The 144,179-nt window shown below is 36.9% G+C and overlaps 1 pseudogene; it reads left to right on the top strand.

Annotated features, from left to right (window-relative positions):
- The first annotated feature begins 67,733 nt into the window (after window positions 1-67,733).
- Window positions 67,734-104,277, top strand: LOC123836469 (14-3-3 protein theta-like; annotated as a pseudogene).
- The last annotated feature ends 39,902 nt before the right edge of the window (window positions 104,278-144,179 follow it).

The raw sequence follows: 144,179 nt of genomic DNA, 5'->3' as shown, positions 1-144,179 counted from the left end.
GTTAACAATGTTGCTATTTTAAAATACTAAGTTTTAGAGTTGTATCTTTTTCAGCAATCTATAACTAAAACAATAGCATTCAGTTATAAGGAATAGTCAGAACAGTGACATGCTAATTAGATATAACTTTTATCCATATATCCTATTTCTACTGAACCACTTTCAAGTGGGACTGGAGTTGGTTTACTAAGAAAATATATATAAACATAAAGCAATGAATCTTTAGAAGGGCAAAAAAAAAAAGACAAATTCATTTAGAGGTATGCATTTTTTCTTTTTCTCTTTTTATTTGTGCTTTTTAAGCTTTGAACCATATTTTCTTATGATCATTTATACCAAGGCCAAAAGAAAGACACATGAAAAGTTGACCTGCTTTGATGAAATGATAGTGTAGCCTGCCCACATGTCCACTCTTCCCTCTCCACAGAACCACTAAGACTCTATAGAACACAAATTGAAACCACAGATTTGGAGGGTAGAAATAAATATTTACACTGGGAACTTGGGGTTAACTCATCTAGACCTAAATTAGACAACAAATATTCGTTACCAGAATCTCCCTCTCCACTGAAAGAGAGAAAGCACAATATGTTACAAATCATTGACTGATGAAAAGAAGATTCTAAATTTGTCTGGAAGAACAAGGTTGAGCTGGATCGAATTATTTAATTATGGGAGGATTTTGTAACAAACCTCCTTTTGCAAGGACTGTGTGTTAGTTGTGTCTAACTTGACAATGAAAAGGGATTTCTGTTGCAAGTAGGTAAGTTATGTCATTAGTCAAAACCCAAATCTCTTACAAATAAACTACAAAGAAGAACAAAGAAAATGACAGAAATGCCTTCAGCATCATCAGAAGGCATAAAAACAAAAGACTTCAAATTATTTAAGTAAAAAAAAAAAAAAAAAGCAATATCCAGCAAAGCTAACTCTTGAGCTCCTGTTGCCAACCTTTTTGGATTGCTAAGGTGGTGTGGGAAAGCTGTGTGGGAGAGAGAAGACTACCGTGAGTAAAATGCTCTCTAGAAGAAAGGCAAACCTAAGTGTGAAAATACTAAAAAGCCAGAGTAAACCAGAGGTCTGACCATATGGAAGGGACTTAAATTTTCTTTGGGATTCAGTAAGTTAGTCTTGATAAGACAATGCTTCTGATGAAGAAGATAAAGTGAAAGGAACAGGAAAATTTGCAGACCAGTTAATGAGGAAAAAAGTTAGTATTCTCCTAAAGGATATAAAATTAACTTGAAAGATAGCCCTTGTTTCAAACAAAATGACCCAACAGCATAAAGATGTCACATGCTCGTAAGTTAATTTATGAATTTAAGACATTTCTAATTTAAAACAAAACAAAACAAAATGAAACAACTAGCTTCTTAAGTAGCCATAGTTGAGACTACAGTTCATATGGAAAATAAACAGTCAAGGGTAGCTGGGGAAAGAGTGAAGGGAAAAGCCATGAGGGCACATCGCTTCTAGTAGATGTTAAAACATATTGTGAAGACTCCACAATTGAAACAGTGTTGTGATGATGCAAATGGAGACGCAGTTTAGTGAATTATTTTAAAAAAAATGTGCAGAAATAAATCCAAGTACATAGAGACATTTTGAAGTGATCGAAATATTGCCATGATTAAAGTGACATCTAAAATCACCGAGGGAGGGCTGCCTGGGTGGTTCAGTTGGTTAAGTTAAGCATCTATCTCTTGATCTCAGCTCAGGTCTTGATCTCAGGGTCGTTGAGTTCAAGCACCACGATGGGCTCTGCACAGGGCATGGAGCCTGCCAAAAAAAAAAAAAAAAAAGAAGGAAGAAAGAAAGAAAGAAAAGAAAGAAAGAAAGAAAGGAAGGAAGGAAGAAAGAAAGAAAGAAAGAAAGAAAGAAAGAAAGAAAGAAAAAGAAAAGATCACTGAGGGAAAGGATGACCTGTTTAATAAATGGTACTGGGACAGTTGAGTAATTTTCAGAAAAAAATATTAAATTAGACCCAAACCACAGAATATGCCAAAAAATAAACTGCAAATAATCCAGATATTTAAGCATAAAAATTAAATCATCATGCAAGTATTAAAAAAAGGGTGAATTCCTATATGACCTGAGTACAAGGAAAGCTTTTTTAACAAGGACTGAAAATTCAAATACAATAAAAATACATTCAACTACCAAAAACCCTATCTTTGCACTGTATAAACAAAAGAAAAGAAAAGAAAAACTATCTAAACAAAGGAAAACTGAAAGACAAATAACAGAGATAAAATATCTGCATTGTATACACAAATATTGAGTTAATGTCCATAGTACACAAAGAATTCTTAAAGCTTGAGGGAAACAAAATAAAATAAAAATTTGATACAAAAATAGGCAAAAAAACATGAGCACGTTACAAAAAATATAAAAATAGTCTTTAAGTTTATGAAAATACAACTACCCTGTGATATAATTTCTCCCTTACCACATTGGTAAAAATGTTGAGAATTTGACAACACTGTCTGTTGGCTGGGCTATGGGGAAATAGGCATGCGCACTGCTGGTGGAAAGAAAATTGGTACAAGCTTTATGGAGAGGAATCTGGCAATATGTAACACATGGTATGTACATTTTCCTTCTTAATTCAGCAATTTAATTTTTCGGAATTTGTCTTGATGTTCCATACTCAACAATTCAAAAGTCTAGGCAGGCAGTTATTTATGGTAGTATTATTTAGAATTGCAAAATTTGGGCAAAAATCTAAATACTGATATACAGAAGAGTGACTGAATAAGCTATAATAGAAAGGAACACTATGTAACCATAAAACAAAATAAGGGGAATATGTAGGAACATATATGGCATAGTTCTCAGGATATAGTAAATAGAAAAGAGCAAAATGAAAAAAAGTACCCATAGTAACAAATTTTGTGTAAGAATGGAGGGAACATATAAAATTCTATCAGTGGCTTGAAATGTGGTATAAGCAATGCGGAGTGAAAACCAAGCAGAAGGGAATTAAGAATAAGAAAGGGGGGATGTGAGGGATGGAAGAAACTTTCCTGAGCACACCTTATAGTAAGTGTAGTGGATTTTGGACCCATTTTAATGTTTTACATACTAACTACCACCACCACCAACAATAATATATCAACCAAGGTGGAGAAAATTCTAATATTAAATACTAACAGAAAGGAGCAAATCTCACTCAGTTTGAAATGAAAATACAACCACAGTGAAGAGGTAAAGCAAGAGCCAAACTAAGCTAAGTAATATTGAAAAAGCATTTTGATTTATATCCTTAGGGTAAAGACAGAAAGAATTACAAGCAAATATTGAACTCTAGTCAGTAGGTTTGATTTTGCAGCGAGAAAGGCTGGCAGTTTTGACACGACTTTCAGTGTATTCTAGAATTGAGCCAACAAGTAAATATATTGAGGATAACAGGAGCCTGATTTCACTGTGAAGAGATGGGAGAAATGTATATGGAAAGAGAGAAGGCTAGAATAAACTCTCTGATGTTGGGTTGGTATTGGCCGTATCAGCATGTACTCAAGGCACAGACACATACAAAGATGAAGTAGAAATAGTAGATATACATGTGTTGGAGAGAGAGAGAGACAAGTATAGAACTGTTAGCTCTCTGCTGAAAGATCCTGTAGTCAATGTCTCTCCAGTAACCTCAGGCATACCTAGCACTCACATGGTGGTTTCTGCACCATTCTCCACTACAAGAAACCAAGACCACTTGGAGAGATGGCTGACTCCAGGCTGGCACAAGTAAGGGAAAAAACGGGCCTGGAATATCCTGGAATATAAAGATCTACTCAAAAAATGATGAAGGCATATCAAAAAGGTCCAAGGGTCCGCTTGAAGGGGATTCTCCTGGCCAAAGCTGGAACCATTTGAATTCCCAGATAGCGATAATAATGGATATAACTCATTCAAGAAAATAAAAATCTGTAACTCCATACTGATATAAATGAAAATACGGTGAGAAAGAAAAGCTCTTCCTTATAAATAATAACAATAATACCAAATAATAAGTAACAAACAATAAAAAATAGTTATTATTTGCAAAGGGAAGAATAACAACTTTATAGTGGAAAAATGTAGCAGGTACCACCCTAACAAGTAATCAAAATTAACAGCTTCCTCTTCATCAATAGGTCAAATCTGTAGGAGTGATGTCTTTCTTGGGTGCACAAAGAAAGACACATCTCTTCCGTATTACTGTCCAAATAAGCATAGCTCTATGTAATTATGAGGAAGACCAGACTTGCTCAAACTGAGGAACATTTACAAAATAATTGCTCTGCATTATTCACATTTGTCCAAGTTATGAAATCAAAGAAAATCTGTGAACTGCTCTGTTTTAAAGGAGCCTAAAGATTGAACAATTAAATCTAATGTGTGATATTGGACTGGATCCTGGACCAGAATTGTTTTTCTTTCATAAAAATACATTATTGGGGTGCCTGGGTGGCTCAGTAAGTTAAGCGTCTGCCTTCGGCTCAGGTCATGATCCCAGGGTCCTGAGATCCAGCCCCACGTCCGGCTCCCTGCTCAGCCTGGAGTCTGCTTCTCCCTCTCCCTCTGCTCCTTCCCCCCAACTCATGCACTCAAGCACATGCTCTCTCTCTCAAATCAATAAAATCTTTAAAATAAATAAAAATGAAAAACATTATTGTGATAATTGGAAAAATTTGAATAAATTCTTAAGTTAGATAGTAGTACTACACTGATGCTAACTTTCTGATTTTGAAAGTTTAAGTTTGTGCAGTTTTGTAGTTAAGAGAATATCCTTGTCTTTATGAAATATACATGGAAGCATTTAGAGTTCAAGGGACATTTTGTGACCTTTCAACCACTAAAGAGTGTGAAGAATATTAATGTCACTAAACCTATCTCAAAAGAATAAGATGCTAAAAACTGGGATGCAATTAAACACTTAAATCAGAATAATTTCTTCATATATATTAAAGAAAAAAAGCCAGCAGAAGATACTTGCAAGAGGCTCAGCAAAAAATCAGTCCTTCTTTACAATATCACTAAATTGAATAGTATGAAAAATATATGAATTTTAAAACGTTATACCAACATTCAATTCTGGAAAGTATGAGATTAATACAGGTGATATATTCACCTTTTTTCACTGGGGCCAAAAACATCTATTTTGACACCTATGTTAATAACTTCCCTCTGCTTCCTCATGCAGTGCCTTTCTGTTATGTTAACTGAGATTTTCTTGTTAAGATTTAATTTAAACTTCACAAAGCTACGCTCACAGAAGAAAATCTTAGGACATAAGGAATATTTTGCTGTTAGGCGGCAAATGGAAAGTTGGAAGATGCCTGTCATCTCATGTCATGGTGGAAAACTCCTCCTACTTTTTCCTAACCACTTAGCAAAACTTTATCCTTTAAAGCTAACCATGCAAGCTTATTTATTTATTTATTCATGCATTCAACAAATATTACTGATCTGTTGTAAACTGGAACAAGTAATCAAACTAAGGAGAAACCGGCAATGAGTCTCAAGATTCTTCTGAAAAAGGAGCTCTTACAGGGTGAAATCCACAAAACTACTCCCTATTAAATGCTACTAAAAGACCAGAATACTAAACCCAATGCATCTAATGCAACCTGCTCTATGGATGGGTGCTGTGAACAGTTACTATGACAACCACAATATATTTTTTTAAACATTTTTGGCACTCATATGAAAACAAACTCAAAATCTCTTAATCAGGGAAGGTTTAAGAGCCCTTATTCTGAAGTTCTAAGTAGGGAGAAATACACTGCCCATGAGATTTCAATTAATTAATTTAGCATATCGTTGAAATGAGAAACAAATAATAATAATAAAGAACTTAAAAGTAGAAGAAATCAAGAATTGCCTTGGATTTCAGTTAGTAAAGCCCATCCTGGAGTAGGTGACTGGGATTTATGTGATGAGAACAGTATCTTGGGCCTGGAACCTAAGCCAGAAGAGTCAGCTAACACAGCAAAGCAAAAGCCATCTATTTATATTACAAATGCTATGGATTCTGATAAATTGTATCAGATAGATCAAAGGCTAAACTACTTTAACAAACAGATTTAAAAATGAAGTGTCCTAAATATGGTTAAAGTTTACCTCTCTTATACATAAATCTAAAGACGATTGGTCCAGCTCAGTAGGGTACCATGTTCCCTCAAGAATGCAGATTTCTTCTGTTTTATTGATCCAACTTTTCCTAAGGCTGTTCTTCCTTTTGCATGGCCAAAGTAAGATAGCAGCCACATAAGACCAGGAAAAAAAAAAAAAAAAAATCAGGTCCAGATATTTCATTGCCTCTCTCGCTTCCACCCACATCCCCTTGTTCTGAACTTAGTCACATGGCCACATCTCATTGCAAAGGAGACCCAGAAAAATACTTTTAATCCTCACAGATGAGTCCAGGAGATCCTATTGCCAAAGGGAGAGGGGAAAGGAGAAAGGGAAAATCAGTAATGGGGACAGTTTGTAATGTCGGTCTCACATATTATTCCATGAGATAGAATCTTGATTAGAAATGTTAGTTCAAAAAACTCAAAGTGGGAGAGAAAGTAAATCCAACAATTTACCTACAGGCTTCAAAAGGAATTTAAATCCGGGAATCAGACAGAGGGGGAAAAAAGAATAAAGATATGAAACAAACATTAGAAAGCTTGAAAATTCCTTCAGCACATAATTATTTGGTAGAATGACTCACTGAAATTTAGGTATCTTAAGATCACTCCTTCAAAGACTTTTTTTTTTTTTCCTGCTTCACTTTAATTAAGCTTCTCACTAGCTCCTAAATTCCAAAATGTTTTTAAAAATTTTGCACGGGGAAAAAAAAATCAAGCACTCCCACCTGGTGAATCAGCTCCATAAAACTCGTAACACTTGGTATCATTCAGATTGAGTTCACATTAACATGTATTTCTATATGTATCATGCTGATCATGTAAATGTAGATAGCATTCTGGAAAAAAGAAACAAGAAACCACACAAATTGTAACTGATTAGATGCTACTGCAATCATACAGAACTAGTCTTTTTTTTGGGGGAAGGGAGGATTGCATATCACTTCTATATGAATATAAATAAACTTCACTTTAATCTGAGATTATTTTGTCCTCTTGAAGGAGAATGATTGAAAATGTAGAGAGGAGGTTTTGTGTTTTGCACTGTGAATCTTCTGTTTGAGTAGGGATGGAAATGCTATAAGTCATCTGTCTGGTCCCGAGTACATTCTGTTCAATTTAATAAATATTTATTTAACTCCTCTTCTGGAGATGGCATCTAAAAATGAGAAACTCTGGGGCGCCTGGGTGGCTCAGTCATTAAACGTCTGCCTTCGGCTCAGGTCATGGTCCCAAGGTCCTGGGATCGAGCCCTGCATCAGGCTCCCTGCTCCGCGGGAAGCCTGCTTCTCCCTCTCCCACTCCCCCTGCTTGTGTTCCCTCTCTCGCTGTCTCTCTCACTCTCAAATAAATAAATAAAATCTTAAAATAAATAAATAAATAAAAATTAAAATTAAAAACTCAGATTTCCACCTGTGCAAGGAAAACCCTGCTTCTTCCCTACTGTGTGCTTCTTCCCTGTGAGTCTCCTTTACTGCTCACATAAAACAATTTCTGACACTTCTGGTCACCAAATGTGTAGAGATTTCCCCCCCACCCACAAGTAATATTCTGGGACACCAGCTGGGTGTCCTACAATTCCAGGCAACTCTGACACTATCTAGAGTTTTAGGAGCTCCGTGTCAGGAACAGAGGTTAAAGGCTAAAATTAGAACAAGAGAGGCTCCAAGCATTCTTATCACTTAGGAAATGACAAGGGCTTAGGAGCTCCGTGCCAGGAGTGGAGGGCAGAGACGAACAGATATTTTCTATTCTCTCACAGCCCACCCTCCAGTCTCTGGCCACGGACTCTTTATAGCAAAATAATATATCACTCAAAAGATATTGGCACATTACTAAAATCCTGTGCAGACATCAATCCTCATTTTGGTCCATCATCACAGCATATGAAAAACGTCTCCCTGGGCCAGGCCACTCAGGTTTGTGGACTTCCATTCCATCTTGTCAGATTCTGAGAGCAGGAGTGATCTAGGCAAACCTATGGCTTTATCCTTCCAGGCATCTAATATAATTGAGCTAAGAGACAGTATCATCTCTTACTCAAAGCCTCTTCTGAGGTGTTAATGTGCTATTGGATTCCCCTTATTACAAAACTTATTTATTCATTCATTACTTTACCCTTGGCTACTTCTCCTCCTCTCCATTTATAGCCAAACTCTTCTACGTTTGGAGAAGATTTCAGGTCTGGCCTCTGTGCTGATCTAGATTTCTGGCAATGATGCTAATAGGGCCAGGGCTTTCCCCTCAGGCCGCTGCTGTTCACGTAGAGTAAGGTTACCCAGGTTCAGAACTAGTGGGCTGTCTTTGCTACCAGGCAAGGTGTTAGCCCCAGTCTTGCCAGCTGCGGTGAAGGCATATCTTGCCCCACCAGGCCCTTATGCATTCTGACAAAAGGTTTAAAGCTCAGTTGTAATTTCTCATTTGGAATCATCCCTGTTCCAGCTCTTGTAGTTGCAGCCCTGGTCCTATGACTGCTGCAATAGGGAGAAAAAATTGAGGTGATGTGGTGAAGAGAGTATACAGGCATCTTTCCCACCTTCTCTTCCTTAGACCCACTGGAAAAACAGGAATCTATCTTGGGAGGTGTGTGTGTGTGTGTGTGTGTGCATTTTTAAAGTCATGCTCATGTTGAGTGTTAGTGCACACTCATAAAGGTGTATGAACCAGCCCTTCATGCCTTTATCTCCTCCTTTTTACACAACTAATGTTCCCATTGGCTGTTCCAATTCTCTATACAACTTCTCTGAGGAGGATATCTCTCTGACCTTTGTTGGATATAATAAACTGTAAAATGTGTTCGTTGGTGTAAAGAAATAATGGTCAGCAATCCAAATTGATGCAGTATCTTCTGCTCAGGTTCTTTTATAGGATTCTGAGTATTAACATCTACCACAAGGTAAGCCAAACCCAATATAGAGTCAATGTCTATTCCCATCAGGGCCTATTTGTATTCCCCAGGGCCACCAGCATTAGTCTCACTTGCCAGCTATGGTCAGGGGCTCCCCGCCAGAGAATCTGCCACATGGTCATCTGCAGTGACAGTCCCTTTTGCTGGGGGACAGTTCTTACTGGCACCTTTTGCACAGAGGGTGCAAAAGGATGCTGCGCTGTTGCAGTACTCACACATCTATTCATTTCGTGGACCCGGGTGGCTGCCTTAGATGAGCACACAGGGATATCTGCTTGTTGACTTCAATCGTCTTCTAAACCTAGGAGAATCTTATGATGGGCATTGTCATGTCTGACTCTAATGTGCCCCTCAAATTCCCACAGATTCCATAGGGCTGGGCCTCGTATGACTATCCCTTTAATTGGCCAGGTTTCCATTGCCCTCCTGCCAGAACATTCGGCCAGGCCATTGGACACTGCCCAGTCATCAGTACAAGCCCAAATATAGAGGCTTTTTTCAGTGCATTCTTCCATCAGTACTAGGAAAACAGCATATAATTCAGCCCACTGAGCTGATTTGTTTCTGCCTTCTTCGTTCAGAATGGTGGCCTTGCCAACAGGATGTTGTCCATTCATGGTGGAATTGCCATCTACAAACCAAGCAGCTCTGTGTTGGTCAGTTGAGAGCTGTTTGTAGAGCACTAAGTGACAGGAGAATCCAGTGGTTCCTCACACAGTTCCAGAGTCAGTTCTGGGGGGAAAGTGACTCCCTGCTCATGAGTATCTCCTCCCTCCAATTCCCAGGCAGCATGATCCTGTATAAGTGATTTCTATTAATGGAAGTCTTCTGGGCATTGCCATCCGCCTCTGATGTCACTCTCAACATTATGGATATTTTAGGCTTTAAGATCATTTTATATCCTTCATTCATCAGGGTAGCATCCACTAATGTCTGATAGCAGGGTAGTAAATACCCTTCAAATGGAAATTCTCCAGTCCAAAGTTCCATTAGCCTTCGCTGGGAGTTGCCCACAGGCTTTTACCATAAGCCCCGCACAGAAGGCTATCACACAGAGAATTTGTCCCTACCTGAACTCCAGCTCCGATTCCACACTGTGTGGGCTCAGGCAATATTACTGGTTCCCATTTAGCATGTCCAATTAATATTGCTTGAAGAGTGAATTTACATGCCTTCTGTTTTACATTAGGTATGGGAAACGTTCTACAGTCAGGCGCAGTGTCTATCCCCAAAATACAATCAAGCAATCAAGCCTGTTCAAACATACCAATTCTTCCACAAACTTTCACGGTAACTCCATCAACTCTTATGTTCCTTACTGTAGCCTCTATTAGGATTTCGTCAACAGGTTTTGCTTTCACCATGCTAGGTAGGGGGAGTGTTCCCCAGCAGGACATGATATCCATTCTCATAAGACATTCAGGTAAAAGAGACACAACCACTTCACATAAAGCCTGTTTGAACATTCCAACTTTCATTGTCTTACTGGCTTTCACATTTTTATGTTCTCTCAGTCTAACTGTAGCCCATGTCAGGGCTTCACCCAGTGGGTTACAGTACCACAGCACATGGGTGGCTGTACCAAGGAGTGCTGGAAAAGTCTCTTTTGCACCCCTGACCATGTTACTCACTCTGTGAAAAAGACTTTGCATCCCCAGGGAGGGGTTAAGTCAGTGGACCCTGGCCTTTTATCAATCTTGAACTTGAGTAATCTGCTTGCCACAAGTATAAGCAGTTGTTGGTCAGGTTTCCCATAACTTTTCTGTCTCAGGCTTTTAAAATTTTTCTGAACTGTGAGACGTAGAATGGACTTATTTGGGGCACTTTAATATTGGGGTGCCAATAGGGAGTCCCTTTGTCCACCTACCTTTTGGTAGTGTTGTACTAAAAACCTTTGTTCCAATCCCATCAATGTCCATTTTATTCACCCCATTTCTTTTTTTTTTTAAGATTTTATTTATTGACTTGAGAGAGAGAGCAGGGAAGAGGCAGAGGGAGAAACAGATTCTCTGTTGAGCAGGGAGCATGATGTGGGGCTTGATCTCAGGACCCTGGGATAATGACCTGAGCTGAAGGCAGATGCTTAACCGACTGAGCCACCCAAGTGCCCCTTATTCATCCCATTTCTTAATAACTACCTAAAAATTTTCCCCTCCTGAGGAGAATCTCATGACTCTCTTCTTCCTTTCTCACCTTTGTTTCATTTCTATCACTATTTGCTTTATTTACCTTATTCTTTAATAACTGTTTAAAAATTTCCAGTCCGCCATGACTAGTGTCTTAATTCTCTACTCTTTCCTCATTCTCTTGCCCATTAACCTAAGGTTTTGTTAGCATCTCTAAGACCCATGAGGGGAAGCAGAAACAGCAAATTCTATAAGGCTTTGCCAACTGTCCTTTGGTTTTGCAACAGTGAGGTTATATCGGGTGTCCACTTGAATGGAACCCCCTTAACTATAGCATTTGCCACAAGATGGATAATGGACTTATTCAGTGGATGAATATCCCACTCATCATAAAGCCAGTCCCACATGACTTATAAACAAAGTATATCAGTTGCTTCCTCTTGGTTATTCTACTTCACATTCATAGGTAGAAATGGACGGTCCTCTTTCTGAGATTAAACAGACCTTACGGTGACTTTTAACCAGCCCACCAAACTGGTTGTTCCCTCAGGAATAACCTCCCGTGTGTCTAGATCACATATAGACATCTGTGATTATTCAGTAGTGAGAGGTGGGTCTTATATCAACCCAAATATGCTCTTCCACCCTGCAGCATTTAAAACCAAACTCACAGCCCCCAAATTTGTCACTATCACAATCCACTTCAGTGAAGGATCCTCAGGAAGCTGATGATACTGATTCATAAAATGAAATACCTCTTTCATATTATACTCTGGTTCCAATAGTTTCTTGGTTTGTCCTCTCCAACCCCAACCTTGAATACCATCTTGGTGACCAGAGATCTCAGAAGTACTTTCTATTGTCCCTGCACAAGTTCTACCTTTGGAGTGACTTTTGAGTCTAGTGACTGAAGCTCAGACTCACTGAAATCTGAGTTTGTCTAGCATCAAGATCCAACTCAGCATGTTCTTTTACTTTTGGCTATTGTAGATAACAGTAACTAAAGGAGAGACTATTTTGTCTTTTTCTTTAGTTTGTATTTCCTTATGCATCAGGTGAACCAACTTCCCAGGTGTTATCTATATCTAAATTCCGTTTGATAACTTCTACCTTTAGTAACTGACTGAAGCACAGCTGCTGCTCCCTATCATGGGTAACAGAGAAAAACTCAGGTTTTTTCCTTCCTACATAAAGAAAAACCCAGTTTTTACCTATTATGGATCTTTATCCTCAGAGTCTCCTTTACTACTCATACAGAACCCTTCACTTCTGACACTCTCATCCAAATATGTGGAGCTTTTTCCTCACGTCAAGCAATTTTTGTGACACTAGCTGGGTGTCCTACAATTCAACTGAATTCTGACACTATCTACCTGGAAATAGTGTCAGATTCCATAGGTTAAGTGTTCAGTCCCCCAAGACTAACTTCACCTCACTTTGGACGGCCATCATAAGCCCAGCCTGTTACCTGCTGGGCTTCTGACCCATCAGTTATAACTCAGAGGTCCCCATACCTCTCTCCTTGGGTTCACTTAATTTGCTGGAGGGGCTCACAGAACACAGCAAAACAATTATATTTACCAGTTTATTGTCAAAGGGTATGACAAAGGATATAGATGAACATCCACATGGAAGAGATATGTAGAGCAAGGTATGAGGAAAGAGGTAGAGGACTTTCATGCCCTGTCCAGGCTTGGCACTGTCCCCACTCCTCGCACTGTTCACCAACGTGGAAGCTCTCCAAAATTCCTATTTTGGGGATTTTATGGAGGCTTCATCAGGGAGGTGTGATTAGTCATCTTTAGCCCTTCTCCCTTCCGAAGAGATTGTGAGGCGGGCTGAAAATTCCCAGCTCCTGATGATAGCTTGGTCTTTCCCATGATTATCTCTCATCCAGGAGCCATCCAGGAATCCAGCCAGAATTGCCTCACTAGCACAAAAGACATTCTTATAACCTGGGAAACTACAAGGGTTTTAGGAGCTCTGTGTCAGGAACAAAGGTCAAAGACCAGCATTAGAACAAGAGATGCTCCTAGCATTCTTATCACTTAAGAAGTTATAAAGGTCTTAGGAGCTCTGTGCCAGGAACTGGGGGCTGAGAACAATGCATATTTTCTATTATCTCACGGTGTTGTTAATGTGCATTGGCTTTTGACTAAATAAAAAGAATGATGTGAACACCTTTCAGTCTCAAGAGAAACTAATTTTCCAGATTCAGACATAAAACTAAATAGCTTCTTTCTCTTTAGATGAAGCAACTTTTCACATAGTGTCACAGCCTCAGGATATGAATTAGAACAAAGCTAACATTCATGTCACCTCCTGTTGCTCCCAAGAGCAGTAGACATGAGAAAGGGGAACTCCTGGCCAAAGAAAGGTTTTGGAAGTTAGTGATCTCCCTCACTCCAAGGAGATTAACATTCACACAGATGGCTAGGAATGACTGGTGTCTTGCCCTCAGAAAGTAGAGTCCTTTGTTCACAGGACAAAGGAAAGAAAGAAATCCCATCAATGGTTTCTAACATGAGCTGGAGTTGCACAGTGAGCATTCGTCCAGTTGTGCATCCTGACCCAGAAAGAATCCACCCACATGCCCCTGCCTGTCCTGGCCCAGTTCCCTGACAGGACCTGTTGGGTTTGGTATGACTCTTTTTTTTTTTTTTAATATTTTTTATTTATTTATTTGAGAGAGAGAGAATGAGAGACAGAGAGCATGAGAGGGAGGAGGGTCAGAGGGAGAAGCAGACTCCCTGCTGAGCAGGAAGCCCGATACGGGACTCGATCCCGGGACTCCAGGATCATGACCTGAGCCGAAGGCAGTCGCTTAACCAACCAAGCCACCCAGGTGCCCCAGGTTTGGTATGACTCTTAATGAAAGAGTCCATACTCGGAGTTGGCTGGACTGCTGATGACCGGGTGTGTAGTGTTTAGGCCACACTTACCTTACACTATTATTACAAACACAACGTTTGTATCTAAATACAATAGTAATATAAGAAGTCTGCATTAATTGATTTTATATCTGATGCTTACAGGTTTTAAGTAGTAGGAGGGAGATCTGGGAATCAGATACAAAAAGTCTCATTACACAATGGCATTTACCTGGAAGTTCTTGAGTTCCAGAGGTGATAGTCTCTGGAACTCTCTTACTAGAATCTAGCTGAAATCAATCAGAGAGACTATTTTATATAATATTTCATCCCTATATTCAGACATCTTGTGTGAAGTGAGCTACAAATATAAAAACCCTTATTGGGAGGGTGAAGGGGGGGGAAAAAAAAACAACAAAAAACCCTTATTCCCTAAACTTGCAAGGAACAGCAAAATATTTGCAAGATGTAATTGAGCTAACAAAAATAGCATTTGAGTTTATATTTTGACTTAATGTAATCTTAAACGAATCTTAATCTTAAATTAAAAATACTTAAAAAATACTCCACAAAATTGAAAAATCATCTCCCATCCTCCCAGACCCCTCCCAGGAAGCACAGAGAGTTATATTGAACCTCAAGTATATTAAGACTAGCCTTGGCTCTGTCCTACATCTGGAAGAAACATCACTTGCCCTTGATCTTTGCTCTTTGATTTTGCACTTCAGGAAAGACAAAGAAAAAATAACAGAGAAACAAAATTTGTTGGAAATAGCACCAGCACCCTAGTACCTATAGAGTAAGCAGAGGACAAGTGGAATCTGGGACTATGAAGGAGTCCTTTTCTGAGCAGAAAGAAAAGAAGTCTCTGGAGAACTATGAGAACATACGTCAAGTGGTCTGAAAGAGCATTAGACAAAGAGGAAAACAAGGTACAAGGAAGTGAGAGAAATCTGAGAGTACTAGAGACAGTCGTTTTGCTGAGGGAGATTAGGCACCATCATGAAGAAAACTAGCAGGAAATAACACACTTTGATGAAGGAGGTGGCAGTCAGGAAAAGAGAAGACAGAATAATTTTTTTTCCTAGGAGTCAGAGACCATTTGTAAACTGATTATTAAAACAGTCTGAAACACTGTTTGAAGCATGTCTACTGAGAGTAGTGTTTGTGTGTGTATGCGTGTGTGTGTGTAGACAGGGAGTACGAGATGGAAGGTGATCTCCAGTGGCCTCAATTGTTCAGTAAGACATCAGTGTCCTGTGCTGATGGGGCACCTGGGTGGCTAGTCGGTTGAGTGTCTGACTCTTGATTTCGACTAAGGTCATGATCTCAGGGTCCTGGGATGGAGCCCTATGTCAGGCTCTGCACTCAGCGGGGAGTCTGCTTGAGATTCTCTCTCTTCCTCTGGCCCCTCCCTACTCTGCTCCTGTGTGCATGTGCTCTCTCTCTCTCTCTCTAAAATAAATACATCCTAAAAAAAAGACATCGATGTCCTGTACTGAAAGCAGGCCTATCAATAGAATTGACCATTCTGGGTGAGATATTTGTTTATATACTTTTAGATCTTCTGTTCTGAGGACTAAACAGGTCAAAAAATATTTTGATTTTAACAGACAGTTATAAGGATATGTGGATGTATATGAATTCCAATATCCTAATGAAAATCATCCCATACAATTATGATCTCTACTAACTTACACAGTGAAAATAATTATCTATGTGACTTGAAATGGACAAGCACAGTTGGATTCATCTACACTGAGTGATATCAGTATTTAGGAGGAAAAAGCACTTACCAAAGTTATTTGAAAGCCCTGAGTCATTTAATGAAGTAATCGAAGTAAATTAGCACCAAGTAATGTGACTTCTTCAAAAGACTGCACAGATTAGAGTTTTTGGGGGCACTTATTTCAAGTTCAATGAAAAACCGCTATTAAGAAAGGAAAGGAGAGAAAAACCAAGGCAGGCCAAATTAACAAGTAAATATAATTGACTGAGGCTTATGTGCTTTTGGAAAAGTGTTTCATACCAAGAATGAAACAGTTAGGTATCTCTAGTAAAAATAGCAATTAAGCACAATCTAGCCCAGGGTTGGTTTACCATACTAATGAAGTCGGTCTATTTTCCTGTTATTTATCGGCTACTTCTAAGGAATAGGTGTCAACTAATTTGTTGCAGGCTTAAGGCTTTTAAGGTGTAAAAAGTATTTGCTTCCATAAAATAAAATCTTTCAAGTGCCAAAATTTCACCATGAACTATGTGCCTCGGAATGAACTAATGGAGATTAGTAAAAATATCCAATTTCGGAAACCCATCCTCTCTCACTTGCATGCAGAATGTGACTCCAGAGATGTGAGACAGAGCCCAAGATTCCATATTTTTATATGTGACACAGGTAATTCTGATGAGAACATCCAAAAGATGATATCCACAGTGTTTGCAAAGGGGTCATTTATAAAAATGTGGCTGATATAGGGCAAGTTCATGCATAGTTGCACAATACCCCCCTTTTTCCTTGTTTAAAAATCTGAAGTGTTCCACAATCATTTTATACTTGTGGTAAATTGTTATTTTAGAATTCTGAACTCAGCTGAACCTTGCTAATGTATTCTGGTGCAAATGTCATATAGGTGAACATGTATTGTAAACTGCAAAGTGATGTATAAGCACTGTGATTGTTATTCCATTACACATAACTGTGATGCACAATCTGAGAAAGTAGGGTTAGTGTCTGGAAATGCTGGGTTTCAGACATCCTGCACCCAGCTCATCTGGAATTATGGTGTTATCTGGAATACGATATAAGGGGAAAGCAATGATTTCATAATGCTTCACATTTTGCTTAACATTAAAGATGCATTTTTAAATATTGCCTATAGGAAATACTCAAAAACACAGAGAGCTTGAAGAAGACTGTGGCCTGTGTCCTAAGAGCAGGTATGTCACCTACAAGCGATAGATACTAGATGTTCAGGAAGTGGAGTGAGTCCTCACCAAAGTCCCTGGCATGAAATTGTAGAAGATGAAGAATAACTCTGTGTATATTACTGATACAAATAATTTTGAAAGAATAAGTGAGCAATACATCAATGAGATTGAGATAACTCAATCTTGGAATGGTGGTGTAACAGTCAAGGGACACAACCATGGTAATTAGGAAGATTTTCCAGATATGGAGAGATCCATTTGGAAGAAGATTATTTCAGCTTATGTTTCACTAATTCTGAAAAATTTAGCCACACTGCTTTGTTGGGAGCAATGCAGCTGCAGTGCATTTACTACCTTTCTTTTTAAAAAAGAAAAAAAGGCAAATGACTCAAAGTCTAGCTAATATGAATGACTTAATGAAATGTCTATGGTTACTGCTGCATTTCCCATCTAGTCCCATGTCTCCTACTGTTTTAATTTGCATCTGCAACCTTATCTCTGGGGCGTACTGATAACTGATCATTGTGACCTGGTGTTCACTTAAAAATACTAAGTTATGGTTGATGTTCTAAAGTGCTTAACTAAGATAATTCTTTTCTTAAAATATTTTATTTATTTGAGAGAGAGAGAGAAAGCATGAGAAAGAGAGAGAGAGAGAGCACAAGCAGGGGGGAGGGGTAGAGGGAGAGCGAGAAGCAGACTCCCCACTGAGCAGGGAGCCCGATGTAGGGCTCAATCCCAGGACCTAGGGATCATGACCTGAGCTGAAGGCAGACGCTTAACGACTGAGCCACCCAGGTGCCCTTAACTAAGACAATTCTGTATCCTGATCCTTGTCTTGTATTGATCCTTGTCAATATTTTTATTTAATTATTACTTCTACATATTTTCACACAATTTCAGTTTTGCCAATATACGACAATTTTTATTAAAATCTTTTTCTTGCTTCTAATGGCTTTTGATATAAAAGGCTGATACCAAGCCTAACAATGATCACATATGTTTTTCAAATCATCTAGATGAAGCTTATTTATGTGGTCAAAACAAGAGACTGGAAAATAAAAGTAGTGATTTCACTTTTCGAATGGTTCTAAGGTGAATGCTGTTGAAGTTGTTAACAGGGGCTTAATTAAGCATGGGCATAAATTTGGGCTTAATTTATTAATATATGACTTCCATAAATATTTATTAAGTACTTATTATGTGCATAGCACTAGGCTATTTTTCTACTCTTAATATTATAGTCAAGGCACTGACCCAACAGGGTCAGTTCTATATTACTAGTCTCTGAATTCCTGTGCTATTCACTGGTCCCACTCCTTGCTTGTTCACTTAGTAGATGTTAACAACCATTATTTCTACTCACCTCATCAATAAATCATTAAGTGTTTTGATAGATATTTGAACTAGGTGGAAGAGAATGAAACGGATGTTCTGATTTCAAGGCGTCATTAATCTTGAAGAAAGAAGGAATAAAAGGAGATGGTATATCATTAAATGTTAAATTCTATAGATGACAAAAATTTAGAAATAGGATTGAACAGTGTACATTGAAAATATCAGTGAAGGCTTCAGAGCACCAATGACATTTGAGCAAGAATTTAAAGGATGGATAGTATTTTGACAGGAAGAGAAAGATTGAGAGCGCATTTCAGATGGAGCCAACACATGCAATTAAGAAGAACTGAACCAAAGCGCTGTGAATTGTGTAAGACTGATGAATCACAGACCTGTACCTCTGAAACAAATAATACATTTTATGTTAAAAAAAAAAAAAAGAAGATAGTAGGAAGGGAAAAATGAAGGGGGGGGAATCAAAGGGGGAGACAAACCATGAGAGACTATGGACTCTGAGAAACAAACTGAGGGTTCTGGAGGGGAGGGGGATGGGGGGATGGGTTAGCCTGGTGATGGGTATTAAAGAGGGCATGTATTGAATGGAGCACTGGCTGTTATATGCAAACAATGAATCGTGGAACACTACATCAAAAACTAATGATGTAATAATGTATGGTGATTAACATAACATAATAAAATTAATTTAAAAAAAAAGAACTGAACAAAAGAGTTACAGTAGCACAGAGTGCTGAGAAAATAACTTGCACAGAGAAGTGATTTCTCATAAAGGCATAGTGACTTTTCTAATTTATTCATCAATAGAGAAATTTGTCTTGAGGAACTATTGTGAACAAGGTGGTGTACAAGCATCTTAAGATAAAGTAACATTCTAACAAAGGAAAAACCAATTAAAGAATTACTGAAAATTAAGTAGGATTGGTGGGAAAAGATTTGCCTAAATATGTAAGATAAGGACAGATCATAAAACCCATTGGTCCCTAAATACATCCTGGATGCTACTCCCTTAGTGTGATTATGTAAGATATAATAATTTTTGAATACAGATTTAAGTCTTTGACCACTTTCTAAGTTTATTTTTTATTTTTCTTTCCATCTTTTTTTTCCCCAAAAAAACCATTTGCTTAAAAGACACAGATGGGGTTTTGTTTTAAGTTTGGGGTTGCTTTAAGTTTCTATTCATCCAGAATTCCTTTAGGTTGAAGGGACATTTTTTTGTTTTGTTTTGTTTTGTTTTGTTTTAAGATTTTATTTATTTATTTGAGAGAGAGATAGAGAACATGGGCGAGGGAGGGGGGAATATCGGAGGGTGAGGGAAAAGCAGATTCCCCACTGAGCAAGGAGCCTACACTGGGCTCAGTTCCAGGATCCTGAGATCATGACCTGAGCCGAAGGCAGATGCTTAACCTACTGAGCCACCCGGGTGACCCAAAGGGACATTGTTTTTTAGAGTTTCCTCCTTTTTTACTCAGAAATAAGGAGACCTCTGGTGGAGAAGGTGAGGCATCTGGGCTTGAATTAGATCACTCGCTGTATTTCTGCAACTTAAGGCCCACCTACCTCGTCACTTAATATTTCTTTACATGAACCTCAATGTTTACATTTGTTAAAAATAAATAATAACTAGATAAATAAAATGTGAATGAGATAACATTTGAGATAATATTTTTAATCTATAATTTAATTTTTAATCTATAAGAATTATGTAAATGTAGGAGCTGACCTTTCTATCCAAGACACTCTCTGTTTTGAATTCTTTTCTACTTATGCTCATATGATTAAGACTTCTCTGCTCCTCTCCTTTCTCTGTGACTTTTCTTCACCTATTACTGAGCTCTGGTCAAATGTAGGAGTTAAAGGACAGGGAACCCATTGGTAAAATGGAAAGAAGTCCATTCACTGCTGACTCCAGGCAGGATCCTGAGATCATGATATAACATGTGATTTGTGCATGGCATCAACCTTAGAGAGTTGGGGGTCAGGAGGAGGAGTGGGGGGAGGGGCGGAGCAGAGCCCAGGTCTGGCCCCCATTTGTTGAAAAGTTTAGATTGAGAGTTAGGGGCAGACTATTAGACAAACATTCTTGAGAGAATTGTGAAATAAGCCTAATTTTACTAGGTGCAAAGTAATATTAATTAACTAGATTATAAAGATAGATAATTTTCTATTTTGATACTGTTATTGGCTGAAAATTATTCTTTAGTGATACAAGGATAATAAGTGAAATTAAAGACAATTACACTATGGCTCTGAACTTTCATAGCCCCTATCACTGCAAAGTAAAATAAATGTTTGAGATGAAAAAATAGGGCTCATTCAGTTTATCATTACTAACAAAAACCTAGAATTTTCTCCCCAAAGAATACTCAAAGTAACATTCATTACTTCAAAGAATTTTTAGTAGTCCAGATTCAGGTTGCCATCTTTAGCTATAAACAAACAAACAAATTAATACACAAGGTTAAATTTGAAAAGATGGTTTGATTTGATTTGATTTGACATAAACACCACACACACACACACACATTCAATATGCATGGGACATATTTATACTAAATATACATATACATTATATATTTTATATAAATATATATACATAAATATATAAAACATATTATAAATACATATATAATATGTAGTATATAAATATATATGTTTAGTATAAATATGTCTCATGCAATATTTGGATATATGTATGTGTATACATCTAATGTATATATTATATTGTGTATATATAGTATGCATACAATATATACATATATATATATATATACACACATATATTTATATGTACTTGTATATTTAGTATAAATATGTCCTATGCAATATTTGGGATATACTTAAATTCTATTCCTTATTTATCTGAAATACAAATATATCTGTGTATCTTGCATTTTATCTGACAACCCTAGTTCAGGGTCTGGTCCTCAGTTCTCTAACGATCAGAATGTTGTTGGCACATTGAGAGCAAATCAAGTCCTTTGGGGGGATGCCTCACATAAAGGAGCCCCCAATATTGATGCATTCAGGTACAATGCAGATTTCTACTTGTATAGTGACAAAAATAGCAGTAACAGGAATCCCAAGATTTTTGTTAGCATTTCCTCTGCAATCTAACAATACCTCCACAGCCACCACCCTGGTTCAAACCACCATAATTTCTTACCGAGACTATTGAGAGAGTCTCCTGCTCTTTGCTTCTACCTTTCATTTATTTATATATTCAGTCAACAAGTATTTATCAAGTTCCTGCCAAATGCTTGGTGCTATCATAGGCTGTGAGGATATGACAATGAATGAAAGGAAAGCCCTTTTTATTCATGGAATATATGTTTTTATTTTTATTTTTTCATTTTCTTTAAAGATTTTATTTATTTATTTGAGAGAGACAGAGAGAGAAAGCAGGAAGGAGGGGCAGAGAGAGAGAATCTTGAGCAGTCTCTGGGCTGAGCATGAAGCTGAGGTGGGTCTCAATCCCAGGAAACTGAGGTCATGATCTGAGCTGAAATCAAGCTTCGGATGCTTAACTGACTGAGCCACCTGAGCGCCCCTCATGGAATCTATTTTTAAGAGGAGAGACACAGGTAAGAAGATATATAGTATGGCAGTTGGTAAAAAATAAAGTAGAAAACGGGGAGAGGGGTGCCTGGGTGGCTCGGTCGTTAAGCATCTGCCTTTAGCTCAGGTCATGATCCCAGGGACCTGGGATCGAGTCCCACATCAGGCTTTGGTGGGAAGCCTGCTTCTCCCTCTCCCACTCCCCTGGCTTGTGTTCCTGCTCCTGCTATCTCTCTCTCTGTCAAATGAATAAATAAAATCTTAAAAAAGAAAAAAAAGAGAAAGAAAGAAGACAGGGAGAGTTGGAGGAGTGAGGAGTGTGCATTTCAGATGGTGATCAGTGAAGGCTTTTCTGAGAAGGTGGCATTTGAACAGAGCCTTAAAGGAAGAAAAGGAATGAGCCATGTGGCAATCTGGGAGAAGAATATTCCAGGCTGGGGAAACAATAAAGCTAAAATTCTGCACTAAGACAGTTTTAGGAACAACATGGAGTCTAGCAAGAAGGAAGATAAGCAAGAGAAAGTGGAAGGTGTTCTTATAAGCCATGGCAAGGAATTTAGACTTTGACTAAGAAGGGAAGACACTCTGGGTTGTGAATAGAGGTGTGATATTTTCTGACTTTCTTATATTATCTAACTTATCTCAATTATTTAATACAGACCAATCCTACTATAGTGTTAGAGGACTATTGTAATAATCCAGGTGGGATGAGTTGATGTTACTTAGATCAGATAGTAATAATAGTGGTGATGAAAAGTAGTATGTTTCTGAATACATTTTTTTTTTTTTTTTTTTTTTAGAGAGGGAGACAGAAAGAGAGAGAAAAAGGGGAGGAGGGAGAGAGAATCTCAAGCTCACTCCCCACTGAAGGTGGAGCCCAACGTGGGGCCTGACCTCATAACCCTGAGATCATGACCTGAGCCAATATCAAGAGTTGGACACTTAACCAACTGAGTCACCCACGTGCCCCAATTTCTGAATACATTTTGAAGATAGAACCAAATGATTTGTTGACCAATTTGGACTTTGTGAGTGAGAGAACTCAATGATGGCATCAAAGGTTTTGGCTGTACCACTGCAAGGACAGAGATATCATTTACTGAAATAATGAAGAATAAGAGAGGAGGAGGAGTTTTCAGGGGGAATATCAGGAGTTGGGCTTCGGATCAATTAATTTTGAACTATGTGCTTTTCTTCTAAGTGGAGTAGTTAAGCCTGGAAATCAAAAGAGGACTGGGTTGGAGGTGTGAAGTTGGGAGTCATCAATGGATATGTGGTATTTACAGCCTGTGGACCGACAGGTGAACCAGGAAGTGAGTATAGACAAAAATGACTAGCGGTTCAGGGAATTATAACTGGTGTGTTCTAATGTTGGAGTTGAAGTTCTGAGAGATAAAAAGGAGCCAGCAATATTGTCAGGTAGGATGGAAAGCAGGAAAATATGGTATCCTAGATATCAAGTGAAAAAATGTTTCATGAAGAAAAGAGGGAAACTGGACTAAATGCTGAGGCTAGACTGAGAGAAGGAGAAATGGCATAAGATTGATCAGTCTGGACCCCATGTGTGGCCTTGACAAGGCAGTTATAGGCGGACTCTGGGGTTAAAGGATGGCTAAAGTGTATCTAAGATAAAAGGAGAGGTATGGAATTGAAGAAAGCCATTATGGACAACTCTAAGGAGAAGTTTTCCTAAAAAGGGGAGCAAAGAGTTGATGCAGTAACTGAGGGAAAAGTAGATCAAGAGATTGTTAGTAAGTCAAGAGATGATTATTCAACAAAAGATGTGAATATTAGCACATTTTTGTTTCCTTTATTTGCAAATTTGAGGAGCTGTTTTACTGAAGCAAACAAGTGTTGACACACAATGTTCATATGATAGTAATATCAGAGACAGAACATTGGGCTGCACAGATTACCAGTTCAGCTAATAGCAACAAACTTTTACCATTCTTACATAATTAATGAGTTTATGTTAGAGCATTTTAAATTTTTAATTATTTTTTTAAAGAATAAACATCTTTTTAAATTCAAAATGATTGGGGTGCCTGGGTGGTTCAGTTGGTTGAACACCAGACTCTTGATTTTGGCTCTGGTCCAGATCTCGGTGTAATGGGATCAAGCCCTGGGTAGGGCTCCACGCTTAGTGTGGAGTCTGCTTGTCCTTCTCCTTCCTCTTCTTCCCCTCCCCTTGTGCATGCACTCTCTCTTTCTCAAAAGAAATAAATAAAATCTTCAAAAAAATGATCTTAGTTGGTTAATAATACCCCTTTAAGGCTGTAGTCTTGATCTTTGTTTAAAATACATGAGCTCAACCCTATTTCCATGAGGTCTGGGGTTATATTATGTTCTCATGATGGGATTTTGATAAGATGGAGATGTGCCTTTGCTATCATTCTCCAGTATAACACCCAGCTCTATTCTGGCCCTACTCCTAAGATCCCTGGTGGCTAGCCACTTCAGAACAAAGTGCAGGAGCTAAATTTAGACTTGTCTCAGTAGATAGGGAGTTTAAGCCAGGCCTGACAGCAGTGGGATCATGACTAAGAGTGGTCACTCACCTCTGCCAAGCCTTCGATTTCCCCAAGAATAATAATAGCCGGACCAAAGACTCAACAAATGGAAAGTGCCTGGTGAAGAGGATAAGAGAGAAAGACATGGAAGGAAATGGTTGGAAGGGTCCAAAAGATAAATGTGGCCTTGTCCTTAACAGCCTTAAAGATCTAATTATATATTTCTATCTAAATTCAGAATCTTACCTTTGCAAGTTTTCCCTAGAACTACAGGAGGAAGACCCTGGTTATCATAATCTTGTACCCATTCTTCCCAAGCAGAATTAATTCCCCTGCCTAGCAGGAATCCTGCTGATAAATGAACATAGCAAGTGGGTCTGGCTGTATTAGTGAACCCCAGGACAGAATTGTACCACAATCATAGCATTGGAATACTAACACATATCTTGGGTGCATTTTATCATGTGTATGCTTTAAAGGCTACTAAAAAATACACACAGCAATTTGTCCAAATACTAATATGTGAATTAGGCGTTTTTTTTGGTTTTGGCTTTGTTTTTAAATAAAATGAAGAGAAATTTGCTTGGGTTGTGTAATGTGGGAAAGGACACCTGAAAACATAAGAAGCAAGCGTAGGATTAGCCTCACAACTGGGCCCCACAGTTCACTGCACAACTAAAATAATCAAAAATAGGGTAACGAGTAAGTGAATTTTCTTATCTGCACATGATGCAACAATTTGAAATGGTACTGTAGGAAGGAAAGGACAACATAGGAAATAACATATTAAGGGAAAATGATAAAGTGTAACATTTCACATTGCTTTATCTTTAAATAATGAGCAAGTCGTTAAATGAAAATACTCTAAAATGACCTATTAGTTATGTGGAAAATTAGGATGAAGCATTTTCTTTTCTTTACTGTTCAAATCACTGTAACATAAAAGTACATGCTCTAACACAAACTTTTTAGAAATGGAAATATATCTAGGAAATAGACTGAGTGGGTTCTGCAAATCTTTTTCTTGAGAACTGACTTTATCACTAAAATTCTCTTGTCTTCTCTAACTTTGAGTAACAGAGCTAACTTATAGTCAACTAATACTTAATGCTCCTCAGCTCCAAACAAACAAAAATGACCCATGCTGTGTGCAGGTTTTATGGAGCTGAGCAGATGTCTGAAGCAGCTGACAAGACAGAAAGTGCCTTCTAGCAGATAACAATACCAGAGCACACTGTTTAGAAATGTCTTGTCTCACTTTGCTCCGCCAGCAAGTTCAGGGAGTTAACAATCAAAACTGCCTCATGTATTTAAACTTTGTGCAGTGGGTCATATAAACATTCTTTGAGTTACATGGTGTAATAGATCTAAAAATCTCATACCCGCTTTCTCTCTTCTCTGATTTATCATGCTGTGATATAAATACCCACAGTATTTTACAAGACAATGAACTTGGCTTTTTCTAAGGCCAGTAATTTTTGCTGAGTAGTGGAAATCTTGAGAGCTGTAAAATGGCTGTCTGACACAATTTGGGGGCTTTTAGAAGTGCATCTTTAGAATATATTTGAAATTACAATAAAATCATATTTCTAAAACCAAAAATATCGGGATATACAAAAACACTCATATAAAGGACAAAGCAGGACAAAATCCTACATCTAAGAAAACTGCTGAATCCTCACAGCTAGCCAACCCAGAAAACTTGTAATAATTATTTGCATCTCTCGATTTACCATTTCCCATCCTTCTGGGGGATGGGCCAATTGGACAAAAGTTGGAGATGATGGCTTAAAAGTTTAGGTAATTTCTCCATTCTTGCCTAATGTCACATGTCACATATCTGTCTGCTGCACTTTTGGCCTTCTGGGGAATTTCATGGTTTCAGGGACTTTATTCCTTTCCCCCTCCTTGCACTGGTTTTCATTACAGAACACGTGATGTCATCATAGCTCTCTTAGCTCTACCAGGACAAGAAAAGCACATTATCATAATGGAAGTGCTCCAGTGCTCATTACCAGGGAAGTGACTTGGTTTAGGAGTTGCCTTTTCTCTATGTAGACTTCCCCTGTATGCCAGGTCTCTCTTAGAGGAGTCTTGGAAAATGAAGACATCAAACACTGTTGAGATCCAATGGCATTCCTCTCTTCAGTCTTCACAGAGTGGGCCTGAAAAGCAAGTCTCCACTTATTTTGGTCCTAACAAAGACTGAACAATGGGTGGCTGTGTGCAAAACCTTTTTTCCTATCCAATCTGTAGGCATTATCCAAAGGATCTCCATTCACATGAAGATAATGCCCAAGGCCTCTCTTCTTGTTTAAACTACAGCTCACTCTATCTTAGGCCTCCTCTCATTTTCTTTTTGGCATTTTAATCCTTAGACTCAGAGTTACTCAAGAATTAAACTAAATTAGAAGAAAATGTTGATGTCTCCAAGTCATGGAATCCTAAGATAAAGGTATCTTTGTTTTTTTCCCTTCCAGACGCTAACTGTGTTTGTGTTAAGCATCTTCAATAGGGATACTGAGAATGATCTTCATTCTGAATCTTGGGAGCAAAGCTGGGAAGTAATCACCCTCCTTTAGAGTCAAATTTGATCTGCTGGATATTATCTACAAGGTTTTATTTTTTAATAAAAATCTCATCTGGCAATAGTCCCCTGTGGGGGCAAAGAAAGTTTACTTTTAGAACTAAAAAAATAAACTTTGCTCCAGCAAAACATGAGATGACATTTTCAAAAAAGCTCTTATTATATATTTGATTTTTAAAAATTGGCTTATTGGACATGGAATTTACTGAGAGAAATAAATGCATGCATTTTGGTGGTTTGTGAAGAACATGAAACAAAAGTTGCCGCTTTTTGGATCAACCTCCAAGCCATTGTTACATTTATAAAATAACTAACCCATATGTAAAAAGAATTTCAAGTATGTGCTGAATAGTTGAACTGAGAAGGTAAGCTATCTACCATATGATACAATAAATAAATAATTCTAAATTGTAGTAAACTGAAGATTGAGAATAATAATAGCAATCCAGAGTTTGGCTAAGAATCTACTACTAATTTAATTTTAACTCAGTTTCTCTTAAAATGTTTTCTGGGCTCTTGATTGTTAATATGTTAAATTCTTAATCATTCCAAACAAATTATAAAATCTATGGACTCAGTGAACCCTGGGTATGTCTTCCTTCTATGGTCATACCAAGGTTTGGTCTTTCAGCAAAGAATGACTTTATACGTATGGTAAATTATAAATACATAACTTACACATGAGGTAGACAGGATAAGGTCCACCACTTAGATATATATTTAACATCTAAACTTTGGAATTTCTATAAAAATATTTAGGACAGAGAATGAAAGTAGTTGATTTTAATGTAGATTAGGAATTTTATGATGGGTATAAATTTATTTTAATAATTTTGTCTTCTACTTACATGGATGGTTGAAAGTTAGCTCTGAGAAGAATCAGAATAAGTCATTAACAAATTTTAATTTCTAAAACAGTGCTGATTTTTGTAATGCAAAATCTTAGTTGTTTCTCAAAGAAGTTCTGGGGAAAAAAAAGCAAAAGAAATGTCATTAGCTTGGTATGCCTCAGTTTTTACATGTAGAAATGAATAAATCTCTAAAAGACTCTTTGTTTTGGTTCTTGAAAAAATTCTATTTGTATTAGTTACACGAAAGAAGTTCAATTCAAAGTCATTTTATCAAAAAAGAAGAAGGAGGAGGAAAAGTAAGGGTAGAGGAGGAAGGGGAAGAAGAGGAGAAAGTCAGGGGAGAAGAAAAGGAATTTATCAACTCAACTAACTGAAGCTCTAGGGTGAAGTTTATTTTAGTGGAGGCTGGTACAGGACCTCAAAGCCTGCCTTCCACCTTTCAGCAGTCCTTCCTCTGGGTATTGTCTTCATGGTCTCCTACTATAAAATGATCTGCAATCAGGGAAGATGGAAATTGGCAGCTGCAGGTTTACAAAACCCCAAATTAGGGTGCCTGGGTGGCTCAGTTGGTTAAGCGACTGCCTTTGGCTCAGGTCATGATCCTGGAGTCCCAGGATTGAGTCCCGCATCGGGCTCCCTGCTCGGCAGGGAGTCTGCTTCTCTCTCTGAACCTCCCTCCTCTCATGCTCTCTATCTCATTCTCTCTCTCAAATAAATAAATAAATAAATAAATAAATAAATAAATAAATAAATAAAAACCCAAATTGTAACCTCAGAGAAAGAGAATTTATTTCTCTTGACTCAAGGTATCAAAATATCAGTAGCAGAAAGGCATTTGATTGGGCCACATCACATGATCAAAGGGCATGTGGTTCTACTACTAAACAAGGTTGGATCATGTGGACCTCCCACTTGTATAGAAAGATAGTTTTAACACAGTGAGAAGATGGTGAAAACAATATGCTGGGCAGCCAAATCCAAGAGAGTATCTTCTAATAACTGATATTATGAATCTAAATCATTAACTGTCAAAAATTACAAAGATTATTTACTTATAAATTACTTCCCCTTCTGAATTATTTGCCATAGGACATGCAGAATAAGATAGATATTTAGCATCCCAAACCTAACATGTCCCAAACTGAGATCTCCCGAATCCACCCCTTGTGCAATCTCCATTTTAGCAGATGCCTACTACATTTTCCTCAGCTATTTACACCAAAAACCTTATGGCCATCCTTAACTCTTTTTCTTTTTCTTTTTCTTTTGTTTTTCCTCATAGCCAACACATCAGCAAAATCTATGGGCTCTATGGGTGAAATATATCTAGAATCCAATCATCTCTCACCATCTGTAGCAGTACCACTCTAAACTAAGGTGTCATTAGTTTATGTCGGGATTATTGTAATAACCTCTTAACTAGACCCCTTGCTCCTTCTCATGGCCCCTTTCAATCTTTGTCCTCCACACAGCAGCCAGAATGAACCTTTAAAATCCAACTTCAGTCTCGTAACTCCTCTGTACAAGACTCTCCAGTGGCATCCCATCTCATTCAGAATAAAAACCAAAGTTCTTCAATCACCTACCAAGGCCTTTTAGGAACTTGCTTTCAGGTACCTTTCTGATGGCATCTCCTATTACATTCCCTAAGCTGCCTCTCCTCCAGTCCACAGGCCCCCTTGTTCTTGAACAATACCAGCTCTGCTCCTGCCCCCTGGCCTTTGCATTTACTGGACTCTCTGACTGGAATGCTTGCCCCCAATTTCTCCACTCCTTCACCTCTGCCAGGTCTTTAACTTTACCTTCTTACCCATGTTTTCCTTGGCTACCCTATCTAAAATTGCATCTCATCAGTTTCTGACCTTTTCTTTACCTAATTTTTCTCCACTGCACTAACTGGTATCTAACGTGCCATGCCTTTTACTTAATGACCTTGTCTTTCTTCTACAGTAGCTCCTACCACACAGGGGGTCTCAATAAATGTTTGCAGAATAAGTGGGTGAAAAAATGAACAGACAGCCAAAGGAGAGGTGTTGAAGACTATGAAAATCAGAAGGGGTCAGGCCACTAGAACAGTGAATTCCCCTCACAATAGACCACATGGTTCAGGCGCCACAGCTCGTGGTGCGGTGATGGAATGGATCCACTTACAGTGGAAGGTAAGAGGCATATACAGATAGGACCATGTGCATCCTGCCTTTTCTTTTTCTTCGCCTATTATTGGTGTTTCTCAGTGATATTTGACGAAGAAAACTTTCTGCTCTGATCTGGTTTTGTTCGTATTCATTTACTGTCGCAAATAGGCACTCATATCATTTATTGTTGGAGGAGGCTATGAACAAATATGAATGGAGAAAGTAAATTTGGTAAAACTTTTTGCCATTTGTAAAGGATTTAGCTTATGATGTTGTTTGTAAGGCTGATCTAACTGGTCTATCACCCTTGTTTAAACAGGAAGTAGAGTCATATCATTACAATAGCTGTTCCACATCTACACCTCTCAAAGGAATTTTCCAGTGTTCACAGGTAACATATGCCTAAAATCAGGGCAATTTTAAAAACTAATGAAATGGTTTTAAAATGGATCATCTTTCTTAATTTTCATTCATTATTGTTCTTTCCTTCCGGTAGATATTTTCCCCATAGTTAACAGAGAACTGAGAATCTTGTGCACCCATGTAATTACTATAATTTGTTACAGCTAACTGACCATTTCCCTGTGTGGATTAGTTTGAGAGTTGCATGTGGCATATGTTAATCTGCAGCAGCCTTTCCAAGTATGTTGAATTATGAGCTTTGCAGAACTCTTTTGATGCCTAATTTCATCCAGCCTCACTATTTGCCAAGTTATATTCTTTTCTTCTTGCAGCAAGTGAATAGTCTACTAGCTCTTGCCCCTCAACCCTGAACCCCCATGCTTTTAAGATTATCCCTTGGTCTTTGTTTTCCAAAGTTTTACTATGATGTACCTAATGTGATTTTCCTTATATTTATCCTAGTCGGGTTGGTAGGATTCTTGCCTTTGAGGTCTGATATCTTTTGACAGTTTTGGAAAATTCTCAGCCAGTGACTGTTCAAATATGATTACTGCCTGTTGTCTTTCTCCTCCTCTTCCAGGACTCCACTGGTACTTCTTATTGGAACATTTTATCGAGACCCATATGTCTCTTACCTTCTTTTGCATATTTTCCATCATATTTGCTCTCTGAGTAAGCCTGATATTTTCCATTGACCTATTTTAGAGCTCATGAAGCCTATCTCCTGCTATTAAATCCATCTATTGAGTTTTTTTTTTAATTTCTGTAATTGCATTTTTGGTTCTAAAGTTTCCATTTGATTCTTAATTTCTATATCTGTCATCTATTTTCTTAAGCCTGTTAATTAGAGACCATATCTGATAACTTTACTAACTGGGTTATCTCAGTCCATTTGGGCTGCTAGAAGAAAATACCACAGACTGGGTAGTTTATAAATAACAAAAATTTATTTCTCACAGTTCTGGAGGCCAAAAAGATCACCTGACATAGTCTCCAAAATCTTCGACCTCAAATCCTAGCTGCTTGAAAGTCCTAAACCCCAATTTTTGTCTTTCCACCCCCTGAGGGCTGTCAGAAACTTTGCTGGTCTCCCAGGAAAGGCCAGTGGATTCTCTAACTCTTATTTCATTTTACGTCTCTGTAATGGCTTTCCTCGTAGGCATCTGCTCTCAAGTATGGATTGCCTCAGTAGTTCTCTGATGTCTTCAAACAGTTTTGGTGGGGGCAAGTAATAAATCTGGTTTCCATGGTTGTTCTTAACAAGAGAAATACTCCATGACACATAGAAATGGAATTTTGGAATTAAATTTTTCTTCTAAATTTTTATTTTAAAATTCCAGTTAATGTGTGTGTGTGTGTGTTTTTAATACCTTCAGTGTTTCCCTTTTATCAGTTTAAAGCAGCACTATTCAATAGAAATAAATGAAAACCACAAATGCAAGACAGATATGTACTTTTCAATTTTCTAGTGGTCATATTTTTAAAAAAAGGAAAACAGGTGAAATTAATTTTATGGTATATTTTATTTAACCCAAACAAAATATTGTCAACATAGCAATTTGAAAATTATTAATGATCTATTTTACATTCTTTCTTTCAAACTAAGTCTGTGAAATATAGTGTATATTTGACTCTTAGATCTCAATTTGTACTAGCCATATTTCAAACTTTTGTAGCCACATATGGTTCAGTGGCTGCTACATATGACCATGCAGATCGAGACAAGAATGAACAGATTTAATCAACAATGGGGGATTAAAAAGTAGGCTAATTGTATTTTGAAAGAAAGTTGTCACTTTGGGTGGATATTTTGGTAAAATACCTTTTTGATTTTTCTTTTCTCTATATCTCTTAGAAAGCTAGAGAAAAGGGGAGGTAGAATTTAATTGAAATCCACTCTATAGAATAAAACAGGATGTGAAAAATTTAAATAAAGGAGCACAAATTAAAAATCTTCTGTTGTCAGACATTGAATTAAAAAAAAAAATACCAGTCCTCATTCTTAATGCTTTGAAGTCTGCTTTACATTCCTGGGAGTGTTTGGACCAGGCAGGCTATCCGTGTAGGTGGAATTAGTAAAGTAGGAGTATCTTCTCTGTGATATGAAATCATACCTTTGGGCCTGAAATACTTTTTCAAGTCATTCTGAGCTGCTGCCATATCTGTGACAGATGGCAAATGTTTAATTGCACAATTAGAGGGGAAACACCCTCAAGACTTAAAAAGCACTGACAAGGTAACACACTGACTTAAATTTTAAGAGAAAAATAGAGTCTTTCTTGACCTTTCTTCCTTACAAGTGTGGAGGGTGATACAGGATAACCGAGCATTTAAGCAATGGAGAATGGAAGGTGTGTTGAAGACTGGGCCTGGTGAAGGCAAATTGTCCCGCAATATTTACTAGTATTTATTGGGCACCTGTTATGCCTCAGATTTTGTTCTAAGATTTGACATTGACTAAGGCTTATTGCTTCATAACAATCTCTAAGGCAGGTGTTATAATTACTCTCAACCATTCTGCAGATGAGGAAATCAGGGCACAGAAAGGGTACCTGTTTAAAGTTCCACAGACAGTTAAGGATGAAAGTGGAATTTTAACTGACATTGACTCATGCTCAAGTCTGATATCTGAATTACTACCCTCTACTGTTTTCTACATATGCCATACACTTTTACCTTGACCTGGAGCTCCCGTTAAAAACTGGCTTTTAATATTCTATGTAATGCATTGCATAGAAATGTCAGAATGAATTTAGATCACCAATAAATACCTATTAGGTATTATTCAAATCGTTATATTTTATCTTTGTAATTTTAGGGAGTATTTCAATTTCACCAGTCTTAAAACAACAACAACAACAACAAAAACAGAGACAAAGGGTGTCAATTTCCTTGGTTTTGATTAGATAACTGCAAAGTTTCTCCTATAATTGAGGGCTTTCTGACAGCTAAATCAATATTAAAAATATTAGGGTTAATATTCCTTTGCCTGTTATGCTCAAATGGGCATTATGTAGTAAATTATTCTGCTTTCATACTTCAAGATATTCTGTTATCAGACAAGTTCAATTTTAGCCATCATTTCCTTAAGATGTATCAGCTTTAAAGATAACCATACACTGGACTGCACAGTGTGAGAAGTGAGGTGCATATTCCGTTTTTTGTTAACTTCGTTCATGTGCCTGGGTCGTATATTTCATTTTAACATACCATAAGTCACTCCAGTATTAGGAATGAGCCTTCTCAACAGCATATCACTTCAATTTTCCACACTGTGCTACATCCTGTATCTTTAGAAGTCTCCTCTCTCTAGATTACTGCTACACACAATCGCTTTCTAGAAGATCCTTCTCGATCTCTGATTTTTGTGTGGATTTTGTGCTTGTGAAAGGTGCCAGACTGACAGATGACACTGATCTCTTTGTCACAAGAGAGGATAGAAGAGGCAGGCAACCCTCTATGTGGTAGCCTGCCAACATGGCTGCTTCCGGCCAGAAAGGAGAGACGCTCTGTTGTAGCCTCTTTGCCAACCGTATTGTGGCAAACGCCAACTGTAATTATGTGTCTGCTAGTCTCAAGCTCCAGGACCAATACAGAAGGAATAAACTAATAAACAAAAGGCTTCCCTGGACTCCCGTTGAACTATCTTTATGTCCTTGCAACCCTTTTCAGAAACATCGCCAATTCCACAGCTGGTTGTCTGCTGTTTCACACCGGTCTTTCTAGAGGAACAGATACCTTGTAAGAGTACAGTGCTGGTTCTGAGTGCTGACTTCTAAGCTGACGAGATAAAAAAAGAAACCACACTACTTATCATCAGTGAGGACTTCTTTATTTTGTCTCTTTGTGAACTGGAAGAAGTGATTAAATGCCAAGAGATTTGAGGTCAGCTTGTTTCTGAATGAAATAACAATAAAGAACTTGAACTACGAGCTGTGGGCTCACTATAGCGAAGTAGTGGTTGCAAAATAATTTAGTACTGAGATATGTTACACAGTGCAATTCCACAATGGGAGAACTTGAAGTACAGTATTATAAGCTCAGATTCTCTTTCTATCTCTTGTTTAACTCTGTAAGTGAATAAGTAAAATGAAGTTCAATAGGGTAATCTCAGGAAGATAGTAGTCCCTTCAGTAAGTAGCCTCAGAACATATATTCTATGGTCAATTAAACCTAATTAAATACACTAGGATATGTTTTATTCAATTCTCTACAAGAAGAAAAGGTTTGGGATTGAAAAAGAAAAAAATATATATATTTTTTCCCAACAAGGGGAAATCTTTATTTAAAAATGAGCGGGTGGGAAACATCCCATACGTTTTACACAGCAATCCCACCTTCAGGAAACTATCCTATAAATGTTATATGACACATAATGATATGTAAACAAAAACTTTCACTATAGTGGCATTTTAAGTAGGGGGAAAAGGGAATGTTCTCAATATTCTTCAATAGGAAAATTGTTGAACAAATTATTGTATACCCAGTATAGAATATGTTGCAGTGTAGATATCCAATGACTAACAGTAGATACAAGTTGTTAATTTAGAAAAGGAAGTTGTAAGGAATAAAATACATGATCCCATTTTGATAAATAAAATGACTTTTAAAAAACCAACCTTACATCCATAATCTTTTTTGATGTGCAATTAATGCCCTTGTATGAGCATGGAGAAAGACATGAAAGGATACAATCCAGAGTAAAGAAAAAGGCAACACAAAAAAGGAAGTGAAGAGAACTTAGGTGAAATTATTAAAGATAAAAAAACAAACAAAAAGATAACTTAGGCTCAACTCTGTCAGAAGGCCATTTGCATGCTGGTATTATAGAATCACTTAAATACCTCATCCACTGCCTGTCATAGTTTCTTAATTTTCCACAGTAAGAATAATTCTGGTGATTCTGTGAATCTATACATGCATCTGTCTATGAATAAAGTCACTAAGAGCAATCTATTTTTATCACAGAGATTTGTCATGTGAGGTAAATGAGACTGAGAATATCTTCAACATGAGGTATTCCTGGGAGGTCAGTCCTAGAAACACAGAGAGCTGAAGCAGATTCAGGCATCTCCAACTCACATAAGGACTTCTAAAATAGGATGAATACTTGGTTGGCATATCCTTTTAGAAGAAAAAAATTCCCAGCACATGCTCCTAACATCTCATTGGTCTGGTTTGTATCACACCCAATACTAAACTAGAATTGTCAAGTGGAATGGAATTTTCCTAATTGGCTTAGGTTGATTAACATCCTACCCCTGGATTTGGGGAGGGGCCCAAGAAACAGATAACTGCCCACTATCTGAACAAAATCAGAGTCCTTCAAAAGAAACAATGTGATATAAGCCTGGAGTGTTTTCCAGTATCACCATGCAATTCTCCAATTCTCAGTGGACACAGACTGGGCCTCTTATAAATTTAACTGAATTGTGACATCAGTTACCTGGAGATGGCAGTGGATTTGACAGGCTAAGGGCTCAGCCCTGTAAGACTGCCCCCACTTCTGAAACCAATCACCAAATCTAGGTTGTTACTTGTACTTCTGATCTATCAGCTATACACTGGGTTCTCATGACTTCCTTCTTAGGTTTGATAATTTGCTAGAATGGCTCACAAAGATCAGGGAAACATTTACTTATGTTTTCCAGTTTATTATAAAGACATTATAAGGGATACAAATAAATAGCCAAGTGAAGGGGTACATAAGGCAAAATCTCAAAGGGTCCATGAGTACAGGAGTTTCTGTCTCTATGAAACTGGATGTGTCATCCTACCCTCCTGTAGATGCATTCACTAGCCTGGGAGCTCATCAGATCTCATGGTTCCAGAGTTTTTATAGTGCTTAATCTCTAGCTTCCTTTCCCTGTCCCTGAAGTTGGTGGGTGGAGCTGCAAGTTCCAACCTACTAATCACTTGGTTTTTCTGGTGACCAACCCCATCCTGAAGCTATCTAAGGGCCCCACCTTAAGTTACTTCATTAGTTTAAACTTCAGTGTACTCAAAGGGGCTCCTTATGAATAACGAAAAACATTCCCATCACTTAGAAAATTCTAAGGGTTTAAGGAGATCTGTGTCAGCACTGGCGACAAAGACCAAATCTATTTCTTATTACACCACAGTAAGACACAACGGCCAGAGAATAGGCTTATCAACATTGGCTGCCAAAGTTTTATTTTATATATTTCACTGAGGCAGGTTTGCTTGAATGACTGTCTTCCTACTAAACTGAAAACCCCTTGATAATAGCCCTGGGTTTGTTCTTTTTCATATCCCTTGCATTTAGCCCTTAAAGAATAGAATGTAAGTGAAACTTCATTTATAGGATACTCGACAATTTTGCTGTATACCATTTTACTTTTACCCCATTGTGAAACAAAGTTATTCTCAGGTGTTTGGCAGCTCGCTTACCAGCACATACACTAAAAATGCAGAAAAGTAAATGTGCCATGGTCTCTGTAGATTCTTTATGAGGTTATGCATGGCTGCATGACTGATTCATTAGTTAGTTGAAGATAGTAGGAAAGTTGACCTTTAATTGTTTTTAACTATATAGAGGATTGTGAGTCAAAAAGCTAAATTTTTAGGTACTCCATTAAAAAGCTAATGATATCATATGTAATACAATAATCTCTTTTGTAAAAAGAGATTTTGTAAAAAGAGATCATAGCATTTTTTAATATAATTTTGAATACAACAAAGTGTTGTTGCCAACATTTATTTACTTGCTCTGAGTGACTTGAGAGAGAGAAAATAAGTCCATTTTTTTTTACTTCTCTTTTCTTGCACAAATTCACAGATCTACATTGACCTTTTTCCTTAGATTTTCCCCCCAATTTCCCTCCCTTTTGTGAAAGATTAAAAAAACAAGATTACATTAACAAGTATTCTTTTTTTCCCTCTGTTTTATTGAGAGACAATAGATATATATTACCATATTGTTTAAGGTGTACAGCATGATGGTTAGTTTACATATATCATGAAATAATTACCAAAATAGGTTCAGCTAACATTCATCATCTCATATAGATACAATATAAAGAAAAGAAAGAAGAAAAAATTTAAAAAGAAACTTTACTCTTCCCCCTGTACATTTTAGGTTATTCTACAATTTAAATATTTTTTGTATTGTGTAACTCTTAACAGATTATTGTAGCTATGGCTATTTTACTATGTTCTTTTTTTAACTTTTAAGCTAGAGTTGTAAGTACATTATGCATCATCATTAATCCATTACCAAATTACAGAATCAAACTTAATCTATATATTTACAATTAATAGTGAATTTATGCTACCTTTTTATGTTTTTATGATATTAATTTATGTCTTTTACTTCCACTCAATGACTCCCTTTAGCATTTCTTGTCAGGCAGATCTAGTGGTAAAAAAGTTCCTCAGGTTTAATTTGGGAAAGTCTTTAGCTCTCCTTTATTTCTGAAGGACAGCTGTACTGGGTATAGTATTCTTGGTTGATAGTTTTTCTTTCAAAAATTTGAATATATTACCTCATTATTTCCTGGCCTAAAATGTTTCTGTTAAGAAATCGGCCTATAGTCTAATGGGAGGGTCCCCTTGTATGTAACTTCTCTCTTTTCTCTTGCTGCTTTCAAAATTCTTTTTTTGTCTTTGACTTCTGACAACTTAATTTTGATGTGTCTTGGTGTAGCCCTATTCAGATTCAACCTATTTGGGATATTTTGGACCTTATGGATCTAGATATCCATTTCTTTCTCCAAGTTCAGAAAATTTTCAGTTGTTACTGCTTTAAATATACTTTCTATCCCTTTCTCTTTCTCTTCTGCTTCTAGAATTCTTATTCTTTTTCATTGTTTCCTATATTTTCCATAGGCTTTTTAAATTCTTTTTCATTCTTTTTTCTTCCTTTTTGCTCTTCTGACTAATTTCCTACATCTTATCCTCCAGATTGTTGATTCTTTTTCTGCCTGGTCAAGTCTGCTTTTGAAACTCCTTATTGAGTCCTTTGGTTCAGTTAACTGTATTTTTCAACGCTAGGATTTTTTTTTTTTTTTTTTAAATGTTCTCTATTGCTCTCTTTTTATATTTTTCATGATTTTTTCCTAATTTTGTTTTGTTGTCTGTGTCTTTGGTAGTTCATTAAATTTCTTTAAGAGGGTTATTCAGAATTCTTTGTCTGACAGCTAATAGATCTCCATTTCTTTAAGATCAATTATTAGAGCTTTATTAGTTTCCTTTGGTAATATCACATTTACCTGGTTTTTCACGATCCCTCATTCCATAGGTTGGTATCTGCAAATTTGAGTAATAGGGCTCCTCTTCTAGACTTTACGGGTTTACTTTGGCAGAGACAGATCTACAACAGTCAGCTCCGTTTGGGTTTCTGAGTGTGTCTACTGGTAATGTCCTTAGGAAGGTGGGAGCTACCATGATAGTCTATTTTTGGAGAAGGCAACTGTTTGAGATCTGAGATTAGGGATGGAGGGTTGTGCCACTGGCTGAGAACAATTGAATGACTCCTGGCTTGGTTCTCTACTCAAGTAAGGCCACACTAGATTCTCTGGTTAGGCTACCCAGATGAGCAGGAATGGGTACTACATTAAATTATAGATGGGGCTATGAATTAGTATCAGAACAGAGAAGCAAGAGGGAACCCAGGGCCTGTCTGGCCTTTGTTTGGGGATCTGAATTAGGCAAGAGTGAGCATGAAATTCCCTGGCCAGGTGAGGCCAACATTCTAACCTGTAGAGAGGGAAAGCCACCAGTTATGCTTTCTTTTCAAACGCCACTGTAAGCAGGGCTGTTGGGTGAGCTGTGCTGTTTTTCATATGCTTTGGTTGGGTTCCCTGATCAGGCAGGTGGAGGCTGTATTCAGTAATGAGTAGAGCTATGAATTAGTTTCCTTGCCTGGACACAGTGAGAGAAGCAGCTCTAAGGCCAATAAAGTTCTTTGTTGTCTTAACTCAAGCCTCAGCCCAAGTTCCCTGGCTGAACAGATCCACTGGCTCTGCGCTGCAAACTCTCAGCTCTGCTTGCCCTCCTTTTGGCTCAAGTGTCACTGTGTCACACAGCTTCCAGGTGTCCTCACTAATCCTTCTGGTTAGATCGGGCTGGGAGCCACAGCAGGTAGGTGGAGCTATATCTCAGTTCCCTTGCTTGGACAGGAAGGTGAGGGTCTACTCCAGGCAACTCTCAATTTTCCAGACAGGCTTTCTGGTTAGGAAGGGCTGGAAACTACCCTTAGCCTTGGCTATGAATTAATTCCCCTGCTTGTGCATACCATGGGACTTCTCCACCCTGGTATAGGCTTTGCTCTGCGGGTAATCAGCTTTGCCACCCTGATTCTCTGCTCAAGCACCACTGGGCTGCACAGCCTCCTGGAGTTCCCTCCAGTGCCTCTGGTCAGATGTGGCAGGGAGACACTCCCCACAGCAAGTGAGACTGGGACTCAGCTTCTTGCTTGGGTGCAGGTAAACTAGGCTCTAGGGTTGGCAAGCCTTTTTGTTTAAGGTTTAGAATCAAGCAGATCTGTACCCTGCCACATTCCCTGATCTGAGTGCATTACCGACTTGGTTTCACAGATAAGCAAAACCCACCAGTTGGGATTACTATTTGGATGCTGCGTGTATGAACTTGGTCTACCAAGATCCATGTACTGGTTGTTGCAAGCTCCTCCCCACTTCTCCATCATAGTCAGATTCCTAGTGGCTGGGTTGTACAGATTCCCCCTGAAATCCCTGTGGTGGAGATCAGAGTAGTGGCTCCCACAAAAGGAACCACACTGCTGCTTGGGTGGGGGGAGGGAGGGAGTGGGTTGGGGGGAGGGGAGTTGTCCTCTCTGTATTCTCCTTTTCCTGTGGAAGAACAGAAGGCTCAATGGTGTCTTGTTCTTGAGTAGTTGTTAGTTGTTCTTCTTGTGAAGGGAAGCTAAGTCAGAAATAACCTATGTTGCCATCTTGGTAGTGCTGCTACCTAGCAAGTACTCTTTTTTCAAGGTTATATGTGAGCATTTACATTATTTACCACACTCATTCTTGTAATTTTCCAGGACTCTGTAACTTCCAAGAAGGGTCTTTGTATTAGTTCTGACTTCTAATTTAAAATATTGGATAGCTAACGAGTTCTAATAACAAAACAAATACTGGATTAAGCTTTAGATAAATGGTTTTCAGAGAAATCAAATAGTTATCTGTGCAGAGCTTATATCATATTTACTTTTGACATAAATTTTAAATCAATATTTATTGCATTTAAGTTATGCTAATCTTTATTTTGAAAGCCAAGAAATAAGAATAAAAATATCTGACAAAAGTTCATTTTATTTAAATAAAGTGTGGTGGGTAAAAAATTGTTTCAAACATGCTTTAGAATATGAAAGGCAAAAATATGGGTTTTCATGTATATATTTTATGACGCAAATTTCATTTGCAAATGTTACAAAAATTTTTATTCAAATACTTGTTATTCATGTGCTAAAGTAGCATAGGTACAAACTTTCTTCTGATCTCTCTTTTTTTTTTTTTTTAAGAGTTTATTTTTAAGTAAACTTTACACCCAACATGGGGGTCAGACTCACAATCCTGAGATCAACAGTCACATGCTCTACTGACTGAGCCAGCCAGAGACCCCTAATCTCTTTTCTATGAAAACCATATTATGTTTTACTTCTCTCTTTGTCTCTGTCTCTTTGTATTTATTGGTAATTTTTTAAATGGTAAACTTGAAGTTGGACAATGGGGAAACCCTTCGTTTTCTAGACTGTATCTACCTATAATAAAACAAAGATAGGATCAAATCTTGATAAACCATAAGAAACTGTACCATACTGCAACACAGACTAGCTATAGTCTAAATTCTTTTTAAAGTATATTCAGTGCTTTCCAGTATCTAACAAAACTCAGCTAAAAGAAATAATATTGATGAAGGATCATTCTAAAGATATGTAGTATATCCATTGTTTTACAGAGTAAACAATATACTCCTAAATTCATCCTTGACATTCCAAAGCCTGCTAGCCCACTTGTAGGATGGCGTTTTCTGAATTGGGTCTTGGTAGGAAGCCATGGGAAGACAAGTATGACAAATAAACCTATGTAGTTCTTAGTGCTGCTTATCAAGTGGTAAATGCCACTGTTTATTCCTTAATATTACACAGTGTCCTTCTTGTAAGTATCCTTGAAATAAACTTCTTTCTCATTCTATGATTAAGGATGTTTGTGCTTCCCTCAGTATTGGTTTCACACTTTCTTAAAAATATTGAGAATCTAATCATAAACAATCAACCTCTTTTCATCCTGTTTAACGTCCGTTCACAGCCAACTTTTAGAAATTGTACTGGATAATGGCATATATTTTATGAGATTCTCATTTCTAGTTCTTGTTCTTTTCCTTGGCTTAATCTTGTTATGTACTTGTAATTTATTTTATTTTTCCTTATTTTATACATATTTTAAGTTTCCTTAAATCTATTTTGGATCAAGATCCAGATGTACAGTTTAAGAAAAGAGAATAGGAGACTGAGTGAACGTTGCTTTGTATTCCTCCTCGCATGAGGCACGGTACCTTGAAACAGAGGGGATAGTAGAAATAGAATTGGTAGTTTCCCCTCTACTGTACAATAAGCACATTTTTTTTTTAACCTATGGAAACTTTAAGAATTTCTGTCGATTTGTTAAATGATACTCAGATTAACTTTCAAGAAAGCTATGGAATTGGATCAAAATAGTTTGAGTTTCAGATCAAAACAAAACTTGGAGGCTTTAGTGGTCAATGAATAAGTTTTATTAACTATGAGTCTGGACAGGATAACTTGAGGAATTAAAATTAAGTGTTAATTAGACTAAATTTATGCACTTAAGCAATATCTGGATTATTTTCAGTTACATATTCTACCCTCTCTTTCTGTCCATGATTTTGGGTTTTTCATTGAAACCCAGTACCATACTCGAAAAAATTCCTTTAAGAAATTGTTGAAGTATATGACCTTTTAACAAGATCTAAAACCAGCGACTTTATTAGGTAATTGTTAGCATGAACCTTATTGATAACTAAGTTTCAAAAAAAGACAAATGGTTTTGTTTGGGTGGGATCAAATGCATTTCATGCAGTTTATATTATTATTCCCCCAAGATTGGAAAACCTTGGCCCTATTCCAGAACTATGAAAAAGAATCAACTTCAGTGTTCAATGCTAAAGCATTCATGAAAGAGATGCAGTCATTCGATTAAGTTGAGTTCAAAAACAGGAGAAAATGAAAAACACAGCCTCTCAGACCACTCCCTCCTTCCACCTTCTCATATTGCAAATACAATATTTCCATTATCAGAAGATCCATTTTCAAGTAAGAGCTGCTGCTAAAACAGCCTAACTGGGGGGAAAAAAAATGGTAAAACGGTAAAAGAAATGCTTTGTAAATCATCCTTCAAAAGCTGTCCTGGGAGGAATGTGATATACCTCAGCATCTTAAGTGTTTAGCAAATAATTTCAGCTGTGCATTCTAAATGTAGCTCTCCCTCCTTTACCTAATTACCGAAATATGTGCTGCAGTTTGCAGAACTTCGCCACTGTCATAACTTTTCTTGAAGTTCAGCCAACCAATGATAATAAAGCTGTCACGAGATTAAAGGGGGCTGCAAGTCATTGCCTCTGACATTTATATGTAACATGGGAAATGCAAACAAGTATGTGGAGTTATTAGTAATATTATGGGCTTTGAATCCTTAAAATAGAGTGCTTAAGACATCTGCCTCGGCAAGGAGGGTGAGAATGAGGTAAATCCAAATCGCCGTCCTCCTTTTGTTTAGACCAGGCAAGAGCCTAAAAAAGCACAGGGAGCAGCTTATTTCATTTTCTTTTGGATTGCGTTAGTATGAAGCATATGCCTCAGATGCCCACCCTCAGAAGGGATAAGCTTGACTGTGGAGAGAAAAAAATTGTCAAACTTTTCATACGACCCTGGGGCCCCTTCCTGGCCTGGCCTGTAGATTTCAGCGCCAGCTCTGGGTGCAGGGCAGCTCAAGGCAGTGTGGGGGAAGCAGCAAAAGTCTCCTTGGAGGTTTTGCTGCTATGTCCAATTTTCTTCCATTTGTTTTTGTTTAGTGAAGGATACCAAATGACCAAAGAGGGTTTAGAGAAAAAATATTGTGCTGTTTTAAAAACTGCTGGGGAATCTCCCATTGTATCCTTGAATTTATCCCCACTTTTTATCTTAAATCTTGTCTCCTCAATGGGTTTGAGGTGTATCAAGAAGAGAATCGTTGAAGGTCTGGACCATGTTTGTCTTTTAGTCCAATATGTAGAAGAGACAATGCATTTTGCTATCTTTGACGATGAGGACAGATGGCCCAAATCTATCTGATTAGACTGATTTGGAACTTTATAGCATCAAACACAAGAACACTTCAATTTTTTAAATTGTTATGTGGGTGCTGATATTCAGGTACATTTTGGCCTCTGGCAATAAGTCAGGAAGAGAAGAAAAATAATGGCTATTTGTAGCTGATACTCTAAATAATTTGACACCCGGGCCTTTTCAGGGAAGTCTATGACAATACTGCACACAAGCCCTCCTGATTTGTTCATCCCTTTCCTGTTCTTGGAAACAGCAATTTGAGTGTGATTAGTGCAAGCATGATAAATTGCATAGGACAAGGTGCTGGAGGTTTATAAGGGGAAATAGGATATGGGGAAAGGGACTGGGAGCCCTGGAACATTTGGTCTAGATCCAATTCTGCTAATAACTATAATTATCACCAAATGAGCACCTACTATATCCAAGGCACTCCTGTTAGGTGCTTCCACAAATGGAATTGCATTTAATTAAGACTTAATTTTTATCTGCCATTATCTTATTTAAGAAAGCAGTGACTTTTTTCTTCAAATGATTAAACATTGCTGAGAGTAAGTTTTGCTTTAAATTTAAGTTCAGGACTAACTATTTAAGTTCAGGACTAACTATTTCCATTTAGGAGATTGAAACAAATCTGAGTAATTGCTCATGTTTGTTTTATAATTACCTATTGTGAAGATGAATGAACTAAAATGGACTTGAGTCTATCAGTGATCAAGGAGAAAACTGCTTAGTTGTAAAAGTCCATGAATGGTTCTCTTTGTTAGTACATTATTTTTAGTTAACTCAATGTTGTATTGTGTCATCAATATAAATTAGCATGTGTCTATCTAGAAGAAATCATTGAGCTTAAAATAGATGAGACTAACAGAAATGTCGTAATTTTCATAATACATTGAACATATCCCTTAAGAAGGTTATGTTATTATCACTGGTTTGGTATGTAAGATTAAAATTTTCCTGTGGTCCAATAAAATCTGGAAGGTGATATATAGAAAGGAACTATTGGGAAGGTCTCATTAGTGATGGGCTTGTCAAATCGCCTCCTACAAACACACCCCTCTCCCACCGTAGATTTTCCTCTCTCTCTCTCTGTATGAAATGATTACTTGTCTACACTGGACCCTACAAGCATTTAAAATCATCTTACACGGTTTTTTAAAAGTGATTGGAAATCCACAGGAGTGTTATTATCTGAAGAAATGACTGTCAATTGCAAAATTACAGAGAAACTGAATTGTAATTTTGAATTCAAATTCTGTTTTAATTAGGAACAAGATAGTTCAACAAGGTATACAAATGAACTCACAACTATCAAATATTAATTATTAAAAAAGAAGTGATAGTTATGTTTTTGTATCAATTTAAATGAATTCACAGGGTTGTAAGGTATTCAAAGAAACCTTGACATGTGAGATTTCAAACTTCTAGAGCAAAAGCCTTCTGAGCCTTCAACCTAGCAAGCCCTGACTTTCTCTGGCATGCTTGATGTGCATTTTCACATGACCTTTTCAGGGTTAGAACTAAGACTAAGAAGTTTTACCAATAAGGGAGAAGAAAAGAGTCAGGCAGAGGAGCAAAGCAGAAGTGTAAATAGTGAATACGGTTTGGAGTGAAGATATTTGAATCTGAATAGTGAGTTAATGATTCAATTAGTTTTTCACTTTGTTAAACTACATTAATCCTTCTTTACCAGGTCCCCATATTGAAGCCCTTAGAAAAGAAAAATGCAAAGGATCTTAAGAAAAATTCTAAGAGCCAGAGTCTTTTACAATCATTAATGCTTCCCAAATACAGGCTGCCTATTGCAAACGATGTAAATGCGGGCTAGATGTTGTTTTAGAGATCCCAAGACTTGAATAGGGATCCTTGCAATGGTTCCTAGCTGAGGGAGACATAGAAAACATGTGCTCTGTTTTTAAATTATGGAAGGAGACAATTATCTTGAGTTAAAACAACAACAACAACAAACTGAGGAAGAGGGGATTTGAAAATCAAGGATGACATCTATAATCAGAATACTTCAAAAATAAATAACTCCTAAGTTGGAAAGGCAAAGGTAACAGTGTTGAGAATTTTTTTGTGTGTGTTGTTTCACATTTTTGTTTCCCATTTAAATCTTCAATTGCCTCTTTAAGTTAAAAAAATAAATCCAGAGATTCAAAACTTCAAACTTAGATTATCACTGTCTTTTTTGTCATCCTTATAATCATCACATCAAGTATTGTATTAAACATTCAGGCATACCTGATGCTAGTCTAAAAAGTAAAACGGAAGACCCTATCTTGAATACTTACAGTTTAACAGATGTTGATTTGCCAACGGTGTTAAGGGTATGAACAGAAATGGAAAATTACTAAGGAAAATTAACCCATAGGAGAGTGAAACACAACCAAGACAGTCTAATTATAGGGGGTCAAATTGCCAGTTGGAATTAATTAAGATTCTGAATTTTTAACAGAAATGGGTTTTATTTCAAATTCAAATCTGAAACTCCAACTTTGTTAACAAAGCTATGGTAATGGTCTGTTGGAAGTCACTTTAGCTTGGTTACTTTAAAACTATGCTATAACTGCCTCTATGCTTATGTGTGGACTTGTACATTAGACAAACATTTGTTTTCTTTTAGTGTGCTAAGCATTTTTCAGGGAAAGACTGTTTATATCACTATTTCCTAAGTTATTATTTCAGTTAACTGGCCTCTAGGTCAGACTAGTCCACTTCTAGATGATTGTAAAAGTTGGACAATGATGGTTTTTGATAATGTGGAGCTGGCAAATGAATTTAGTGAATAGAGATGAAAGAAAGAAAAAAAAGAAAGAAAGAAAGAAAAGAAAGAAAGAAAGAAAGAAAGAAAGAAAGAAAGAAAGAAAGAAAGAAAAAGAAAGAAAGAAAGGAAAAAGGAAGAAAACCATGAAAGTGGTATGTTTTGAATAATAAGAAAGTAAATCTCTTATGGAAGGAAGGTTTTTTCTTTTTGCTTTTTTTGAAATCTATTTGGAATATCAGAGGCTCCTTTTAATGGAGTCATTTTGTTTTAAAGATTGTATTCATTTATTTGAGAGAGAGTGAGAGAGCACACACGTGAAGGAGTGTGGAGAGGGGCAGAGAGAGAAGCAGACTCCCCATTGAGCACAGAGCCTGTAGGGACTGATCCTAGGACCCAGAGATCACAACCCAGGCCTAAGTCAGACACTTAACCAACTGAGCCACTGAAGCACCCCGAGTCATTTTTACGGTGCTTTTCAGTATAATTTCCACATACACTATCTGATTTGAGCAAGAAAGTATTTCGTGTTCCATGAGGGTACCAAGATCTGAAATGACGCTTCATAGATGTGAAGGTAGAGCCAGGGAGGAAGATCAGACATGCAAATGAGGAAACTGAGTGAAAGGAGAATCAATTTAGGTGAAATTGGATCCACAAGTGATTCATAATTGACACACACACACAAAAGAAAGGATGCCTCTGAGTTTACAAAACTGGGGATTACAGTCAAAAACATGGACTCTGAAGTCTGCCATCTTGGTGAATACTGAGCAAGTCATTTAAACTGTCTGTGACTCAGTTTCCTCATTTGAGATGTGAGGATAATTATAATTCTACTTTTTAGACCTGTTCTGAGTATAGAGGGAGATTAGGAACACAAAACACTTAAGTCAGTGTCAACAATTTACCAACTGTGTGATAAATTTCAGCTATTACTACTATCTAGATCTTCTTGGGCTAAATATACCCTGTAAATTTCTCAGTGTGGGGTTGAAAATTATGACTCTAATAGGACATGCATTGGAAGAGTGGGAGGCAATTATTTGAGAGAATTCAGTGGAAAGTCTCAAAGTCTTTTTTAAATATATAAGGATAGTGGGTATAAGCTTTCAAGTAGATATGAGGAAATTCTGTTTGCTTCATTTGCTAAGTTTTAGGAAATAAATTATTCCACTTCTCTCGACATTTTAAGAACTCTTTTCACATCATGTTTTTCATCAGGTGTTTTTTGGTTTTTTCAAATTTCACTTTATACATACAAGCAAATGGGTAAATGAGTGATTTTAGAAGTCCAGATATTTGCAAAACTCTAATCCAAACAAAAGCCTTTCTTCTTTAATGGTTAAGTTTGGGGAACGAAGGTTAATCTAAAACTCTGCCAATACATGTGATTTTTTAAAAATACTTAAGAAAAAACTACTTCCCAGCATGTCTTAATATACCCACTGACTGTAATTGCCAAGTTAACTATGAGTTACAATCATTTTTTCCCCTACTGATCATATATTTCCTATATCACCCATTATATAAAACTGCCTAGGAATCTATGCTCCCCCTTTCTCCTGGCTCAAATAGGGATTATTGCACTCCATTTTGCCTCATAACAGCTTTTTTTTTTTGGATCAAGCTACTTTTCTTTCTGATCCCAAAACTTAGCGTAAGATGAGTAAGCAACATGTCTTTGATCCCTACAGAGCAATTAGGCTGAAAAACACTGGATCCTGTTATTTTATCAATGCAGGGTGTAGAGCATAGTTTATAACACATGGTTCCAACAAATCTTACCAAAGTATTCCCCAGAAACTCCAGTGCCAAACATTTACAACTTTCACCAAATTAATAATCCTGAGCTTCTTTGAGAAAACAATTAGAAATGTGGAACTGATTAACTTGCAATAGGTTTTTATCAAAGTGACTTTAACAAAGGCTGAATACTTTCTCTTGTATGGAAAATTAAAAAAAAAAGACACTGGAAACAAAACAAAGGATATAGAAATCTATAATTGTGAGTGTTCTTTGAAACACTGTAATACTTCATCAAAAGTTAACTTTTGTTAGGACTGCCATTTGCTAAACATTAAATCATTGCTGAAGAGTTTTACAAACAATGTGAATGTTGAATATTTGTTTTTTTTTGCCCAAGGCAAGCACTTTATATCCCAGGCTAACCTATCCCAGATTAAAACAGTTAAAAAAGAAAACACAGGCCCATCCCTCTTTTTCAAAAAGGAGAACCACATTCTTTTATCACTGCTAAGCATTCATCTCAGATTTAAGGGAAGAGCGCCAAGAAAATACAAAAATGGATAACTTCAGATGGGACCTCAGAAATTTTCCTTTCTTCAGGTCCTTGCAATCACAGTGCTGGTTGCAAACATAACGGAGCACCAGTCACACCTGTAAATAGCAGAAGCCCTCCAGTCTAACCCTGGTGTCGTCCTTTATGCAAAAGCATCCCGCATACATAAACTCTGCCATTCCTTTCTCGTTGTCCTCTCCATTGGCCCCTGGAAGAAGGCTCCCCTTTGCTGACAAGGTTGTTACCCCTTCTTCAGTGCTTAACGGATGAAAATCGGTAATTGTGACTTTTCATAACAAAAACAAAACCTGCTTGGATGTTAGGAATGCTGCTTCAGCACTTCTTTATAACCACGTCTGGTTTCTGCTTCTTCCTGTTCAGCTAGTTGGTTGATTTGAGTATATATGTCCAAGGCTGATCCTTCCTGGGTAGCCACTGGGAATGAATTTTCCCTCATGAATAGTCCTTTCGGGGAAGACACTGATGAAGAACAATAGGCATTCCTACAGAAGGAGTTTATGCCTCATTTCTTTTAAACATGTTGTCTTCACAAATAATACTTTTTTTCTTTTTAAGATTTTATTTATTTATTTGACAGAGAGAGAGAGCACAAGCAGGGGGATTGGCAGCAGAGGGAGAGGGAGAAGCAGGCTTCCTGCTGAGCAGGGAGCCCGATGCGGGGCTCAATCCCAGGACCCTGGGACCATGACCTGAGCCAAAGGCAGATGCTTAACGACTGAGCCACCCAGGCCCCCCTTCACAAATGATATTTTCTGGTATTAACCTATTTTACACTCTGTTAACTAGTTGGTTGAATTCTTTTCTTCCTCGTCTTAAAAATCTACATTGGCTTTTCAGTTATCTCCTGGCAACGAGAAGTTTGGGCCCCAGCATAGTTACTCACTTACCTGGCAATAGAGCCCCACGTGTTCGAGCAGTGTGGGCATGTTTGCTTTACTTTAAAGACTCGAAGCGGGGGTGCATGGAGAGGTGAGTAGAGCAAGATGTGTTTCAAAGGCATTCTTGAATTCCACTTGGAATGCATATTATTTCTTATTAATTTTGAACCTCAAGGCACATGTTCATCCTTACCACCAGATAAGACTGAACCCAAAGGGTAGTCGTCATCAATGACTGCACTTTATAAAAATCCAAAGGTCATTTGAAGTTAAAGATCCCTCAGAGTTCTTGAGACAGGCAAGGTGGGCAGGAGGAGGTTACTAATGCCTACAAAGCACTTAAGAGATGAAAAGCCCTCAGTGTTAACAATGATGATGATAAGTATAATAAAACACTCTCTTAAACATTTCACTAGCTACCTCCTCCACCACATTTTTGGGTTGTGGGATAAAGTGGTTTTGGTTAAAAAAAATAAAAAGGTGGCACATTACCTAAAGAAAAACTAACTGTGCTTAAGTCATTAATAGGTACCAAGCAAAGTCTCAAGGACCCTTAATGTTCAGCTTCAAAGAAGTGAGTGAGATAAGCAAGATAAGCATGGCCAGTCCCGGATAAAGGGTAAGTACAGCAACCACAGTGCTACCCACTCCATCGAAGTTATGAGGAATGAGGGAAACATTTGTCATATTTTGTCTATAAAAATATTTTTTAGTTGTTATGGCTGAACATGGATTTCTTTCTACAGATGACTGTCCGATCATTTATAACTAAAAAGAGAAGGCATGTGCTTTTTATCACTTATTAATTTTAGCCATCTACAAAACTTTCCATTGTAGCATCAGCCTCCAGGATTATTACTGACCTCATTACTGGTAGGATCATATCCATTGTAAGATTGCTGCAGGATTGAAACATCAATTACATATATGAAAAGGAAAACCTGTTATTATTAAGTTCAAACGTATGACTTAAAATAAAGGTTACTAAAACTCTCTTAAGTGAATGAGTTAAACATTTTTAAATTGGGTATTTAGCTTAGTAAACTTAAAACAACTTAGTTTTTAAACTCATAATTATGGTGTTGAATTTTAATAAAAATTTAATTTTTCACAATAATAATACTGATTTTACTTCTGAATTGTTTTGAGTGTGTGAATATATCCTATGGGCCAATTTACAACTACGGTGATTTCTGTGAGTCTGTTTTAAAACATATAAACACATTTTTGGGAAGGAGAGGGAATGATCCTTCCCTGGTCCTGACAATTTCACAAAGAGGGTCATTGGTCAGTGAAACACTCATGGTGCCTCACCTCCCCGTTACTTACCTCTGAGAGGTAAGCAGAGTATTGTGGGACTGAGAAACTTGGATTGGATTACATGGTCTCAGCAAAAGAGCTAATGTCCACACAGAAGACTTTATCATACATGTTTCTATGGCTTGATCTTAAACTTAATGGATGCTGGCATCCTAAAATATGTGTGCAGGCTCTTCAGGAATCTTTGAGGGCTGGGTATACTACGGAGGCCCCAATAAATTGTGAGGCAAGGATCTATAGGTGAAAGAGCTCTTTTCTCAACAGGTCTTTATGCATTGGTGGATGGTACCGAATTTATTAATTTTAAACCACACAGCTGCTGAGTTCTATATTGAAGCAGAGCACAGATGAGGTTCTAGAATGAAGTTGTTAGTGTCAAGCATAGGCAGGCAGAAAGAAGGAGAGATGGAAACCAAGGGCTTCTTGATATACTGGTGGAGAAAGGCACCTCAAAAGAACCAGTCATCGTTGCAAATTTATAAACATTGCAAGATGTTTTCAGTATCTCAAATACTACTCTCAGAGAGAGGAGACATGCTCGGATGGAATTTTCCCCAAACAAGGGAACAGCCATAGTGCAAAAATTAACATCTTGCTCAGAGAATTCTCCCAGTTAAATAAATTCACAGGCAATTAGCAAAGACTGACTGGCATCCTCATGAGGCTATAACCAGGAAGGTTTATATTTGTCCTATTTCACTCAAACACTTCTGAGTCATTGCTACATCTTTGGGAGCATATTTACTGTCTTCTAGGAACATAATTGCATCTTGGATAATCACTGTGGAGGCCAGGAATGGCTTCCTTTGAGGCCAGTGCTATGATCACCTTGCAAATTACATGAACTTACTGAGTTTCCAAAGAGTATTAGCTCCACCTAAGCATCACGAATCCCTATGATTGAGGGGCACCTGGGTGGCTTAGTTGGTTAAGCGTCCGACTCTTGGTTTTGGCTCAGGTCACGATCTCAGGGTTGTGAGATGGAGCCCCATGTGGGGCTCCACACTCAGCATGGAATCTGCTTGAGATTCTCTCCCTCTCCCTCTGCCCCTCCCCCAGCTTGTGCATGCGCACACTCTCTCTCTCAAATAAATAAATAAAATCTTCCAAAAAAAAAAAAAAAAAGAATCCCTGTGGTTGAAACATGGTAATAATGAAGTGTGTGTGTGTGTGTGTGTGTGTGTGTGTGAGAGAGTGGGGTGGGGGGATAGATATTTTGGACTTTTAGCTCAGAAAAGAAAAATATTTTGTATATTAATTTCCTTTGGCCTTCAAATTTGGTTTTACAAGTGGTTTTTAAACTTAACCTGAGAATGTGGTAAAGAAAGGTGTTTTATTGACATGTGGGGCTTCTTTCTGATATTATAATATTAGAATTTGTTTATTCATGTAATTATTAAAATATCTTTATGATATTATTAAACATTATGTTGCAGAATTTCTGGTGAGATCTAATGGGAATTGTAAAGAGACATAATTTGGGATAGGAAATAGAGAAGACAATGCACAAAGTACGTTGGTTCCTTGGGTGATTTAATGTAGTCTTTAAAACTATAACCCGGGGGCGCCTGGGTGGCTCAGTTGTTAAACGTCTGCCTTCCGCTCAGGTCATGATCCCGGGGTCCTGGGATCAAGCCCCGTGTCGGGCTCCATGCTTGGTAGGAAGCCTGCTTCTCCCTCTCCCACTCCCCCTGCTTGTGTTCCTGCTTTCACTATCTCTCTCTCTGTCAAATAAATAAATAAAATCTTTCAAAAAATAAATAAATAAATAAAACTATAACCCGTTTTCGGGCAAAATCTTATTATTATTTTTGTTTTACTACATAGTCCGCAAGAAAATACCCAGAAAAATAGTGGTTTGCATGGACCCAGGAAGATGCCCAGAAGCCTGTCTTGATAGCTTGTTCTTCACTTGATTCCCCAGGGCAATAGCCACTCTCTGGTAGTTAATAGGCTAAGTGAGACAACAGCCTAGTCAATGGGTTAAATTGGGAAATCTTAGTGAGGGTTACATTTAATTCCCCTTCCTAACAGTTCCTTACACTTAGAGACATATGTTAACAGAACAGTCCTGGTCTCCTTCCCCTCCGGCATTCTTTCCCTGGGGAGGAGGAGAGATCTGCTAGATCTGGGTGTAAACTAAGGGAGAGAAAATACCCGGATCTCTCCTTTCCTTCTTTCTGGAGTGAGCTCCTCACAAAGCACTTGGTCTGCTACACCACACACTAGGCCTCTTCAGAGGGGGGCAATGTAGAGGGGTGGGGGCGTTCAAGGTCCAGGGAGGACTGGGGAAGCAAGCCTAACTCTGATCGTCACTACTAGGAGGCTCAATGATGCTGCATGTATGTCACATTCTCTAATCCCAGCCTTACCACTAATGGAGAATTTTTTTTCTGCATCTTTCTTGTTTTCTTGCTCTATTTCTCAGTTTGCTTTGAGTCCAGGTAGAGAATAGGAGTGCTATTATTGGGGCCCCCAAACCTTCAACATTATATATGTCATATTGAAGATGTTACCAATCTTACATGCATATTCAGTAACAAAGCTAAGGTAGGAAACCTGTTTCTTGGGTTTGTACATTAATTTATGGTTTCTCCTGCCAAATCTATGAAATGGAACAATGCCAAATTTAGAAATTTATCTGTTACAAAGAAAGGAAGACTACTTAGTAATTGGGAATAAAATGGCAATATTATTAGCAGCAAGAGAAGCTGAATGCCTTCCTCAGATCATATTTCATTTAATGGCTTTCTTTCCAGTATATGGAAAAGAGATTAAGAAATTGGTTCCCTACATTGAGTTTTTCAAAGAAAGCCTAAAAAGCAGAAAACTTAATGGAGTATTTTGGCACTATATACTGACACTCCCCCTCATTCCATTTCCTCCCCTGACTCTTCCTGCACACAGTCCCCTCCCCCGCCAAGTATTACTATTAGCTAATACTTATTGTGTTCTGACACAGTTCAGGACAGCATGCTAAGTTGTCATACACCCATCATCTCACTAATTATCACAATTCTTCAAGTAGGTATCATTTGTTTTTCAGATGAGACACCTGAGGCTTTGAAAGATTAAATAAATTGTTTGTAGTCACAAACGCGGTAACTGACAGAGCCAAAATTCAAAACCAGGGTTGCCTGAAGTGAAAGCCCAGATACGATGCTGACTTTTGGATTCTGTTACCAATGAAATTAACATGTGCCATGGCTACAGCTGAGATTTCTTGCACCACCTGTGATGTTATTTTCTCAATTAAAAAATAATATCATCTGCATAATACGTTACTGCAGAGAGAGTTCAGCCTCTTTTGATAAAAGTATAAATAATCACAGAATATCTCAAGTCTCATTTCTTCTTGACTCATGAAGGTTAAGGTATCACAAATTCTATCTCATGGATGTTATTTTTTTAAAGCTAGAAGAAAACAGACTGGCAGTCTGTGAGAGTTTATACCTTCCGTGTCTCTTTTCTAAAATAAATCAAAGACAATTGTCTTGACTAGTTTGACACAAGATCTGTTCACAAGGAAATAACTATGTAAAATGATTATACAAGGATATCTCCCGAAAAAAAATAGAAGTGATTCTACAAAACAAACCTTTCTAAGATTATTATAAAGAAAAGTAAAATAAAATCGGGCAAAACCAGCATAACACAGGCAATTTGGGATCTCTCCCATTTGTTCCACAACCAAATTTAATAGAAGACTAGGGCTTACATTAAAAATTTAACTTCACATGTTTCATTCTTTCTTGAAGATGCATTTGCTCATCATATGCAGACTAATGGTTTACATGAAAAATGCAGTTTATAATGCATTATAGAATACCACTAAATGCTTTCCGCTCTTAAAAATGTTTCCTTTTAATAACACAATTCAGCATACGTCATTTAAGTTCAATGCCTATGCTAAGTGTGTACAGTTAATTCTGATTTAGGTTTGTCACCTCACAGAGGACACAAGACATTCTGATTTTGAATCAAAGATGATTAAAAAAATCTGTTATGATAGGTGGTGCACATTTCATTTTGTGCAGCGTTTGGGGGTGATACTCTATTTAGTGCCTACATTGCATATGATAAGTGAGAAACCAGTTGTCATTAAAAATTCCCAGCAACACTTTGAGGCACGTCTTATTTATCCCAATTTATAGAAAATAGAAATTTTACCCCAGAGAGGTTACATAAAATGAGCAATGTCACACAGCTAGTTAGCACCCAAGAAGACCCAAGAAATACAAATCTGGCAGCACGGCCTATGCTTTTATTCACAAGGCTATTTTGCCTCCCAGTCTGCTAAGGATTGAATCTCATTAACCTTTTCTTGGTAGTCTACTGTTGCTACGTCCTTCAGTTTTTAATTGCAGAGTTTCAATTCTTTTTCTTTTTTAATCTTATTTATTTATTTATTCATGAAAGTCAGAGAGAGAGGCAGAGGCAGAGGGAGAGAAGCAGGCTCCCCGCCTAGCAGGGAGCCCGATGCGGGACTCGATCCCAGGACCCTGGGATCATGACCTGAGCCGAAGGCAGACGCTTAACCGTCTGAGCCACCCAGGCGCCGCATCAGAATTTCAATTCTTATGAGGTTTTTCTTTTAAGTGTAATTTCTTTTTCAGCTTTATAATCTTCCAGTTCTATCCCCAGAATTCTTGTAACTGCTAAACTGGATTAAAGACTGGAATTTAGATGAGATTAAAGATTAAGAAGCTTGAGGATAACAAGATAAACATTTAATAAGTTTTGTCTTCAGAGTAGAAATATGTAAAGCTTAAGCATGCAGAGAGATGGACAACAACCATATGACAACTGCTTTGGGCCTGTTATGAGTGTAGGGCAATTTCAGTATCATAACAATTAAGCTATTTTCTCAGGCTGCAACTCAAACTCTTCGAATTCCATAGATCTCTACACACCCCTAGGGTCAGTGAACTTACTCTCCTCAAGATAAAGGAATGATGGCCCCTTAGAAATGATTTTTAATTGTCTTAATCCTGTAAGACAGTACTGTAGGTATGAAAACATTTCTCCTATTATTATCAGTGAGTTTTCTTTTCCTTTCTTAATTGCTCTCTACTTAAAAGAAAGATTCAATTATAGAGTCAGCTGATAAGAGAGTTTTGCTTTAAATTTAGGAGGTGCTTGTATGAGAACCTTGGGATCAAATTCTTTTTCCTGAGCTTTTAATTAAAAAATATACAATTTAATATCCATACATTCTCATGGAAAAATAACTAAATGACTACAGTGGATTATTTTAGTGTTTCCATGTAATTGTAGCAAAGTTTAAAAATAACGGCATTTTTGTTTTCTTTGTTTCTTTATTTCCGTTGTTCAGAATTGTTGTATTATTTTCATATAATGTTAGCTAGACCTTCCAGGGCAATGCTTACTAGTAATGGTGAGGGCAGGTATCCTTGACTTATTTCTAACTTTTATTTCCAGCTTCCTAAGAGAACATTTCTCTTTCTTTAAAATTAGAAATGAATGTCAAATCTTATCTACTATATTATCAACATCTATTAAGATAATCATTTTTTCACCTTAAATCTCATAATATAGCCAAAAGCTATATTAAATGTTATTTAATATGCTATTTCTCAGGTGAACCAACCCTGGCCATGATGTAATAAACTTTTAGTCTTTTCCAGAATTCAAACTGCTAATATTTCACTTATATTTTTTTCCCACATTTATTCACATATAAGTTTGAGGTGGAGGTGTGTGTGTATGAGAGTGTGTGTGCACATGTGATGTATTCACTACCTTTGTTAGGTTTTCACAGCAGAGTAATGTTAGAACAAGTTGAAAAATTAAATAATTTTTTATGGTATGGAATAACCGAGATGGTAATAATTAACTATTCCATGAAGTTTTTTGTTTTTTGTTGTTTTTAATTTTTTTTTTTTTAAGATTTTATTTATTTGCAAGAGAGACAATGAGAGACAGAGAGCATGAGAGGGAGGAGGGTCAGAGGGAGAAGCAGGGAGCCTGATGCGGGACTCGATCCCGGGACTCCAGGATCATAACCTGAGCCGAAGGCAGTCGCTTAACCAACTGAGCCACCCAGGCGCCCTCCATGAAGTTTTGATAGACCTCACCTGTAAATCTACTTTGATCTGATGCCTTTTTTAGTAGACCCTTGGCTACATTTTTACCTTTCTTCTGTGTTCATTGGTCTGTTTTTATATTTAAGGTTTTTTTTGTTTGTTTTTTTAAGATTTTATTTATTTATTTGACAGAGAGAGACACAACGAGAGAGGGAACACAAGCAGGGGGAGTGGGAGAGGGAGAAGCAGGCTTTCCTCTGAGCAGGGAGCCCGATGCGGGGCTCGATCCCAGGACCCTGAGATCATGACTCCAGCCGAAGGCAGATGCGCTTAATGACTGAGCCACCCAGGCACCCCTTTATATTTAAGTTTTATATTTTTATTTTCTTGGACCAAGTTTGAGCATTCATATTTTCATGGAAAATTTTCTAATTCATTTGTTTTTCAAATACATTGAAATAAAAGTATCCTGATTAGTCACAGAATTTTTTAATCTATTTATCTCCAACTTTGTCCCTGTTCCTCTTCTTAATGTTATGCCTATTTGTTTTTTAATTATGTGGTCTGAATAGCAAGATGGAAAAAGATCAGCTTTTAAAAATTTTTCTATTTTATGAATTTGTATATGTAATTAATCTAATGAATTTGAGGCTTTCATTTATTTTTTTCCTAGTTTCTTAAATTATATACTTAGGTCATTACTTTTTCATCTTTCTTGTTTTCTACTGTGAATATAATATGTCATTTTCCTGCTCTTCTGTAAGTTGACTAAATTTCATGCTTACCTCATTTGGAATTTTAATTCCAATTTATTATATACGTTTTATATAGTGAATCAACAAACTTTATACTAACTGTGTTAGTTTATCTTCTTTGATTCTTTTATTTTGTTATATTTTCCACACCATTGTTTCTTATAATCCATGCTTTTCTTTTCTTTGGATTCATATTTAAATTTTAATTTGTTTTGTTTTGTTACTCTTTCAGAATTGTGTATTTATAAGAAACATAATAAATTCTTTCATTCAAAAAAATGCCTACAATTTATCCTTGCATTTGAATGCTGATTTGGCTTTACATGGGACTTGGGATTCAAAATCATTTTCTCTAGTAGCCATTGTTCCCTATGGCCTCTTATAGCATTTGTCATAGCCTCTAGTCAGTGAGAAACCTAATATTAGTCTGATTATTAATCTTAGGAGATAGTCTTTACATTTTTTAGATCAATGCTAAGCTATTAGTACATTATTTTTCTATTGTTTATTTTAAAATACCACTCATATATTTTAGTATCATTTTTTTTTATAGAAATTGGTGAGCCCTTTTGATCTTTATCTTTTCAACTCTAGGAAATTTTTTGACAATATTCATTTTTTCTATTATTTCACTTTTTACTTTCTCCTCTACATTATCTTTATGCTTTCCTTCCAGAAATCTTACTGTATGGATGCCAAATCTTCCAAATTTATCTTCTGAATCTCTTGAATTTTCATATATTTTTCAACCCTTTATCTTTTTATGGTTTATTGTGGAAGATCATCTTTTACCTCACTAACTAGCTCTTTTGTTGTGACCATTCTATTTTTAAACTTGTTTCTTTTTCATACTCATTTTGCTAATCAAATAATTTAATTTCCAATATTACTAATTATTTCTTTTACAATATGTCTGTATGTATTATGGATGGAATATCTCTAAGGATAACCTTTTTTTTTCCCTTTTAAAATTTCTCTCTTCAAAAAATACTTTTTAGTTTTATACCTCTTTGTCATGATGCTGGCTTTCCTTAAATGTTTTCTGATGCTTGGTTGTCTGCTAGTATTTTGTTGTAAAAGACTTTTTGCCTATCTTTGGATGCCGGTTACAATTAGAGGAATTTATCTTGACTGGAGAGAAAACACAGACATGTTTGTGGTGGCAGGAACTGATTGTGGGTGTTCTGGGTTTTTGTAATTCCGGGAGAGTCCATGGCTACTTGGGCATGTTTATTGAAAAGTTCTATTATTTTTACAATAAAAATTAAGGTAATTTGTATGTATTTAGTCAAAATATCCATTGAAGATAATTTAATGAATCAGAATACAAACATAATTTAGGATTTACTTTTGTACTATAATCAAGTGTTAAAGCAGAATTTATTATACAGTATAGTAGGTAGACAGTCTCCAGGCTTTAGAATTGAAACTAATTAAGTCTGAATCCTAAGTACTAATTCTTCCTATATTTCTAGCTCTGAGAATTTGAGCAAGTTACTTAACTTTTCTGGGTCTGTTTTCTTCCTGGCAAAATGTGATTATAATAGTAATTAGTCAATATTTTGTGTAAACATGAAAAGTTATTAATAAATGTTATATCCAGAACAATGCATAAACTATATTTGGTGCTCAATGTTAGTTACTATACATTTAGGTGACGAAAATAGCATAATCTATATAAGAAAGTGGATCTTGCTCATAGGAACAGCTTTCCTATTATGAATTTAAGTTTATTAAACTCATAGATATGTCTGTTATTATATGGACAAAAGGGCTTAATTCTTTAACATTTATGACTAGATTATTGAAAAGAACAAAAAGAATAGCTATATAATTACCTGTCAAAACCTGGCTGTCAATTTATAAAAGCTAGTTTCTAGATATTAGAGTTATTCAGCAAATATTTAGTGAATGACTATTATGTTCCAGGCACTGTTCTGAATTCTGGAAGGGTGGAGTATTAGTGTGTGTTCTCCTTGATTTAAATAAGGTATTGTTTGGAAAAGATAAACAGTAGATTCCAAGTCTGCCGTTATTCCTATAAATAGTACATGATCAGCTATCCAGTATCATATGAAGGATACTGGCAATGCCCCCTTCCCTAAAATATTATCCCATATTGTACATAGATATTCACCAAATATTTATGTTTTATAAATACTGTGAATTCATACTGTTGTGTTAAGGCTCGCCGTTGCATGCTCACATTTATAAAATGTAAATATTTAGTGAAATGCTGAAACATATAGTAATCACAGGTTAATGCTAATTGATTTGCCATTTAATTATCTTTCCTTATGTCAGTGGAGACCTAGGGAAGCCTGAAGGCATTGAATTTTGGAGGAAAAAAAGCTGAAAATCTGTAATGAAATGAACAAAGGAGACACAGCATGGCCCTATGATGGTTGCAAGGATTGTATTGAATACAGACTTTACCCAATTCATAATTACTTTACTGAATTGTTTAGGAGGCCGAGTCCATGTAGGGCTCATACATGGGTCTCCTTTCCATACTTCTGCCTGGCCACCAAGGGGTTAGAAGCTCCCATCCTGATTTTTGACCTTTTATCCTCTTTCAAAGCACATGGGTTTATTTATCCCTTTAGAGTTCGCTAAAACAAAAGTAACAACCCTACTCCTAGCCCTAAAACAAGGGATTCATTAGATTTATTAGAAAGGATACCATGCAGCAGAGATAAAATATGTGGTTAACGGCAGGCAAAGCAATTCCAGATGCTGTCAGATTGGCCATTTGGCCTCCTTTAAGGGTCATTCATTGGTTTCTGCCCCAGTTGTCATGGCTCTGCCACCATTCCATGGAGTCTTGCGAAGCGCAGTCAGAGGGCTCAGAGGGCAACACTGCAGATCTAATTCCTGACTTGGGTAGGTTCTCCACAGGCTCTCTCTGGGTGGGGTCTCAGGAAGCAAAATTGTCCTTGCCTCCCCTCTTCTCCTCCCACCACTGTCACGTGCTTCGCTAAGTATGCGTTGCAGTCATTCTCCAAATCAATAATGTGTGAGAACTGGGGTAAAAAGACCATTATTTCTGGGTTTTCAAAACATAAGAAAGCTGTGATCAGTTACCTTCTACCCAAGCAGCGGCTTCTCAAATAGGTTGTAGATGTAGGGAGGTGCTAGGAAGCTGAGATTGCACAATTTATCCAAGGAACACAAGATCCAGGAGGACAATAAATCATTGTTTCCATAATCTCTTCAGACTAAAACCAGAGCATTTCTCTGTTTACAAAGGGAGACTTATTTGGTAAGGGCAGGAGGATGTCGCATAGTGAATGTTTTGAAGAAAAATGTCAGAGTGTGTGTTTGGTAAGTATTTAAAGTAGGCCTCTTGGACAACTTCACATGTATGGTTTACCATCTCTCCTTGTCTAGAAGGAAGAGTATATCAAGGACTTTCCTTTCTAAAGAAGAGTGATACAAAGGACCTAGGAATAAATATCTGTTGGTCCAACCTCCTTAAAACATTTCTTTTCACATGGTTTATAATTTTGATTTGAATATTCTAAGATAATCCCACAGATTTAAAGTACTTACAGGAATGATGATGACTCACTTTTCTTGATTGCTCTTAATATTTTTTTCTTGTAAAAATGTTGTTCACTTGTTATGTGAGTCACAATAGGCCAGGTTATGCTGCATAACTGAAATGGCAATGAATTAGCACACAACAACTCAATGTAAACTCTGCTGTATATCCAAAGGTTTCCCAGGGTGGCTCCCCTGTGATGAATCAGGAATCCAGATTACCCTCATCTTTGGCTCCACGATTTTAGCATGTGGCTTCCAGGTCACCACAGCAGGAGCAAAGAGTGAGTATAGACTCACCATTTCTCTTAAATGTCTGAACTCATAAGTGACACACATTATTTCTCTACACAGTAAAGATCACATAACTCCACCTAACTGAAAGGGACAGGGAAATGTGGGGCAGCATATAGGTATTTGCTAAGTAATAAATGTCTCTACCTTACTTGGGAAAGATGTTTCTTGTTCCTTTGCTCCCCAACCTTTATCATATCTTTAAACCATTTTTCCATGTTAGTCTCCTTATTATTTATATGGGGAAGGATAATAAGTTGAGAAATTTGCCCATTCTATCTCTTTATAGAACCAATCATTACTAGTGATAATTAGTAATGGGATAATTTAGAAAAAAAAAAAAAAAACTTTTCCATGTGAGTCTATCCTATAAGATATATGCTTCCAAATAACAGAGATGAATAATGATCACAAAGAACATCTGGAAATTTATTTTGAATATTGAAGATTAAGAGGATAGACCCCAAGGAATAAGTCTCCATTGCTCTCTTAAAAAAAAAAAAAAAAAAAAGAATCAGATTCATCCAGCTTTAAAATTCTCTTATTTGTGGAAGTCTGAGCAACTTTCTTTTACTCATCATTCTTGATGACTCACATTTATATAGATGATATCTTGGCTTTCCAGTTCCTTATTATCTTATTGTCAATGATTCTTTGCTTCAGCCAAATTATGAACACATTTCTATGGTCTCATTCGGTGAATTGTCAACACCAGAATATATACTACTTTAGAGTTCATAAATTTAATATTCTTTTTTTTTTTAAAGATTTTATTTATTTATTCATGAGAGACAGAGAAAGAGACAGAGGCAGAGGGAGAAGCAGGTTCCCCGCGGAGCAGGGAGCCCGATGCGGGACTCGATCCCAGGACCCTGGGATCATGACCTGAGCCGAAGGCAGACACTTAACGACTGAGCCACCCAGGCGCCCCCATAAATTTAATATTCTTAAGGTACTCATATAACTTATTCAAACTCAGAACATTTTGAGAATGAAAGGACATGCTGCTATTCATCATTTTAGCAATCATATGCTGGAACAGCAAGTGGAAATAGCCTACATATTTGACTCTTCAGCCACATCTTTCGATCTCTTTCAGTTTAAGTGCTGACTGCTATACTCTTAGACCTCATCATTGAGTCTTTTAAGAAATTAGCTCTACTTCCTTTCTATTCTTCAGCTCCTTCTGCCCTTAATTCTCTCATTCTATGTTTCATCATTGCAATTATACTATGGAAAATACATCCATCTCCCTGATCCTTATTTTCCTCTATTAGACTTGGGGAGAATAATCCCAACTCTATCTTTTCAACATCTACCTTCTATGGGTATGGTCAGCACTACTGAAGAAAATAACACATATGACCATCATTTCATGATCTCTAACCTTAAATGGGCCTTAACAGATTACCCAGCAGTCCTACTTTCCTTTTCTTTTCTAAGCATCTAAATGACCTCCATGTCCACTAAATCCAATGGACATTTTCCCTCACGATCCTTCTTATCTTCTCTTTTTCTCCCAATAGCTGACAACTCCATATGGTCACTACAATTTCAGAGGTCTCTGTGGGAGACATTCATTGAGGGAACATCAGCCCAATTTCTCCTTCTGCCAATCTCGCCCCCTCCCTTTCATTGTACAATGCTGACCTTCCAGATGCTCATCTCCATCTCAATCTGCTTTCCAGAGAATGTGCTCTGTGACACTGGCTTAACTTCATTTTTCAGGCCTCAGCTTAATGTTCTTTCCAATGACAGCATTTTCCTGTTTGTCCATTCTCACATATATTCCAACCCCTCCCCACAGAAATGTTCTCACATGGTAATCTATTGTATCTATTTATAATTCTTATCACACTTTGTTACGATTTATTTACATTTCTTATTTATTACCTATTTCTTTGCCTTCTGAGGAACAGGGAAGGAGCAATGTTTGCTTTATTTTCCAGCATATCTGTCCTCAGTTCCTACCACAGGCTTTAAATATTTGGGAGAATGATTGCCTTACCAGCGTTGATTGCTGGCACCCAACATATCTTCTGGGCATGAAATATTCTGAAATAGGAGTTAGGAGGGAGAGGAAATAGGAGGTAATTGGGAGGAGGAGAGAATGAGGTCTAGCTGTTTATCTCAGAACTACTTTGCACATAATACCCATTAAAATCTTGTCTTTGTAGTATAATTTAAGCAGCACTGAGTTGAATCTCAAAGTGTGTGTTATATTAGAATACTCAGACAATGGACATGACTACCATCCCTCTTGAAGGATTACGTCTATATTGTTTCTGAGTAAAGGTAATATTTCCCATATGTGCTTTATGTTGGAAAAAAATTACAACCAGCAACGTGCATTAGTGATTAATTGGATCTTTTTGAGTAATTAACCATTTATTTATATTAAGTAATATACAAAATTCCATGTAACAATGGCAATAAGCTTCACAGTTTGGACAAAGCAGATTTTAATGAAGTAATTCATATCTTGTCCTTGACTGATTAGATAGTAAATGACACAAGAAGTTTTAGATAATTTGCGCAGTAGGGGTGGAAAATAAAACATTCCTGATAGATCCAAATCACAATAATGAATAATTGTGTTTAGTGCTTTTCATTACATGATGAGCTTCTCGAAGGTGTTATAGAGACTTCACTCATTATTGAATCTCTGAGTAAGCCTGATAGCTGGCCCATAGTTGGCATGTACTTAATGTTTATTGAGTGAACCAAGTAAACACTGAGTGTACAGATTTCAATTCCTGGTTTAGTCCTCATTCAAATGCAGCATAGGTTAATGAGCAGTAACTCTGTGCCAGGAAATGTGCTCTGCATCAGACTATGATGTTAAGCAAAGCCAGACTCTACTCTTATGCTCATGAATCAGGTAAGGGAGGTAGAGAATAAAAGTGAAATAAAAAAATATAAATGTGATAAGTGTAATGAAGAAAAGGTACATGGGAGCTTTGTGATATAGGCAAGACACAACCCCAAGGTCGCAGTTACAGGTGCACAGAAAGGGGTGTTTGAGCTGATATATTAGAAGGTGATGGATTTTGGTTTTTCATTTGTTTTGTTTGTTTGTTTTGTTTTGTTTTAAAGATTTTATTTATTCATTTGAGACACAGAGACGGAGAGAGAGAGAGCATGAGCAGGGGGAGAGGCAGAGGCAGAGGGAGAAGCAGGCTCCCTGCTGAGCCAGGAGCCCAATGTTGGGCTCGATCCCAGGACCCTGAGATCATGCCCTGAGCCAAAGGCACACGCTTAACCATCTGAGCCACCCAGGCGCCCCCAAGGTGATGGATTTTGAATGGGGAAGTGACATGACAGTATCTGTATCTTGAAAATGTTATCCTAAATGCAATCTGGAAGACAGACAGAAGGCCAGCAAGTGGGAATGTGGAGAAGAGTGTGGTGGTTATTTCAGTGGTAACTGAGACCTGCAGATGAAGCTATGCAAATTAATGATAGTCACTGAATGATTGAATGATTTCCACAGGATGCCCTGACATACTAATACTAAGATCTACTGCACAATCTGGCTTAGGCTCTTTTCCACTACTGAGTGATTATAATTTTTTTTTAAAGATTTTATTTATTTATTTGAGACAGAGAGAATGAGAGAGAGAGAGCACATGAGAGGGGGGAGGGTCAGAGGCAGAAGCAGGCTCCCTGCTGAGCAGGGAGCCTGATGCGGGACTCGATCCAGGGACTCCAGGATCATGACCTGAGCCGAAGGCAGTCGCTTAACCAACTGAGCCACCCAGGCGCCCATGAGTGATTATAATTTTATTATTATTATTAATAAATGCCTTAAGGTAATATGAACAATCTACTAAAAAATTCTCACGTAAATCCAGAAGGCATTGAGTCACAATTTCCTTGATGGGGAGGCAGAATGTTTAATCAGTGTTGTTTGCAACAGAATTTTCAGAATAAAGGGATTGAGTAGTAGTGTAAATTCAATTTTCCATAACACCAAATAACTTTTAATAAAGTTGTATTTCCCAAATTTATTTGCAGTTATTCATCTTCAAATTTCTAAATAAGAATTGTGTTATGTGTATATAAAACTTGAAGTTTACTTTTTCTTTTTTCTGCTATTAAATCTGATCTTTTACTGAGTTACAGTAGAAATCTACTTCCCAAAAGATGATTTTCCATTGGATCAGCCTTTCATTTCTCGAGAGAATTTTTTCCTACTGAAGCAGAAAGCAGATTGGCTCATTGTTGTTAGTGAACATATTGTAAACCTTCACACTAATCATAGAAGAATTATGTCAATATTTCACTATCTAAAAAACAAAAAAAAAGCCATTGTAGTATTTTGGGTCAAAAGCTTTCTTATTAAAAAGTGCCAAAATATGAGACTCCACAATTAGAGAGTAATAGCTGCAGTTGAGCTTTTTCAGGCTAATGGATAAATAATCTGTTGTCAAAATTAGTTCTTACATAGCATATGTATTTAGATGATAGACCAAAGTGACTTTGAAGAATTGTCATGGTCTACTGGATAATTAATGCATTTAAAAATAGGCATGATATGCAAAATCATGTATCTCTAAATGGCTAGAAATATGCTTTAATTCTGGTTAATTTGGTACATATTAATATATTTATTGAAACTTGGTCTTGTCATTAGGCTATTCAGACTTGTAGAAAGATATAAAAAAAAAACAAAAAACCACCTTTCTGTCAAAGTGGATTTTAAATGTGAAATATATTAATTGAGTTGCATAAGATCAAGATGGCAACAGAAATGAAATATAACCAAGATCAATAAATCAATCAGCAAATTTTTGTTGATTGACAATTCTGTGCACAGGAGTGTTGTTACTCACTGTTAGGTACCATTTCTAGAACTAGAGACAAAATAGAAAGTACCAAAAATAGTCGGGTTGTAATGTAATAAAATATATGTGTTTGTAGCTCAGTGCTGACAAACTTGATTCAATGTAAATCATATTCTGCTGGGAGTTTATAAGAAGAGCTTGAAAATATTTTATAGGAAGGATTACTGTAACTATCAAAAGAGATATTTATGCTAAAGAGCTTTGAATAGAAACTACATACAAATATAAGACATTTTATATTAGGAAAAAATGCATGTTATATCGAAACTTAGTTCCTCCTCATATGTCATTAGTATGATTTGGCCCTTTTATTCCTTAAATGACTGTGTTTCTGCACATTTTTGTTTTTGAGTTAGACCTTTGCTTTTAAGTGTTCATTTCCCACTGCTCATCATAGTGCTATATTAAAAGGTTCTATGTTAACATTTTCTCACTTTCCTCAAGAAAAATGAATAAAAATTTGCTAGTTTCCTCTAGAAAATAAGAATTAATTTTTCACTGATGATGGATTAAACACTTCAAGAAATACTTAGGTTTCTGTGATGTGCCCAACACTGCAAGTTCTCAAGCACACAAAGATGGAAAAACATCTCTTTTCTTGAGGGTGTCCAGTGGAGAGAAATTCTACTGTGAAACTAATCTTTCTATATAGTTCAGGTCTTAGATTTATCTTTTTTCATAGTAACAATGGCTCCAAAATGTATATTTTTCTCTTGGCCACCAGTTTATGTCAACACTTGGAAAGAGTCGGGGACTCACACTGATGTTCCTGTGGCCCTTAAAGCCCTCTACTTTTCCACTCTCCAACTTTCACCGTCTTTATAAACACACTTCCTGCTCATTGTTCAGGATGTAACATCCTCACCTCTATTATGAACTCCCAGAGCTTACTGCATGTTTCCTGGCATTTTAAAATTGGTAACGATTGTTTAATATCTGCCTCTGTTGCTCTAATGAAATTGCATGGGACCATTGATCGTGTCTGTGTTTTTGTCCACTGATTCCCTGGCTTCTAGCTCTATATGAGGCACAATGTGGATGCTGACTAAACATTTGGCAAATGGACAAATGGCACGATGGAACAGAACAGGCTATCAGACCACATAAGTGGAAGCCAGATTTTCATAGAAGGCAACATGGTTTTTATAATCTGCAATTCCAAAGAAATTGCAAATAAATTCCTAAAACATAAGTTGAATGCAATTGTTGGAGTAGTTGATTGAGCTCATTAGTTTCATTTATTTGTTTTATATTTTAATATTATTTAAGTATTTATTTAGCACCCACCATGTGGTGTGCCATTCTGCTGACAAAAATGAATATGGTAACTCCAGGAGGCCACGAGAAACTCAAAGCCTGGAGAAAGATTAGTGATCGTTACAACTTAATACAAAAACTGCTTGAAAGTAATATACAAGTTGTTGTTGGACCCAGAAGAGCTAATAATCAGTCTGAAACTTGTAGAATCAAGATCTAACTAGTGTGGCTACAAAGGAAAGTAGACTTGAGGCAGAGAGAATGATATAGGCATAGACATGGAGGTGCGTTCCATTTGAGACCCATAGGCTCAGTTACCACAATGCAAAGAGGAGCATGCGGGAGTACACAAATTCAAAAAAGTGGATGCAGCTTACAGCAAGATAAATGTACAATGAAACTATAAAGATAGGAATAAAAGAATGTTAAGACATGATTTAAATAAGAGACGGACACAGAAAATCCAGGAAAAAGGAATTTGCTGTAAACAAGTATTAAACTTAGTTCTGAGTTTTCTGGCAGCAAAAATAAAAATATAATTTTCAAAGAAGGAAACAAAATCTTTAGCATAATACAATTAACTCATTAGGAGAGTCTAGCTTTTCACTAATATAAATTTAAAGAAGAATTTATGGCATGAATCTTCATTTATTGTTGTTTAATATAATGGTCTATATCTACACTAAAAATTTTAGAGTATGTTGAAAACTTCTCAACAGGCACACTTTAAAAAACATCTTCCTTTAAAAAGTTACATCCTTTTGCCATCAGAAAGGATGAATACCTACCATTTGCTTTGACAAGGATGGAACTGGAGGGGATTATGCTAAGTGAAATAAGTCAAGTAGAGAAAGAAAATTATCATACGGTTTCACTCATATGTGGAATGGAATAGAGGACCACAGGGGAAGGGAGGGAAACCTGAATGGGAAGAATCAGAGAAGGAGACAAACCATGAGAGACTCTGGATTCTGGGAAACGGAGGGTTACAGAAGGGAGGGGGAGGTGGGGAGATGGGGTAACTGCATGATGGGTATTAAGGAGGGCACATGATGTGATGAGCACTGGTGTTATACAGAACTAATGAATCATTAAACTACATCAAAAAACTAATGATTTACTAAATGTTGGTGAATCAAACATAATAAAAAATACAAAAAGAAAAAGTTATATCCTTTTTCTGAATATAAACTAATGTAAGCCTGCTATAGAATATTTGGATGCTCTGATAAAAAATAAGGAAGAAGAATAACGTCCTAAAATCATACCCTCTACAGATATCACTGTTAACATTTAGATATATTCACTTCCTGTCATTTTTCTCCGAGTCATAGCTTTATGAACATCTACATTATCTACAATTTCCAATAACCTGATGGCTAACTTTTCAGACCACCTCCAATTTTGATCCAAATTCAATACTTTCAAAAATACCCTGCAAATCCAAATCCTAGGGAATGTATGTTTACCATGAAAATTTTTAGAGAGTATGCAGAAAACTCTTCCATAAGAATCTTTACAACTTAACTGAAGATTGATGGCCTCACAGGGATGACTCCCATTGCACAAGGTATAGCATTTTGCTCAGTACATTCACAGTGGATGTCTTCTACCAAAATTGTTTCCCCCATTTCCTATTGTGATTGTCTTGACATCTGAGACTCAGAGGTCACAAACCATTGCTACAGAATGATTTCACACACACACACACACACACACACACACACACACACACATTTGTTCTATACACCAGAGGCTTGCAAAGTATGGGAAATTATACAAATGTTTATACTTCATGTAAAAATCGACACTTCTACCTTCTCATCTTCAGACACATGCTTTTATTGTCTATATAATAGATGCAGTAGGAATATATAAAATATATATATAACCATCCTCTTATTCTTGGGAATAGTAAAATATTTTTTAGGTAGGTTTTTTTTTTGTCTGACAGTAATAAATATTGTTATGAAGAAATCTTTGTGTATAACAGTTGAAGGCAGCTCTGATTGTTTCTTTAAAGCTCTTGATTACTTATTAGAAAGATAAGACAGTGGCTAGCTTCCAATCCTTACCAGCATTGTTTTGATTCCTATTTAAAAATATATGTAATGCACAATGAATCATGGAACACTACATCTAAAACTAATGATGTAATGTATGGGGATTAACATAAGAATAAAAAATATATGTAATGCAAACACATACACAGTCATTGATTTAACTTTATTACTTATGAAGCTAAAGCTCTTTCATCTGTCTGTATTTCATCTACATTTCATTTATACTTTATCTTGTGTGAATTTCCTGGTTCTTCTCTTTGTTTTCTTTATCTGATGTGCATCACTCAGGTTAACCTAGATTTTGCTGCAGTAGTTTTCAATGACAAAGGATTCCCTTCCCTCCCCTTCCCTTTTTATTCCTGCTACCAGTCCTGGTGGGTTGACTGGGGCCCTGCCCCTCATTGTCCTCATCATCAAGCTGGGACCCAACTGTCAAAGCAGCTCTACGTAGAACTTCCCCTATTGTACATACAATACATAATAAACATTCATTGTACTTCCATTTTCTCTTTATGTAAGTATGTAGAATTAAACAATATATAAACACAAATTATGAAAATCTGTAAAATTCATTTAAACTAGAATTTTGTCTATTTTTAAGAATATTTTTTACTCAGCAAGGAACTATTTTGCCTCCTAGGAACCTGAGTGCTTGATATCTCAAAAGGGATTAGAAATGCTCTAAAAAGGTTTCTCTAACAGGTAAATAGATTTCTCTCTAATCAAGAAGGAACAAAGTGTGTAGGGGAGGGAACTTGCCTAAGGTTTTGAAAGACTTCTGTCGAAAGCTTCAGAGATGGAACTTGTAGCCGCCTTCATTCTGCTCTTCCACTTCTGAGCAGGTGCAAGTCACTTCAGAGTCCCTCTCCCCCTTCCTTTCCTGGTCTCTTTTTTGGATTCTCCTCTTGTTTGCCCACCTGTCACATTTCTTCTCCTTCTGCCCTTCTCAATTCAAGCTTTCTCCACTTGGCTCCAGAGCCAGACCTCACAACAGACTAAGGCAAGAGGGAACAGGCATCGTCATCTGGAGCCAATTACATTTTTTCTTCTTTCTTATGGCCAGAAGGAATATGGTAAAACAATTAGAAAAAAAATTAACAAATGACTTTATGTTGCCTGTTTCCTTGCTGTCCTGAGATTCTACTGAAGAAGGTGAGATCAATCGCTCTTCGATCATTCGATCTGTATGTTGAACTGCCCATTTAACAGCACTCTGCAAAGTTTTTTTTTTTTTTCTCTCTCCTAGTTTGTAGTATTTTATATTGGTACACATTCCTTGATCAGTGTAATTTTCTTTATAATTCATTTTAAATTGATTCAATTTAAGTAATTATTTATGATTTACAAGGACTTTTTAAATGCTTGGATGCAAATATTTCATTTCTAAAACATACTCTATGGAAATGACTTATGTGTGGGCCTTCTCTTGCAGTTTTATTTTCAGTAGTAAAGTAAGGAAAATAACCTAATTATTCAACAATAAGAACTTAGTTTAGAAAGCGTAGCACATCATATACAATCATTTAGAATGACACGTGAAAATATATCAATTAGTATATTGCTAAATGGAAATTAGCACACACATAAAATATGTATCGTATGAAGCCATACAAAAACACATGTATCTATATGCTTAGAAAAATATGAAAAGTTATGTATAAAACAGTAATTTTTTATGTCTGAGATATGGTATTCTTTGTAATCTTTTTTACTTTTTGTCATGAAAAACATTACTTTGGTAAACAGCCAACAAAAAATAGGACAACTGTTCTTAACTGTAGAGAACAAACGTGGTTACCAGACTGGAGGTGGGGCGGGGAGGATGGGTGAAATAGATGGCGGGGATTAAGGAGTGTACTGTTGTGATGAGCACCAGGTGTTGTATGGAAGTGTTGAATCACTATATCCTACACCTGAAATTGATTTTTCACTGGATGTTTACTAACTGGAATTTGAATAAAAATTTCAAAAAAAAACCCTGAAAGTGTCACAAAAACTTGCTATTTTCATATGTGTGTGTTTATATAGCAAACTTTCTTTCAAAACACATTTTTAGAGTTATGATGAAAATGACAGAGGAAACAATCAATGTAGTAAAATTATCTTTGGGGTTACTTTGCCCTTCCCTTCCTCCCACCTCCGCCAGGAATATTAACTACATTTTTTTTTTAATTTTTAAATTTTATTTATGTATTTGTGAGAGAGAGATAGAGCATGCTCACATGCATGAGCTCACTCCCATGAGTTGGGGGGAGGAGCAGAGGGAGAGGGAAAAGCAGGCTCCCCACTGAGCAGGGAGCCCAGGGCTGGGCTGGATCCCAGGACTCTGGGATCATGACCAGAGCTGAAGGCGGACGCTTAACTGACTGAGTTACCCAGATGTCCCAACAACATTCATGAAACACTATGCCATAGTTTCCTCAAATTTAAAAGTTCCTGGCTATGTGTACTTTTTCTTCTCTTTTATTTCTTTCTTCTTTCTTTCTCTTTTTTTTCCTTGTTTTTTCCTCCCTCTTTTGCCCTTCCTTTCTTCCTTCTCTCTCCCTTCTCTTCTTTTTCCCTTCTTTCTCTCTTTATTTCCCCTTTTCCCCCTTTCTTCCTACCTTCTTTCTTCCCCCCTTTTGATTTTTTCCTCCATTTCTTCTTTCTTTTTCTTTCTACCTCTTTTCCTTCTTTCTTTCTTTTTCTTTCTACTTTCTTTCTTTCCCTCTCTTTCTTCTTCTTCTTCTTCTTCTTCTTCTTCTTCTTCTTCTTCTTCTTCTTCTTCTCCTCCTTCTTCTTCTTCCTTCCTTCCTTCCTTCCATCTTGACTTTTCTTAATAACTACCATATATTAGTAACTAATATTTTTGTGCTATGTGCTTTTAAATATTTAATGCAATTTCATCTTCTCAGCAAGACTGACATTTTGATATCAGCTCCAGTTTATAGATTGGAGAAGTGAGAATCAGAGAGAATGGATACCATGCCAGGGTTATGCTAGTAAATAGGAGCAAAACATTGAATTCAGATCCTATCCAACTCCATTGCCAGTATTCTGTCCATGACCACACTCTCACTTCTTCCTACAGCTTTCTTCTTCCTTATTAAATATGCCTCTAGGGGCACCTGGCTGGCTCAGTTAGTTAAGTGCCCAACTCTTGATTTTGGCTCAGGTCATGATCTCAGGGTCCTGAGATCGAGCTCTGAGTCGGGGAGTCTGCTTGAGATTCTCTCTCTCTCACTCTGCCCCCCAAGCCCCCCACTCTTTCTCAAATAAATAAATAAATAAATAAGTCCTTAAAAATAAATAAGTAAATAAATAAACGACTTGACTGACTTAGCTGACTTGACAATCTTGACCTGTGTGCTTCTCTCATTGTACTGTTTCCTCTTGGATGGCCCTACTTTTACCAATAACAACACCTAAGGATGTTTTTACCTTAGGACTTTCTGGAAAAGACACAAAGATTTGTTGGGAATTATTGTCTGGCCTCATAATTTAAAAGGTAACATTTATTTGCATCACCTACATACTCATATCCAGCCATGTCTACCTACTGACATTGCATTGTGATATCATTTGACATTGCCAACTGATGTGTTCCGGAACCTCACTAGGTATTGAGTGAGAATTCAAGATTCTTTGTGAGATTCTCTTCTCAAACCTCCTTTATGTCCTTAGTGAACATCTTACCCCACTCAGTCCACTGTGTACTGGGATGCTTAATTCTTAATTCAAGGACCTTATAAATGATCACAGACACCTTTGTAGTCATGTGCTAGATATTGTGCTAGGTACTGGGGAAACAACAGATGTACAAGAAAAGTTTCCTGATCTCTATGGAACTTCAATTATGACCCAAGTGGAGGTCATTGCATCAATTCAATTCCTTTCACCCTCAAGGCTAAATCAGACAGGCAAATGCTTGTGTTACCTTTATGTTCCTCTAGACCTATGGCATAGCTCTGAGTCCTAGCATGTGGCCCCTGAAACAGCCACAACTTACTTCAAAGAAGTTGTTTATTTCTTGGTAGTTAATGAAACTATTGTGTATTTCATGAATTATCCCAAGCTTTCTAAGTCCTTTTTTCCTAAAGATATATATTGTCCATAAAATAAAAAATTTACCCAAATATTTCCTCAAATTCTAATAAATGGCAGTGACTATGGAAATCTTTGTATCCTATTTCTGTTCACACTTGTTGTTCTATAAATTATTAACAAGCAGTTTGGGAAAAATGATTAGCCATTTATTTGGACAACTATAATGTTATTTAGAATAATATTTAAGAGGCAACCATCTTTCCCAGTGGCATAACCAGAGTAGGGGTTCAGACCAGGGACTATTTCCCCTATTTTCATATTTCACAAACTTATTATTCTCCTCATTAAGGATTAATATTCCTCTGTAATATCTCAGAAGTTGCCCCTGTCAGAGACAAATGAGAAGGACCAGATTTTGATGGTTTATGTTTGTGTGTGTGTCTGTGTGTGTTTATTTGTTGTTCATTTCGTTTCTGAAAGAGCAGACAGTATTCTTTATTATTAATTGATGAATATTTTGGTCCAACATAAATCATTGATTCACCCATTATAAAGTAGTTGAGCTCCCTACATAATGCTCTTAAGTCAAATGAATATTGAATACTACCATAGAGTAGAAACTTGTCATTAAAAGGCCTTCTATTTGGATGACTGCAGTGGTCAATGTCTCATTATAAACTGCTTTCTAAGTCAGACTGAGAAAGGTAGGACAAAAATAACATTAAAAATTCTAGCAAAGGTGGTTATTTACAGTGCCTTTCAATCCCATATTCCCAAAATAACTGTTTTTCCTCCCTTCTTTTCTTCCTCCCTTTCTTTCAATAGTATTGTGACCCAAAGTAGTATATTTCAGTTATAACACATATAAAAGTTTTAGTGATCATTTGCGTTGCAAAACTCCTGCTTAAAAAAAAAAATGTCATTGGAATTTTGCTATAACCTAATCCTCAGGGTCAATTCTATGGGACTGTTTAATAGGTGAAAGCTCTGGGTAAAATAAATAAACCATTGTTCCCCCTACCAATCTCCCCTTCTTCAAAATGATGGAAATACAGGTATTGTGAAAGGGGAAACAAAGGAGTTTAAAATTGCAGGCTTTGTGAAGAACAAAGATAAGCTTTGTTGCACTGGTTTAAAAATACAAGATGTTTTCTGAAGATGATATAAAAAGGACAAAACACTGTAGAAATGCTTTCTAACCAGATAACTTCTAAATATGAAATAAGCTGATAGATGATTTTTTTCGTCTGTTTCTCAGATGTAAAAACTTATTTATTTTATGGTTATCACTATTAAGTGGAAATTGCCCAATAAGTCCTTTAAAATGAATGCCAGGAAATCAGCATTTTCATAAGTACCATTATTAATCAAATTATTTTAAAAATGATAATGGAATGTTCTATTATGTTGATCTATTACATATATGAAGTTGGAGGGGAGAACCTATTTCTAACTCAGCAGGAAATAGTTTGAGGCTGATTAAAAAAATATAGGTTGCAATAAGTTTTTGAGTCTTGTATTTTCTGCATGTATGGTGGTGATGCCCATAAAATCTAATCCAGACTTTATATTCTCCAGGTAAAATTCCACTTCAAGGGGAGATAAATAAAATGTAACGGCAGAGAAGTTGTTTCAGGTCAAATCCCTGATTTCTTTAGCTCCAGTCTGATTTTTTCTTTTTTTTTACCCTAATTATTTGAATAGTTGTTAATGGCTTAGTATGTTTTGTATTGTGTGCCATTTGCTCTTCAGGGACCCCAGGATCAAAGCATTGCTGATGACAAAGTCCAGTTACCAACAGTGTATGTATTTTAGATTATATGCATATATGTGTGTATGTAGGTGTGTAAATATTTATATAAAAATAAGTATGTGTATATGTACATACACATTTATGTGCTTTAACACATCAATCCTCAAAGAATATGACAACAATTTCTAAGAATGCTCCCCCAATAATAAATATATTTGAAATACTAAGCAAAATTAAAACCACTGGTCAGTTGTCATCAGTAATGCTGTTTCTGTGACCTCCTTCCAGCAACTGCAGCCAGTCTTTCAAAGGTTTTTGAAAAGCAGCTTGAAGGTAAATTGTGCATCTGATGGAGACAAGCACATCTTCAGATTTTAACTGGGTTCATTTTAGTTTTCTGCTTTCTCAAAGAAAAAGAAACAAAGTGCTTTCTTGCTTGGTTATACACATGGATGGGGAGGCCTTTAACCCAAGCAGTCTGGTAAACCAAATCACTGAATTTCAAGTGAAGGGGAGTGACCGGGATTACTATGTGGTGCTTAGAAAAACATATTTCATCTTCCAAGTTTGTCTTCTATTTAAAGAAATATAATTTGTTTCTTTTTTGTTTCCTCTTCTAGTTTTCTTTTGTTTTTATTCCTCAGAAGTGGTGGATTTCCACTCTGGAAATTGGAGAAGGATGAAACCAGTTTCAGTTAAACATGGAAAATTTCTTGTAGGTAGTTTCTAATGTATAGGCATTGCTGTTTATATGTCCATAGGCTCGAGGTTTCTTGGTTTCTTTTACCCTATTGATATCACAAGAGTTTGTCATTTCTCTTTTTTAAGGAAAATAGCTTTCCCTTTGGTCATATTTTCTAAATTTGCCATGCAAAGAAATGTCAAAAGAAAAAAGAAAAATTGCATTAAAAACCTCTTTCTTATTTTTGATAAACTGTGAGAGCCATTTGTTTTATATTTTTGAATAAGACGTTCCTTTAGGGTTAAATTAGTTTCGAGAGGGTGTAACTAATCATAAAGGCAACATTAAATTAGGAATTTTATTTGCACTCTTTTGACCTTTATTTTGTATTAGTCTGTCCTGTTTTCTTTACTTTGCCTCAGCCATTTTACTAGCTGTATGACAACGTGAAATTTAATAAACACTACTAAGCTTTGGTTTCCAGTTTCCTAAGCTGTACAACAGAGATAATATTATGATATGATACATGTAAGAATATAAAGCATGATAAATTCCACATGTGTGTGTAAGTGCTTTATATATATGTATATATATAAGTGTGTATGTATATACATAGGATATAGGTGTGCGTATGCATTTATATATACATGTTGTTTATTTCTTTTACTCATTTTTCTGGGAATCTTATCTCTAATCATTTCCTCGTGTTGCTATTTTTGAATAGGGCGTTTGAAAAAAATTTCTATCCAACTGAAGATTCAATGAAACACTTTAAATATGTCAAACTAAATGTTTACTTCCCCTGTCTTGGGGGGAGGTTGTGTGGCTTTTGGTCCTGAGTTAGCGGTTTCAGATTTAAAAGGTTTCTTGGGGAGTTTGAAGTTTTCTTTTTTTTTTAATTCTCTTTATTTGAGAGAGAGAGAGAGAGAGTGAGCAGAAGCAGGCAGAGGGTCAGAGGAAGAGGGAGAAACAGACTCATTGCCGAGCAGGGAGCCCAATGCGGGACTCGATCCCAGGATCCTGGGATCATGACCTGAGCCAAAGGCAGTTGCTTAACCACTGAGCCACCCAGGTGTCCCAGGAGTTTGAAGTTTTTGAGAATGATGGCCTGTTGGAAGAGAGAAGGAAGACTGTATAAACTTCCAGGAACGTTTCTTCAACTTTATGTTGTCTTTCTTTTCTTTTGTCTCTCTCTTTTAAAGTTAATTTTATTTTGTTTTAACAAGTTAAAAGGACAACATAGAAAAAGATAGGAGATAGAAATCAAAGGTTTGTTTGAAATAAGAGAATTGTGAAATAATAAAGAGTCCTTTCAAATTATCACTGAAAATTGAATTACATTCTAATTTAAGTGGAGAAAACTTAGAAAGTAGCCTATAGGAATTTCCCCTCAGGCTGGCGCCAGACTTTCTTTGCTGATTTAGGCCCTTAATTAGGCATAAACTAATCATGCTGTGAGCTCTAGAGAAGAAATGACACATAATTGTTAGTGCTAATTTCTTAATTGTTAGAAAGTGATGCTTCAGTTCGTGCTTCATCCAACATGAATGATCTGCAATGTGGCATCTTTTCCCTCCTCGTGTCAACAATTTACACTTAAAACATTGAAGAAAGAATACTTAACAATACACTTAATTCTCTTTACGGTGTCTTCAAAACAAATTTGATGTTCTGAAATATAACCCCTTCCACTAATGGAATGATTGATGTGGCTTCCATACTGAGAATGGGAAATTCAGTCAAAATGTAGAAAGCTATAGTTCATATCAAACCACCAATGCTACGTTATCCAGGAGTAAGTCCACATGGCATGTATTGGATACATCGGCTTTCCAAACTTGCCCCCCCCCCCCCACTTATGTTCTCTTGAAGATAGAAGCTGGGGTCATAATTAAAATCATTACTAATTCATATTCATTCTATGCTATGACTTTAAAAGAGGTCAAGAAATCAAACAAATAATGGAAATCTGTATTTCCTCCTTTGAAAGAGCTAGATTTCAGGAAGGCTATAGTCATTATAATAAGTGCTTTACTTGCATGTTCTTGAATAAATAATGAAAAGTGTGGAATTAAAAATTCTCGAGGGCGCCTGGGTGGCTCAGTTGGTTGAGCGACTGCCTTCGGCTGGGGTCATGACCCTGGAGTCCCGGGATCGAGTCCCGCATCGGGCTCCCTGCTCGGCGGGGAGTCTGCTTCTCCCTCTGACCCTCCCCCCTCTCATGCTCTCTCTATCTCATTCTCTCTCTCAAATAAATAAATAAAATCTTAAAAAAAAATTCTCAAAAATGACAATTAAGAAAATGAAAGTGATATGGGAACAAAACAAGAAGGTCTTTTTGTTGGTTAATGGACAATGACATAGCTCTGATAGGAACCAAGCAGGAATTGTTCTTCTGCCTGTGGCCCACTTAGAGGGAATAAGAGAAAGGTGGGACTTACTCAAGGAAAGCTCCAAGTTTTATGCTGTCCATACAAATCACATAGGCTCAATATATAGTCATACATTTTCTTCTTCCCACCACCATTCCCATTCGTGCCACTGAATGGACCTCAAAGGAATAAAAATTGCAGAACAGGAAGTAGGTTTGTGTATTAGACTGAAATTAAAAATTAAAACAGACTTTATGGCAATGTTATAGTGAGTTTTAGTATATTATGGTTTGCAAATGTAGAATTGTTGCTGTTTTCTTTACAAAATTAATTTCAGTGAGTTTTTTTATGCTAATAGGATAGCAGTATGCACCTATTTAGTGGTATCTTAATATTAGAGTGCAAAGAGAATTATGAAAGCATGAATTTTAAAAGTCTTGGGAAAAATAATTGCAACCCAGCTTTAAACAGTCAAGAAAGCCTAAGCGCAGCCTATGCTCCAAGGATAGAGACACAGAAATGACTGTTTTAGTGCTGCCCCCCAGGGGCTCCCAGGCTAGTGATAAGGCTCTTCTCCAGAGCAGTTAATAATGATGAGAGCTGCACAAGACCTATGAGCATCGTGTTGGGGGAGCAGAGGAAAAGAGTGAGACCCTTGTCTTTAAATGTCTTTATCAATAGTACAGCTCTGAATGTTCTTGTAATGTGCTCTACCCTTTTTCCAACTTCCTAACAGATAAGTAACCTTGTATGTAAAAATATTTTCATTTCAATATCTATGTATCTTATCTTTTTTAATAATTTACCACTGGTTCATGATTTTTCCCCCTTTTCTCTTATAAAGTCTCTACTACTCTTTACAGAAGCCCACTTAAAGTATATTTCAATTTAACAGTCTTATAATGTTGACACATTTCCTATGAATTCATTCCAGTTTGATCTTGATCTATATTTTTCAAGGAAAAGGCGTATATTCTTTGAATGCACTATTGATAATGTCTTAGACGAGAAGGAATCTGTTTAAAGGGCTGAATTAGACACATACTAGGTAGCTTTTAGGCTTTCATGGGAATGTAGTTTGTAATTTCCATATATTCTTAGAAGTATTAACATTAACGGCATGTGCAATATCGAGGGAAATGAAATACTCCATATTATAGCCATAGTAACAGGTCAACAGAGTATAGCTATGCAATCAAACATTCTTCTATCTGATAAAAATTAACAAACCAGGGAAAGTAATGGACTTAAAACATAAACACTGTGGAAGCCTGAGTATAGAGAACAAAGTATGTGTTTCTGGGAAAGTAGCTAAAGCAAGGCTGAGATATAATTAGGTAAATTACACTTACGATTTTAAATAGCATGGTTGTGTCACATACTAATACCCTATTACTAGAAACCTCATTATCAGTAATATTTACAATATAGCATGTCACAAGATTTCTTGCCCCCAAATAGATTAATGATATATGTATATATATATATATATATATACACACACATACACATGCACACATAATACACATAGTTTTATGAGTTTATAACAAGTTCATTTAGGTTTTATAAATAAAGCATAATCTAATAATGATTTGCAAATATGCATTAATTGTGTATTTATGCAAAACTCTTTACTACATTTCCATTTACTGGAATTACTGTCAACACTACATATTTAACACTACTAAACAACTAATTCAGCTGAGATCTGGTAAAATTATCTTTGCACACCACCAGAATGTGATTTTGGAAGCTATCTACAACCTTTATTTATATTGTTTCACAGGTCACTGCACTGTTCAATTGCATTATTAATCTTTATATTTGATTTTAAATCTATTTTATCTTATATCTGAAATCCATTCATTAATTTTTGACTGGCTTCACAATTAGTTGAACAAAACTCAGTGGTTATTTTACTTTAAGGACTCCAGAGTTGCACTGGTTAGTGTGGTAAATTGTAACTACAGACTTTCTAGAGAAGCCATTTCTATTAAGTTAAATTTCACCTGCAAGGTGCTAGGTGAATAAAGATGGGTAAGTATTAACCCTGTCTATAACATATTTTTTAAAAGATTTATTTATTTATTTTAGAGAGAGAAAGAGAGGGAGCATGAGTGGGGGGGAGGGGCAGAGGGAGAAGGCAGAGAAAGAATCTCAAGCAGACTGCATGAGCCTGACATGGGGCTCTAGCCCACGACCACGAGATCATGACCTGAGCCAAAATCAAGAGTCGGACGCTTAACTGACTGAGCCACCCGGGTGCCCCATCATATTTAAAACAGCAGTGTTAAAAGGAAAGTATGATACTACAGGACTGTTATTTAAAAGCTACAGCAATTTTTGGGGAGCCTGACTGGCTAAGTTGGAAGAGCATGCAACTCTTGATCTCTGGGTCTTGAGTTCAAGCCCCACATTGGGTGTAGAGATTACTGAAATAAAAATTTCAAAAACAAAATGAAAGCTAAACAATTTTCTGTCTCTAGAAGTGGAACATTGGTACTTACCTTTGGGACAAAGGTCTTTCAACAAAATTGTGGAGCCCTTTTATTCATATAGCTGTAGAGAAAATACTTACTTTTCCTTGAGTTCTTCCCAAATGCAGATGGTGAAAATTAAGTTATGCGCTCAAACTTTTAAGATAAATTGAGTTCTTCTGAAGATTCAGAATGATTTTCCTTTCTTATATTTGGAATTAGACTTCTCAATGCCTGAAGATTATTAATTATTCATAGAATATGCTTTTAACTTTTTGTCATCAGTTTTCACAAAGATTGGAAACTAAAACCAGTCATGCTAGTGAGAATTAAACTTCTTTTTATTTTATCCTTTAGAAAAGCCTATAAAGTGGTGCCTGGGTGGCTCAGTCATTAAGTGTCTGCTTTTGGCTCAGGTCATGATCACAGGGTTCCTGGATCAAGCCCCAAGTCAGGATCCCTGCTCAGCGAGGAGTCTGCTTCTCCTTCTCCCTCTGCTTCCTCCCCGGCTCATGCTCTCTCCCTCTCTCTCTCTCTGTCAAATAAATAGGTAAAATCTTAAAAACAAACAAACAAACAAAAAGATAATTGTCTTGATTTTTGATACTTTGTTTTCTCCTTTTTCACAATCTGTAAGAATAATAAAGAATGTCTCATTGGGCAAAAAAAAAAAAAAAGATAATTGTCCTGGTTTGGGTCTCCCTAGAAGCAGACTCTGAGACAAAGTTGCCTGCAAATAGTTGATTTGGAAAGTGAAGCCAACTCGGAGAAAACACCACTGGGAGAGTAACACATGACGCATGGAAGAGAGAAAAGCCGATAGAGAAAGTCTGAGGGCACTCACAGTGTCCATAGATGACAGAGCTCGTTCCTTTGGCCAGAATCTGATAGACAGTACAAAACATGCCTCAGAGTTACCCAAGGAGGTAGAAGTTAAGATATTTGTCACTAATACCTTGTCCCTTACTGGTCGAGGGCAGATCTGGGGAATATTAATTCTTTGGCACTTAGAGTTTGCCCTGTGTGGGAGCCGAACATGCTCCCATGTTCAAGAAAAAGACTTCAGGCCAAGAGAATCATAATATTCGCAGTGAGCAGGCTTTAGTATATAGATGTATATTAAAGAAAAAAAAAAGATGACAGCAACCAAAGATTGAACACTGAGTAGAAATAAAAAGTTTTACTGCCAAGCAGAGAGCTTAATCTACCATGGAGTTTAGGAAGGCTCTTGAAAATCAGGAATGCAGTAGGAGAAATGGAGTGGGTCTTTTCAATAGAGAAGATTGTAACCCCCCATTATTCCATATTAGGAAAGCAAGGTCTCTGAATGTGGCTGAGGAGCTGACTGTATCTGAGTTTGTTATTTAAGCTGTGACTCAGCTGGAGATGGTCTGCTGTGTATGCATGGTGCTCAGTTTGAGATTATGTTGCCCAGGTGCTTCTGCTCGGCACTTGAGGTCTCCACCTTGGGATTCTGGAATCCAGCTGATTCTGCTTTGTGTGTGACCTGCCGGGGTTGGGATTATGGTGCCGGTCAGGTCTGCCCCAGTATCAGCAGCCTGAGTGAGGGGTCCATTCAGAGCTTTTCAGATGAGTGTCAGGAAAGAAAATAACACCATTTTTGAGAAGTGTTGTATTAATTTCACACAGCATTTGGGGAATAGGCCACATCTTTCTTGATAGAACTTGCAATTGGCCCTGAAGGAAAATGATGTCCCCACAGTTGATCATCATGGGACTTGGAAGTTCCAAGGAGGAAACTAGGTGAGATTTTCTTAGTCTTAATTACGTGATTTCTAGAAATTAAATGTTGTAGTGATTATGTAAAGTTGTCCATATTGTAAAATTCTGGGACATAATAGAGGTTAACTACTTATATATGGAGAAAGATTTACCAAGGTTTGGCCTAAAAATATGTGATTTTTTTTTAATTTTTGGCCTAGAAATTAAGCCAAAAGAGATTAAAGATAATTACAAGAAGGAAGGAAATAGCACTAATGACTATCTAATAGATACACATGCACATCAGTACAAATATAAGACAAAGATACACATTTTTCTTTTATATATTCAATAACCCTAATTTATAAATTAGGAAATGGACATTTCGTAAAGAAAGGTATGATGTAGCTGCCATGTAATGCTCTGGGAAGGAGACCCCTCACTATGACAGCATTTCAGCCAGCAGTGCATCTGAATCTACTCATGAAGAAACCTCAAGCAAACCCCAAATGAAGAACGTTCTAGGAAGTGGGGAGAAGGCTATCTCCCTCAAAAATGCCAATGTCACGACAAGCAAAAGCAAAAAACAAAGGAAGGTTATGGAAATGTTCCAGATCAAAAGAGAAAAAATAGGCATGACAACTAGATATAATACCTGATTCTAAACTGGCTCCTAAAGGGAAATTTTACTATAAAGATCATTATGGGGTCAATTTTTAAAAATTGGAATATAGTTGTGAAATTATATAAAAGCACTATATTAAAGTTAAAATTTACTGAAGTAGATATCTGTATGTGGTTATGTAAGAGAGAATATCCTTAATTGTCAGAAAGACACATTGAGGAATTTAGGGTAAATGACCACTTTGTATGCAACTTACTCCCAAATGTTCAGGGAAAATATTATATATATATATATATATATATATATATATATATATTCGATATTATATAATGTTATATATTATAGATATATAGATACCTATAGATATATTGATTTCTATAGATATATAATGTATATATTATTTATTATTCATATTTATATGCTAATTTATATATTATTAATCTCTCTATATTTATATATTTATAGTATACAGTATATATAAAGAGTGAGAGATCATGGCAAAGCAAATGGGGCAAACTCTTAATAAGAGGTGAGTCCAGGTACGGTATTAGTATTGGTAATGGGTATTTATATACTTTCTTATTTTTGCCACTTTCTGTATGTTTGCAGTTAATTCCAAATAAATTTTTTAAAAAAATTTGTGGGTTTTGGGATGCCTGGGTGGCGCAGTCAGTTAAGCATCTGCCTTCGGCTCAGGTCACGATCCTAGGGTCCTGGGATCAAGTCCTGCATCAGGCTCTTGCTCAGCGGAGAGCCTGTTTCTCCCTCTGCCTTCAGCTCTCCCTGCTTGTGCTCTCTCTCTCTCTGACAAATAAATAAATAAAATCTTAAAAAAAATTTGTGGGTTTTGACATCAGAAAGATGCAGGATGAAATCCTGAGTGATCTTAGATAAGCTAGTTGGCTTCTCTGCATTGCAATGTTCTCTTTTTAAAACAGAGATAATCATATCACTTTGCACTACTATCGTGAGAGCAAAATGAATCGCTATTTGGAACATAATAAATAGGTGATCAGCAAAGGTTATCCTAAACTCATCTTCCGGATAAATATCATCGCTAAATCCAGTTTTTACAAGATTGATTAAATCCTCATATCTTTTTAATAACCTTTACATTTCATATTTTAAAAATTACACAATGGTAGAGATTTTAAGTTGTAAATTGTGGTCTTACTCTGATAGAATGTGAAGTCTTTAAAGTTCAGCAATATTTTGTATTCGTGTTGGCATTCCTAGCACTTAGTATAATTTTGGGCACTTAATAGATACTCATTTGCATGTTTATTGAAATGAGGTCAATAATCCACACCAGATATAACTAAAATTTGACCCAGCTATGGGGTCCAATGGGTGATATTACGGCTGTAATATAGGCATCTGGATGCCCTGATCACCAAAGAGCTGGTCTGAGGTGAAAAGAATCAAGAGAAGCATCTCCCCTACTTCTGCTCTCATAGCCTTTCAGATCTAGACCACATTCCAAGCCATTTTTCTTCCCCTTACAATCCATATTGTTTCTTTCCGAGATACTCAATGCCAAGCATTTTATGCAGCCTGCAGTCTTCTTCCTTAGAAGGGCTTGGTTCTAACATTTTCTTTCAATTCCTCTATAATTTTTTTTGAAGTAAACATTGTTTAAATTGAAATCAGTCTTTGTTTCCTCATTTCTCATTTTGAATCCAGGAAATGTGTTTAAATGGAACCAGTTAAGGCAAATATTGATTGAAGTCGCATGTGTGTGGTAGTCTGCTTAACACACTGGTTCTTAAGCAGCATGATTTTGCCCCCAGAGGAAACAAGGTAGATCAGGTCTGGAGACATTTCGGCTGTCAGAACTGGGGGTGGTGGTGATGCTGGCATCTAACTGGTAGAAGCCAGGGATGCTGCTAAGTATCCTACAATGCACAGGACAGGCACCACCAGAAGAATTATCGACCCCAAATGTCCATAGTGCTAGGGTTGAGAAACCCTGATTTTAAGTGAAGGGGAAAGACTGCCATTAGGAATATTTAGTTAGATTTGATTTTCAAATAGAGACGAAACTATAAATTACTGAATCAAAGTCATACTTGTGTTTTGTAGACAAGTTTAATTGCATTTCAGCTTTGTATTTACCATTACAACCTGTCTAACACAGATGTTTACAGAACATTTATACTATCATATGACAAGAATGTTTTCCATTTATCATAACTTTTCTGTGGCTTGTCCCACTGGTTTAGAACCATCTAAAGTTTGTCATTCAAAATCAGGTGACTTTGGTTTTGAAATTACTTTCACTTCTCATTGATTTCTGAAATTTCCTACTTTCTATATAATGGTGAAAATATTTTCCCTTTTTTCACCTTAGTATAGCACCTGGGGAGCTTTTAAAAACCCTAATACTGGGGGGTGCCTGGGTGGCTCAGACTTAGGTTAAGCGACCAACTCTTGGTTTTGGCTCAGGTGATGACCTCATGGGTGGTGGGATTGAGCACCAAGGCGGGCTCTGAGTTCAGTGGGGAGTCTGGTTGAGATTCTCTCCATCTGCCCCTCACCGCCCAAATAAATAAATCTTAAAAATAAAAATAAAAATAAAAATCATAATGCCTGGGTCCCATCCCAAAGATTTTGATTTGATTGCTCTAGGGTGGGGCCTGGGCATCAGTTGTTTTAAGAGGCCCACACGTGATATGTACCTAATTTTAGAAACAACTTAGTACATTCTCTTTAGCCAAATTCATCAACGACAGCTATTAACATTTTCATTTTTAAAGTGATTTATTTAAAAAATATAATTGTGAAAACAACATAATAAAATAATACTCTGTGAACAGGTTCTGAGAAGTAAGTCCTTAACTACCAAGTCAGTTCTGTTCTTGCTCCAGGAAAACTTTGTTTTTGTTAGTCTCTCTCTCTATCACATTAATGACTGTGGGAATGATCCTACTGGACTGAGCTCGTAAAAGGGACAATAATTTTCTCCGAACCTTTAGCTTTTAGCTCTGTACTTAACTACTTTATAGAAGCTGTCAATTTCATGGGCTTATATGCCCTTGCACATTCATTATTCCTTACGGTGTTCTGGGCCCTATGGTAAGCACTTACGAATGTCATGCCATCCAGTTCTCAGAATATCTGAGTGAGATGGAATAGGAATTATTTTTCTCCTTTGTGGATGAGAAAAATGGCTTCAGATCTGAAGTAACTTACCTTGTGGTTCAAGGTTAGTAAGTGGCAAACCTAGAGTGTGAACTCTAGTCTTATCTCTGTGAAACCCATGGTTGTAATGACTTGGGAATCCTCCCTATGAGGCTCATTGACTTGTTAATGCTGAGTCTCCCAGAGGTCAAAGGGAAAAACAGAGATGGGCAGGATATGAGATGTTCTTCTGCCCCTTGTCACCTTCTTAATCCTCCTACATTTCTTTCATTTCTTTATAAGTCTGGCTGGAGAGGCTCCACTTTTCAGTGCTTTGGTAGAGCAGAGTTTGACAGTTCTCAGGGAAAGCATCCCTGCTGACAATACAAGTGGAAATTGCGCAGCAGCGTCCTTTGAGAAGGGCCTGAAGACCATGGTTATAAGCACAATAGAGCATACCTACCAAAGGGTCAATAGAATTCTGGGTGGAGTGTCCTCCTTTTCTCCACTGTTCTGTTGATTCCACTGGAAGTGTAGCGGCTAGGAGTCTTTGGTTGCAAGCAATTGAAATAAACTCTGGGGGACCTGGGAACCTGAATCAAACAGATTTTTCTTTCTCTTCCTCTCTCTTTTTTTTGAGTATGGCTGGAAGAGAAGGCTGAAGAACCATGAGAAAGGCAGAGACCAGATGGTTATCAAAGGTCTTCACAGAAGAGATCACTTAATAGATTCACTAGGGCTCAACATTTATTTATTGGTTTTGTTTGTTTATTATCCTTACATTACTGAAATGTAAAATCTCAGGACAGAAAGTTGAACTGGCCAGGTGATGTAAGATGTTCACCCTTTAACTCTCCCCGGGCAATGAGAGGGTGAGTGATAGGATCTGGTGGAAGAAGATTTTTGGCTTTTCATAAGATGAGGCCAAGGTGGTTTGATTTATTCTCCTACCAACACTATTTGCACACAGTATGGATTAAGCAGTTGCCCAAAAAGAAATAGGGATGTAGATAAAACACAAATGCACTGCTGGGTCTCAGCAGAGGGCACCAAACAACAAAAACAGAGCCAGAATTGAGATTCCTGAGGGCATGGCTGATGTTCTGGTAATTTCCCATCAAGTGCCCACTTATCCAGACTCCACTCTCTCTCCTGGGCAAAAATAACACCCTTTCTAAATAGGAATGGGACAGCAAAATGGTAACCCTTGTTTAACGTTCATCTTGGGGAGGCGATTTATTTCTCCTGCACAGTATTGTAGAAATAATAGTATTTGTGTATTTGTTTTTAAAACCACATAAATAGGGCACCTGGGTGGCTCAGTTGGTTAAGCGACTGCCTTCGGCTCAGGTCATGATCCTGGAGTCCCTGGATCGAGTCCCGCATCGGGCTCCCTGCTCGGCAGGGAGTCTGCTTCTCCCTCTGACCCTCCCACCTCTCATGTACTCCCTCTCTCTCTCATTCTCTCTCTCTCAAATAAATAAATAAAATCTTTGAAAAAAAAAAACCACATAAATAACCAATTAAAAAAAAAGAACAAAACAGAACAGGAACTTTCACATCCAGATGCACATTTCTTCTCTTGAGAAAAAGAAAATCTGCCAATTGTGGACAAAAATCTGCTGGGCCAGAAAAAAAGACTGCCACTTCTAAACAGGCATGAGCTCTCCAGCTCATCTTAAGTACCACTACTTACCTCTGGCCCCCTTTCCTCATTTTCAGTACCTGCATGGTCCCTGTAGTCCCTGGGCTTCTTGAACTTTTCTATGGGGAATCTTCAGGAAGCTCTCTGCTGATTTGTCAAACTCAGAAAAGTCAAACTTTCCTGCCAGCAATTACCAGTTTAGTTGCAACATCTTTGCATCTGACTGGATCCTTCATCCCCCTTTCACTCTAGTTCTGTCCACTCCTATCTTTCCAGAAGTTTGGGACTAGCACATCCAGATCCATAGCTGAGATCAGGAAACTGTGTCATTATGACCTCTTCTGGAGTTGAGCTCTGAGCTTCCACACAGTTCTTCAGGCCAAGAACTTCTACTAGACCCCTTCTCTGAACCATGCATTCTCCTTGGCATGGCCTCTTTCTGAGGTGTTCAGTTTTTACCATTCTACAAAACTACCAATTCAGTTCATGAAGGCACTCGCCACTTGCTCTAACCATATGTATCTTAGGCCCCTTAGACTTTGGTATTGACCTTTTTCCCATAAGTGAGGTCAGAATTCATTCTCCAGCTGGGACTGGGAGGAGCAGTGATTCCATTCAAGGCCATGAAGGTACTTACCGATGATCACCTGCTCCTACTGTCCCAACTTCACCCAACGGGTGAATCATCTATGATCGATTATGTATGGCCCTTGCAGCTGTCCTGGAGAAAAACCATCATAGAGAAAATGACTTTAGTTGACTCTGCCAGCATACAACAGTGAGCTTCATGCATCTTTTTAAAGCAGGCTTTTTCTGTCCCATCCACAGAATATTTTTCCTGATAAATGGAGTAAAAATACTGAAAAACTGAAGAGCTACAAAGAAAAGTGAGCAACGCACTTCAGAAATGTCTACCTTAACCATTCTCTCACTGCTGTCCCTGCTTTGCAGCATGAGAGGAGCTTTCTCCACAACTGTTCAAACTTAGACCATGAGATATGGAATGGGAAGCTGTCTCAGCCCAGCGAGGCCATCCAGCTTCCTGTCCCCTTCTGTGGCACTGGCTCCATCCCATTGGTTCTTTAGTATCTCCTGAGATTGTGTTACATGACTCTGTGGGAACATGGAGACACATGGGCAACTCTGGGAAGGGAGTTTGTGCAGGAGCCTCTTCAGTGGGGTCCACCGAGTCTCAGGGAAAATAAGGTGACTGGCCTGAGCTATGCTAGGATCTACCATGCCCTCTTTTTTTTTTAATTTAATTTTATTATGTTATGTTAATCATCATACATTACATCATTAGTTTTTGATGTAGTGTTCCACGATTCATTGTTTGCATATAACACCCAGTGCTCCATTCAGTAATGCCCTCTTTAATACCCATCACCAGGCTAACCCATCCCCCCACCCCCCTCCCCTCTAGAACCCTCAGTTTGTTTCTTAGAGCCCATAGTCTCTCATGGTTTGTCTACCCCTCCGATTCCCCCCCCTTCATTTTTCCCTTCCAGCTATCTTTTTTCTTTTTTTTAACATATAATGTATTGGGGCGCCTGGGTGGCTCAGTTGGTTAAGCGACTGCCTTCGGCTCAGGTCATGATCCTGGAGTCCCTGGATCCAGTCCCGCGTCAGGCTCCCTGCTCGGCAGGGAGTCTGCTTCTCCCTCTGACCCTCCCCTCTCTCATGTGCTCTCTCTCATTCTCTCTCTCTCAAATAAATAAAAAAAGTCTTTAAAAAAAATTATAAAAAAAACACAAATGTATAATGTATTATTTGTTTCAGACGTATAGGTCTGTGATTCAACAGTCTTACACAATTCACATTGCTCACCATAGCAAATACCCTCCACAATGTCTATCATCCAGTCACCTGATCCCTCCCACCCCCCACCACTCCAGTGACCTCAGTTTGTTTCCTGAGATTAAGAATTCCTCATATCAGTGAGATCATATGATACATGTCTTTCTCTGATTGATTTATTTCACTTAGCATAATACCCTTTGGTTCCATCCACGTCCTTGCAAATGACAAGATATCATTTTTTTGATGCTGCATAATATTCCATTGTATGTATATACCACAGCTTCTTTATTCATTCATCTGTTGATGGACATCTTGGCTCTTTCCATAGGTTGGCTATTGTGGACATTGCTGCTATAAACATTGGGGTGCATGTACCCCTTCGGATCACTACATTTGTGTCTTTGAGGTAAATACCCAATAGTGCAATTGCTGGATCGTATGGTAGCTCTATTTTCAACTTTTTGAGGAACCTCCATACTGTTTTCCAGAGTGGCTGCACCAGTTTGCATTCCCACCAACAGTGTAGGAGGGTTCCCCTTTCTCTGCATCCCCGTCAACATCTGTCGTTTCCTGACTTGTTAATTTTAGCCATTCTGACTGATGTGAGGTGGTATCTCATTGAGGTTTTAATTTGGATTTCCCTGATGCTGAGCGATGTTGAGCACTTTTTCATTTGTCTGTTGGCCTTTTGGATGTCTTCTTTGGAAGTTCATGTCTGTTCATGTCTTCTGCCCATTTCTTGATTGGATTATTTGTTCTTTGGGTGTTGGGTTTAATAAGTTCTTTATAGATTTTGGATACTAGCCCTTTATCTGATATGTCATTTGCAAATATCTTCTCCCATTCTGTAGGTTGTCTTTTGGTTTTGTTGACTGTTTCTTTTGCTGTGCAAAAGCTTTTTATCTTGATGAAGTCCCAATAGTTCATTTTTGCCCTTGCTTCCCTTGTCTTTGGAGATGTTTCTAGGAAGAAGTTGCTGCGGCTGGGGTCAAAGAGGTTGCTGCCTGTGTTCTCCTCTAGGATTTTTATGGACTCCTGTCTCACATTTAGGTCTTTCATCCATTTTGAGTCTATTTTTGTGTGTGCTATAAGGAAATGGTCCAGTTTCATTCTTCTGCATGTGGCTGTCCAACTCTCCCAACACCATTTGTTGAAGAGACTGTCTTTGTTCCATTGGACATTCTTTCCTGCTTTGTTGAAGATTAGTTGAACATAGAGTTGAGGGTCCATTTCTGGGCTCTCTATTCAGTTCCATTGAGCTATGTGTCTGTTTTTGTGCCAGTACCATACTGTCTTGATGATGACAGCTTTGTAATAGAGCTTGAAGTCTGGAATTGTGATGCCACCAGCTTTGCTTTTCTTTTTTCAACATTCCTCTGGCTATTCAAGGTCTTTTCTGGTTCCATACAAATTTTAGGATTATTTGTTCCATTTCTTTGAAAAAAGTGGATGGTATTTTGATAGGGATTGCATTGAATGTGTAGATTGCTCTAGGTAGCATTGACATCTTCACAGTATTTGTTCTTCTAGTCCATGAGCATGGAACATTTTTCCATTTCTTTGCATCTTCCTCAATTTCTTTCAAGAGTATTCTATAGTTTTCTGAGTACAGATTCTTTGCCTCTTTGGTTAGATTTACTGCTAGGTATCTTATGGTTTTGGGTACAATTGTAAATGGGATCAACTCCTTAATTTCTCTTTCTTCTGTCTTATGTTGGTGTATAGAAATGCCACTGATTTCTGTGCATTGATTTTATATCCGGCCACTTTACTGAATTCCTGTATGAGTTCTAGCAGTTTTGGGGTGGAGTCTTTTGGCTTTTCCACATAAAGTATCATATCATCTGCAAAGAGTAAGAGTTTCACTTCTTCTTTGCCAATTTGGATGCCTTTTATTTCTTTTTGTTGTCTGATTGCTGTGGCTAGGACGACTTCTAGTACTATGTTGAATAGCAGCGGTGATAGTGGACCTCCCTGCCATGTTCCTGACCTTAGGGGGAAAACTCTCAGTTTTTCCCCTTTGAGAATGATATTCGCTGTGGGTTTTTCATAGATGGCTTTTATGATATTGAGGTATGTATCCTCTATCCCTATAATCTGAAGAGTTTTGATCAAGAAAGGATGCTGTACTTTGTCAAATGCTTTTTCTGCATCTATTGAGAGGATCATATGGTTCTTGTTCTTTCCTTTATTAATGTATTGTATTACATTAACTGATTTGTGGATGATGAACCCACCTTGCAGCCCAGGAATAAATCCCACTTGGTCGTGGTGAATAATCCTTTTAATGTACTGTTGGATCCTATTGGCTAGTATTTGTTGAGAATTTTTGCATCCATGTTCATCAGCGTTATTAGACTGCAATTCTCTTTTTTGATGGGGTCTTTGTCTGATTTTGGGATCAAGGTAATGCTGGCCTCATAAAACGAGTTTGGAAGTTTTCCTTCCATTTCTATTTTTTGGAACAGTTTCAGAAGAATAAGTATTAATTCTTTAAATGTTTGGTAGAATTCCCTTGGGAAGCCACCTGGCCCTGGGCTCTTGTTTGTTGGGAGATTTTTGATTACTGCTTTAATTTCCTTGCTGGTTATGGATCTGTTCAGGCTTTCTATTTCTTCCTGGTTCAGTTTTGGTAGTTTATATGTTTCCAGGAATGCATCCATTTCCTCCAGATTGCCTAATTTGTCAGCATATCATTGCTCATAATATGTTCTTATAATTGTTTGTATTTCTTTGGTGTTGGTTGTGATCTCTCCTCTTTCATTCATGATTTTATTTATTTGGTTCCTTCTCTTTTCTTTTTGATAAGTCTGGCCAGGGGTTTATCAATCTTATTAATTCTTTCAAAGAACCAGCTCCTAGTTTCATTGGTCTGTTCTACTGTTCTTTTGGTTTCTATTTCATTGATTTCTGCTCTGATCTTTATTATTTCTCTTCTTCTGCCGGGTTTAGGCTTTATTTGCTGTTCTTTCTCCAGCTCCTTTAGGTGTAGGGTTAGGTTGTGTACTTGAGACCTTTCTTGTTTCTTGAGAAAAGCTTGTGCTGCTATATACTTTCTTCATAGGACTGCCTGTGGTGCATCCTAAAGATTTTGAACAGTTGTGTTTTTATTTTCATTTGTTTTGATGAATTTTTTAAATTCTTCTTTAATTTCCTGGTTGACCCATTCATTCATTAGTAGGATGCTCTTTAGCCTCCATGTATTTGAGTTCTTTCCAACTTTCCTCTTGTGATTGAGTTCTAGTTTCAAAGCATTGTGGTCTGAAAATATGCAGGGAATGATCCCAATCTTTTGGTACTGGTTGTGACCTGATTTGTGACCTAGGATGTGATCTATTCTGGAGAATGTTCCATGGCACTAGAGAAGAATGTGTATTCTGTTGCTTTGGGATGGAATGTTCTGAATATATCTGTGAAGTCCATTTGGTCCAGTGTGTCATTTAAAGTCTTTATTTCCTTGTTGATCTTTTGCTTAGATGATCTGTCCATTTCAGTGAGGGGGGTGTTAAAGTCCCCTACTATTATTGTATTGTTGTTAATGTGTTTCTTTGACTTTGTTATTAATTGGCTTATATAATTGGCTGCTCCCATGTTAGGGGCATAGATATTTACAATTGTTAGATCTTCTTGTTGGACAGACCCTTTAAGTAGGATATAGTGTCCTTCCTCATCTCTTATTATAGTCTTTGGTTTAAAATCTAATTTGTCTGATATGAGGATTGCCACCCAGCTTTCTTTTGGTGTCCATTAGCATGGTAAATGGTTTTCCACCCCCTCACTTTCAATCTGGAGGTGTCTTTGGGTCTAAAATGAGTCTCTTGCAGACAGCATATTGATGGTCTTTTTTTTTTTTTTTTATCCAATCTGATACCCTGTGTCTTTGGATTGGGGCATTTAGCCCATTTACATTCAGGGTCACTATTGAAAGACATGAATTTAGTGCCATTGTATTGCCTGTAAGGTGACTGTTACTGTATATTGTCTGTTTTCCTTTCTGGTCTATATTGCTTTTAGGCTCTCTCTTTGCTTAGAGGGCCCCTTTCAATATTTCTTGTAGGGCTGGTTTCGTGTTTGCAAATTCCTTTAGTTTTTGTTTGTCCTGGAAGCTTTTTATCTCTCCTTCTATTTTCAATGACAGCCTAGCTGGATATAGTATTCTTGGCTGCATATTTTTCTCATTTAGTGCTCTGAATATATCCTGCCAGTCCTTTCTGGCCTGCCAGGTCTCTGTGGGTAGATCTGTTGCCAATCTAATGTTTCTACCATTGTAGGTTACATATCTCTTCTCCCAAGCTGCTTTTAGGATTTTCTCTTTGTCTCTGAGACTCGTAAGTTTTACTATTAGATGTCAGGGTGCTGACCTATTTTTATTGATTTTGATGGGGGTTCTCTGTGCCTCCTGGATTTTGATGCCTGTTTCCTTCCCCAAATTAGGGAAGTTCTTTGCTATAATTTGCTCCAATATACCTTATGCCCCTCTCTCTCTTTCTTCTTCTTCTGGGATCCCAATTATTCTAATATTGTTTCGTCTTCTGGTATCACTTATCTCTCGAATTCTACCCTTGTGATCCAGTAGCTGTTTATCTCTCTTTTTCTCAGCTTCTTTATTCTCCATCATTTGGTCTTCTCTATTACTAATTCTCTCTTCTGCCTCATTTATCCTAGCAGTTAGAGCCTCCGTTTTTTATTGCACCTCATTAATAACCTTTTTGATTTCGTCTTGGTTAGATTTTAGTTCTTTTATTTCTCCAGAAAGGGTTTCTCTAGTATCTTCCGTGTTTTTTTCAAGCCCAGCTAGTATCTTTATAATCTTCATTCTGAACTCTCTTTCCGACATCTTACTAATGTCTGTATTGATTAGGTCCGTGGCAGTCAGTACTGCCTCTTGTTCTTTTTTTTGAGGTGATTTTTTCCATCTTGTCATTTTGTCCAGAGAATAGATGAATGAGAGAACAAAATGCTAACAGGATAACAATGACCCCAGAAAAATATACACTAAACAAATCAGAAAAGACCTGAAGCAGGGGGAAAAGAAAGGAAAAGAAAGAAAAAAGGAAAAAAAAAAAAAGAAAAAGAAAAGGAAAAAAAAGAATATGATCAAATATGATCAGGCTGTTGAATAGATCAGTGCCACACACTAGATTCTGGGTGTATTTTTGTCTGTTAGAAGAAACTGCCTCCCAAAATTTTAAAGAAAGAAAAACTTATATATGTACAAAAATAAGGGTAAATACGATGAAGGGATGGAATATGACTATAAAGATGAAAATTATAAAAGATTTTACAAAAGGAATTGATAAGATAAGAAGTTGGTTGAAAAAAGAAAGAAGAGAAATTTTTTTTAAAAAAAGGGAGAGAATGTGATCAGGCAGGAGACTAGAACAAAGCCATACAGTAGAGATTTAGGGTATATTTTGGTCTGTTAGAAGAAACTGTATCCCAAAATTTTAAAGAGAGAACAACTTATATATATACCAAAAATAAGGTTAACTACTATGAAAGAATAGAATATCACTCTAAAACTGAAAAACAAAAAAAAAAAAAAGGATTTTAAAAAAGGGATTGATAAGATGTTGGTTGAAAAAGGGAAAAAAAAAATTAAAAAAAATAGAAAAAGAAAATTTAAAAAATTAACTTTGAAAGACTAAAGAATCAGGGGGAAAAAAAGCCATGAATTCTATAGCTGTATTCCCCTAGTGCTGGAGTTCTGCCGTTCTCATTGATTGGTAACCTTGGTCTTGGCTGGCTGTTCTTGCTGATCTTCTGGGGGAGGGGCCTGTTGCAGTGATTCTCAGAAGTCTTTGCAGGAGGCAGAATTGCACTGCCCTTGCCTGGGCTGGGCTAAGTAATCTGCTCGGGTTTGCTCTTGGGAGCTTTTGTTCCCTGCAAGCTTTCCGTACAGCTTTGGAGGACGAGAGTGAAAATGGTGGCCTCCCAATCTCCGCCCTGGAGGAGCCGAGAACTCGGGGCCCCACTCCTCAGTGCACCCCCAGAGAAAAGCAGTCAGTCGCTCCCATCTCCCCAGTCTCCGGCCACACTCCGTGCTCACCCGGCCTGTGACCGAGTGTTTCTATCTCTGACACACGACCCTGTGTGGAGTCTCCAAACCCAGCAGATCCCTGCAGTGTGCTCCCATGCCGCTCCTCCCGGGGGAGGAAGGGGAGTCTCCCCGGAGAAGCCGCTTGTTGGGTCCCTGATGGAGGAGCAGGGGCCCGACTATGCCACGGATCACAGTTTATGGCAACCCTGAGCTGAGAGCCCGCGCCTCGGCTCCGTCTCTGCAGCTGGCTTCCCCGCTCTGATACCTGGGAGCTCTGCCACACTCAGGCACCCCCAGTCTTTCTGTGACCCCAAGGGTCCTGAGACCACACTGTCCCAGCGAGGGTCCACCCCCTGCTTAGCCACGGGAGTGACGTCCCTCAGGCGGAGCCGACTTCTACAAGTTCCGATTTTGTGCTCCCAGGCTCTATCACTTGCCAGAAGCAGCCGCTGGAGTCCCCCTTCCCTGCCATCTCTCCTCCCGAATATTGCCTTGGATTCACTTCTCCACACGTCCTACCTTCAAGAAAGTGGTCGCTTTTCTGATGAGAGAGTTGTTGCTCTTCTTTTCTTCGATCTCCTGTTGAGTTTGTAGGTGTTCAGAATGGTTTGATCCCTATCCAGCTGAATTACTGGGACCAGACGAAATTTAAGTCTCCTACTCCTCCGCCATCTTGCTCCTCCTCCGCTACCATGCCCTTTTAACAGTTCTTTTGAGAGTCGTGCTAGAGAATTAACCACTGATTCATCACTGAGCACCAAAAGAAGCAGTTAGGTGGTCTGTAGGGGCCATGCTTTCTGAAAAATGGGTAATTTAAACCTTAGGTTCATCTTCAGGGAGCAAGGTGCTCCCAATGATATTGAAACACATGCTAGTGGAGTGGAATGGAGAGACATGCAGGCTGAGACTCTGCCTAGCATTTAATCTCTTATGTAACTTTAAAAAGCATCAAATTTATGTGAATTATATATCGTACATGTGTGCATATATAACTGCGTAAAGAGGTACTGCTCTCTAAGATGGTAATGTTTTCTTTTCTTTTTTTTTTTTTTTTAAAGATTTTCTTTATTTATTTGACAGAGAGACACGGTGAGAGAGGGAACACAAGCAGGGAGAGTGGGAGAGGGAGAAGCAGGCTTCCCGCGGAGCAGGGAGCCCGACGCGGAACTCGATCCCAGGACCCCGGGATCATGACCTGAGCCGAAGGCAGGCGCTTAACGACTGAGCCACCCAGGCATCCCTAAGATGGTAATGTTTTCTTAATCTAATTTTTAAGAATGTCTTTTCCTCTAAACATGTTTGGTGGTCATTTTAATATGTAAATAGTAGTGAACGTTTTTTAATTTTAGTTCTCTAGGGAGCGCTGTATCAAATGTGCCTCGGCTTTTGTACATAAAAAATGTGATAAAATAACTTCATTTGCACTGTGCTCCAAATTAGGTTAGTTCGATGAAGAAATGAGGGACGACTAAACACCACTCCACCCTCCGCCCCAGGGCACATACCTGTGAGAGCAGAGTGTAGGGGTGGGGCTGAGCCAATGGGGGCCATCTGCCTGCTCCCTGCCATGCAGGTCAGTTCATTCCCCAGCCTCTGACTGCAGGTCTCTGGGTAACCTTCTTCAACTGCACCCATGCTTCAGCATTCAAATTGAATGAATTATTGTTTGTTCCCCACTCCCTCCCCAGCTACCCCACGTATGTGTTAGTTTAAAAACTTGTCCATCCATGGGGCGCCTGGGTGGCTCAGTCAGTTAAGCGTCTGCCTTCGGCTCAGGTCATGATCCCAGGGTCCTGGGATCGAGCCCCGCGTCGGGCTCCATGCTGAGCAGGGAGCCTGCTTCTCCCTCTCCCTCTGCCCTGCTGCTCCCCCTGCTTGTGATCTCTCTCTAATAAATAAAATATTTAAAAATAAATAAATAAATAAAATAAAAAATTGCCCATCCAGATTATGGTGCCAAAACAGAATTGTTTTTTATGTTTGGCTACCACTTTATCGTCTCTTCTTTGTGCTGTGCTTTATTTTGGTCTTTGAAAACAAGCTTTATTCTCATTTTCCCACTATTTATAGTGCCTTATAGATTTGTATTCAAGCTATTTGGATAATACCTTATTATAAAACTGGTTTAAATGCAAACAAAAAATAGCAACAGCAACCCCAATTCTTTCCTTAGAAGTTTTGTTCCAGAAAACTGTGACCCAGAAGAGACTGTGATATCTAGAGAATGTTTTATCAAGCCGTATTCAAAAGGATAGAAAGGAAGGATATAAGGAGGAACAAAGCAGAATTTCAAGAAGGGCAATGGAGAAAAGGTCTGGGAGGGCAGAATGTCTTGGAACCCTTTCAGAAAACTGTTCCCATTTCTTCCTGATGACAGTTATGGTCCCTGCACATATGTGAGGATGGAAAGCTCAAGAAAAATGGCAGGATAGAGAAGACCTATAATTACACCACAGACACAGGCTTATAAAGGGTCTCCTTTTAACTATTCCTTGGGGTTTGATTAATTACTTGCTTATTGCTGAAGACAGAATAGACTGACCAGAACTGGGATTTTAATGGAGAAAATGAGACAGCCATTAGACAGTTCTTAGCAGAAGAAAGTGATGCACTAAAAATGTAAATGTTTTGGGTTGACTCTACCTCCTCTTCTTGCCCAGCTGTAAGAGACCTTGAGGTTTCCTTGGCTGCTCTGGAGAGCAATGAGATTTAGCACTTAGTTGAGAATGCTAATCTCGTTTGTTACATTCCACTTTCAAGCTCCTTGGTCAGTTAGATTACCAGACAATAATCGTGCACAGTTTACCATCATGTGTCTTTAATAACCCAGACATTTGTGCTTAAGGGGTTAGTGTGGATTAGAATATATATTAGCTGGATATTAATACATTTAATCAATCCATTTTTTTTAATTCATGAGATTTTTTTTCACTTGTAACATTTGGGCTTTCCATTTTTGTTCACAGACTCTATAAGTAAGACATAACTAAGAGGAATAATTTTATTTTATTGTTATCATCATCCAATGTCATTTACTTTATAATTAGGATCAATATCAATACGCTGTTCTGAATGCTGTGTGAGCAAGATTCTGTTGAAAACCAGTTTGTTTTTCTTTCCCCTAAATCATGAACAGAGGCCTCCCTCATATTTCTGGTCAGGCATCAAATAAATGTGAAATATTGTCATAAAGCAAGAAATCCTTTACTACTACAGAAGAAAAAGCCACAAACATCATCTGCTGACAGGGAGTGCACGCACCCATACATTCACACACACCTAGATAGGCACACACATGTAAGAAAACACATATAATACTAAGAATGATGGAACAAAAAGTCATAGAAGAAATACTGTTTACTTTTATTACCTTGTTCAATTGAGTGCAACAAACTTTGAATGAGACCTTATTCAGTGCCATAATCTGAGCTAGGTTTCAGGAGTAGAAAGAGGAATAAAGCATGAACTCTAGCTTTGTAGACCTTAAAGTCCAATGCACACTTAGAAAACTAGAAACATGGTTCACTGCTCAGGAATTGTGCACACACCATAGGTTATTGTTATAATTCATTGTGACCTAGTGAAAGTCAACAGAACACTTTGTTAATAAGGATAAAAGAGTTTTTCCTTTTATCCTATCACACTTAGAACAATGTGCAAAGAATATACAGTGGGTACTATCTTAGCTATTTCCTACCAAGGAACTGGTGATTAGCATTAGTCAGTGATGTGATAGCCCTAGTCTGTGTGTATGTGTATGTCTGTGTGTGTGTGTGTGAGAATGTGTACATCCAAGCTTCTTTCCTTTCTTTTCTTGCATTTCTTTCTTTCTCTCTCTCTTTCTTTCTCTCTTTCTTTCTTTCTTTCTTTCTTTCTTTCTTTCTTTCTTTCTTTCTTTCTTTCTTTTCTTCTTTCTTTCTTTCGAAAGTTAGAGAGCACAAGCAAGGTGGGAGAGACAGAGAGAGAAGCAGACTCCCCACTGAGCAGGGAGCCTGATGAGGGACTCGATCCCAGGACCCTGAGATCATGACCTGAGCCAAAGGCAGATGCTTAACTGACTGAGCCACCCAGGCACCCCCAAGCTTCTTTTCTTGATGGCCAATTGTATTAGTTTCTTATTGCAGCTATAACAAATTATCAAAAATTCAATGGATTCAAACACCATAAATTTATTATTTCATGGGTCTAGAGGCCAGAAGGACTAAAACCAAGGTGTCAGCAGGACTGTTTCTCATAGAGGCTCTAGGGGAGAATTTGCTTTCTTGACTTTTCTAGCTTCTAAGGGCATCCTGCAGGCCATAGCTCATGACTACTTCCTCATCTTCAAAGGCAATTGTAGCATCTTCAATTTTTTTCTTTTTTGGACTCTTCTTCCATCACCACGTCACTTTCTCTGACTCTGACCCCTCTTTCTATCCCTTATGAGGACACTTGTGACTGATTATGTCAGGCCCACATGGATAATCCAAAATAATCTCTCTTGCAGTAATTGGCAACCTGTCTTCATGATTACTTCAGTCTTTATTAGGAGAATGAAACGTCTCTGTTTGGAGGTGGATCTGAGCATCTGCATATTTCATAGCACTAGGTTTGGAATTATTGACTCTTTCCTCCTTGCTTTCTAACTCGTACCACTTGCAGCATTCAAAAGGAGAGTTAGCAGTTACCGAGCACTCAATATTTCCCACACACTTTTCAGCACACTTCAACAATATGAACCCATGTAATCCCTAGAACCTCCTGTGAGGAAAGTATGTAGTTGTTTTCCTTTTATAGATGAGCAAATCCAGATAATTTGGCTCCAATGATCATGCTCTGGACTACTATAATCTATAGCCTCATTATGTTAAAGTGTTACCACTTAATCAGTTTATGCCTAATTTAAAGTTTGTTTTAATAACAGGAAAGCATATCCATGGACTAAGCTTGTATTTGGAGCAATAGCCCCCAATTTAAATACTGGTAAAAAATTATAGAACTTGGGCAGAAGACATGAACAGACATTTTTCCGAAGAAGACATATAGATGGCTAACAGACACATGAAAATATGTCCAGCATCACTATCATCAGGGAAATAAAAATCAAAACCATGATGAGATACTGGTCAGAATGGCTAAAATTAACAACACAGGAAACAACAGATGTTGGGGAGGATGCAGGGAAAGGGGAACCCTCTTACACTGTTGGTGGGAATACAAACTGGTGCAGCCACTCTGGAAAACAGTATCAAGTTTCCTTAAAAAGTTGAAAATAGAACTACCCTAGGACCCAGCAATTGCATTACCCAAAGGACACAAAAATACTGATTTGAAGGGCACATGAACCCCAATGTTTATAGTAGCACTATCAACAATAGCCAAATTACAGAAAAAGCCCAAATATCCATCAACCGATGAATGGATAAAGAAGATGTGGTATATATATACAATGGAATATTACTCAGCCATCAGAAAGAAAGAAATCTTGCCATTTGCAATGGCATGGATGGACCTAGAGTGTATTATGCTAAGCAAAATAAATCTGTTAGAGAAAGACAAATACCATATGATTTCACCCATATGTGAAATTTAAGAAACAAAACAGATGAACATAGGGGAAGGAAAAACAAAAGGGAGAGAGAGGGAAGCAAACCATAAGAGACTCTTAATGACAGAGAACAAACTGAAGGTTGATGGAGGGAGGTGAGCAGGGAATGGGCTAAATGGGTGATGGGTATTAAGGAGGGCACTTGTTGAGATGAGCACTACATGTTATATGAAAGTGATCAATCACTAAATTCTACACCTAAAACCAATTTTACCATATATGTTAACTAACTAGAATTTACATAAAAAAATTGCATTCAAAAAAATGATAGAACTTGGAACTGGTTGCTAAAATTGCACTTTTAAGTAGAATTTTCCCTTTTTTCTTAACATTTTCTTTAAATTCTACTTATATTTCACAGAGGTAGAGTGAAAATGTTTAACTTTTGGTACTTCTAATGAAGAACAAGAAAACAAGCATATATATTAAACTTCAAATGAACGTACTTTTTCTTAGCCATGAATATAATGTATGCTGTCACTATTGCAAACCACTGTGCTATGATTAGATTCTCTTTTGGGCACTTTCTTTTATAGTGGACAGAGTAGCATCTCTTTTGTCCATACTTCATAAGAAATGACCTTAACCACAGTCTTGCTTGGCAATTTCTTCATGTAGGAAATTCATTGGCAGAAATGCTGTTAAGGTATTACATTGACAAAGTGTAAAACTAAGAGGGAATTTAAGTAAGAGACTGGGAGACTATCAAACATTTGCAATGAGGACAAAAAGAAAACTTGGCAAAACTGTACACTGCTTTAGACATTCAGTATTTGTGGGGCTTGAGGGATTTATTGATGGTAAAAAAACCTTCTTCATATTAAATATATTGAATTTATTTGAGTACAAATAAATTTCAATAACTATTATATATACATGTAAAATAAGAATAAATACAAGGGACCACATGAGAAGAGGAGCCACCTGCTAACCCAAGACACAGGTGGAAAAGAAGACATATAGACATAAGGAAATGAGTGACAAGAACTAAAGGTTCATGCCAAGTGGACTGATAGGAACCAAAGAATTGTCTTGGTATGAAATTTTCTTTGCAGTTCTTATCCATAAGTGGATTTGGTGACATCAAGGATAGTAATTATGAAAAATAAAAATAAGTAAGATCTTATTTTTTTCTGTTTGTGAAATTCAAGGTAAATTATTTTAAAAGTTTTAATTTTTAAAAACTTCAATTTTAACATAAAAAGTAAAATGTTAAAATAAAATGCTGGAATACTAATCTATTACATATATATTTAAAATTAGGAGCATCAACTGGAAGATAGTTATACATCATTGTGCAAACATTTATTTGTGAATCAAAAGTATAGAAGCCAAGCAAGGATCATTAAAATAGATACAAAAGAAGTAGATGAATCCACTATCATAGCTGGAGACTTCAACATGCCTATATCATAAATGGACATATCCAGCAGGCAGAAAATCAGTAAGGACATAGTTGAGCTCAACAATAGTACCAATCAACTGGATATAATGGACATCTATAGACAACTTCATCCAACAACAGCAGAATACTCATTCTTCTCAAGCTCACATAGAACATTCACAAAGATAGAGCACATTTTGGTCCATAAAACACATCTTAGCAAGTCCAAATGAATAAAAATCATACAACGTTTGCTTCCAGACCACAGTGGAATAAAACATTAAATCAATAACAGAAAGATAACTGGAAAATCCCCAGATTCCTAAAGATTAAAGAACACCTTATTAAATAACACATGGGTCAGAGAATAGATTTCAAGATAAGTTTAAAAATATTTTGAACTAAATGAAAACAACACAACTTAGCAAAATTTGTGAGATTCAGGAGACTGGAGGGTCCTCGGCTGAGGTCAAAAGTGGATCAAGTTGGTGGGACTCATGCCAGGGGTGCACATCTCAGGCCAATCCAGGTGGGTGCTTGTCCTCGCTCTCCTTTCCCTGTCCCTATAGAGAAGACAGAGCTGATCCAGAAGGCAAAAGTGGCTGAGCAGGCAGAGCACCTGGATGATATGGCCACCTGCATGAAGGCTGTGATGGAGCGGGCCACTGAGCTGTCCAATGAGGAGCAAAACCTGCTGTAGGGAGCCTACAAGAACATGATAGGGGACTGCAGGTCCATCTGGAGGGTCATCTGGAGCATCGAGGAGAAAAGCTCTGACAAGAAAGACTATTGAGAAAGTGGAGTCTGAACTGAGGTCCATCTGCACCATGGTGCTGTAATTATTGGACAAGTATTTAATAGCCAATACAATTAATCTGGAGAGTAAGGTCTTCTATCTGAAAATGAAGCGAGATTACTTCTGGTACCTTACTGAAATTTCATGTGGTGATGATAGAAAACAAACTATAGATAATTCCCAAGATGCTTACCAAAAGGCTTTTGATATAAGCAAGAAAGAGTTACAACCCACACACTCCACCCTCCTGGACTGGCTCTTAACTTTTCTGTATTTTACTATGAGATCCTTAATTACCCAGATCTTGCCTGCACACTGGCTAAAACAGCTTTTGATGAGGCCATTGCACAATGTGATCTACTGAATGAAGACTCATACAAAGAGAACACCCTCATCATGCAGATGCTCAGAGACAACCTAATATTATGGACCTCAGACAGTGCAGGAGAAGAATGTGATGCTGAGGAAGGGGCAGAAAACTAAATTCATACAGGGTATCAACCTTCTTCTCTTCAAGAAACCTTTTTACTCATCTCCAGTCCTTATTGGATTTGGATTTCCTATAGCAAAGAAACCCATTCACATGGATGGAATCAACTGTTTATAGTCTTTTCATACTGCAGCATTGGGAAAACTCCATTCCTTGATTTGTGTTTTTCTTGGCCTTCCTGGTGTGCAGTTACTGCTGTAGAAAAGTATTCATACCTTTATTTCATATAAACATAAGTAACTTCCAAACACTTATGTAGAAGACCAAAAGGTATCTATTATTTAAGTAACCTGAACTAGTTCGGCAAGTGACTGTGTTTTGTATTACAGTGAAGATATGAAAATGTAGCTCATTATGGTTTAAAAAGTGTTCTACATCATTCTTAATTTCTACATTTCCTCCTTTACTCTTCTTTGGGGGTTTCCTTTCAGTAAGAAACTTTTCCATGCTCTTAGTGTATTCCTTTTTGGTAGGAATCCAGAAGTATTAGATTGAATGGAAAAGTATTTGGCATTTCTGCGCTGGGGTCACAAATTGAAATGCCTCTCATATCATATACGATGGAGGTCGTGTGTATCTGTGACAACAGGAAGTTTCCTTATTCATTCTTCATTTGCTGCTGTTTAAGTTGACAACTTCCCTTTCCGATAAAAATTCATTTAACCCCCCCCCAAAAAAAGAAAAAAATTGTGAGATGCAGTGAAAACAATGCTTAGAGGGAAATTTATAACATGATGCTTATGTTAGAAAAAAAATCTAAAACCAAGAATCCAAGTTCATGCTTTAAGAAACTAGTAAAAGTAGAGCAAATTAAATTCAAAGTAAGCAGAAGAAAAGAAATAATAAGAACCAGAGCAGAAATCAATAAAATTGAAAACAGGGTATCAATAGAGAAAATCAATAAAACTAAAAGGTAGTTCTTGGCAAAAATCAATAAAATCAAAAAGCATTTAGCCAGACTAATTAAGAAAAAAGGAGAGGGGACACAAATTACCAATATCAGAAATGAAAGAGGAATCATCACTATGGATCCTATGGACATGAAATGGTAATGAAGAAATACTATGAACAACTCTATGCCACAAATTTGATAACCTAGATGACTTGCATAAATTCCTTGAAAGACGCAATTTACCAAAATACATATGAGAAGAAATAAACAATCTGAATTGGTTTATATCTGTTAAAGAAATGGAATCAATAATTAAAACCTTCCAAAATAGAGAGCACCAGACCCATATGGGTTCATTGGTAAATTCTACCAAACATTTAAGAATAAAATTATATCAATTCTCTATGATCTCTTTCAGAGAATGGAAGGAATGCTTCCTAACTAGGTCAATATTACCCTAATTCCAAAACCAGAAAAAGTCATTACGAGAAAAGAAAACTACACATCAATATTTCTCTTGACCACAGATGTAAAAATATTTAATAAAATATGAGCAAATCTAATAATGTATGAAAGACTTATATACCATGTGTGATTTATCCCAGGTATGCAAGGCTGATTCAACATTCAAAAATCAATTAATGTGATTCATCATATCAACAGGCTAAAAAAGAAAAATCACATGATCATAGAAACAAATGCAGAAAAAAACATTTAACAAAATCTAAGAGCCATTCATGATAAAAAGTCTCAGTCTACTAGAGATAGACGGGAACTATCTTAACTTGATAAAGGATATTTACAGGGGCACCTGGGTGGTGCTTTTGGTAAAGCATCCAGCTCTTGGTTTCAGCTCAGGTTGTGCTCTCAGGGATGTGAGATTGAGCCCCATATTGGGCTCCGCACTCACTGTGGAGTCTGCTTGAGATTCTCTCACCCTCTTCCTGACCCTCCTGCTTGTCCTCTCTCTCCAAAATAAATGAATAAATCTTTAAAAAAAAGAGAGAGAATATTTACAAAAAACCTGCAGCTAACATCATATGTAATAGTGACAAACTCAGCTTTCCCCATTAAGACCAAGTACAAGATAAGGATGTCGTCTTCTACCACTTCTTTTTAACATCATACTGGAAGTTCTGACTAATGAAATAAAACAAGAAAAACAAAGGAAAAGAATACAGATTGGGAAAAAAATAAAACTATCTTTGATTGCAGATGACATGATTTTCTATGTAAAAAATCCAAAAGAATTGACAGAAAAACTTCTGGAACTAATAATCAATTATAGCAAGGTTGGAGGGTACAAGGTTAATATACAGAAGTCACTTGCTTTCCTGTACACCAGCAATGAACAAATGTAATTTGAACTTAAAAACAGAATACAATTTACATTAGTATCCCCTCAAATAAAATACTTAGATATAAATTAACAAAATATGTACATGATCTATATGAGGAAAAGTACAAAACTGATAAGGGAAATATAAGAATAAATAAATGCAGAAATATTCTATGTTCATGGTTAGGAGGACTCAATATTATCAAGATGTCAGTTTTTCCAAATTTGATCTATAAATTCTATGCAATCCCAATCAAAATCCTCAGTAAGTAATTTTTTGGATACCAACAAACTGATTCCAAAGTTTATATGGAGAGACAAAAGACCCGAAAGAGCTAACCCATATTGAAGGAGCAGAACACGGTTGGAATACTACCTGACTTCAAGATTTACTATAAAGTTATGGTAATCAAGACAAGGTGATATTGGCCAAAGAATAGACAAATAGGCCAATAAAACAGAATAGAGAGCCCAGAAATTGACCCACATAAGTATAGCCAACTGATCTTTGAAATAGGAGCAAAGGCAGTACAGTGGGGCAAAGATAGTCTTTTCAACAAATGGTGCTGGAACAATTAGACATCCACATGTGAAAAAGGAATCTAGATACAGACTTTACACCCTTCACAAAAATTAACTCAAAATAGATCATGGGCTTAAATGCACAGTGCAAAACTAAAAATTTTGAGAAGATAACATAGGAAAATACCTAGATGACCTTGGGTGCAGTGATAACTCTTTAGATACAACACCAGGGGCACTATCCATGAAAGAAATAATTGATAAGCTGGACTTCGTTAAAATTTAAAACTTCTGCTCTTCAAAAGATGATATCATGAGAATGATAAGACAAGTCACAGACCGGAAAAAAAAAATTTTGCAAAAGACACAGCTGATAAAAGATGGTTACTAAAACTATACAAAGAGCTTTTAAACTCAACAACAGGAAAACAAACAACCCTATTAAAAGCCAGACCAAAGCCTTTAATAGATACCTCACCAAAGAAGATACACAGATGACAAGTATGCATATGGAAAGGTGCACCATGTAATTTGTGGAAAATGTAACTTAAAACAATGAGATAACACTACATACATATTAGAATGGCCAAAATCTGGAGCACTGGTAACACCAAATGCTGGCAAGGATGTGAGGCAGCAGGAACTCACATTCATGGCTGGTAAAAATGCAAAATAGTACAGCCAGTTTGGAAGACAGTTTGTCAGTTTTTACAAAACTAAACATACTCTTACCATATGATCCAGCAATTGCGTTCCTTGGTGTTTACCTAAAAAGAGATGAAAACTTACATCTGCACAAATACCTGTACACGGATGCTTATAGCAGCTTTAATTCATAATTGCCAATACTTGGAAGCAACCAAGATGTCCTTCAGTAAACTAATGAATACATAATCTGTGGTATATTCAGACAAAGGGTATCATTCAGTGATAGAAAGAAATGAGCTATCAAGACGTGAAAACATGAAGGGAACTTAAGTGCGTATTACTGAGTGAAAGAAGCCAATTCCAAAGACTATATATTGTACGATTCCAGATATATAACATTTTGGAGAAGACAAAACTATGGATACAGTAAAAATACAAGCAGTTGCCAGAGATTGGTGGGTGGGGATGGATGAACACATAGAGCACAGAGGATTTTTAGGGCAGTGAAAATACCTTTTATGATACCATAATGATGAATATATGTCATTACACATTTCTCTAAACCTACATATTCAAAGTCGGAAATCAAGAGTGAAACGTAGGGTAAACTGTGGTCTCTGGGTCATTATGATATGTCAGTGTAAGTTCATCAATTGTAACAAATGTACCACTGTGGTGAGAGATGTTGATAATGGGGGAACTAAGTGTCTGTGGGGTGAGGAATATGTGGGATATCGCTGTGCCTTCCCCTTAATTTTGCTTTGAACTTAAATCTGCCCTAAAAAATTAAGTCCCAAGAGAAAATAGATACTGTATTTTGACACAAAGCACATTATTTTTCCCTTCTGAGGTTGTGAATAAGAGTTCAAAGAACTGTATATTCAGGAATTAAATACAGCCATAATTGCCTCTGGCAGGGGTGTGAAGAGAATCGTACTGTTTCTTGTGCAGGGGAAATCAACCTCCTGACTTCAGCTTGAGTTTCCAGCTTTGTGTAAGAAATTGGTGAGAAAAACATTTATGGCATCCTCCACAAGGTTTAGGTAAGCTGAATACCTAATAACCCAGACATAAATGTTACATAGCCTATGAAGGAAATTGCAAAAAAACATTCATATGAATTCCATCTCTAGTGTCTTTTGATTAGCACTTACCACAAACTGATTATATTTGATTCACTACCAAGTGAGAAAGAGATAGTAAGGTATTAAAGGAACAAATTAGTAGTCTCATTATAGAGATTGTTTGGGCGAATTTTTGTTTTTGTTTTATTTGTTTTTGTTTTTGGGAAATTGGGTTGCATTTGTTAGCCAGGAAATAAATTATTCATCTAATTTAATATGTCCTTACATATCTAGGACAGCTAAATATTTTGCAAAATGAATAGCTAAAGATGAGCAAGTTCATTTCCAAATCACTCCCAAGTTGATGTATATGATATTTAAGAGCAGAACTGAACTTAAAATGATTATTTTAGGAATTGAAAGATAATTAGATTGAAGATACTTCTTTCTAATATGCAGCTTTTTCAACTATCATGTAATTATTAAAATACAGATTAGGTAGTTATTAGCCTCAGTTTAAATATGTGTATATGTAGGGGCGCCTGGGTGGCTCAGTTGTTAGGTGTCTGCCTTCGGCTCAGGTCATGGTCCCAGGGTCCTGGGATTGAGCCCCGCATTGGGCTCTCTGTTCAGCGGGGAGCCTGCTTCTCCCTCTCCCACTCTGCCTGCTTGTGTTCCCTCTCTCACTGTCTCTCTCTGTCAAATAAATAAATAAAATCTTTAAAAATCAATCAATCAATCAATAAATATGTGTATATTTAAAATTAAGAATTACTAATTCATATTTATATAAGAAAATATTGCAGTGTTACTAATGACTTTAAAAGGTAAAATGAAAACAAGCCATATTTCTTTCTCTACCCCTGCCCCTACGCTTGGCTTATTGTCATTGAAATGCTTGTGAAATAATAATAGTAAATTATTAAAGAGAATTTCCTAAATTAAGGCCACCATATTTTGGCTACTGCAACTTTATTTTAAATCACAGAAGAGACTCATTACCTAAAATTATTCATGTAATTATTACATAAAAAGTGCTAGAGTGGGTGGACACACGTTTATGGCACAAGTGAGGGCAGCATCTTGATGAAGGCTCTGATTCACCTTGAAGTTTCAGGGACAGACCTTGGCATTTGGGCTCTGCAGTTTCCTAGCTGTGCAAATAAGGTATGTGTTGAAACTCTTTGATTCTTCTTTGGTCCTTTGTAAAATTCTAACGAAATACATTCTCTTTAAGGCTGTTGGGAGATTTTTAGTTAGATAATGTCTCTTAAATGCTGGGAAGCACTCAAATAATGATATTCCTGGCCTTAGAGGAGGAAGTATCTTTCCACACCCATTGTCCATGTGTGAAAGTGCAGTTGCTGATAACTTTTTTAAAAAATGAAAGAGGATATGATATCTTTACCGTCTTAAATCGCGCAAGTCCCCATCCCAGAAGACAGTGACAAATTTCTTATTTCAGAATTCTGTTTTCACTACAGGTTAGTGCTGGAACACTGATGTTTTAAATTGGATTTCCTTTATTTAATCTTTTTGTCGGCAGCAGCAAAATATACTTGAATTTCCCTGTTGAGAATAATGTACACTTGCTCTGCCATTTACTTGCCTAGAAAAGACATTAAAGTACTTTTGCTTAGCAAATGTTATATTGTTGGATTGATGCAACCCTACAGATACACTGTAAAGCATAATTTAATATCAGAATGCAATAATACCTACTCCAGTTCATCACCGTATGGCTGTTTCTACACGAAGCCTCTTAACATGCTTTGCAAATCAGCAGACATTACTAATGATCATAAACAACACACTAGGCGTTTGTGACAACCGACTTCCACCTACTCCCAATAAGTTGTCTTCATTTTAGAACTTCTTCAAATGCAAACTTCTTTTGGAAGCCCCTATGGCTCTTTGAATTTGAGGATAATACTTTTTTTTAAATTTTATAATACTTTATTATCATGATAATAGGGGGTATTGATTTGTTACATATGCACTAATATTAATTTAATTTAATTATTTATTTATTTTTTATTATTATGTTTTGTTAATCACCATATATTACATCATTAGTTGACAATTTATAATATCTGGGTCAATAAGTCCTGGTAATCAGTGTCCATACGAAACTCTCGACTCAAAAGAGAAGATATGTCTTTCATTTTTACTTTTTTAAAAGATTTTATTTATGTATTTGTCAGAGAGAGAGCATGCCCAAGCAGGGGGAGTGGCAGGCAGTGGGAGAAACAGGCTCCCCGCTGAGCAAGAAGCCGGATGTGGGACTCCATCCCAGGACCCCAGGACCCCAGGATCATGATCCAACCTGAAGGTAGGTGCTTAACTGACTGAGCCACCCAGGTGTCCCAAGATATGTGTCTTCTAAAATTATTCTCATTTTAGTGTTCTTCATGTATTTATAAAGTAAATGTAGGCTTTTTCACGTAATGGCATGTCCTCTGCTCTACAAATTCCAAATGCTTTGTTATTACTTTAAATTCCATAGCAAAACACTTGACTTAAACATATTTTAAAGTAACATGTATAACTTTCCAAGAACTTTAAGAGTTTGGAGGGAAATTTTAAAATTGAATTCTACATATGCTCTGGTGGAAAATCTTGGGATACCTGAATGACAACAATCTGAGGAGAGACCAAAATCTTTGTATAATGTTTAAATCTTGGTGTTTCTGTCACTCTCTGAGAATAGATTTTCCATAATTTAGTCATAGCAGACTGGCCATCTTGAATGAAGTAAATGGGGCACCTGGGTGGCTTAGTTGGTTAAACCTCCAACTCTTGATTTCAGCTCAGGTCATGCTCTCAGGGTCATAAGATTGAACCCGGCATGGGGCACCGTGCTCAACACGGAGTCTCCTTAAGGTTCTCTCCCTTCCTCTCTGCCCTTTCCCTGCTCCCCCACTCAAGCTCACACAAAAATGTAAGAAAAAAGAGATGGTACCAGAAAAAGCTAGAAATTGTATATGTTTATTAACATTGTTGTATGTTTTTGTTTACTAATATTTTATTTTATTTTATTTATTTTTTAAGATTTTATTTATTTATTTGACAGAGAGAGACACAGGAAGAGAGGGAACACAAGGAGGCAGAGTGGGAGAGGGAGAAGCAGGCCTCCCACTGAGCAGGGAGCCCTATGTGGGGCTCGGTCCCAGAACTCTGGGATCATGACCTGAGCCGAAGGCAGACGCTTAATGACTGAGCCACCCAGGTGCCCCAGTTTACTAATATTTTAAATTCCTTAGTTTCAAGTTTGATTTTCTAAAAAATCCAGCTGTTCTTTGTGTCCTTTCTAAGAATTTGTTTGCAGTAGAACATAATGATTTCCTCCATTAATAGCCTTTTCATTAGCTATGTAAGTAATTACGTGCATGAATGTATCAGTCAGAACCCATGTCTTATTCCTAGCCTATAATCTAGTTAACAGAGGATCTCCAGGGCGCCTGGGTGGCTCAGTCGGTTAAGCAACTGCCTTCGGCTCAGGTCATGATCCTGGAGTCCCAGGATCGAGTCCCACATAGGGCTCCTTGCTCGGCGGGGAGTCTGCTTCTCCCTCTGCCCTTCCCCCCTCTCATGCTCTCTCTCTCTAATAAATAAATAAATAAATAAATAAATAAATAAATCTTAAACAGAGGATCTCCTTCGCACCTATCACTAGGGGAAGATCAACCCAGCCACAAAGAAGGTAATCTCACATCCATATGCGTAAATTTGTTCCTCTCAGAAACAGATGCTTATTTTAACCAAACTGCCCGAGAAACTTGCTAGTTCAAAATTTGGTGTGAGCTCCTTCCTCCTTGGAAATAATCCAAAGAATCTTACTATAAAAATTGCCAGAAAGCCTTAAGAATCAATAATACTTTATCTGTATCGTTGTTCTCTGTTAGTGTACTTTGTAGACTATGTTATTCAATCATGAAGGGAGGGGGTAAGTATGTTTATTACCAAACAGTAATTCCTACATTGGACATCCATCTCTAAAACCTATCCCAAGAATTTCCCATGTTAGTTATTCCAATAGCACTGTTAGGAGTCATGTATAGGATGGACATGCACAAGGGTGTGGTTTGCTTTTGTCTCCTGTTGACCCCAAATGGGTTTGCATCAATTTTACATAGGATAATAGACATTTCCTTCAAAGATTTTAACTTTCCTCCACAGACTTAGGATTTAAATAGATAATTTTACATAAATCTTTTCCTTTGTAGGAAATGAGAAAGGTAAGTGAACAGGGAGTTGGGGAGAAAAAAAGGTGAAGCATGGTCCAAGGTTACAGTGTAAAAGGGAGGGAACAGACATTCTAATTTTGTCTATTATGAAGAAAAAGAACATATGGATATTTTGTTCCCTGGCATTCTATTGTCTGGGAATTTCTACTAGCCAGTTTAATCATGCAGCCACAGGATGAGGCCAGCCAGGTAGGGACTGGTTTCCTAAAATCCCTGACCTTAGAGAATATGCTTTCTTTAACTACTAAAGCCATAGTATTGATTAGAGCTCATGCAATTCTGAAAGGACACAAATGTGTTATAACAGCAATTATACTTTACCTATGATTTTTGGAATCGCATTTTTTAAAGATTTTATTTATTTATTTGAGAGAGAGAGAGAGAAAGAGAGAGAGCATGAGTGGGGGAGGGGTAGAGGGAGAGGGAGAGAAATAAAGAATCTTGAGCAGACTCACCACTGAGCAGGGAGCCCGATGTGGGGCTCAATCCCAGGACCCCGAGATCGTGACCTGAGCCGAAGACAGACTACAGACTGAGCCACCCAGGTGTCCTTGAATCACATTTAAATGCTATCATTACACTATTTCTCTCAGTTTTTGATAATTAGGCCAATGCTCACATTGCATCAGAAATCCAGCTCATTATAATCATTGTTAGCAAGTTTGCTAACATATCATTTTATCTTTATTTCTGATGGATATATAATATAAAATTATATACTATTTATATATTATTAACATTACTGTTTGTTTCGCAAATTTTCCAGTAACCTGACTCAGAATTTTTTCCTATATGGATTATCTTAACCTTACACAGGCTAATTTGACTTTAGTGTTGCTTTCCCATATGAGTCATCTAGTTTCAGAATCATAAAATCTCAGGAACAGAATGGAATTTAGTGGTCACCTAGTTCAATCAACTATCTTTGGGAGAAGAGGGGTAGAAGGGAGAGTATAAATCCATATGAATGACTAGACATAACTGCCTATTGGGATTTAACACCTGGATGGAGCCAAAAAATAATTAAGCTACTTGATAATTTATACTTAACAACTAGTCAAGTAATTTAACCCTAAACTCAGGGGGAAATCAATATGTAAGATGATAAATATTATCACCTGATATGTAGTCATTATTGGCTATGTGTTGTAAGTTCTACAAAATAATACCAGTATCATCCTTGTCCTCAAGGCAACTTTGGCATTTGAAGGTGTTAGGGAAAGAGCTTACAGTGGGTAAGCACTAACAGCAAATGGGACAGGACTTCAAAGGGAAAATCTTAGTGGTCTAGAATCTCATGGGAGAAAAAAGATATAACCTGGATTTTTAAGGATTGGAAAAATTCGATAGATAAATATGGTGAGAAGAAGTAATTTTTATAGTCAAATGAACAGAATAGGTTTTATATATGTAACGTGAAGAAATTGCATTCATAGTATGTTACACAAAGCACAGAGTAAGAATGTTATCTGTATATTAAGGAGTAATGAAAAATAATATTTATTAAAAAAGACACAATATGAAACCATCACATATTCTTATTTTTTTTTAAAGATTTTATTTATTTGACAGAGACATAGCGAGAGAGGGAACACAAGCAAGGGGAGTGGGAGAGGGAGAAGCAGGCTTCCCACTGAGTGGGGAGCCCAAAGCGGGGCTCGATCCCAAGAACCTGGGATCAAGACCTGAGCCAAAGGCAGACGCTTAACGACTGAGCCACCCAGGTGCCCCTCATCACACATTCTTAAATAGGGATCTGGCCCAGTAAAAAGAATGCTTTAGGAAAGTTTGCCTAAGTGAGAAGTTTAAAGATATGTGACTTCAGGATTCTGAAGATAAGAAGAGCCAGTAGGAGACCATCAACTGATTTTGACATGTGATAACAAAGACCAGGATAACATGATGGACATGATTGTGGAGAAGGAAAATGGAATGTAAAATTTCAAAGAAACAAATGTAAGACTTTGAAATAATACATATAGAGGCAATCAATTGTATGAATTCCAGATTGAAATGAGAGGGCGAATGTTTTTCTCTTGGGATCAAGGTAGTTTCTCAAGCACTGAAAAAATATTGTATGTTCATCATAATTTTAGGACCAAAATGCTCTTGAAAGTCCACTGAGTTTGAGATGATGGTAGATATATCCAGTGGAGCTAGTACACAAGTAAGAGATAATGAGTGATACCTAAATTTGGGAGTGACCCAAACGGAGGTGATAATTAAAGTCCAGTAAGTAATTGAAGTAGATACATTTTTATGTGCCTACTTATGTTCGGATGTTAGTGCCCATCTTCCTTTCTGCTCCTCTGATGTTGTTTTACACGGTGCTCCATTTTGACACTCTCCAGCCTCCACATAAGGTTAGTTAGAAATCTATCACAGCAAAGTTGAAGAGAGTCCAAGTGCTCCTGGCTTCATTTTTGAATCCACCACTGTTCCCTTCAACTATAAAAACTGACTCTTGGGGGGAAAACCAAGAGCCATAATGTGTGCCTTATTACAAATCTTATCTAATATATTTGCTCAATCATGAATATTTACATTTTAAGCCTTATCTCTATTAGTGCATTTAAAGATTTTTGTCCTCTGGTAAAATCATTTCAAACAGTTTTGAACAGCTAAGTTTAGCTTAGGAGGTATACCTCTGAAATCACACCGGTAGACAGCCTATGTTTAACTGTGGGCCCATGATAAATGACTCTTACAGAGCTAACTGTGAGGTAGCAAGGCAATGACTATCTTCTAAATTATTGAATATTTAATAATCTCTGCTTAATGCATTTTAAGTATATGGCTATGTATTCTGAATCTTTAAAAATGCTATCTTAAAAAAACTAAAAATCAAGTAATTGACCAGAAAAATCTTAGTGTTTTTATGCCACAATATTTGCTATGATCCTTTCAAAGTTTTGGTAAGTATAAAGATTCAGGGACAAAGAGCATCCACGTGTCCACATTTTAATCCACAGAACTATTTATTTTTGTCACTGATATGTCAACTCACAATTCCACTTATTTAAATTGTATTTTAGTCTTCATAGCCAGTCCTGGTCTGACACTCTTCCCCATGAAGCCTGATGTCATAAAGAAAAAAATCCAAAAAGTATTCTAGTGATAGTTTGAATTGATATAATTTCAAAAATTGACTTCCGTTAGCTTACAAATGGTCAATATTGAAAAAAAATTAAATATTTTCTGCTTTGGTTAATTCTGTTAGATTCAGCCCTAAGGAATTTCTGTTTGCCTATCCATAATGTCTTTGCAAAAACTTAAGAAACACTGTTTTTCCTGATCATTAGTTGTGGGAATAAACATAGATGCTATATATTTTTTAATTAAGCAATTATTTTTCTTTAATTTTTTCATTGAACGTCATTCCAGTTGATGCATGTAGAAGTTTCTCTAAATAAATTGAAATGACTCTAAAGGATGCCTGAGGCATGTGCAATCTGCAAACAAACCAACAGTTACATTGTAATGTAAGCATATGGTAGCTATATTGCTTCTAAAATTATGATGTAATTTCATTACTTTCACACCAATTATACTGGCACTAACCAAGCTCAGTGTAAAATGACTATCAAAGACTCTATAACCAATTTACTGACAGGCTATGCCTGGAGAAGTACAAAACAATATTGAATACTAGTTTTATTTGCTACTGATATTTATTTATAGAAAGTGGCAGCTATAATTAATGTAGTCAGAGTTCATAACATGTAAATGGGCTGCTAAACCACAGTGAAACTAGATATATTTTAAAAATTGCAGCCAACTTGCCTCACAGAGGCAGAGTGGTGCTGTGTATTCAACTCTAAAATGGCACCCCGTGGAGGTTTCAGAATTCTTTTTGAATTGCCATTGCTTCTTTGCACTTTCAGGATTGGCCAGCTGGAATCCAGAGGCAGTGACATTACTTGCTTTGCCAATAGATTCAGCCATAGTTTAATGATAAGTGAAGTCTAACAAGATTTCTTCAATAAATATGGATCCAGGTTTCCTGCAGTTTTTTTTTTTTTCTTCCTGTATAGATGAACCCAACTATTTATTTAAAAGACTGTTATCCTTCCCTAAAAGAGAAGCAGAGGACAATGGAGTCATGAAAGAATACACTAATGATACTAAATAATTCATCAATTATTTACTGTGAGCTCCTTATGTAGAAAGACTATGAAAATAGCTGTGAATTTCAAGAACTCAGAATGGGTTCTATGATGCAAGGGGAAACCCACAAAATGTTGTGCCACCACCAGTCTCTGTAGCCAGACAGACAACGATTCATATCTTGAGTTGCCCATCCATCAGATGTGCAGATAAAGCCAATCCTTTAGCCTTCCTGGTCCTGAGTTTGCTTCTCTGCCAAAAGGATAAGTACCTAACAGGTCACAGGGTTTTTGTCTGGATTGAATATGATATTCATGAAGTACCTAGTGCAGGGCTTGGCACATAGTGCTCAAAAAGTAATGCTTTTGGTGCTGTTACTATTATCAATGCTATTATTATAATGAGATAAATGCTCATGAAGCACATTAACATGTTGCCGGTAGGCATATAAAGGGGGCTCAACCATGAAGAATGGAAAGGATTTTATCATATAGAAAAGGGTACAATTTGGGCAGCAAAAGGAAAAAGAACAATTAGAATAAGCAGAATCATGAAGACATGTTGACTTTGCATATACTCTGGTTGCCCTACACAGCTGTGATCATACAACTTGCTTTTCCAATAGAATGGGAGCATAACATATGTATCGCTTCTGAAGGAAAGCATACAAGAGCCTGTCCAACATGTTCCATGCTCCCGCCTCCCAGCCATTTTCTGCAGGTGCTGTCAGCCTGCATCCCTGAGTGAGGAGGACAGAAAGCGGAGTTCTCAGTCAACTTGTAATGATTATGAAATAAACCTTTGTTATTTTAAGTCACAGTTAATGTTGTCTCAAGTCAGTCATACAGCCTATGTCCATCCGTGGCATATTTGGGGAGTAAGTGTGGTTAGAATATAAAGTGAAGAGATTAAAAAAAACCTGGGGATGAAACTGTCAATGACCATAAAGAACCTGGAATGTTATTATGAAGAGTATGGACTTTGTTCTAAGCAACATTAAAACATCAGACTTACTCTACGCATTTCTAACACAGATAGTTGACATAGATTTATAAAATATGACATGTGGCAGGTTAAAAACCAGAGGCAGAAAGAAGCTCTCACAGTAGACAGTAACCAAAGAAACAGGAATAAGGGGGGAAATTAGAGAGCCTTCAAAGTATCGGTGGAATATGTTAGGTAAATTTACAGGATACAAGAGAGCCGAGAAACAACAAAAAATGTGTATAACCTCTTAATCAGTTAACAAAGTTAACAAAGTGTGCTGCATTAGGTAACACAAGGAAAATCATTAACTGAATGTATGTGATTTCAAAAAGTCTAACCTTTGGAAATGTAGGGATACTTACACAAATCATCTTGTGTGTAGACAATAGGGTCCCTTTAGGGAAGTTATTAGAGCTACTTTAAGAGATGCATAAACTTCATGAATAATTATCATAGTCATTCAAAAATTTTAAGTTATTATCATTTATGAACTATTTGTAGTGAAATAAACAGGAAAACTAGACCAAATAGAAGTGAGAGTAAATCGGGGCGCCTGGGTGGCTCAGTCGGTTAAGCGACTGCCTTCGGCTCAGGTCATGATCCTGGAGTCCCGGGATCGAGTCCCACATCGGGCTCCCTGCTCGGCAGGGAGTCTGCTTCTCCCTCTGACCCTCCCCCATCTCATGTGCTTGCTCTCTCTCATTCTCTCTCTCTCAAATAAATAAATAAAATCTTTAAAAAAAAAAAAAAAAAAGAAGTGAGAGTAAATAATTATGAAGATCTCCATCATGGGTTCTGTGCCTAATGATTCCTATAATTTCATTTAAAAACTATTTGCAGTAAGATATTAAATCAAAATTTGTTATATGTGTGCAAAGCATTAATTTTCAAAGATGCCCAATTAACAAATATAATTTCTTTTCTGGAATATATTAGCATGCTTGCATAAAGAATTTAAATAGCAATGTATTCTTTTGTATAATATTAATTGGATGCTAACGAAAATGTACTTAATCAGGAAAGAAATAAAATATATAAGTCCTTAATTGTTAAAATTCATTGAGTATTGGTCTCTTCTACTAAACGTTGAGCTTACTGATGTCAGGGGCAATATGATTTTCCTTCTTTGAAATTTCAGCTCATAGTAAGTACTCAGTTAATTCTTCTTCGGTACAGGAACTGAGTCAGTGATACTTTCTGATGCAAAACATTCAAAGATGTTTTCATGTGTCTAGTATAAATCTCCTGAGAAACAATTTTATGGTAATTCAGAGCACTACACATAAAAAGAATGACAAACAATGAATGTTCCTAGAAATACCCATAGTTTCAGAATGTAATTATGTTCAAAAACACTGGTATAAATTCTTTAGAAAAGAGCTTCAAATTGTTGGGCTATTAATATGGAGTAATTTTATTTTTCCCAATAATTGTCACCAACTGCTGTGGTTACTCCCTCTCACTCTGGGTAGCAGACTTTATTAGGAGTAAATACAGCAGTCTGACTCTGTAACTTTTCATTCTTTTTTTGCTTGTTTACTAGAACAGTATAATTCTATTTTTAAAACAGTCCCGTTGCTTTGAGATCATCACTCCAACACTTGAATTATATCAGACTTGGGACTTCAATATCTTGGGCCTCAGGTAGAGCTTCTCCTGTTCTGAGACATAACTCTTTTCTTATGTTAGCATCATCTGGAATCATTGTCTATTTGTTTGACCTTTTTTAAAACTCCAGTATTCCTTATGACAAGGGGCTCTCTGTACCACTGGTGGTTCTGCACTATATTTATTGACAGAAACTCACCTGGGAGCATCATACGTGGGGGCCCCATAGGACTTGGAGTCCAGGCAAGACTGTGGCCTCCAATCTTACCCATCTTCCATAATCACCAAATTCATGTACGATGAGTTCCATATCACTTGGCAACTGAAAAATTGAGGTGGTAGCACTGGATTTCTTTTTGTCCTTCCATCTCAATGTCTGCTTGCAAGGTTCCTTTGCTCTTTGTATTAGTCGGCTTGGGCTGCCATACCAGTAGCATAGACTGAGTGACTTAAACAACAGGAATGTATTTTCTCACTGTTCTGGAGCTGAAAGTCCAGCATGGTTAGGTTTTGGTGAGAGCTTTCATCCTGGCTTGCAGATGACCGCCTTCTCCTGTATCCTCGGATGGTGGGGAGCGAGAGAGAGAGATTTCGAGAGAGAGAGCAAGGTCTTTGGTGCCTCTTCTTATAGGGCACTAATTCCAGCACGAGAAGCCCACCCTCATGACCTCATCTAAATGTAATTAACTCCCCAAAGGGCCCATCTCTAAATCCCATTACATTGAGGGTTAGGGCTTCTTCAACATATGCATTTGGGGGGGGGGGCACAATTCAGTCTATAGCAATGTGCCAGCAGCAAGTTGGGCACCTTAGCAATATCCAATCAGTCAATAACTCTTGCTATAATTACTTCCTAATTTTATGACCAATTCCTTTTTTTATGGGCTCTGTACCTGACTCTATTATGGGGGGAGGAGGTGTACCACTTTTTCCTTCTACAGCAGGGATGTGAGGGGAGAGGGCATTCTCTTTTCAAAAACACTGCATTTACTTAAAATGTGATTATGTTCTTCAGTATTTTTCCCAGTCATCCTCCTGTGTTGCCCTGGGAGCATGGTGAGGTGGGCAGTGTTAGTCCCTTGATTGGGCTGTCCTCTCAGCAAGCACTGGTTACTTTTAGAACTTGGACTATGGTGTTCCTCATGCTTCCTGTGTTCAGCTATGACCTCAGCCAGTAGTGATTCTTAAAAAGAAGATCCCACTTAGAATTTAACATGATTCCTCTTAAATTTGAGCTACGTGAAATTGCTAATATTTTACATAAAATGGCAATGCCATACAGTGTAACTCAGTCCATTTGTGTCCATCAAGATTATAATCTGCTCATGTTTTGAACTGTGGGGACCAGGTAGAGAGAGGAGTTATCCTTAGAATATTTTTCTTGTTTGGTGATTGGAAACCATGGGGTATAATGCTATCGCTGTTCATGGTAATACACTGACCACCTCCCCATACCCTGGTCTCTAATGAAGTGGGAAGCATCAATTTGCCATAGTTTGACTGTAGCAGATTTGCTACATGTGACAAATGACAAACATATTGGAAACTCTCTATTAGAACAATGCTGCCTCTGTACTCTGAATTTACTTCCTAAGACACTGTCATCATCAATAGGAAGTGGTATAATAACAGAACAACTGCATTCTAGCCATCCATTTAAATCTTATCAACTTTAACTCAGTTTGACTTAAAGACTTGCCATACCCAAAGCACAACTTACTTTCTAAGTTATTTCCAGATGCCACTTTTAGTTCTAATGGGAGTGAATCAAACACGTGCCTGTGTCCCTTTGGAGTATGCTGCCCTCACATTGTTGGCATGCACATTGAGGGCATCTCTCTCACAAGGCAGATAGCTAGTTTGACCGCTAAAATGGTTTCCAGTTATAGTATCATTGGAATTATCCTCTCTCTAATCACTCATTCATAAATGGCTTTTATGATTTCCAATTTTACAGTAAAAACCTGAACATTTTTATGTCATATTTCAAGAAAATAATATTTTTTGAACTAGGTTTAAATTATAATAATTTGCTTCTAAAAGAAATCCTATTCAGTGAACATATGAAGTATACCTCAGAGAGCAGGGAGTCTACATTGTGAAGTTATGGACACTTGCTCTCATGAAATGATGCAAAAGAGGGTCACCTACGTGGTAGAGTCAGTTAAGTGTCTTCCTGCCTTTGGCTCAGGGCATGATCCCATGGTCCTGGGCTTGAGCTTCGCATCAGGCTCAGCAGGGGAGCCTGCTTCTCACTCTCCCTTTGCCCCTGCTCCTGTGCTCTCTCTCTCTCATTCACTATGTCTCTCAAATAAAATCTTAAAAAAAAAGAAACGATGCAGAAGAATTATGAAATCTTAGAAACCTCTGAAACAATGAGGACACTTATACTTTCTTTTCATCTTTATGATTCTATTTCCCATTGGCCAAATCACATTCACATTTAGCCTAAATTCATACAAATTTACCAGTGTAAAAATTGGGAAAAATTCTAAATAATTAAAAAATTGTAGTTAAAGCTGCTTTTTGCTACTATGAAATAAATTATTTTCTAGTTTGTATACAAAGACCCACCAAATTTAATAACCATTGTAAAAAAACATCTGTGTTAGTCTTAAGCTCTGGACACTACTTTCCTTTGGCTTTGTAATAGGCATTTTTTCCTTTACAGATATCTTTAATGATTGTTTTTCCATTCTGAGGTAATTTTTATGTAATTGGGATATATCTGTTCTGGATAATTCATTTCAAGAACCTCACAAACTAATGCTGTTGACATTATGATAATGATAAAAATGGAGGTGTGCTTCTTAACTGGGAAGATATATTTTTTTAGGTTCAACCAAATAAGCTGCCAGAGTGTTCTTATAAGTTAGTATATAATGTTAATAGAGATGTAAGGAACTAATGAATTTAAAGCCAGACCTCTAGTGTCTCGAAGAAAACTCTGTTAGCTGAAGTTTATTAGATAAGAGTAAAAGTAGTTAATTTCTCTTTTATAGTGACAGATCATCCTATGTATAATAGTTATTCCCTATTATTGCATGTAATATGACAGTATTTTTATGATTACTTTATCCACTGGGTCTGGAACTATTTATAACATATTTAAATTAAAACTAAGTATTCAAGTGTCCAGATAAGCAAAGGTTTTGCCCTATCTCAAAATACATGCCTATATAAGCCCAATGTCTATTCTTGCTATTCCTTATATTAATTTTTTTTTCCTTATGAGATTTTACTAATCGTCTGGCCTTATATGATAGGGAATAATTGGTTTCTTAAGGAATAATTAGTTTTATTAAGACTCACTTAATAAAAAATGTATTGTGATTTACTTGGAGGTCATAGGCAGGCAAATTAAATAATAAAATCCTAACAATGAAGCATACCTACCTGTATTGTATGAAGAAATAATAAATAACCAGATACTGAATTGATAATCCTTAAGGACATTGAATTTTGAGACAGCAACAGTGATTGCCAAAATTTGTCCAGCTCCTTTCTCCAATGGTCAGCTGAAGAAACAGATCTGCATTTAGAAATGTATCTCAGAATCGAAGATGACTGTGGGATTTGGATTCAGATTCTTGGCATTGTTGCATATTATAAACTATAAAATTGCAATAATCCACTTTAAGTTTTCCTCATGTAATTGGTAATTCTGGGGGTATCCAAAAGTCACAAAATTCTGCCTGGTAAATACACATTCATTACAAACTGTGCATTTTGATATTGTAGAATTCATTTTAAGAAATGTAATCTAAAATTCTTCACGGTAGCAGATGACATACTCAATTTTTTACCTATATTCACCATATTTGGTCACTGGATGGTTTCACAGCCCATGAAAACTCAGAAGAAAATATTCTATGGAAAAAGAAATCACAAGAAAAATGTAAAAATGCTGTAACTCCCTAAGATATTGTACTCTTTTTATTCAGGATTAATGTCAATACTGAAGATACATTTGAAATAAATACATTTCAATAAGGCTTAACTGAAAAATAATCTAGTTATTTCTAGAATTGCAGCAAAATTATCACTGTCACAGAATCCGAAAATAAGAAAAGAACGATGTGAATATCCCATTCAAAAGTTGGTTTATCCTTAGATGTTCACAGATATTGGAGGAAAAATTCAATCAATAAGAAAAGAGCAAGGTAGCCAAGCTGTGTCTCATTAGAGACTATCTGAGAACACCTTCTGGAAAAACAGTTTTGCATGAGAATTCTAAAACAAGCTATTGTTTTGCTTGCCTTCTACCTATATCCACTCAGGCCATGACACTTTTGTAAATTCAAGTACAAAATAGGTCTGTGAGATAGCCCCAAATCATATAAAAGATATCATTACTTCAATTTATCATGGAGAAGCCACTAGGTGCCTGAACAATGTTAAACCCTAAAATAATCTCAAGTGAGTCAATGTCCCTCCCACCCAGTTTCTGGTTTTTTAAGCAGTTTGAATGCTAAGGATATTAATGATACAGCTCTAATTGGAACAAAGCCCAGAGCATACACAGAGCATATACAGAGCATACCGATATTCAAGAAAGACTATATTGTAATATAGAATTACAAAGGCTAGATCACTCATGAATATTTGTAGATGCATAAAACCCTTAAATATTTTCTTAAAGATTATTTATGTCCATTACTGAACTTCTTTAAATTCAACATCTTATACAGAGAATAAGTTTTAAAAATGTCCTGCTTGGAGGGGAGGTTGGGGGGGCAGATAGGCTAAATGGGTGATGGGTATTAAGGAGGGCACTTGTGATGAGCACTGGGTGTTACATGTAAGTGATGAATCACTAAATTCTACTCTTGAAACCAATATTACACTGTATGTTAACTACCTAGAATTCAAATAAAAACTTGAAATAAAAAAAAAGTCACTTCCCATTCACAACGAAAAAAATAAAAATAAATAAAAATGTCCTGCTTAAACTTATTTTAAAAGCTCTAGGATCTTTCGGGGCACCTGAGTGGCTCAGATGGTTAAGCGTCTGCCTTCAGCTCGGGTCATGATCCCAGGGTCCTGGGATCGAGCCCCACATGGGGCTCCTGGCTCAGCCGGGAGTCTGCTTCTCCCTCGCCTTCTGCCTCTCCCACTGCTCATGCTCCCTCTCTCTGTATCTCTGTCTCAAATGAATAAATAAAATCTTAAAAAAAAAAAAAAAAGCTCTAGGATCTTTCAATGAAGGGCTTTAGAGTTTTGTTCTCATAAATTTGCTTATGGCTATAAATTATAAAACTTCAAGAAAAGTAAATCTAAGTGACTAATATCTCATCAATTTAAAAATTACACTTGGTAAATCACAGGTTTGTGCTATTTATTTGTAAAATTTACGTGTACTGGACATTTACAGTTGTCAACTTAAAGATTACACTTTAACTGATCAGATGTCATAGACTCTGAGTAGACTGTTGCCTTTTCAGTGGGGCGCCTGGGTGGCTCAGTCAGTTAAACGTCTACCTTTGGCTCAGGTCATGATCCCAGGGTCCTGGGATGGAACCCCATGTTGGGCTCCCTGCTTAGCAGGGGAGTCTGCTTCTCCCTCTCTCTTTGCCCCTGCTTTTGCTCTCTCTCTTTCTCAAATGAATAAATAAATTCTTTAAAAAAAAATGGCTAGTGAGAGACATAGAGAAGGCCATTTACAATGCAAAGCACCATTTTATTACTATCCTACAGATAGATATGAGTTCTTTATTGCAAGTATTTCATACAGTTTTCCTTTCACCCTTCATGATCATTCATCTTTGAATAAAAGCTACAACATTTTATTCTTACAATTTCCTAGGGAGTAAAAAATGTAGTCAAAGCAGTAAACTCTGAATTAAATTACAGATGGCAAATATATCTTCTAATTTAGGGAAACTGTTGATATTTGCAATGGGTTATAGTGCCTCGAGTTTGATATTTTTGTAGGTATGTGTTTGTAATACAACTCCTTTAAGAAAATGTGAAAATAACTTTTTTTGTCATTTGAAAGAAATAGTTTATTCTGACTAGAAGTTGTAGCTTATTAAACTTCAATACATGACATCTAAAGTAAAAAACTGTTGCATTAGTTCTTCTTGAATAAATCATAAAAATACAGAAAATGGAAATGGGGAAAAATGTTACAATTTAGCTAGTCTATCCCCCGAGGCTACAATAAAATTGTCCCTTGAAATATATTCTCCACTGTTTTATCTTCCCCATCGTAAGCCATTAAGTGGCCCCTGTTCAAAATATACTGGGTAATTGCTGTGCTTGACTCATCACAATATGCACACATGACAGATTTCTAATCTTTAGAGGCACATTTTGTGGTGGTTGGATTATCACACATGCAAACACCACAACCAACCCTCTCATGACGGAATATGCTTTTCAAGTGCTAAATTAAACATGACGTAGAACAGAGATTGGCTAACTATGACACGTGGGCCAAATCCAGCCCCACTGTCTATTTTTGTGAATAAGGTTTTATTGGAACACAACTACCTTCATTTGTGTTTACATACATATTTGTCAGTGGCTACTTTTGTACTCCAGTGGTAATGCTGAGTAGTTGTGACAGAAACTGAATGACCTACAATGGCAAAATGTATGCAATCAGGTCCTTTACAGAGAAAATTTGCTGACGTTTGGTGTACTGGTCCTAATTGAAGAGAGTCAAGACTGGCTTGCTTTTCCCATCCAAAATATTGTATCTGTGTATACGCACTACAAAATTTCATCCTCTGTTCAAAATACGTGGCTTCCTGATATTATTTGTTCCCTTTATTTTACAGTGATCAATTGGGATACTTTAAGTATTGTAGATTTATTATTTATTGTTTGTAATTTTAATTAAAATATTTCAGGCTCTTCTTTCCTGCTAATTAGGTGATAGTCATGTGAAGAACAGCGAAGGCTAAGAACAGTAACTCAGTATGTGTTGAGTTTATATCATTTACATTTCAAATCGATTGCTCTAATAGATGGAATTCTGGCATATTTTAAAAAGTGAATGGTTTTATTTCTGTAATTTCATTAGATTTCTATCAGCTGCCTGGTATTTAAATGACTATTTGAAATGCAAATATCCAACTGAATAAACCCCAAATTGTGTGATAAGAATATGCGTCTACAATAAAAACTTTTGGGGTAATAGGGTAGAGAAGTTCTGTTGTGACCTACTCTGCAACCCACTATTCATTAATTCTCACAATCCCCTTAGATCACTGAGATCAAGAATACTTAAAAGTAGTCTTTCAAGTACTGTTGAATCCCCACAGGTTTTACCTATACTGTGATGTTTTATTTTTTTTTTTAAGAACAACTTTTCCTTTCACTTTCCTGCAAAGTTTAATTCTTTTATTAAAAACACAAGAAAGCCCTCACCGTGGATATACATGCATATAGCCATTTTAACATTGTAAGGATGAAAGATTGTAAGAAAGTTCAGGCATGGTTTTCGCAGCTGGAGCACTTGCGTCCAGAATGGGCGAGAGGACCGCTGCTCTAAGTCTAGAACATTTCCTGTAGTGGTCTTTCACATGGAGTTGTATCGTTTTTACTTCAAATGTGCACGTTAGCAATTTAGGGAGGTTAGATAAAATGTCTGAATGTTAATGGTTTGAGTCGTGAGTATTAATACGATTCTAGTGATTTCAAATCGATGATGCAAATATATCGTTAACTTCACAACTTAAATTTGGCTTATTATATTATTGTGACTGCCTGGACACTTATATTTTACATTTTCTGCTTATTTTAACAAGGCAGAGACTTGTCCTAGATGGAAGCAATTATTGACAGTTTCCCGTTTCTCAGTACCAGCTAGAAGTCATCCCCTCTTGCTAGAAGTGAGACGTTCATGAGGCTACGTTGCAAAACTTCTAGCAATCTAACTGCTGAAGAGGATTAGAAAAGGGCTCTGGGCTTGTTATAGTCTCAACCCACCCAGGTAATGAGAAAATGCAGTACATGATCACATGCTTACGAAGCCAAATGGCTTACCCGAGACGCGGATCCTTTCTACAAGTGACAATCCTCAGAAACCACTAACTTTCCTAGCTCACCCTCCCCGTATTAAACAGAGAAAGAAACAGACTCTTAGCAGTCATTTATATGTTCAATTTTCAGTTTAGAAAATAAGGTTAAAATCCAAAGAAGTCTCCCCTAAATGGTAATTATAGGGACCCTTTCATTTTTTAATGAAAAAGATTAACAAAATGTCTAGTAATAAAGCATAATTGTGGTGAATATCATAGATCTATAATATACCATAAGTTCCCAGAGCTTCTCCAATTATTGCCCAATATCACTTTGGAGATAGAATATTAAAAATAGATTTAGGAAAGAATAAAAAAGATAAGTGGGGGAAAGTCCATTCTAAGATATGCTTCTCTCAGATTTAGTAAGCAGTTTTGTTATATTTTGTCCTAAAGTCACAAACCCAAGTACTACCAGAGGAATTGAGAAACCAGGTAAGTCTGATGCTAAGAGAATGTGTTTGCCTTGTCATGCTTTTTACTCGCTCACTTTGGAGAATGGCCTGGCGACATTTATATTCTAACTAGATGTTTCTGCCAAAAAGCTCTCGAAATCTGTGTATAAATGATTCCTGAAGAAAATGACTTTCAGGGGTGTTTTCTATCTTGTGGCTCTTTGGGAGAATAAAAGAGCACATTTATGGTATTTTTCTCAAATCGGACCAAGGCAGTTATTTGTTGTGAATGACGCTTTTAGAATTGCACACTGGATTGCTTAGTATCACAGGACATAGGACACAGACAGCAGTGGAGCAAAAGGCAACAAAAGTAATGAAAGTAAAGACGCAGAACTGTATGGCCACACTGAATAGGACCCATACCTTTTGGAACACTGGCAGGCTCTCTGTAGGGAAAGCCGTAGAAACAGAACTGTTTCCACAAATGTGCACGTTCTTTAGGAGGCAACAATTGGGAGGTCTCCCGAAAGCAAAAACCTTCTTTTAAAGACAATGTTTGTTTGTCAACTTCAGAATGGCTCGTTGAAGAGAATAAACCACAAATTTAAAGAATTAAGTGTTGTTTTCACAAATTTCATCATTGTATTCCATAGCAGAGTAAATATATCCACTTTTTCTAAGGCTTTTGCCTTGGAGACATACAACAAAGCAATGTTTTAAAGCCATGATTTTCAAACTTTAATGTACCTTCAAACAGAAAGCTTGTTAACCTGCCCAGGTAATTCTGATTCAGAAGAATCAATTTATTGCTTATTTGGTTGTTTTTCATGGCCATGATTTTCATTTAAATGACTGTTAGCTACCTGGAATATTGAATTGATTTTAAAGTTCTTATGCCTGACTCTTTTGCTATTCAAATTGGGGCCTAGATACTGCATTTTAAAAAATATATATATTTTATTGATTTATTTGACAGAGAGAGCACAAGCAGGGGGAGTAGCAGGCAGAAGGAGAAGCAGACTCCCTGTTGAGCAGAGAGCCCAATGCAGGGCTCGATCCCAGGACCCTGGGATCATGACCTGAGCCGAAGGCAGACACTTAACCAACTGAGCCACCCAGGCGCCCCTAGATGCTGCATTTTTATAAGCTCCCAGATGATGCTGGAGCTGCTGCTCTGAGGAACAAGTTTGAGTAGAAAGATCAAAAGGTCTTAGTGGTTAAAATTAGATGCTGTTCAATGGATATAAATTTTCAGTTATGCAAGATGAAAAAGTTCTAGAGTTCTTCTGTACAACATTGTGCCTATAGTTAACAATACTATAGTATACACTTAAAATTTTGTTGAAAAGGCAGATTCCCTGTTATGAATATTAATTTTTTTGCCACAATAAAAAAAAGAAATGAGTGAGCTGCAGGTCATTTTCTCCATGGCTACAACTACATATTGATGTCTTATCTGTTCTTGTAACTTTCTTTTAGATTGGCAAAGTAAGCTGCCTCAGTTTGCAGAACAGCTCTGTGTCCTAGTGACCATTTCCTAGAAGATTTCTTAGAAATCTCCAGGCATAAACAAAAGAAGTCATAAGATTTCAATATGGTAATTTAATCTGGGGAACATCGTTGCCCATTTCTTGCCTTTTTTTTTTTTTTCAGGTTGACTAGTTTCCCCTGAGGAACACAAACCCTGAACATGTTGGTTGTGGGAGTAGGATTTACAGATCACTTTTTGATACAGATCAGAGTTCGAGTTCTCTATTTAGTGAGCAGCATATTTACAATACAAGTTTGTTCGCTCATTTGTTTTCGAGGAAGATTTTCTAGATTGGCAAAATCATTCCAAACTGTACAGAAAAAAAGACCAGTCCTGATATACTCTTAAAATGATAATGATATATAGAGTAGATAGCTTCTTTTTGTTTGTTTGTTTTCATTTTTTTAAAATTTTAATTCCAATATAGTTAACATACAGTGTTTTATTAGTTTCAGGTGACAATATAGTATATAACAATTGTATACATTGTTCAGTGCTCATGATAAGTGTGCTCTTAATCCCCTTCGCCTACTTCACCTTCATCCCCCCACCCATCTCTTTTCATGTGTCCGTTGGCCATTTGTGTGTCTCCTTTGGAGAAATACCTGTTCATGTCTTCTGCCCATTTTTAACTGGATTATTTTGTGTGTATTGAGTCATGTAAGTTTTTTTTACATATTTTGGATACTCGGACTTTATTGGATATGCCATTTGCAGATACCTTCTCCCATTTAGTAGGTTGTCTTTTGTTTTGTTGATTTTTGCCCTTGCTGTGCAAAAGCTTTTTATTTTGATGGAGTTCCCATAGTTTATTTTTGCTTTTATTTCCCTTGTCTCATGAGACATATCTAGAAAAATGTTGCTATGGCTAATATTGAGAAATTACTGCCTGTGTTCTCTTCTAGGACTTTTATGGTTTCAGGTCTCACATTTAGGTCCTTAATCCATTTTTAATTTGTTTTTGTGTATGCTGTAAAAAGTGGTCCAGTTTCATTCTTTTGCATGTAGCTGTCCAGTTTTCCCAACACCATTTATTGAAGAGACTGTCCTATTCCCATTGCATATTTTGCCTCCTTTGATTGACCATATAATCGTGGGTTTATTTCTGGGCTCTCTATTTTGTTCTTTTGATCTATTTGTCCATTTTGTGCCAGCACCATACTGTTTTGTTTACTAAAGCTTTGTAACTTGAAATCTGAAATCATGATACCTCCCATTTTGTTCTTCTTTTCCAAGATTGCTTTGGCTACCTGGGGTCCTTTGTGGTTCCATACAAATTTTAGGATTATTTGTCTTAATTTTGTGAAAAATACTGTTGGTATTTTGATAAAGATTGGATTAAATCTGTAGATTGCTTTGAGTACTATGGACATTTTAACAATACTATTCTTCTAATCCATGAGCATGGAATGTCTTTCCATTTCTTCATGTCATCTTCAATTTCTTTCATCAATGTTTGATAGTTCAGAGTACAGGTCTTTTACCTCCTTGGTTAAGTTGATTCCCAAATTTATTCTTTTTGGTGCAATTATAAATGAGATTGTTTTCTTAATTTCTCTTTCAGGCACTTCATTATTAGTGTATAGAAATGCAATAGATTTCTGTATGTTGATTTTGTATCCTGTGACCTTGCTGAATTCATTTATCAGTTCTAGTAGTTTTCTGGTGAAGTCTTTAGGGTTTTCTATAGAAAGTATCATGTTATCTGCACATAGTGAAAATTTTATTTCTTCCTTACCAATTTGGATACCATTTACTTATTTTTGTTGTCCGATTGCTGTGGCTGGGACTTCTAGTACTATGTTGAATAAACATGGTGAGAGTGGGCATCCTTGTCTAGTTCTTGATCTTAGGAGAAAAGCTCTCAGTTTTTTCGCATTGAGTATGATGTTAGCTGTGGGTTTTTCATAGATGGCCTTTATTATATTGAGGTATGTTCCCTCCAACCCTACTTTTTTGAGGATTTTTATCATGAATGGATGTTGTACTTTGTCAAATGCTTTTGCTGTACCTATTGAAATGATTGTGTAGTTTTATCCTGTCTCTTGTTTTTATTTTATTTTATTTATTTACCTTGGGGGGAGGGGGGAGAGAGAGAGAGAAAGAGCACAAGAGCAGGGGGAGGGAGAAGCAGACTCCCCACTGAGCAGGGGCCCACTGCTGTGCTTATTCCCAGGACTCTGAGATAATGATCTGAGCCCAAGGCAGATAGTTAAATGACTGAGCAACTCAGGCACCCCTTATTTCCTTTCTTTCTATTGCTTTGGGGTTTTGTTTGTTCTTTCCTAGCTCCTTTAGGTGTAATGTTAGGTTGTTTATTTGAGATTTTTCTTGCTTCTTGAAGTAAACCTGTATTGCTATAAACTCCCCCCTTAGAACAGCTTTTGCTGCATCCCAGAGATTTTGGAACATTGTGTTTTCATTTTAATTTGTCTCCATGTATTTTTTTTTTATTTCCTATGATTTATTGGTTAACCCATTCATTGTTTAGTAACATGTTATTTAACCACCATCTATTTGTGTTCTTTCCAGATTTTTTCCTGTGATTGACTTTTAGTTTCATAGAGTTGTGGTTGGAAAACACGCATAAAAGGACTTCAATTTGAATTTGTTGAGACTTATTTTATGGTCTAATATGTGATCTGTTTTGTAGAATGTTCCATGTGCACTTGAAAAGAATGTGTATTCTGCTGTTTCAGGATGGAATGTTCCGAAGGTATCTGTTAGATCCATCTGGTCCAATGTGCCATTCAAAACCACTGTTTCCTTGTTGATTTTCTGTTTGGATGATCTATCTATCCATTGATGTAAATAGGGTGTTAAAGTCTCCTATGCTTATTGTATTGCTATCAATTACTTCCTTTATATTTGTTATTAGCTGCTTTATGTAGTTGGATGCTCTCATGTTGGGTGCATAAATATTTGCAATTGTTATATTTTCTTGTTGGATTGTCCCCTTAGTGTTTATATAGTGTCCTTTCTCTCTTGCTATAGTCTATTTTGTCCAATATAAGTGTTGCTACTTCAGTTTTCTTTTCACTTTCATTTGCATGATAAATGCTCTTCCATCCCTTCACTTTCAATTTGCATGTGTCCTTAGGTCTGAAATGGGTCTCTTGTAGGCATTATATAAATGGGTCTTGCTTTTTTATCCATTCAGTCACCCTATGTGATTTGATTGGAGCATTTAGTCCATTTACATTCAAAGTAATTATTGTTAAGTATGTACTTACTGCCATTCTGTTACTTGTTTTTGTGGTTGTTTTTGTAGTTCTTCTGTGTTCTTTTCTTTTCTTGCTCTCTTCTCCCGCTGTTTGCAGGCTTTCTTTAGTGATATACTTGAATTACTTTCTCTTTATTTTTTGCATATTTATTATTGGTTTTCGATTTGCAGTTACCATTAGATTTATATGTAACATCTTTGCATGTAGCAGTTTACATTAAGTTGATGGTCACTTAAATTTGAACCCATTTTTTATGCCTCTCCCCCATCACATTTCAGGTATTTGGTATTATATTTTACAACTTTTTATTTTGTGAATCCCTTGACTGATTTTTATGGATTACTTATTTTTACTGCTTCAGTGCTTCCTACTTTTCTTACTCCTACTTATGATCTTTCCTTTCCACTCAGAGTCCCTTTAACATTTCTTGAGGGGCTGGATTAGTGGCCATGGATTCTTTTAACAATTTTTTGTCTGGGAAACTATCTCTCCTATTCTGAATGATAACCTTGCCACATAGAGTGTTCTTGGCTTCAGGTTTTTTTGTTTATTTGGTTTTTTGTTTGTGTGTTTGTTTGTTTTTCTCTTTCATCACTTTGAATATATCATGCCACTGTCTTCTGGCCTGCAAAATTTCTGCTGAGAAACCAGCTGATAGCCTTATGGGATTTTCCTTGTGTCTATTTTCTTTTTTCTTGCTGCTTTTAAACTTCTCTCTTTATTCCTACTTTGTGCCATTTTAATTACTGTGTGTCTTGTTGTGGACCTCTGAGGGTTGATTTCATTGAGGGTGGTCATCTTTTTATTAGACACAAAAAGGCAAAGCCACTTTTAGAGAAGACAAATGAACATTATAAAATTTAACTAACCACTCAAATATATACTGCAAAAGCTGATTTTAAAAGAAAACCACAGGACATAAATATGTATACATGGAGGTTTTAAACAACATATATTTAGAGGCTAGCACTGTATATGTGTCATACATGATACTGAGTGGGAAATCATTATAAAGAGATCCATCCAAGATTGTTGTGGCCAAAAGTCTGTTTAATGCTATCACACAAGTTCCGCAGAACTTGCAATGGTTTCCATGATTCTGGCCAATGGGGAAAATCAGTTTTCAATTTGGATGCCAATCAGGAAGTTAGTTGGTTCTCAAAACATTATAAAACATAGCTTCTTTCCCTGTAGTATGATCAGCCTCATAGACTAAGAAACATTGAGATATAGGAGATAGGCAGGAAGCCAATATGCCTCATAAACATAAGCAGAAAAGCACAAGCCAGCAGAACTGAAGCCAGTGTGAGACACAGAGAAGACAGAAGAACTTGGAAGGAAGCAGAGGAATACTCGTGGAAGAAGAATGGAAAAAATATTCCCAGCAATAGTGGCCTATTCTAGGTTTTTAGGTGACTCGAAAACAGAGATTGATACTAGGATGGAATTATTTAGCAGTCAAATTATGTTAAGTATACTTAGACTTAAATTAACAGCATCACAATATATGTGTTTCTGATTTCATGCTGTGTTTTAAATCACTCGGATTAGATCATTTATGTTCATAAAGTTCTGACTTAAAGAAATCTCATGTAATGTATACATATTTAGATATCCATTAGATATTGCCTACCTTTAGCAGTTGAATTTTTGTGGGAGAAATTACTAGCTCTCTGTATAGAATGTTTTTGCTATAAATTTTGATTTGTAATTTCTACTTTCATATGTTATCATAATAAGGTAAAAATTATGGTTTTGTGAAGAATTTTTAGATTTCCCTCTAATGTCGATGTATTCCCAGGTTTAGCTGTGCTTTCTTTTTGAAACTAAGGAGAAAGCTCCCTTACCAGTTATTATTTCTGATTATGTAAATCTTTACGAAAGAAGCTCACTTATATTGTAACTCTTACCTTATATTCTTGCTCTCAGTAGACATCTTGAAGTTGGTAGCACAGGTACGAAAAATATGCTTCCTCCAGGAAATTTTCCTAGATTTGTAAAGCCCGGTCTTACCCCAAATTTGCAGAAAATGCATCCTAATCTTTTCCTCTTATCTTCATGTAATCTTGTCTCCCTGAGGACAATGAGCTGTCACTTCCACCTCATGCCTTTCCTATGCCATTGTCTTTTTTAGGTCATTATTCCTGACAGTGGAAATCTTGTGTACAGAACTATAGAAAATACTGCTCTACAATATCAATCCACTATTCTTATATTGATGAATCCATATAAAATTCCTCAAAAATATTTTCTTTCAATCACAAAGTCAAAAAATAAACTAACTAAAAATAAGTAAAACAAAATAAATGCAGAGAAAGAACGCATCCAATAGGCCTACCTACACTTAGTTTAGGTAGGTTTATGTATATTAAATAGACCTATATACTATATACATATACATTATACATTAAAAATGTAGGGAGGTTTAATTACATTGAATTTATATAATTGACCATCTCCTTGAAAACAAGTAGCAGGGCGACCAACTGTCCTATCTTGCTCAGGATAGATGGTGTTTCTCTGGACACAGAACTTTCAGTGTGAAAATCAGTACAGTCCTTGAGTAAACTAAGAGAGCTGGTCACCTAAATGGGTATGAGCAGTTTGAATTTCTGGGGCCTGTTTTCCTTACATTTTTAGCAGGTAAATTATATTTTTCTAATTTTGAGCTATTGTTCCATTTGAACAAAAGGAAAAGAGTAGGATAACTAATGATTTACTTTGAAAAGTTAATAAGAAGGAAGAGAAATATTTGAAAATCCCATCAGAGTGACTCATTCAGTTCTTGTGTCTATTGTGCTGGTGTTTTTTTTGGTTTTTTATTTTGTTTTGTTTTTTTTTGACTATGTTAACAGGTTTGGTTCTATAAGAACTAAATCACTACATTTCTCTGTAAGGTTTAATTACCTTTTATCAAAAAGAAGCCCTGCTGTTAGGGCATCTGGTCAGTCTCTCATCTTTATAAAGCAAAGGGAATACAGGATTCCAGCCACACATCTCGGGGCCCAGTTGGTTCAGTAACATGGCATCGTCATTCTGCACAGCAACTGTGTCTCTTTATAATTAAAACTCTGGTGAGTAAGTCTGTCAGGCTCAGTAACTTGTAGATCATGAAAGAAAAGAAATCAAGAGAAATTTACTTCACTACATGAGTCAAATAGCTAAGAAAGAAACAGAACAAAGATGTAACTATGAAAGTGCACGTACCTTTCAATGTTGTTTCTTAGAGTCACAATGATTTATTTGAGCTTGCCAGGATATTCCTTTTTTAAAAGACCTAATTTACTAACAGTGTGGGATTTTCCAAGTTTTTCACTCCTCTCAGATTGCATTTTCATTTGCTCTAGCAATAAAGATCTCTAATGCAGAGACATCGCAATTGAACTCAGTGTGGGAGTCTCTCCAAGGCAGAGAAATTCCCATATATCTTTTTGTCTCGTATGGAACATTTTCAGAGTCTTCAGGTCCTCAAATGGAGAACAATTTGGCACTCATTGCAATTTATTATTACTATTGACCTCCTTTGCTGTTTTGGCGTTCAGTTGAGAAAGCTGTGTGTAACTGGTTTTATTTTTTTAACAGACCAGGTTAAATACCCATAATAACTTATCAGGAAAAATCTGTAATTGGACTTCAACATTAATTTGTCACTCCAGATCCTGATGGAGTAAATTTTATTTCCTTATTTTGAACTTGGGGAACTTTGACATTTTAGACCTGGAATTCAAAGCTTCAAGCAGCGTAGCCCCACTAGAAATAGGGTCACTATATAGTTTATTGTTAAGAGTGAAATGGGACATTATTAATAATTATGCTTGGATACCTGGTGGAAACCAAATTTATGACAGACAAACTTGAACTTGTAGTCATACTTAAGAGTCTCTAGGGAGAGTATCATGGTGCTCAACTCCAAATTGGATTAAAGTAGGTACCAAGAAAAGAAAGGGAAGTCAAGGAATCAGTATTCATAGCTACCAAGTCTACCCATAAACCTGATCCTACAAGGCAGGGATATGCTGGAAACTCCATCTTAAAAATACTCTCAGCTGGAGGGAATGAAGGAAAAAAAATGTCATGTAACAAGTATTTACCAGTTACTTTATCATGTTCTGGAATGGGACTATTATGGTGAGCCAAAATAGAGTCCTTGCCTTCACAGAGATTATAATTTTGTAAGTAAGACATGAATTAATGAAATAATCACAAAAATAAATGTATGATTACGAAATGAGTTTTAAAAATATAAATAGCAGTACACCATCAGAGAGAGCCCCAATAAATCTGGTGTTCTAGGAAAGGTATATATAGATATTTTTTAATTGGAGTCAAGTGGTTGGGGAGGTAATCATTTTAGGTGAGAACAGCAAAGGCCTTCTTGGGCAGGCTTGGGTTCTGCTCACTGGGAGCAGCTCCCCCATCCATTCTTCCCCATGGCTCTGGGTTCTACTCACTGGCTTTTCAATTTTCCTTCATGCTTATGTCTGAAGAGAAATTAGAAAATATGTCTTCCTCTGGCTGAGCAAATTTCTCAGCCTGCTTTCAGTACAAGTTTGGGATGCAAAAGTTGTTTTGTGAGTTAATCAGTCTTTTAGCCTGATGGTTCTTTTGACCATGCAGTTCTCTTATGATCGTGAGTCAGATTTTTATTTATTTGGTTACAATTAGATCTGCATATAAATGGCCCAAATCCACATTTTCAATAAGACAAGCCTCTCTGAATCTCTCTATATATTTTGCTGGCGATTTAAGTCTATCAATTTTCTTAAGATAGCTATACTTTTAGTTTCTTACTTGAGCCATTTCCACTAATTGAAAAGATTCACTGGGTGCCTAGATTCCCAAGGATTTTCTTTTCTTTCTCTCTCTCTCTCTTTCTCTTCTTTCTTTTTTTTTCTATGTTAAGTTGTTACAAGTATGCCTTGTTTTACTCCTTATTTTCAAGAAGACTGTTTTAACTAGCCATTGTTTTTCAAAGGACTTCTTAGTTTTATCTTTTACTTGTTGGAAATGACAACCAGTTGCATCTTCTACCCCACACTTTCTAGAATTTCAGAACTTTCTCAATTGTCTTCCAAATGCATTTAAAATTTGGCAGTCTTTCTTGAACTCATTTCATTTTGTAGTGCCTTGTCAAATGCAACCAAGTCAAGCTATTAATATCTTATTTTCCCACTTCTACGACCAAAGCCAAAATGTACGTTAGGTACACTATCTGCTTTCTAAGATACAGCACATGATAGTTTTACCAATTGTTTTGCCACTGCAAACATACATCATCATCTTTCCAGCCTTTGTTAATAACTTCCTCACTATGCACTCCAGAGTCAATATTTTGTTTTTGTTTTTGTTAGAGCAGAATTTCACTTTTGGGTACCACTTTCTGCCTAATCAGCTTAGCTGAATTATGCTGTGATAATAAATGACACCCCAAATCTCAGTGGCTTAACAGCAACCATTTATTTCTTACTCATGCTGCTTGTCCATTATGGGTCAGTTCAATTCTTCACACCAGAGACCAGAGTAATGGAGCATCCCTTATCTTGGATATGGACAAATTGAAGAATGGATTAACGAATGGTTCTTAAAGTCTCTCTGGAAACTGTCACATGCCACTTACTCTCATATTTCATTGGTCAAATCAACAGAGTGGGGTGATTATTTCTTCATCAGAAAGGAGCTTCCAAAAAAAAAAAAAAAGCTTCAAATTTTGGAAAAATCAGGCCATGGGTCACTAAGTGCCCTTACCCCCCAAATCTCTCCAGGCACCTACTTCATCCCATGCTCTTCCTTAGGGAACTTCCCCACTCTGTACTTTTTGTTCAACAAGATAGGTTCAAAATATTATGGATGGGTTATAAATGAATATATTTAATATATAAAAAAATCACCATGTCTATTTACCAGTAGTCCAGCTTCCTATTAGAAGATAAAGAACTAGAAAAGTAAATGGATTAATATTGTTTTATTCTTTTTCCACAACCTTATAGACTCTAAATGACTGGGTAGATTTATATGTTTAATATATTCTTGGAGAAGAACAAATATGATTCATGCATTTTGATAAAATATAAATAAAAGGAAGAAAAAAGGAATATAGTTAAATACAATATGAACCATATTTCATCAAACTAAATGAATGACAATTTATAATTTTATACATATATTTGTATAACTATTTCCATCACTTTTTTTTTTAAAGATTTTATTTATTTATTTGAGACAGAGAGAATGAGAGAGAGAGCACATGAAAGGGGGGAGGGTCAGAGGGAGAAGCAGGCTCCCTGCCGAGCAGGGAGCCAGATGTGGGACTCGATCCAGGGACTCCAGGATCATGACCTGAGCCGAAGGCAGTCGCTTAACCAACTGAGCCACCCAGGCGCCCTATTTCCATCAGTTTTAAATTAATGAGAGATGATGCAGCATGACACAAAATGTTGGATTTGGAATCATAGGGTTGTAGAACTTAATCCTAGTTTTTGTATTATTTATGAAACCAATATGAACCACTACACAAATTGAGGCTGAGAGAAGGGATAAGAATTCTTCTAAACATTATTCATTTCATTGTTCTAATTAACCATTTAGTTCACCTTACATTTTTATCAGGATGCTACCTTTGAGCCATTACTCCTCATCTTTCCCAGTTACCAGTCCAAAGAATTTCCACACTAATCTTACAGGGAACTAGAATCTAGTCAGCTTCCTAGTGTTATCACTCTTGAAGGTTTTCCCCTAATTATTCAATTGTGATGCCTTTCCATGATTCTTGAAGGTGTTGTTAACTTAGAGACCTTCCCAGAGCTCACTTGTTCATCTAAGGATAGCTATCCCACTCCCTCAGGACTAAGCCTGATCAAGAGGGACTACACTTGGAACCTAGAGTCAAAACTCTCAGTTCACACACATTGCACCTATTAGGGACTCATCAGCCATGGGAGTGTGAATTTTGGACAAGTTCCAGCATCCTCTACATCAAAGACAGAATCGAATCCCTTTGTTTCCCTGAAAATCAATTCACTTCAGAGATAAGAAAATTTCTTTCTTTCTCTTTTTCTTTTCTATAAAGGAATCAAAACTAAAACTAAGAGGTTTTGTTATTATCTCTTTTCTGAAGACTATCTTCAGAAGTTTAAAGATGATTTTGTACCTTAAGATTGAAAAACTTGAACTGGCAATTTTCACACTAAAGAAGAGAGGAAGAAAATTAATCTCTGGTAAAATACTCTTCCATTTAAGCACTACACTATTTTTAGTCAGCCTGACCATCAGTTTCTCACCATAAAAAATGGGAGTTAAATATTTACTTTTTATTGTAAATTTAGGATACATAATACACGTAAAGCATACAGTTCTTGTATAGTTCATTTTGATTGCTCAAGAATTTTTGGAAGGTATTGTTTCAGTAAAGCTCTAGTTGTAAAGGTACACACACACACACACACACACACACATATATGAAAGTCAAAGAAATGATAAATATTCAGGGAAGGTTAGAAATGTAATAATTCCAGGCCACAGAAGAAGTAGGACCCATGAAAAATTCAAATACTGCCTTCCTTATGGCTCATATACTGTTTATAAAGTTTCTTTATTCTCTACTCGTCCTACTGCTACTGGATACCTTGCTCTCTCTCTTAATTTTGTATAACTTGTCTCTACCTCTTTGCTCCTTCTTCCTCAGAACTTCTACTTCATCTTTCATATATGCCTTTATTCTTCGTAATCTCATCATTCAAACATGCCACAGCCATGGAATAGTTTTCATGCCATTACTAAGCTCACAAATTTTCTATCTTTGCTTTAATTTATGGCAAAATCACTGGAAAATTCTGCATTGACTTCCCCAATAATATCTTCACCTCAGAGCTCTTTATACCTCCACACTGGTAGTGATCATCTCATACTTTGGACAAGTCTAATGTAGCTACAAGATTAAAGGACAGTGTCTGGAACATTTTAAGTGGTCAGCATCTGTTTGTTGAATGAAGGACACTTTGGGGGAAAATTTTCTTTCTTCTTGGACCAAAAAAAAAAAAAAAGGAGAGTTGGGGCACCTAGGTGGCTCAGTTGGTTAAGTGTCTGACTTGATTTCGTCTCAGGTCATGATCTCCTGATTGTGGAATGGAGTCACATGATGGAGTCTGTGCTGGGTGCAGAGTCTGTCTCAGATTCTTTCTCCCTCTCCTTTGCCCTCTGCCAGTCTCTGCTTTCTCACTCTCTCTCTCAAATACAATTTTTTAAAAAGGAGAGAGAGGCGGGGGAGTGAAAAGAAACTAGAATCTCTACCTGGGATCTTATTTCAAAAACAGGAAGAACCAGTGTAATGGGGCAATATAGGAAGAAGGGGGATTTGAAGACTCTTTGGAAATGCCATGGGAATAGAGCAATGGGAAATAGCATTTCCAAGTTTTCCAGAGAATGGTACACACTGTGGAAGCTGGAATCTGGGCATTAAGCAAAAGAAGAATGAAAAAAGCTTGGCACAAAGGGATTCCTGTGAAACATACAGCTGGTCTTGACTAATGAGGAGATAACATATTAGGAATTTATTGGATGGCTAACAGCCAGGCAGTGATCGGTCACTGAGAAAACTAACACTGAGGGCGGAGGGTCCTGAGGGTCCTGAGGGGTTTTGTTTGATTGTTTTTTAATGCAGTAGTAGAAAAATACCTTCTATTTCTTTTGTGGAGATGTACCAAGTGGCAGAGACAAGTTGGAAACCATATATACAAGATGGAATGGTTCCGCATTTGACATTTTACAGCATCTCTTCTCCTTTTCCTCACCATCTTCTCTAGAAGCAACTCCACCTCACAGGAAGGGGAGGCAAATGTGTGAAGTGACAGGCAATTTCAACTGAAGAGACACCTTATAAATAAATGCATAAAGTTGTTCAGCACTCTAATTTTATTTTGTGGAACTACAAGTCAATTTTGAACTCATAAAAGAGAAGACTCCAAGCCATCCTTGACATTTCTTCTTTTGTTTTTCTAATTTGGGGAGTGTAAAATAGTGCCATGTAGAATTTTGCCAGGAGCTTTAATCAAGCAGTTTTTGGCAATTTCCAGAACTGATCCTTCGCTGCCATTGAAAAACCAGGGCACAGATGAATGTTTCCAGTCCTCTGGCATGTCTCCATTCCATAAGCATTTTATTCACAGATTCTTTAAAGTCCCTGGAAAATAATTTGGGTAGGCCTGGCACCATGAAATTCTTTAAAGTATCCAAATGGCTCTTTTATGGTCTCATGGTCTATCTTGTTTCTGTGTTTCTCTTCCTTTCTCTTTTACGTTGCTCTAATTTCTAGATTATACATGTCATCTTCTAGTTTATACATAGACACTTCAGTTAAGAATTCAGGTTAAGTTTTCTACATAAACCCATTCTTTTCATTTATATAAAATAAATAATATAGTATTTGCTATTTATACTTTTCATGATCTTCCATGTACATCTCCATGTGACTTCTCTGCCTATATCATCCTACTTAAGTATAATTTATTTCCTATCAGAGAAGAGCTGCTTTGAAATCATAACTTACTGTGCAGTGATGACTCACAGTCACGGAAAGACTATCAGGTGGCTTTTATTTTTGTTTTTGGTTTTATTTGTTTGTTTTTAATTCCTGGGATTATCCTAGACTTGACTCTCCTTTCTTGTGTTAGAATTTTTTCTTAGTTTTAGAGGGTAGCCTCTGCAAATTAGATTCTTGATGGGTTGGCAAACTCTGAGAAGAGTTAGAATTTGCTTCTTAGCAATACTTTGTGAACAATATGGGTATCCTGAAGTGGGGAGAGAGAGCAAGGAGGAGGTGATATTTGTCAAAGAACAGTTTTCCCTGGAGCTTACATGCTGTTTCTCATCAGTGCTTAAAACCAGCAGGGTTTTTAGAACTAGTTACAGTGTTGCAGATGTTTCCAGCCATTAACATATGGTTCAAATACCATTGTGGTAGGATTTGCTACAGATATATTTTTGTCTTGCAAACTGGAAGTTAAATGTCTTTCCATTAATCCACCAATGTGATATTTATTTGTCCCCAGAAAAACCAAAGATTTAGTTTGCTACACTTTGTACTCAAACACAGAGAGGTGACAAGGTTTGACACGTGTCAGTTCTTTCCACACCAAGTATGTAAGAAGATTCCCCAGGAAATTGTTAGCTGGGTACTACATGTGTTTGTAAAGTGGATGATAAACTATTGTTCCTCTTGTTTCATGACCACTAGGGAGATGAATGCAATTTGCACAGTGCGATGGTAATAACTAATGTGACATTTTCAAAGGAATCTAATCATGGATTCTAAATATTCATACCCAGGGCCTCTGCTGAGAGGTTTTTTTTATTTTTTTTCTTTGAAAAAGTGCTCTTTGAATAGACAAACACATTGTATGCCTTCAGATAGGTAAATATTACATTTTTAAACATATGGTTTGTGGAGCACTCTTCCTGTAAGTTACTTTGGAACATTTAGTGCTAGTCATCAAAATCATATAATTAGGTGACCATACAATTTATTATGCAACCTTTTGAGAGTACAAGATACTTTTAATAATTACACTAGAAACAAGAATCTTAAACTGGTACTGTCCTGGGTAAACTAAGAAGTATATTCAGTCTACACATAATGGATTTTTAAAATTATTAACATGGTAAACTAATTATTTTTGGAAGAAGTGAAACTCATAAATTACCAGAGAGCTAGAAATTCATTGTGATCTGATGAGGAGAGGTAAAATCTCAGTTTGCATTTATGGGAGCCTATTGGGAAAGGAAGATTTATAATATTTACATCTCCTTATATGTGCTCTAAAGAATTTCATTGGTATTTCAGGCTGGAGTCTATATGTTTAGGATCATTGATGGAGTGAGATCATTCCACTCTCCTCACTGTCCTTGGCAACTGGCTATCAGTATGAAACTTGGTAGATATTTTCTGTCTCGGGCATTTTATTTCCAGAGACCTGTATGCTAGATTATTCAAAGAAAAAAAAATAGGAAATAGTATTGATATGAAGGAAAAGATGCTTTCCATTTACTTCGTTCATCTTTTTTTTTTTCAGCTTATGTTATGGGAGAATTTGAATTTTTAATGTGACTTAACCCTAAGGAATCCTGCCTAGGAAATAGCCAGAAGTTGTGTGCTGTTTGTACAAGTTATTTAGTATCAAGAAGGGCAGCGTGTATATCCTGACCTAGCTCTATTAATTTGCCTTGAGGCTAGCCAAGAGAGTGTGAATTTGAAGGGGATAAGAATTTCCTTTTCCAGAGTCATTTCAGATTAAGGGACATGTCTAG

The sequence above is a fragment of the Mirounga angustirostris genome, unplaced genomic scaffold, assembly GCF_029215605.1.
Source record: "Mirounga angustirostris isolate CCGP_5_RB_7025 unplaced genomic scaffold, mMirAng1.0.hap1 SCAF_8, whole genome shotgun sequence".
NCBI classification, from domain to species: Eukaryota; Metazoa; Chordata; class Mammalia; order Carnivora; family Phocidae; genus Mirounga; species Mirounga angustirostris.
This window is presented reverse-complemented; position numbering and strand designations above follow the sequence as displayed.